The sequence below is a fragment of the Equus quagga genome, chromosome 5 (genome assembly GCF_021613505.1).
Source record: "Equus quagga isolate Etosha38 chromosome 5, UCLA_HA_Equagga_1.0, whole genome shotgun sequence".
Taxonomy (NCBI): domain Eukaryota; kingdom Metazoa; phylum Chordata; class Mammalia; order Perissodactyla; family Equidae; genus Equus; species Equus quagga.
This window is the reverse complement of record NC_060271.1, coordinates 63572811-63705887: the sequence shown is the minus strand read 5'-3', so window position 1 is coordinate 63705887 and position 133077 is coordinate 63572811. Positions and strand designations below refer to the sequence as shown.

Sequence of the window (133077 nt, the reverse complement as noted above, 5' to 3'; positions counted from 1 at the left end):
GGCGGGCCGTCCGGAGCGGCCCCCGGCGCGGGGAGGCGGGCGCGGCCGGGCCGGCCTCCCCCGCGGCCGCCAGCCAGGCCTTCAGAAGGGCGCACGTCACGGAACGGATGGCGCCACACCGCGCCGCGGAAGTCATGCAGGAGGCGCGCGGCCCCGGCCCGCTCCCGCCGCCCCAGCCCCTCCTCTCAGCCGACAGAAAGACAGACAAGAAGGGTTCCCGACCTGTCGTGCCCTGCATGTTCACAGTCTGTCATGTTTGGTCAAGAACGGGGCGGGGCTGGAGGGCAGGTCTGCGAGGCCGGCGGCGGCGGGGCGCGGGGAGGCCCCCTGCGCCGCCTGCGGGCACCTGCTCCCGGCCGCCGCCGAGAGGTGACGAAGTGGGAAAAACTCACGGTTACTAGTGAGCGACACAGACACAGACTTTCCAGTCTATTAACAACCACGCCAGAGAGGTGGGGCTCTAACTGCACACACTGGGCAACGGCCCCGCGCTGCCGGCGCTGCCGCTTTAGTCTCTATTCGCCGCCGGTGGCTGAGGCTTGGGAGCGGCCGGGCGGGCGGCGTGCAGCGACGCGGGGATTTGGACAGTGGCCGTAACGGTGATTTCTCCTCACCAACATGGCGGCACCCGAGACAGGCGGCTCGATAAAATGGCGCCAGCCGCAACACCTAGCCCGGGACTAAAGGGCAGAAGAGATTCCTCCGCGAGCCCCGGCCCTTGCCCAGCCCGCCGCGGCCGAGCGCGTTGGCTATTGGAGGACACGGCACGTCAATCACCTTCAGGGGCGGGTCTCCAGCCTTCTCTGTGAAGCGGCGGAGGCGGCAGCCTGATGGCGGGGACGGGCGGCGCTTGGGCTGGCTCGAGGCGGGGGAGGTGGCCCGCGCGACCCGGGCCGTCCGCCCACCTGGTCCGCGGTCCCTGCGAGGCGCTGCCGCCCAAAGGCTGAGTAGTTCCACGTGCACCCTAGCTGACGGTCCCGCAAAGCCATTAGCAGAGATGGGGCAATAAAGAACACGCGGTTCTTGAGCCTTCTATGTTTTAAAAAAAAACCGTCGTTGTTTAAATAATGGGGAAATGTACTTTCTCATTCAAGGTTGCAGCGGTTCTCTTTTTGTGATGTTTAGTGCTCAGAATCGCCTTTTGAGTGAAATAGCTGACATGTAACTTCTGATTTAATGCTAAATTTACCTACCCGATTACTAATAATAAAAGAAAAATAGCTATTGAGAGAATTATATAAGCTTTAAATTATTTCGTGAAAATATTTAGCATTTTACATGAAAAATATATACAAGTGTTTTATAAATAAAAGCTACGCATTACATTTCTTTACGTTTATGAGCGTGACCTTTAGAAATTTTTAATGGCTGGTCAATGTTGTGGCCTCTAGTATATTACTTCGTTTTGAAGGAATATTTTTTATTAAAATGCTGGACATAGTAATTAATTCTCCCAAACGTCTGATTTCCTGTCTTTGCTTAGTGAATGCGTTTTGCTAATGCATAAATGCAGTGCATTTAGAAGCAACTGCAATGAGTAGATTAAAAATAAAAAGTCTTGGATATGTACGTTGAAAAATCGCACTTTTTCTTTTTCTTTTTTTAAATTGAATGCAGCCATTGACAGGACCTGTACGTAAACAGGTCATTCTGCCAGCACTGGCAACATTTGGACATAATATGTTTCTAGGAAACTTTCAAAAAACAGATCTATTTTGTCTGGAGTAACGGTAACTAGCATTTAGAGTTACATTAGCATCTCATGGCTTTGTCTCTACTGTAACCATTTTGCTTAATATAGGTGTTAGTAGCTGATTTGGATAGCCCATTTCTTTGAGTTTCCAAAGGCATTTGAGGTAAGCAGTTGTCCTTCTTTCTTTGCATTTCGGTTTTCCCTGTCACCTATATCTGGAGGCCTTAGGATCTCTTTCAAACCTTCTTCAAGGTCTTTGGTTTGTTACAGTGTGGGACAATGCAATTCTCCCTGGACAAAAAGCCTCCTTTCCTAACCCTGGGTATGCACCACTTATAAGAAGTTTACCAGCTAAAATGTGGCATTAGGCCCTCGTCCTTTTCCTTCCATAACAAAGCGAGTGAGCCTGTGGCTGGCATGCAGGGCAGGAGGCAGTGCTTCTAGACATGCTCAGAGATCTGTTAGACAAAATATTTTTTTAAGTTAAAGGCTAAGCCCAGCATTTCTCAACTTGTTTTAATTGCCCCTGTTAAGAAGGAGTGCATCCACCACTGAGATTAGACTAGATCATTAGTTTTCAACCTAATAGATTTTACTTGACAATGAAATATGGACCCTAAGAACTGCAAAACTCTCAGCACAGAACAGCTCTACCTAAACCTCTGCACTAAAAGATGTCCATGCTCTAGCGTGACTTCTAGCAGCATTAGGCTGTGTCCCTAGGATGACCCCAGCCCCTCATTAAAATACTTGCCTGAAAATGCTCAAGGGCTGCCAGGAGAATTACTGGCAGTCCTAGCCAACACCTGACAGAGGCCCCAGACCTCCCATTCTTAGAGCATTTACTAAAAAGGGCTTACAACTGTGAATCCTTCCTCTGTCTCCTTGAGATGTACGTGTGTCCCCTACAACTCAGGAGTGTCTTTCCTGAAGACCTGAAAGCCATTCCTTGCTCTGAGATGTAATCATCAGGAAGGATAGGTGTCTGTCGCCCAGTCTCCGTGGGAGGGTAGAATCCTAATTTACTAACTGCCACTAAGCAGACACAGCGGACCTAATCACTTTACACTGCCCAGCCCTTTGCCATTTTGCACTTGCGGCGGTGGGATGAGGCCGCCTTCTCCCTCATTCAACCTTTAAAGCACCGGGTTACCTCTGCACAAACCGGAGTAGAGCTCTGCTCTTTCCCCTCAGCCAGTAGTTACTGAATAAAATCTCTTTTCACTGATTTAATATCTGGCTTTGTTTATCTTTGACAATCCCCACCCACCCATGCACACAAAAATAGTAACCAATATAAAGGTGCCAACATTTTATTTTGCCAAATAAGGACATTTAATAACCATATCATGGTTATTTCATAGAAGAAAGGACATTTTAACACCAAGAAAGTAGAAAGGGTATGCGTATCATAAAGCCAATTCTTTTTAATTGAATATATGTAGTTTTAAGAAAAATTCATTTCATTTTCCTTGTTTTGTCCCAAACCAGTATGATTAAGCCCTGGCATACCTGGATTCCCAATTATGGCAAAAATTTCAGAGGCCTAATGTGACCCAGGAGGAGCATACCATTAGACTTTCAAAGAGACCAGTCAGCCTTGGACAAAAAGGGTCTCCTTGTTGATCATCCTAGATGGAGGATTCCGGGCCTTTTCCTACCCTTCCTGGTAGCTTGTAAACTTCCTAAATGCTCTTGGGCCCTATGCAGGGGGAGGGAGCTCCTATCACAACTGTGTTTTCTGCCTGTCTCCCAGGATAGGGACTTAGAGTTGTATTTAATTTGGGAAAAAAAAAATCCATATACAGTACACTTTGAGATTACAAATGAATACCTGCTTTATTCACATTCATTGGAAAGCTTCTGGATCTGGATATTAGTCTATTCTTTGCAAAAGTACTTTCAAAAAGTTGCCTCCTAACAAGATAAAGATACTGGCACAGTTGGTAGTCTTCATCTTCAGGAAAGATCGCAGTGGCCCTTTCTCTATTCTTGCTCCCTGGTGACCTTAGATGGAAAAGGTCAGGATTGGTCCATAGTACACTTTAGGTAGCTGTCTCAAAGGCAGAATTTAGAGGTCAGTTGTGTCGTATCAGCGCTTCCTTAACCCTGTTGCTTAAATACTTTATTATTCTTCCCCAAAAATAATGAACTCAGAGGCAGCTCTCAGCTGTTGTGAAAGCATTTTCTGATACAAAAAATACAATAGTCTTTATTTTAGGATATCACTTGTGTACATCTGCAGTAGAAAGGTGGGTTTTTTTCAGTACGAAGAGAGATATGTGCTGAGCTATCTATACTCCCCTCATCCCTATCCCCTTTAAGTTGGAAGCCTTGATACATTCATTTGTTTATTCAGCAAGGATTTACTGATCATGTCACTATGTTCGAGATATTGTGCTATTTTCTGAGCATAGGTTTGTTCATATAAAACTTGGGATAGTTTTCCTTATGGAGCTTAGAGTCTAATAATTTGTATTTGTGAAGCTTGCATTTATCAAAATGCTAATTTCAGTTAAGCATGCTTAGTTAAAATTGAACTTGACTTCGAATAATGAACCCAACTACATGGCTTAGCTAAATACAGGTTTTAATTTTCTCTAACAACAAGATATCTGGGGGGTAGGAGTCCAAGACTGATACAATTGCTCACAGAAGTCATTAAAAACACAGCCTGCTTCTAGCGTCTTGCTCTGCCATCCGTAGCCTGAAGCTTTCATTCTATAGCTGATAAAATGCTGCTTCACCTCCAAGCATCCTTTCCAAGCTCTAAGCAACAACAAGGGGAAGATGAAAAGGCAATGCCAGCTGAGTCGATTTCTTTTTTATCAGGGATAAAATATCTTTCTCCTACACTTCTCTAACACTTATACCTCGTTTGAAAATGTAAGGAAAGGTTTTCCTTCTCTGTGTATGTATGTACTCATGGATTCTTTATTCTACGGATTATAATTCATCACTATCTCTATTTATTTTGATGCTCAAATTGTCCAGGTTTGGCCAGCCGGGAGCCCCTTTAGGCTGGCTCCTGTGTCCTTTGACATGTCCCTGTTTTTCTTTGATTACTTCCTGGTGCAGTAAGATGCTACAGGCTCATGTTATCCTTTACCATCTTCTGCCTTGGAAGCAGGCATTTCTTCAAAGATCTGGTGCTAGATGTGCTCGTGCTAATGCAGTGTCACTGCTTCTAGATTCTGTCTCAGGGCAGAGCTGAGAAATAGATACATATAAACATACATATCTCTAGCTAGCGAGCTACCTTCCTACCTAGATATAGATGTAGATAGATAGATGGATGGATAATCTGTAATTTTCCATTCTTTTAATATTTTTGCCTGGATTTATTATCAGGGTTATGTTGACTTCGTGGAATGAATTGGGGAGTATTCCATGTTTTTTTAAATCCCTTGAAAGAGTCTGTATAAAGCTAGAATTTTCTGTTCCTTGAAAGTTTAGAAGAATTTGCCTACAAAACTATCTGAACATGGCATTTTCTCTGTGGGAAAATTTTCAAACCACTGCTTCAATTTCTTATAGCACTATTCAAGCCTTTTATTTTTTCTTCAGTCAGTTCTGGGAATTATATATTATCTGTGGATTTATACATTTTATCTAAATTTTCTAGGAATTTGCCCATGCCAGCAAAGGTTTCAAATATAATTGTTAATGGTATTGTACTATTAGTCTTTTAACCTCTATTAATTTGTAGTTATGTCCCTTTTTCATTGTAGTGTTGATCAATATCATCAGGGGATTGTCTGTTTTGTTAGTTGGTTTTTTGTTTTGTTTTGTTTTGCTTTTTGCTGAGGAAGACTAGCCCTGAACTAACATCTGTGCCAATCTTCCTCTACTTTATATATGGGTCCCCACCATAGCATGGCTGACAAGTGGCATAGGTCCAGGCCCGTGATCCAAACCCGCAAACCCAGGCCACTGAAGTTGAGAGCACCAAACTTAACCACTAGGACATGGGGCTGGTCCTGATTTCTTTTTTTAAGAGTTCACCTTTAGATTTATTGTGTTTGTTATTATTTTCTATATTTCTGTATGTTATTATTTCCTGCATTTATTTTTTATTGTCTCTGTTTCATTAATTTTAACTCTTATTTTTATTATGTCTCCTGCCTTTTGGGGGGTTATTTTTTCTTTTCTGATTTCTTCGCTCATTAATTTTGATGCATGTTTTTCTAAGTTTTTTTTGTTTAGATTTTGTTTTTGTTTTTTGAGGAAGATTAGCCCTGAGCTAACATCTGTGGCCAATCCTCCTCTTTTTGCTGAGTACGACTGGCCCTGAGCCAACATCCATGCCCATCTTCCTCTACTTTCTATGTGGGATGCCTGCCACAGCACGGCTTGCCAAGTGGTACTGTGTCCTCAGCCAGGATCTGAACTGGTGAACCCCGGGCCGCTGAAACGGAATGTGCAAATTTAACCGCTGCACCACCAGGCCAGCCTCACTATTATAAGTTTTTAATGCTATCAATCTCTCTTTGAAGAACTGCTTGAATTGAATCCCGTAAGTTTCAATATGTGGTATTTTCATTTTCAGTTATTTTACAATTTTCTGTATACTTTAACCCCTTAGTTACTTAGAAGCATTTTTACCTTCTAGCTTAACTATCATGTGGTCATAGATCATGGTCTGTATAATGCCTATTCTTTAAAATTTGCTGATGCTTTATGTACATGATTAATTTTTGTAGATATTTCATGTGTGCATAAGAAAACATAAATTCTCTTGTTGAATGCAGAACTTTGCAGTTGTCCATTAGGTTAAGCCTATTTATTTCAAAGTTCTTATCTTCTGTATCCTTGCTGATTTTTCTCTGCCTGCTTGATAAAACAATCAAGTAAAGTATATTGAAATCCCTCACTATGATGTTGGATTTATCAATTTTTCTATAGTTGTTTCACATTTCACTTTATATATTATAAAGATGTTTATTAGGTGCATAAATGTTTAAAGTTGGTTTATCTTCTTAGTGAATTATTTAGTAACTTTCTCTATTTCTAATTATGCTGTTTGTCCTAAATCTCTTTTTTTTTTTTTTTCATTTTTTGTATTTATATAGCTACAGAAGCTTTCTTTTAGTTTTTACCTGACTGGCCTTTTTTAAAATTGTTTTCTCAGCATCTCACAAGCTCAAGGCACTGTGTTACCCTGATTTTAATGTGGAGGACCCCTGTGCCAAGTGTGGGTGCAGTTACTCTTTGTCTAAGGCAATGGTGGAGGAAGCAAGAACACAGTAGAACAGCTTATTTTTTATTTTCTCTTCCCATAACCCTTCCAAGGTGCCTCCTGTTCCAGGCCTAAGACACCAACCCATGGACATGATTTCAAAATAACACCTAGTCCCACAAACTCCACCATCACTCTTGGATCCCCAGAGGTTCCTCACAGTTTTCTCTGTTTCTTGTTACTTTGTTAACATTTTACTCTACTTGATTTGGTGCTCTACCAGTTATCGATTCTTCCCTCTATCCATCCATCAATCCATCTAATTTTTTGACACATTTAAATATTTTCTGTGGCTGCTTTAATATTCTTCTCTGCTTTTCTGCAGTTTCACTATGATGTATCTAGGTGTGAATTTCTTTTAATTATCTTGCTTAGTATTTGTTGAGGGTCTTGATCTGTGGATGGGTGTGTTTCATCAGTTCTGAAAAAGTCTTAGCTTTTTCTCTTCAAACATTTTCTCCACCTTGTTCTCTTTCTCTTCTCTTCTCATGTTTACAATTAATTATATACTAGACATTTTGACCTATCATTTGTGTTTCTAACATAGTATTCTCCTTTGTAGATTCACTTTTTTAAGGGGAGGTTTCTTTACAATGTATTCTGGATAATTTCTTTTGACTTGTCTTCCAGTTCACTAATTTTTTCTTCAACCCCGTCTAGTTTTCTATGAAAAGCCAAATTATTAATGAAGATTCAATCAGAGAAGCAGAATCACTAGGAGATAGATCTACAGGGACTTGGACTTATGCAATTGTGGGAGCTGTTTAAAATAGTCTCTGTAAAGCTCTTGCCTGAGGCTGAAGCTTAAGATCTGCAAGGCAAGTATTCAGGAAGGGAAGTTGGATATAAAGTGAAGGAGAGCGAAAATAAACTGGGATCCCTAAAGACAAACTAGAATCTGCAGTAGTCTCTCACTATATCCAACTTTTATGATGTAGGTGTTCTGCAGGAGAATCTTGTGCCCTTTATCTTGGAGCTAAACATATACCTTGCCTAGAATTTGGAGAAGCTGAAGGAAGATCTGGGGGAAGGTGTGTCAGCTGAAGGTCTGGGTGTTGCCCCATATCAACAAGGTGAACTAGCAGATAAATGGCAACATGCATGAGTTGCAACAGCATTTGTTGCCTCTTCACTGACCTCCTGCATATAAAAACAATATGGCTGCTCTTCACTTCCGCCTTCCAAATTGTTGAAAATCTCTCTTAGAGCTCACCCTAACTGAAACATGCAGGAATAGGAATCCTAGAAAACATAGTGCAGGCTGCTAACCAAGATGGCACATTATGAATCCACCAAGTATACACTTTTCAATGATGCACCCATAGGTACACCTTTAACTCATACTTTAATTCATACCAGAAAAAAAGACAATAGCAAAGTCATGCCTCTGCCTATCATGATGCAACTACCCCACATTCAACCAAAAACATGCTAACCTTTTACCCTAGAAAAGGATTAAAAATCTCTTTTCCATCTTTGGGTAATGTTCATTCTTCTTCTAATTTTTCTTTTAGCTCAGTCACACTCCTACTTTCATATCTGATAACTTACGTAATAAGATGTAAAGTTAATTACTATTAACATATGCATTAGATGCTAGGGGAATGGGAGGGAGAAGATTATTATTATTTATATTTGTCTATATACTTCACATGCACATATGTGTACACATATATATTTATATCAAATTAAGGATGAAATAGTCATAACTATCACAATCATTTTTGCTGCTGGCCATGTGGCTGTAATTGGTTTATAACTACCATCTGCCTCTATGCTTTGCCATGTTCACTTTGCCCTCAGCCGGTCTTAGCTCCTTCTTGGTAGATAACTCAAGCCTTCATTTCTGAAGGATTTGGGCCATCAGCAGTGCTGCTTGTGGGGTTGTTGTTTTCTATTGACTTTAATCACAGGACATAGGATTACTTAGAATCCCTGCAGGAAATTTCCTGCATTCTAGACATATTTTTCCTTATCCCCATGTGTAGCCAGGATAACTTGATAGTTAGGATTATTCACCCCAGCCAGTATAATAAGCCCCTTCTTTATCTGATGATTCATTGGCCTGAGGAGCCGTAAGTGGCCAAATGCCAGTCTCAACTTCAAGTTTAATGTTCTGTCCCTTGATGGCAGCATTTCTACTTTTGAAATTAATAACTCTAGACCAGTGGTTCTCAATTGGGGATGATTTTGCCTCCTAGAGGATATTTGGCAATGTCTGGAGATATTTTTGGTTTCACAACTGAGGAAGGAGTGCTACTGGCATCTAGTGGGGAGAGGCATGGATGCTGCTAAACATCCCAAGATGCACAAGACTGTCCCCCACAACAAAGCATTACCCAGCCCAATGTCTTAGTAATACTGAGGTTGAAAAACTCTGCTCTTGATAAGCAGAGTCCAAAATTGTGAGGATGGGAAGAAAAATTTTGCTAGGGCATCACTAGGGATAAAGAGAAGATTTATTCCCATTTCCATGGCTTGATTCCCAGACCCACGAATCCTGGCATTAGGAGAATCAGCACTATATATTGATTGTTGATTTGCAGCATATGTCCACAAAGTATGTACTTTGCACTAACTAATACTGTAACTTGGTCCTCAAGAGGCCTTTCCACCATTTTATCATGCCAGTTGCTTTCTTGTATTGTGGTAAAATATATATGACATAAAATTTGCCATTTTAACCATTTTTAAGTTACAATTCAGTGGCATTAATTACATTCACATTGTCGTGCAACTATCACTGTCCGTTTCCAAACTTTTTCATCACCCCAACAGAAACTCTGTAATCATCAAGCAATAACTCCCCATTCCACCTCCCCTAGCCCCCAATAACCTTTAATCTATTATCTGTCTCTATGAATTTGCCCATTCTAGGTATCTCATAAAGTGGAATTATACAGCATTTGTTCTTTTGAATCTGGCTTATTTCACTTAGTGTACTGTTTTCAAGGTTCATCATGTTGTAGAATGTGTCAGAACTGCATTCCTCTTTATAGCTGAATAATAGTCCATCGTATGTATATATCACATTTTGTTTATTCATTTATCGGTTGATGGACACTTGAATTGTTTCCATGTTTTGGCTCTTGTGAATAATTCTGCAATGAACACAAGTGTGCAAATATCTGTTTGAGTCCTTGTTTTCAATTCTTTTGGGTATATACCTGGGAGTAGAATTGCTGGGTCCTATGATAATTCTATGTTTAAACCAGCTGCTTTATAATGATAAGGACATCACTTTGCATAGCAAATTATCCCAAGACTTTGTGGTTAACAGCATAAACATTTATCTTCTTATATTCTCTGTGGGTCAGGAATCCAGGAGCTACTTAGCTGGGTGGTTCTCACACAGAGTCTCTCATGAGGTTGCAGTCAAGATGTCTTCTGGATTGACTAGCACTGAAAGATCTGCTTACAAGGTGGCTCACTCACATGGCTGGCTCTCCTCAGGCTGCATGAGCATCTCATAGTGTGGGAATAAGGCAGAAACTGCAAAGCCTTTTATGACCTGGCCTCAGAAATCAGGCACCATTACTTTAGCCACAGTGTATTTGTTAGAAGTGAACCACTAAATCCAGTCCACATTTAAGAAGAAGGGAATAAATAAGACTCCCCCGTTTGAAGGGAGACATGTTAAAGAATTTTTGAACATATTTTAAAACTACCACACCATCCATTGGGTTTTCATTTTCAGTATCATATTTTTTTATTTCTAGAAGGTCTGCTTGGTTTTTTTTTCAATTCCTCTATGTCACTTTTTACAGTTCCCTTTTTATCAGCTAGATATTGCTGTACCATAAACTACTTTAATACTTAGTGGCTTAAAACAATAACCATTTATCCAGCCCACAATGCTGTGAGTCAGCAGTTTGGACTGGGATAATCTGGGAGGTTCTTCAGTTTTCCACTGGGCTCCATCATGTGTCTGTGGTCAGCTGTGTGTTGGCTAGGTGGCTCTGCCTTTAGGATTTTGCTGGCTGTTGACTGGATGTTTTTGCTCTCCTCCACTTGTCTTATCCTCCACATGTCTCTCACTTATCTTCAGCAAGGTAGCCTGGGCTTGTCCTGGAGGAGGCGAAGGTCAAGAAAGAGAGCAGACACATACAGAGCCTCTTGGGGCCTATGCTTGGAATCCTCAGGCTATTTCTGCTGCATTCTGTTAAGTGAAGCAAGTCACAAATTCAACTCAGATTAAAGAGGAGGTGAAACAGACTCCACCTCTTGGTGGGAGGAGCCTCAAAGTCATGTTTTGAAGGATTTGCATATAGGGAAGGGTGGAGAATTGGGACTATTTTTGGAATCAATCTACCACAACCATATGTAGCCTTTTATAGTCTTTATCTGAAAACGGTAGTGTCTGATGCCTTTGCAGGTCAATTTTTCTTGTTGGCTGTTTTTTTACCCATCAATTTAATTTCCTGTTGTGGCCTGGACAATTTCCTTTTGCTGTACGCTGGATATTTTATATGAAAACGTATGTATGACAATAATTTGAGTTCTGTAATATAATACTTTCCTTCAAAGAAGGGGTACTACCTTAATTCAATTTTCCTCTCAGTTTTTAGTAATGATTCACATACAAAAGAAGGTGATCGCCTATAATATAAACAACAGGGGAGAGCACAACTTCCCTCAGGAAGGTGTCTGGCTTCAAAGAACTTCCCTTCACAGTGGGTTCCCCCTGCTGGTTGCCAAAAGGTGGCTCTGGATATGGTGGAATCTACAAACTCATCATTATATTTTCATTAAAAAAAAAAAAATCAAGAACTTCCTTTCACTTGTCTGCGACTTGGACCCTGATTCATGCCAGGAATCTAACTGTCCCTCATTTATAGAAGCAAGTCAAGTTCTCAGTCATTGGCCTAACCCACCGTCTGAGCCTTCCTCCCTGTTATTCCTCTATACTAGCATTATATTAAGCAAAACTGAACAGTTCCCTGTTTTCCAAATGTGTACTCTATTTTCCCGCCTTGATACAATTCTCTCCACTTGGGATGTCCATTTACCCCTAACTCCATCTCTTCCTAGGGAAATTACGTCAAGATTGAGCTCAAACATACCCCTTTCAAGAACCCTTCCTAACCAATGTGCTTTTTTCTTTTCAAATCCTCTTAGCCCTTGGTACTTTTTAATGGACTTTCTGCCTTAAAGTTATGTGTTTATTTGAAGCTCGTTAGATTGTAGAGACTCTACAAGTCACACGGCCTGCTCACACCTTTGTTTACTCATCTGACAAACGTTGAAGGGAATAGCACAAACCTTCCAGGGCCAGTATGAGGCGGATCAGGTGAGCTAAAATGTAAAACGAGGCCTGTCATAGTCAGTGCTCAAATCAATGTTAGCTACTGCTACCATTCCTTAGAAGCACTGTGATTTCTATCGAACAGTTTTCACTGAATTGAAAGAAAGGATAATTCGAAGAACTAAGCTTGAAAACTCTACCAAATATTTGAAACAATTGATCAAAAACCCCGTCGCAAAGAAAGCAATTACAGCGGCGCCTGCGCAGAGCTCCGGAGGACCCGGAGAGAGCGGGCGTGCGCAGAGAGGGGCAGGGGGCGGGGCGTGCGCGGGGCGGGGGGCGCGTGCGCGGAGCGGCCCGCGGCCCTGTGCGCGGCGCTGGGTCCCTCCTCCTCACGCTGTGGTGGTTACCCTGTAGCTGTCCGGTTCTCCAGAGGATGATGGATTTTGAGAATCTTTTCTCCAACCCCCCCAACCCGGCCCTCGGCAGAAAACTGGCCACGGACTGTGACGAAAGGTGATCCCCGTCTTTTCATGCCTTGGTCGCAGGGGCCTCAGCTGGGTTCCGCGTCTTGGTTCCGTCTGGAGGCCGCCGGGCCACGTCTGGGCCACGCCGCGAGGTGCCGCGGGCAGCGCGTGGGGCCGTCAGGGCCAGCGCGACAGTCGGACATGGAGAGGTCCTTCTGGGGCGGGGGGATAGGAGCCGCAGTTGGCTTGCAGTTCGGGGGCCGCCGCGGCCGGAGGTGCCCGGAGCCTGGGCGAGGGGAGCGGCGGGGTCCAGGCAGCGATCGGGGCGAGGCGAGGGAGGCTCCAGGATGCCCCAGTCCTCGCGCTCCGGCCCCTCTGCGCCCGGGTAGGGTCCGCCTCCGTGTTCCCATAGCACCTGTGCTTCCTTCCACCAGACGCTACGCTCCTAGAGGGCATAGGTTACTTGTCATTTCTCGCTGACACGTGCTGGGCACTTTAATGTAGAAAAGACGAAACCCTGAGTTCATTAAATGGTGAAGGATAAGTAGCGAGTAGTCTGCCTTTAGTCCACTGATTTGTATCAAAAGACCGTAAAGACCATAATAAAGCAGCAGCACGTTTTGGATTTAATATCTCCTTCAGCTTGAAAATGGAACTAGGCCTAATGGCGCCAATTTATTGATTTCATACTTGGCGACATGTATAGTGTAGTTTGTTTATAGCCAGATATTCATTGTTGTTGTTGTTTTTTCTGAGTTTGAATTGCTAAAAACCATCTTTTCTTCTAAGCCTGGGTCTTTGCCCCAATTTCCCTAAGCCGAAACCGTGACACACATCCTTTATTTCTCTCATCCCCGGTATATGTTATTCTGGTTGATTTTATCGCTCGATATTACTTAAATCTGTTCACTTCTCTCCGTCTTAAATACCTGAATTGAAACTCTTAATTTAGGCTACCACCACTACTACGTGCTTTGCCTGAAGTGTGTTATTTAATCTTCACCAAACCTTTAAGAAAAGATATTATCCTCATTTTTGCAGTTGAGAAAATTGAGGCGCAGGGAGGATAACTTGCCAAGATTACACAGTGTAAGTGGCACAAATAGGATTCAGTTACCCAGACAGTCTTACTCCAGGATCCATGATTTCATCACCATGCTTCTAAGGCAAAATGACTAAAATAAAATAAGACCTATAAATATTGAAAAGAGACAAAAACACTCATTACTCACAGATGATACCATCTACAAAGAAAAACAAGAGGAACCAATTAATAAACTATTACAATACAATAAAAGATGAATTCTGAGTGCAAAGTGAATCATCATCAAGAAGACAGTAGCAGCTATCAGTTTGAAAATGTGTTGGACAGAAGATTACAGTCACAAGAATTTTACTGGACTACATAAAAGACACTTTTGGATTTTTGTCCAAATGTTAGGTGAAGAGTGGTATTGAAGTATGGTGAGCATCTGTGAACTGTGCCTTGTTCTTATGCTTTGCCCATTTTCTCTTTCTTGGTCTTTCTCGTTAAAATTTTAGAATCTCTAGTCTGCAGATATTTTACCCCCAATTTGTGATTTGTCTTTTGACTTTGCCTGTGGCATTATTTTCAGTGCATAAAGATTTTTTGTTTTACATGCAGTCAAATGAATCAGTCTTTTATAGTTTCTGGGGGGTTTTCCCTAGTAATTTTATGATGGGACTACTCATTTATTGAGCATCTGCTATGTATGAGACATTATTCTAGGCCCTGGGGATGTAGCAATAAATAAACAAAAGAGATAAAAATTCCCATACTCATGAGATTTTTATTCTTGGGGCACAAACAATGCCTAAGTGTATAGTAATTTAGGTGATGATAGATGCCATGGAGAAAATGAAAGCCTGGTAGGGAGGTAAGAAGGGAGGATGGTATGGTAGGGAGGCTATGGCTGTTTTAAAGAAGGTACTTAAAGCCTCACTAATAACATTGATAAGTAACATTTGAGTGGAGACCTGAAGGAGATGAGGGAGGTTGACATCTAGTGAGGAGAGTGTTCCATATAAAGGTCCTGAGTTGGGGTGATTGGGTGGTGGGAGCAAAGTAGCCAGAAGGACAACTGGAGTGGAGTAAGAGTGGTAGGACTTGAAGAGAAGTAGGCTTGGGAACAGGTTAGGGGAGGCAGATCATGTAGATTATGGCATCTTGTAGGTGCTATAATAAGGACTTTAGCTTTACCCTGATTGAGATGAGAGGCTGTTGGAGAGTTTTCAGCAGAGAGTGACATTTTAGCAGGGTCATTCTGGTTGTCTTGAGAGTAGAATGTAGAGGGGCAAGAATCACTTGGATCACAGTATTAGTGGCAAGAAGTGGTCAAATATGGACATGTTGAAGATAAACTAGATTTCCTTGCAGACTAGATGGAGGATATGAGAGAGCAGTCAAGGTCAACTTCAAGGTGTTTGATCAGTATCATTAGAAGGATGGAGTTGCTGTTTAAGAGAGCAGGAGGATTAGATCAAGAGTTCAGTTTTGGATATATTAAGATTATGTCTAGTAGATATTCGGGTGGGTATCTTGAATAGGAAGTTGGCACTGCCTGCTTGGGCTCAAATCTCAGTTCCACCATTTACTGTCTGTGACAAGTTACATAAGCTTCCCATAATTCAATTTTCTCATCTATAAAATGGGCTTTTTAACAATAGTGTGTATGTCGTAGGGTTGTTGTGATATGTATAATGTGCATGGAACAGCACCCAGCACAGAGTGAGCATAACGCAAGTGTTAGCTGCTGCTGTTATTGTTGTAGTTATGATTGCTCTAAGGAGAGGTTGCTTCTTATTCCGTAAGATGATTCATTACTGAAAACTAGAGTGATGAAGGTGCACAGTGTTTATTTTATTGGCTCTTGAAATGATGGCTTTCCGTAGAAGGCTCACAACTTGGTACCTCATCTGAAGGATGTAACTCTGAAGCTCTGCCTAGGGACAGATCACTGGTAAACTGCTGCATTGGATGAAGCTGTGAAGCCTGAGTTCCTCTCTAACTTTGAAAGAAGCACAAAGCCACTGTTCACGTTCTTGTGCTGGCAGTGCTTTCTGTTTGTAACATGTTCTTTTGAGAATGTACATGTTGCCTGGTCCTTGCCTTAATCTGGCATATAACTTGTATCTTAAGCTTTTATTCAGCAGTCACTACTTGCTGAGACACACTTGTCTTATTTCCCATCTTCATCTTTTTGGGTTCATTTTTAGTTTTGCTGGAATATCCAAGTAGTTGTCTCAGACAATGTCTATGCATGTTCAACTTCTCAGTCCTTGTGGGTCTGAAAACAACTTTTCTTTTTCATCTCCCACTTGCATATAAGTTTGGCTCTCTCTTGACCTTGGAAGGCGTCCTGTGTTCTACCTGAAATGCTCTTCTCTCTCATGTTCCTCTCGTTTGCTAACTCTTACGTATCTTTTAGGTTCAGCAAACCTCTGGCCCCCAAATCTTGGTTAAGTGTTCCTCATATATGCATGTGTACTTGTCACACTGTATCAAAACTGTTTTCTTTCTTTCTCTCAAGCAGATAGAAAATTCTCAGAAGGCAGGGACAAAGTCTGTCTTTTTCATTGCTGTATCCCAGAATTTAAGGCCCAGGGCCTGGTATCTGGTGGACATTCAGTATTTGTTAATGAATGGAATGATGAATGAATGGGCAATTTATATAGCTGCTAATACTTTAACATTAAGGTTATGTAATCTAAAATTTCAACTTTACTGTTTACTTATAAACATATTTTGACATTTACTGCTCATCATAATTTTGTACCTTATTTCTCTGGAGTATTTGGAGTAGAATTTGAATTTGGAGTTTCTTTGAGGGCAAGTTGAAGATAAGCCAAAGCAGTGAATTTTAATGCTGTGGTATGAACCCTTTTCAGGTTGAAAAAACCCTCTTGTGTTATTTGATATTTTTGCTACAGAATCGATGATGAAATAGATGATACAGAAGTTGAAGAAACACAAGAAGAGAAAATAAAATGGGAAGTAAAACTGGAGTGTGAGCAAATTCCCAAAAAAGTAAGATTAAGTTGGCATATTGAAAAAACAGACAGGAATGGATGTGAGAGATTTATTAGGGATCCTATATTGTCTCATTTTAGTCAGCACTTGACACCCAGTTACTTATCAAGGAAACCTCGTTACATTTTTGAAAAAATTTATCATTCAAGAACTTTGTTGTCATTTAACTTGAACTGTTTTTAGTGCATTGCTTTTTTTTGGTTTTCCCTATTTCTGAAATGGGTTGTAAACTGTTTCAAAAACTTCTTCCTGTTCAAATTAGATCAAAATTTTTAAGGATTTTCATTTACTAATTTAACTAACTTTAGTGATTTATAGTTTAAAGCTTGTGTTAGTTTGCTAGGGCTGCCGTAACAAAGTACCACAAACTGGGTGACTTCAACAGAAATTTATTGTATCATGGTTCTGGAGGCTAGAAGTCCAAGATCAAGGTGTTGGCAGGGTTGGTTCCTCCTGAGCGATGTGAGGAAGAGTCTGTTCCATGCCTCTCCCCTAACTTCTGGTGGTTTGCTGGCAATCTTTGGTCTTCCTTGGCTTGGCTTCCAGAAGCATCACCTTGATCTTTAACTTCATGTTTGAGTGGCGTTCTCCCTGTCTGCATGTGTCTGGGTCTCAATTTCCTCTTTTTTAAAAATTAAAAAAAATTTTTTTTATTTTGAGGAAGATTAGCCCTGAGCCAACATCCACTGCCAATCCTCCTCCCCCTGCTGAGGAAGATTGGCCCCGAGCCCACATCCTGCCCATTCTCCTCCCCCCAACATGTGGGACATCCGCCACAGCATGGCCCACCAAGTGGTGCCATGTCCGCACCCAGGATCCAAACCGGCAAAGCCCGGGCTGCCAAAGCGGAACATGTGAACCCAACCGCTGGGCTACCAGGCCGGCCCAACAATTTCTTCTTTTTATAAAGACACCATTCATGTTGGATTAGAGCCTACCCCAATGACCTCATCTTAATTAATTTCACATGCAATGGCCCTATTAGCAAATAAAGTCACATTGTAAGTACTGGGAGTTAGGACATCAACATAAGAATTTTGGAAGGATACAGTAAATCTATGACAAAGCCATTATCTGCTCCTCTTGTCTCTTTTTTTGCCCTTTTTTTTTTCTCCTGCTTCTCCCAAAAGCCCCCCAGTACATAGCTGTATATTCTAGTTGTAGGTCCTTCTAGTTGTGCTATGTGGGACGCCACCTCAGCATGGATTGGTGAGTGGTGCCATGTCCGTGCCCAGGATATGAACCAGTGAAACCCTGGGCCGCCGAAACACAGTGCGTGAACTTAACCACTTGGCCATGGGGCCAGACCCTCTTTTACTTTTCCTTTTTTTTTTTTTTTTAAAGATTGGCACCTGAGCAACAGCTGTTGCCAATCTTTTTTTTTTTCTGCTTTTTCTCCCCAAATCCCCCTAGTACATAGTTGTATATTTTAATCGTGAGTCCTTCTAGTTGTGGCATGTGGGACACTGCCTCAGCATGGCCTAATGAGTGGTGCCATGTCCGCGACCAGGAGCCCAACTGGCGAAACCCTGGGCAACCGAAGCGGAGCGGGAACTTAACCACTTGGCTCGTGGGCTGGCCCTTTCTGTTTTTTTAATTGTGAAATTTAACACATTACAAAAGAATGGGTTTGAATTGGCAGTGCCTCTCACAAGACGCAAGTAGGCTGTAATATGACACTCTTATACTTTGCTTTATAAAAGGATACAGGACAGAAAAATACGGCACATACAGCATCTTCCTGTCCTCAGGAGGCCTCTCAGCTAGACAAGTATGTAACTTCTTTTGCCCTTTGGGGCATGTATGGCTGCTGTGGACAAGAGCTGAGGTTGACGCTGAAATTGCAGTTTAGATGTCCCACAAATTTTTTTATGCTGTTTTAGTCACATGGGCCCCAGTCCTTCATGCCCCCAATATAAAGTCCCCCAGTCCACGTATAACCCCATACAGGAGATAGACAGATACAACATTCTGTGATTATTTTAAGAAGTTTTGAAGAAACAGTACTGTGAGAAGATAGTCACCTACATGATTCCTAAGTATGCTTGCTTCAGGTGAGGCTCTTTGCTTACAAGTACATAAAACATCAATGGATAGTGTCACAGCTAATTAAAAAGAGAACACCCAGGTAAACACTTTGTAAGTCAAGAAAGCGCATTACCCACAAAGCCTCTATGCCTCCTTTCTCAGTCATATCCCCTTGTTTTCTCCTAGAGATAACTACCATCCTAATTTATATACTGATCACTTCCTTGATCTCTACAGGTTTACTACTAATGCTGTCATCCTTAAGAATACAGTTTTTTCTTGCCTGCTTTTTGCACTGTATGTGTTCTGTTCGTCTTTTTCTCAACATTATATTTATAAGATACATAGATATTGTGGTATATACTTGTTTGTTTTCTTAGCTGCATGGTATTTCATTATTTGAATGTACTGGATTCTCTTGTTGGTAGATATTTGGTCTGATTCCCATATTTGGCGGTTATGGGTAATGCTGCTGCATTCTTTCAGTTGTATCCTGCTGCACATGTACTCTGCATTTACCTAGGGGAGGAACTGCTGAGTCCAAGACAATAAGCATCTTTACCTTTACTGCAATGCCGCACTGTATTCCAGAGTGGTTCTACTGATTTTTATTCCCAGAGGCAGTGTATGAGAGACTGTTTCTCCTGCTCCACACTTGATATTGTGACCTTTGTTATTTATTGCTTTCTGGTGAGGTATGTCATTGTAATTTAGTTTGCATTTTCTTGATTACTATTGAGATGGAGTATTTTTTCATATATTTGTCCATTTGGATTTCTCTTTTTTTGTGCCTGTTCATGTCTTTTTGTCCCTTTTTGTTTGTTTGTCTGTGGTTGTTTTTTTCTTGTAGTTCTTTATTCTGGATATAAGGGGATTTTTCCTTTCATTGTGGATTACGTGTTGTAAATATCTGCTCATTTTGTAGTTTTCTTTCCACTCAATGGATTTTTTTTTTTGAGGAAGATTAGCCCTGAGCCAGCTACTGCCAATCTTCCTCTTTTTGCTGAGGAAGACTGGCCCTGAGCTATGCCCATCTTCCTCTACTTTATATGTGGGACGCCTACCACAGCATGGCTTTTGCCAAGCAGTGCCATGTCCGCACCTGGGATCCGAACCGGTGAACCCCAAGCCTCTGAGAAGCAGAATGTGCAAACTTAACTGCTGTGCCACTGGGCCGGCCCCTCTACTCAGTGGATTTTCTGATAAAAAGTTTCTAATTTTAATATATTCGTTTATTAATCTTTTCTTTTGTAGTTAGCGCTTTATGTGTTTTATTTAAATATCCTGAGATAATAAAAATATTTTCCTACAGTGTCTTCTAAAAGCTTTAATATTTTGCCTTTTGCATTTAAGTTTATAATCACTTAAATTGACTTTATAGTCACTTTAAATTGATTTTTGTGTATATGTATACAGTGAGGTGGGGGGGACCAAATTTTATTTTACCTTTTTTTTTTTCATTATCATACACCATTGTTCCAGCACCATTCATTAGGGGAAAAGAACTGTCTTTTCCCTCACAGGTGTCCAGTGTCACTGTTGTCAAAAACCAAGTGTTTGTGTTCAGGTGGGTCTGTTTCTGGACTGTGTTCTCTGGCACTGGGGTATTTGTCTCTTCCCCCAGGACCCCACTGTGTTAATTACTACAGTGTTATGATGAGTTTGGAAATCAGGTAAGCAAGTCCTCTCACCTTGTTTTTCTTCTTTAAGTGTCTTGTCTGTTCTTAGCATTTCCATATAAACTTTAGAATCTCCTTGCCAAATTCCACAGGACATCCTAGTGGGATTTTCATTGGGAATGCATTGAATCTATAGATCATTTGGGGGAGAACTGAGATCTTTAGAATATTGAATTGTGCGATCTAAGGTCCTCTTTAATTTCTCTCAACGGTATTTTATAATTTTCTTTGTAGATGCCTTACATCTTATATACCTTTTGTTAGATTTATTGCTAGCTGTTTGATGAGGCTACTGTAAATTATATCTTTTTTTGAGTATTGTTTTCTAACTGTAGGTTTCTTATTTGGCTGATGTACACTGTTATACAGGAATGCATGGAATTAAACTTTTGAGTTCTTGTTAACGTTTCTGAAAATATCTTGAATTTTTCCTCATAGTTGATAGGTAGTTTGGCTGAAATAGAATTAAGTTTGAGATTGTTGCTCCCTTTTCTTCTCCTATCCAGTGTTGCTGACGTGAAGTCTTACCAATCTGCTTCTAGTTCCTTTGTAAGTATCCTGTTCTCTCTGGAAGCTTTTAGGTTCTCTTTAATTCTTGGTGTTCTTAAAGATTGTGAATCTTTCTTCATTCATTGTGCTTAGTATTTGGTGAGACTCTTCACTCATACTCTTCATATATGAGGCATATCTTTTCTTATTTTTATTTTCTTTGTCTTTTTTCTTTATATTTAAGAAAGTTCCTCTATTTCTACTTTTCTTTATTTTGTAAATCGTAATTTTACTATTAGCGTTCTTTCTTGTTCTCTGTTTTGTTGTTTTAACTTTCTAGGATTTTTTAAGATATAATAACATCTTGAATATCTTTGGGTTTTTTTTTTTTTTAAATTTTTGAGTTCTTTTCTTTCGCTTGAATCATATTTGTTTCTTCTGGATCAGTTTTTCTCTTTTTTTCCCGCTGCTTTTTTGTTTTATTCTCCAGATGAGGAGTCAGTAAACATTTTCTTTAAAGGACAAAATAGCAAATATTTTAGGCTTTGCAAGCCAAGAAGCAAAATTGAGGATATCATGTAATATAATATAATGAGAGAGAGAGAAAACAAATTTACACAACTTTTTTATTGACATAATTTAACATATAATAATAATTGAGTTTTTGTAATATGGATTTACTAATGAGAAGAATGGGATTCTTCTTTTGGGGATAATAATTTAATTGGCGTTCAAAGTTAGTGTTCCTTATCAAAATTGATTGCAAAGATTCATCTGTTAATGCTCATCTGTAGTTAGAGTCTATACATTTCAGCTTTCAAGATGTCTTTTCACTACAGATAGTTCACCAGCTAAATACTCTTATTAGTTCACCAGCATGATTTTCATTGAATGTATTCATTGCTTGGAAGGCATTTGTAGAATTTTATTAGATTCTTCTCTTGAGGTTTGTCTCTTAGCGTGTCATTACGTTGCAGATTAATCACTCCAGTTGAGGGTTAGGTAGTAACTCTGCAGTTGCACAGTTAAATGGATTTTGGAATGGCAGTTTCCTTTGCTCTTGCCTTAAAGTCTGAAAAACTCTGCAGGAACTGTAGTTTGAGCCTGGAAACTATATCTGCTGCAAATTTGTGTGGGAGTGGAGGTCTTGCTTCTAGTTTTAACTTTGGACAGCATAGTGATACTGAGCAGAATCAGTAACATCTGTCCACTCATCAAGAGCCAAGGAAAACAACTTGATATAATTCTTCTTCTTTTTTTAATTATCTAAGTTTCTCCAGATTGCCTCCTGTCTTTGAGCACCTGCTCTTGCCAACAGGCCAATTGTCTTAAACAGCTTTATTTTCTCTGGAAGTTTCTTCAAGTGCTATAATCAGACATGATTTAATTAACTCACCATCAGCTTCTTTGATTGGCAAACAAGTGAGCCACTCAGAAAGTTACTTTGCAGCCTCTTTTTCATTTTTTATTTTTGTAAAGAAATAATTCTGTGGTGAGATATTTTGTTTATGTTTTCAAATTTTTCTGACCACTGCTTTCCTGTGAGTTGGGACTATTGTGATGAATGCTTAATACTGTAATGTCAACATATATTATGTTCTTTCAGCACTACTGTAGTATCATTACCTAATAACCATAATGCTTTTCCATCTAATTTGACAATAAAATAATCTTCATTTCACTGTACCCTAAATACATGGCATTCAAAGCCTTCTTTTCATGTTTTGACATGGTTGGTATGCACTGGTAATGAAAAAAAATGACATGGTGTGGTGATATGTGAGGTACTCAAAATGCTGTCAAGTTATAACTGTCATTGAAATTTATAGTGCACTCAGCATCAGTGTAAAGTGATGAGAGAGCTATAGCCATATATGGTCTCTTTTGCAGTTACTTTGCTGTTGTAGTGTGAAAGCAGCCCGTATAATATGTAAATAAATGAGCATGGCTGTATTCCAATAAAACTTTATTTATGGATGCTGAAATGTGGATTTTATATAATTTTCGTGTGTGTGGATAGGTAGGTTTACAGCAGCATAGTAATTCTTAACCTTTGTGCTATGCATCCCCTTTGGTAGTCTGGTGAAGCCCATTGGCCTCTTCTCAGAATAATATTTTTAACTGTATAAAATAAAATATGTTGGATTACAAAGGAAATTGATTTTATTGAAATACAGTTATCAAAATATTAAAAAGCTGGGGCCGGCCCCGTGGCCGAGTGGTTAAGTTTGTGCGCTCTGCTTTGGCGGCCCAGGGTTTCGCTGGTTCAGATCCTGAGTGTGGACATGGCACCGCTCATTAGGCCACGTTGAGGTGGTGTCTGACATACCACAACTAGAAGGACTCACACCTAAAATATAGAACTATGTACCTAGGGGATTTGGGGACAAAAAGCAGAAAAAAAAATATTAAAAAGCAAATGCGATAAGAGTAATATGTTCTTTATTAAAGCACTAAGATCCAGCAGTACAAAATTATTGTAATTTTGACATAGTGATGAACACAAAAGATATTTTGAGATCTGCAGCAACTATAATGCCATATATGAAAGTAGCTGTGATTTCTGTTGGTGACAGTTGCAGGTGCTGCTGCTACTACTGTGGTTTGTTGCCTGTGTTCAAAACAGAAGAAAATGCTAAATGTCAATTTAGAGGTTGATGAAAATATTATGTGATTTTTATTCCCATCCAAGTTCATTGAATTCTTTCCATAGACCCTTGGGGAAGGGTCTCTGGACAGCAAGGTCAGAACCTCTGTTGTAGGGTGAGTGGATGGAGTGTTTTCCTGGTGGGGGCTGCTCCCAGATGCTAGAAGGTGGAGGATTTCACTCTGGGGTCTTAGCACTCACACAAGAAGACTTGGCTTTTATCAGACATTTTCTTCACTTCCTTTGGAGAACAGCCCTCTGTTTTTACCAGAGTAACTTTCTGTTGGTGTTCTGGTGAGGGATGGGGCAGAGAGAATTTGTTGTAATAGTTTTGTCTGTTTTTATGTAGAAGTTTAATGCATCCCCATTTATAGCCCCATTTCCCACACTTTAACCTAAGCCCAACTTCCAGATTATAACTTGCTTTTTGTTTATCAAAAATTTACCAAGAATTTGTTGAACTCTTGTCAGTTACTCATAAATGTACTTCATATCCCCCTATACACTATTGTGGATCTATTAATTTCTGTACTTTTATTTCTGTGGAATCTCAGGAGGTCATACTAGTTCAATAAACCACTCTGAATCAAAAGCAAGAAAATCTTTTACTTAAAAAACAAAAAACTTTAATTAGACTCTTTTATAAAAGGGAAAAAAGTTGTAATATCATGTTTGTATACTTTCTAAATTATATAGACACCAAAACAAACATCAAAGCAATGAGTTTATCGCTAGCTGCACGAAGGAAAGTATTTAAACAATCGTTTGTATTTTGTGTATTTTGGTGCCCTCTGAAAAGAATATCAATTAGAATCATCTCCAGTGTATAATAAAACGACCTAGTTGATGATTGTCCTGGTTTTATTAATGTTACCAAGTTATCTCTTCTTTTTTTTAAGATTTTATTTTTTTAACTTTTCCTTCTCCCCAAAGCCTCCCAGTACATAGATATGTATTTTAGTTGTGGGTCCTTCTAGTTGTGGCATGTGGGACGCTGCCTCAGCGTGGCTTGATGAGCAGTGCCATGTCCGTGCCCAGGATCTGAACTGGCGAAACCCTGGGCCGCTGAAGTGGAGTGCACTAACTTAACCACTTGGTCATGGGGCCGGCCCCAAGTTAGCTCTTCATTTAATACAAATAAATCAAACATGTTATTACTTAGAATAAAAGGGATCTGCTTCAGTACTGTAGGCCTACATGTTTTGTACAAGGGGGGCACTTAATCACTCATTTGGACTCTTGTAATATTTTCATTCAGATACGCTGAGTAGGATCTCATCTCTGTGTGTTTAGCTAAGTTAAACTGTGGGGGAGCTATTTTGTATTGAATGATTTTTTTGGTTCTGCCTGTGCCGACTAAATAAAGTTAAAGGCCAAAACCAAGGTAAACAAAATAATGATCACAGGAATCTGCCAACATTTCATAAAGGACAAGGTAGTGCTCTTTTTGACTTTGTGAGCCATATAGTCTTTGTCACACTAAGCAGCCGTAGATAATACATGAATGAATGGGTATGACCGTGTTCTAGCAAAACTTTATTTACAAAAACAGGAGGCCAGGATGACATTTGCCACCCCGACCAGAAGTTATGTTTACAAGTTTGCTCTATGATATTAGTTGGGGAAAATGTGCCCTTTCTTGAGGAACTTGGTGGCCTGAAGATTGTGGGATTGGTTGGTGGTCTTGTCTGGTGTCATGCAGGTAAGGTGTACAGTGAGACCATTATCAGGTTAGGAAACTTTCTTGGCTTGTTTGGATTCTTCAAGCAGGGAGCACATTCATTTTCCAGGCCTACGACCAATCCTCTGGTGGTACGACTCCTAGCTTTGATGTTAACCATCAGAGGTAAACCATTGAATTGGACCACCTATATTTTATAGTAGGGATTCGTCTGTTTTGTTTTTTGTTTGTTTTGAGTTTGCTGCCTTTATCAGTTATGTGAAAGTAGATAAGAGACCAGGCCCGAAAGCATGCTCTGGAGCAGGATCACTGGCCAATTTAATCATAGATATGTCATCTCTTCCTGACATCAAAATAGGAGCCCTTTGACAGTTGGACATTTTTTTTTAAATAAACTTTTTAATTGAAATGTAGCATACATATTAATTATAATTATGGACCTTGATACACCTGTGTCACCAAGTATAGACACCTATGTAACCAATACTTGGACATTTTTATACACAGAGTGCTTTAAGTTGTCTGCTATGATCACCTCACGTGGCTCCAGGGTCAGCTGCCATACCTGGGTTCTGTTCCAGTGGGTGCCTGTGTTTGCAGCTGTCACCCTGGAGCAGCTCCAACAACAGAGTTAGAAAACAGTTTCTGAAAGTGAAGTTAACTTGTTTACAGAGAACAGGGCAATTCTTTCTTCCTTGTCATTGCTGCCACCTCCTCTGCCACCAGTGCTGTGAGTTATAGGAAAACGAATAGGCTTTGCTAGCTGTGATATATCTTAGTATAGTAGATTTTCCGCTGGACAATTACAGTTTATTTGCTCTTTTATCAGATGATGAGTTATTGTATTAAACCGTTTAAAAGTATAGTATAGTCGATGCAAAGGGAGAAATAAAATGTGAACTATAATACTGTAATTCCTTTGTATCAAATAATTAAGATTTGGAGGTTTAGTCTTAATTCAGTAAAGTACATAGTATACAAATCAGAATCTTCCCTCAAATTATGTTTACGGATGAATATGTCATGCTGGCTCTTTTTTTTTTTAATTCTGGGAAATTTCAAATACATGAGATTGGAAAGAACCGTATATGAACCCCATGTGCCCATCACCCAACCTTAACAATGATTAATTCATGGCCAGTCTTTGTTTCTTCTTTATATGAGATTGTTTTATTGTTTTGACTCATACTAGGTTTTTAAAATTGAAAATTTAATTTTTACTTAGTCTAGGCACTCAGGAAACTCTACAGCATCATCGAAGAATTTGCCACATAGAAAATCAAGAAGTAAAGACTATGATGTGTACAGTGATAATGATATCTGCAGTCAGGAATCAGAAGATAATTTTGCTAAAGAGCTTCAACAGTATATACAAGCTAAAGAAATGGCAAATGCTGCTCAATCCTTACCATTTCCTGAAGAATCTACGAAGAAAGAGGGAGTGAAGGATTCCCAAAAAGGTAAGGGTCAAACTATTTTATCATAGAAGGTTTATCTAGAGAAGCAATCACAGGTGCCCACACAGGGACTTGGGGGGGAGATTTTTTCCTGCATTGTATCTCATGATAACATCATGGTTTTCATGGATGTTTACACCAGATGTGAGCTTGCATGGCCTGAGACACCCCGCATCCCCCTGCTGAGACCTGGATACTCAGTGTATAGGTGCTCAGTTTGCAGGAGGAGCCAAGAAAGCAGGGTGGGTATCAAAGACCATGACTGCTTTGAAAGGGAGAATGCTAAATCCCTGGCGTCTGCCTGTACGGAGGACCCAATATGCCTGTTTGTATTGCTGTTGTCTAAAGAGGAATTGACTTTATGTCAAGGTTGTTAGTGTGTCAGACTAAACTCAGAAATACATGCTTTTAGATTAGTAAAATGAAATTTAGCCATAGATATGAGGACAAATGACAATTGTAAATAAAATTCTTCATCCTCTCATTTTTTATACTTTTCTCCCCCTCTTTAAATGTTTTTCTGTTTAAAATGGGTCTGTGGATGAATTTAATCTATATTAAATGTTTTCAGTGAAGAACCTGACAGTAATATATGAGGTCATTTTGAACATGTGAAGCTCTTACTATGATAGTGCTGCGGCCATTCCTAATTAGATCCATCATACTTGAACACTTCCAAAGGATTTGGCTTGTGGCTAGCAAGATGGATTTCGTTAATTATCTTGCTTTTGTTCTGATAGTAGCTTATATATTTTCACAAAGAATGAATTGGGGATCCAGAAAATATTGATTCTTTTTTTGGTCTCTTAATCACAGAGTTTCTAGAAAGACAGGTCAGCATCATACCGGTTTTCACTCACCAAGCGAAAGAGAACTTTTCTTGGATTATTATAGAATATACTTCTTAAGAACTGCCATTGTACTTGTATGTCATCTTTAAAGTTAACTTTCCTGGTTTTAGCTGTTAAACAAAAGAATAAAAACCTTAAAGCTGTTCGCAAGAATGGTAAACAGAAGAAAATGAAGCGAAAATGGCCTGGCACTGGAGACAAAGGACCAAATGCTTCATTGAAGAACAGTGGCTCACAAGAACAGGTACAAGACTGTATGCATGGAGGAGGACACCTGCGTGCTGTTGGAATTTTGTGTTACACCTCAGTGACAAGCCTTGTACAAGATGAGGGTTATCCGATGGTGGAAATCTCTTCTTCCCAGCAGTGGGCTCTCCATGTTCTTCCTTCTCCCTGTTGCAGCTGCCTTCCCTCTCACTCGCCAGCTGCCAGCACCCATTTTAAGCCTTAGTGTTGTGCCTGTTGCCCCTGAATACATGCATACAGCCCCTTGATTTTTGAGTGTTGTATTGTCAATGACTATGGAAAAACAGAGGAAGCAGGAGAAGATTAATAGCCATGAGGACATTTCAAAGGCCACAGAATCTCACAAAGTTTCTACTGTTATGGTCCCTGATTTATTGCTTTTTGACTCCCTCTTGAAATTAAAAATGAGTATTTCTGAATATTGGCCTTACCAAACACCACCTACCCTCCTGGTATTTTGATTTTGCTTTGTAGAAGTTGTTCTTTCTTGGTCTGCACATGTAATAAGGATACAACAAAAAGTGACTACTCTGGACTCTGCTTTTCTGAGGGCTTCCAAACTGGATGGCAACGTTTTTTGTTAGGCTTGGTCCAGGAGGCAAGGGTTAAGGGTGGTAAAATATTAGAAGTACCAAATATTATAGATTGAAACATATTTATATAAAATGTTGCCCTGCCTCCATATTTAACAAATGAGGAATCTGAAGCCCTAGGGTTCAGGTAACTGCCCATGGTTACACAGGCCAGGCCAGGGCTAGAACTTTGTTTCCTGATCACTGGTCAGTATTCCCTTTCATTTGGTTTATGTTGGCTCAAATGATTATTCAACTGACAGCCCTTTTACATGAGGAACAAATTGTAAACTTATATGTTAGAATTTAATAACATAATCAAATAAAACCAAAGATATAGACCAACACATATTTATATGACATAATTTTGATGGTACTAAGTAGAAATTTGACATTGCAAAGCGGATCACCTAAATGTACATCTTTGCATGTACTGAATTCCTAAATCTATATTCAGAAATCTGGTATGCAGAAGTTGTAAGTTGTACCACAAGTTAACGCACCAAAAGTGATTTATGTTTCTAAAGAGCTAAATGTATTATGAAATTCCCCTTTTGTTTTTGTATAAAAGTTCCCTTTGTTTTTATACTTTTACTACCAACTTTGAGGGTGTATTTCCAGTTTGGTTTGTTGATTTGAGCTGGTCAGTATACTTAGCTCACACCAGTGACCATCTCATTGAAATTAAAGATTACACTGCTTTGCATTCACCTTATGATTTCCAGTGTTGTCTCCATTGTTCTAAAGAGGCTTGTTCTTAGACTTTGCTTTTTATCACAAGTAGTAGCACTTTCATTTTTTAAATTTTTATTGATTTTTGAAGGGCAAAGTATAATAAAATATTCACATTGCACCAACACTAATGTTCAATGATGGAATGCTATTGAAACTGACAAAGCATTTGTTTTTCAACTGATAGAAAAGTCCGAATCTTACACACGAAGGCCAATTTAGAAGAGCCACTTTTTAATGTTTTCAAGGTGGTTTAAAATAATTTTGTGCAGTGGAATAAAATATTTAATTTTCTGTTTCTTATATCTAGTTTTTTGTTTTTGTTTTCAAAGGATGGTAAACCTAAAGAGAAGCAGCAGCAAGTGAGAATGAGCCAGGCGTTCATCAACCAACACACAGTGGAACGCAAGGGAAAACAAATTTGTAAATATTTTCTTGAAAGGAAATGTATTAAGGTATAAAAAAATGTGTAAGCAAAAATGTACTAAAATGTAAGGTGTGGCAAAAATGTACTAAAATGAGCTCCTGTTTCCATTAGATACTCTAAAAGCATACCTGTGTGTTTTTAAAACTGCTTCCTTCTGGGAAAGGTCCAATTAAAAAGTTTTACTGAAATATTCTTTTATGTTTAAGAAAGTGGATAATTTCTTGGAAATGCTTTTTGTTAAAAATGTTTAGGACTCAACAAAATGTTAAGCAGATATAATTATAAGATAGCTCATTAAGAATTAAATTGTGCTGGTTCTAAGGCTTTGTTTTTCTCTGGAGTCATTTGCTTATGGAAAGTTTTTTAGGAATTGTAATGACTTAACTATGAGAAATAATGGCTTTTCCTTCTTTCTTTTGGCCCAGGGAGACCAATGTAAATTTGATCATGATGCAGAAATAGAGAAGAAAAAGGAAATGTGTAAGTTTTATGTACAAGGATATTGTACCAGAGGTGAAAACTGTCTGTATTTGCATAATATCCTTTATCACAAGATATAGTAACTTTACTTTTCATAAATATTTACATAAAAATTTTAAATGTGTAAAATTTTGAATGAAACCAGAGTTTTAGCTATGGCAAAATTATGTTATTCAAGCCTGACTCAGCCTCAAAGTGATTAAATTGTACACAGAACTTTTTCCCAAGAAAGAGAAGAGGGATTCTTTAGAAATTCTCTCAGTTGAAGATCCTTTCTACTCAACCTGGGTAGTAGCATAGCAGGTTCAAGAGGCCTAGTCAAGTCTCAGAACAACTTTGTCAGAATTTCTGCTGTGACATTTGATAATTGAATCTGTATTTATATAAGCTACTTCATAAAAAGAGGCAAGAATTGCATAATTTGGGAATACTTGTTTTCTGTGTATTCTGTGCCGTATAAAGGTTGTTACTTAATTTGAAGAACAACTCAAACTCTTCAGTGCAAACAGCACAGATATGTTGTAAAAACATGGAACATAAACATTTTAGGGTAATAGCATGTCATCACAAAAGTTGTTTTCCTTCAGTCATTCAGTACAAGGAATCTCAAATTCTAACTTGAGAATTTATTTCTAAAAAACAATATTGAAGTTGTATAAATTGATTCTGTTTTAAACAAGCCTAAATATGAAGGATCCAGATTTGTAAGACATATCATTGTCATTGGCTTTAATTCCTCTACCCCAAAAGAATGCTTTAAAAATAATCACACTTCAAAGTATTTAAAACACATCCCTTTCTTGTATCAGTGAAACATACATGTAGTCTATTATAAGAATGGATATAAAGGAAAAGGCATCCTGTGATAGCCAATACACTTGATGTATGTAATCATCCTAAAATTAGATTTTTCATGTTACCCAATTAATAATTATCATATTTTAAGTAAAAAAGTCCATGTTTCTACTGGTAGGAAAGGCCTTTACATAGGAAAAGGAAGTCATTAAATCAAGAACAGATTATTTTAGTTGGATTTAAAATTGTTCTTTTCCTTAACATTTGGGTTACATGAATATCCCTGCAAGTTTTACCATACAGGAGCAAAGTGTTATCAGGGAGAATATTGCAAGTTTTCACATGCTCCACTGACTGCTGAAACACAAGAACTGTTGGCTAAAGTAAGTACCATTTTAATTTTTTTCTTTTTTTAAAGAGTATGTGTGAACAAAGGGTGAGTGTTTGAAAAGATAACGGTTCTTTAAGGAGAATGCCTCATAGCTTAGCATATAGGATATATCAGGGCTAATAATGTAAGAATTTACTTCAGTTTAGAAGATTATTATTCATATGTATATTTTTCCTTGTAGCTTAACGGAAAATTTGTACTTATTGCTAGTATAAATTGGAATGGTCTTAAAACCTTCAGTGTAGTTAGCAACCTTAGTAGCTAAGCTAACCAAAGGAAAACAAAGCAAATAGGAAAAACTGCTCCTGTTATACCTTTAGAGGCAAAGTTAAGGATCATTGGTTGATAAATATTTTAGAGTTACATCAAAGTTTACTCAAATAGTTATTTCAAAGTTTTCTTTAAATATTCTTTCAGTCTGTGAGAAAAGATAATTGAAAAATAATAGTTGTTTATGTTTTTTATTTTCCCATATGTTAGTTGGAGCTAGTCTCTTCAAAATTAAATTGAAATATAAGTGAAAATAAAAGATTTCTTTTAAAACCAAACTATACCATCTTATTGCAGAAGTTCCCTTGACCATGTGCTGCAAATATGAGGTCAGAGGTGCTTATTTCTGATATTTTTAGGTTGTAAAATATGAAGGGTTACCCTGGAATTAGAAGCCATACCAAATATTTGGCTGTTTAGTATTATGAAATATATATGGAAAAAATGATATATGTAAAAGTGGTTTTCAGTTCCTTTTATAGTAAATATTGTTAGATGATTACTAGAATGAATATTATTGGAATTATTGAAAAGTTACAAGAGTATGCTGATGTACCTGCCTTAGATTTTAATGCATAAAAATGATTATGTGATTTCTTTTTCATATTAGGTTTTGGATACTGAAAAGAAGTCATCATGAAAATAAAATACATAAAAAAGGTAAAATTAGAATTTAGCACTGTTTTTTTTTTGAGGAAGACTAGCCCTGAGCTAACTACTTCCAATCCTCTTCTTTTTGCTGAGGAAGACTGGCCCTGAGCTAACATCCATGCCCATCTTCCTCTACTTTATATGTGGGACGCCTACCACAGTATGGCATGCCAAGTGGTGCCATGTCCGCACCCGGGATGCAAACTGGTGAACCCCAGGCCGCTGAAGTGGAACATGCGCACTTAACTGCTGTGCCACTGGGCCAGCCCCTAGCACATTTTTTTTCCCTGAAACATCTCTAGAAGTTGGCATGGAAACATAGGGCTTTTTCTATTTTCTTCAACAGAAGTCTTTTTCTCTCTTCCCCCCTACTGAAAAAAATCCATGTGTATGGAATATCTTTCCATTTCTTTATGTCATCATCGATTTCTTTCATGGTGTCTTATAGTGTTCATTCTACAGGTCTTTCACCTCCTTGGTTAAATTTATTCCTAGATATTTTATTCTTTTTGTTGTGACTGTAAATGGGATTGTATTCGTGAGTTCTCTTTCTGTTAGTTTGTTATTAGAGTATAGAAATGCAACTGATTTTTGTAAGTTGATTTTGTACCCTGCAACTTTGCTGTAGTTGTTGATTATTTCTAATAGTTTTCTGATGGATTTTTTAGGGTTTTCTATATATAAAATAATGTTGTCTGTGAACAGTGAGAGTTTCACTTCTTCATTGCCTATTTGGATTCCTTTTATTTCTTTTTCTTGCCTAATTGCTCTGGCCAAAACTTCCAGTACTGTGTTGAGTAAGAGTGGACACCCTTGTCTTGCTCCTGTTCTCAGAGGGATTGCTTTTAGTTTTACCCCATTGAGTATGATGTTGGCTGTGGGTTTGTCATATATGGCCTTTATTCTGTTGAGGTACTTTCCTTCTATACCCATTTTATTGAGTTTTTATCATAAATGGATGTTGGTTCTTGTCAAATTCTTTCTCAGCATCTGTTGAGATGATCATGTGGCTTTTATTCCTCATTTTGTTACTGTGGTGTATCACATTGATTGATTTGCAGATGTTGAACCACTCCTGTGTCCCTGGTATAAATCCCATTTGATCATGGTGTATGATCCTTTTGATGTATTGGGGTATTCAGTTTGCCAATATTTTGTTGAGGATTTTCGCATCTATGTTCAGCAGCAATAGTGGTCTATAATTTTCCCTCTTTGTGATGTTATTGTCTGGCTTTGGGATCAGGGTGATGTTAGCCTCATAAAAAGTGTTAGGAAATGTTCTGTCATCTTCAATTTTTTTGGAATAGTTTGAGAAGGAGAGGCATTAAATCTTCCTTGAATGTTTGGTAGAATTTTCCAGAGAAGCCATCTGAACCTGGACTTTTATTTTGGGGAGGTTTTTGAGTACTGTTTCAATCTCTTTACTTGTGATGGTCTCTTCAGATTATTTCTTCTTGGTTCAGTTTTGGGAGGTTATATGAGTCTAAGAATTTATGCATTTCTTCTAGATTGTCCAGTTTGTTGGCATATAGTTTTTCATAGTATTCTTTTATAATCCTTTGTATTTCTGTGGTATCTGTTGTAATGTCTCCTCTTTTCATCTCTGATTTTATTTATTTGAGCCTTCTCTTTATCTTAGTGAGTCTGGCTAAGGGTTTGTCAGTTTCGTTTATCTTCCCAAAAAAACAGCTCTTAGTTTCATTGATCCTTTCTAATGCTTTTTGGTTTCAATTTCATTTATTTCTGCTCTTATCTTTATTATTTTCCTCCTCCTGCTGACTTTGGCCTTTGTTTGTTTATCTTTTTCTAGTTCTGTTAGGTTTAGTTTTAGGTTGCTTCTTTGAGATTTTTCTTGTTTGTTAAGGTGGGCTTGAATTGCTGTGAATTTCCCTCTTAGGACTGCTTTTGCTGTATCCTGTATGAGTTGGTATGGTGTATATTCATTTTCATTTGTCTCCAGATATTTTTTGATTTCTCCTTTAATTTCTTCAATGGTCCATTGGTTGTTCAGTAGCATGTTTAGTCTACGCATTTGTCACTTTCCCAGCTTTTTTCTTATAGTTGATTTCCAATTTCATAGGATTATGATGAGAAAAGATGCTTGATATGATTTCAGTCTTAAATTTTTTGAGTCTTGCCTTGTTTCCCAACATATGGTCTACCTTTGAGAATGTTCCATGTGTACTTGAGAAGAATGTGTATTCTGCTGATTTTGGATGGAGTTTTCTATATATATTGATTAAGTCCATCTGGTCTAGTTTTTTAATTTAGTTCCACTATTTCCTTGTTGACTTTCTGTCTGGTTGATTTATCTGTTGATGAAAGTGGGATGTTAAGGTCCCCTACTGTTACTGTGTTGCTGTTAATATCTCCTTTTAGCTCAATTAATAGTTGCTTTGTGTACTCTGGTGCTCCTGTATTAGGTACATATATATTTATTAAGTTTTATGTCCTTTTGATGGAATCTCCCTTTATCATTATATATTGTCCCTCTTTGTCTCTCATTGCCTTTTTTATCTTGTAGTCTACTTTATCTAATATAAGTATGGCAACACCTGCTTTCTTTATTTGCCGTTAGCTTGGAGTATCATCTTCCATCTCTTCACTTTAAGCCTGTGTTTGTCTCTAGAGCTGAGATGTGTTTCCTGGAGGCAGCATGTTATTGGGTCTTGTTTTTTAATCCATCTAGCCACTCTGTATTTTTTGATGGGAGAATTCAATCCATTTACATTTAGAGTGATCATTGATATATGAGAGCTTAATGCTGCCCTTTTGTCACTTGTTTTCTGGTTATTCTGTATTTCTCTTGTTTCTCATCCCATGTATTTCAGACTGCCAATTCAGTTTGATGGCTCTCTATGATGGTTTTCTCTTTATGTATCATTTGTGTCTCTGTTCTGATTTTTTCTTTAGTGGTTACCATGAGGTTTGTATAAAAGATCTTGTAGATGAGATACCTCATTTTCTTATCTTTTTTTATGAGGAAGATGAGCCCTCAGCTATCATCTGCCGCCAGTCCTCTTTTTGCTGAGGAAGATTGGCCCTGAGCTAACATCTGTGCCCTTATTCCTCTATTTTATATGTGGGACACCTGCCACAACATGGCTTGATAAGAGGTGCTAGGTCTGCACAGAATCCAAACTGGCGAACCCCTGGCCACCGAAGCAAAGCTCACAAACTTAACTGCTGCACCACCTGGTCGGCCCTGTTAGTCCATTTTCTGATAGCCTCTTGTCTCCTAGTGTCTAAGCTATCTTTCCTCTGCCCTGTCTAAGCTATTGTTGTCGCAACTTAATCTGTTTCGTCTGTGTTTGTTGTTAAAATGAAGTGATTATATTTATTCTTGATATCTTCCTTTCCTTTATCTTTAATGGTATAATTAAGTGTTTGCCAATCTGTTCTGATAGAGACTTGCAATGATGTTGTCTGTCTCTTTTTCTCCTTGCTCAAGGCTTTGTAAAAACCATTCTTTTTTTTTCAGGTATGAGAGTCTTATTGATTATATCTTGTAGGGGGTTCTTGCGGTGATAAACTCCCTCAGCTTTTGTTCATCTGGGAAAATTTTTATTTCTCCATCATTTCTGAAAGCTATTTTCACTGGATAGAGTATTATTGGCTGAAGGTTTTTGTCTTTCAGAATTTTGAATATATCATTCCACTCTCTCCTAGCCTGTAAGGTTTCTGCTGAGAAATCTGCTGAAAGCCTTATAGGGGTTCCTTTCTAGGTTATGTTCTTCTGTCTTGCTTCCCGTAATATTTTTTCTTTGTCATTGACTTTTGCCAGTTTTACTAATATATGCCTTGGAGAAACTTTTTACATTGATGTAATTAAGAGTTCTGTTAGTTTCTGTCACTTGTAATTCCAGCTCCTTATCCTGGTTTGGGAAGTTCTCAGCTATTCTTTCTTTGTACCACCTCATTATCATTATTATTTCTTTGTAGAAAATCCTTTTTCCCTCTCTTCTCCCTCTAGAATACCTATAATCCGTATGTTGCATTTCCTAATTGAGTCAGAGATTTATTGGAGAATTTGTTCATTTCTGTTTAGTCTTAGTTCTCTCTCCTCCACCATCTGAAGCATTTCTATATTTCCAACCTTTAAATTGGTAGTTCTGTCCTTTATAATATCAGCTCTGTTATTTAAGGACTTCAGATTTTTCTTTATCTCATTCATTGTGTTTTTCATCTCCACCATTTCTGATTGGTTTTTCTTTATAGTTTCAATCTCTTTTGTGAAGAATTACCTCTGTTCATTAATTTTGTTCCTGATTTCATTTAACTGTCTTTCTGAGTTCTCTTGTAACTCATTGAGTGTTTTTTTTTATGATAGCTACTTTGAATTCTCTGTCATTTAGTTTCTAGATTTCTGTGCCTTCAGGATTGATTTCTGGGTGTTTGTCTTCTTTCTCCTGGTCTGGATTATTAATATACTTCTTCATACTATTTGATGGGGTGGATTTATATCTTCACATGGTGATACTGTCTAGTTGCAGATTCCACCTGCTGCCACTGGGTGGGGTCAGGCAGGAGCCGTGTATTCTGAGCCTGCTGTGATCCTTGTCAGCTGTGCCTGTCCAAGCCTGGGCCACTCCTTGAGACCACAGTGGCCCTGCAGGCTCTCCAACCGAATGGACAAGCGATCACATGGGGGCTCACGTCTGCTGCTGCCTGCTCTCCTGGTCCTCCCGAGATATGCTCCACCCTTCGGGGCCTCAGCGGTACTATAGGCATTCATGGCAGCCAGTAACTCGTTTGCCTGGGGGTGCAGATCCGGGTCCGTCTCCACCTGGGTGGCACCAGCTGTTGTGCTTGGTGGGTGGGACCTCCCTACTGGGTCAGAGCCAGAGCCACTCCCTGGGACTGCGGCAGTACTGTGGGCTCTTCCACTAGACAAGAAAGTGATCACACAGGGGCTCAGGGCTGCTGCCGCTTGCTTCTACAGTCCCGACAAGATGCATTCCCTGTTTGAGGGCTGCAGTGGTACTATTCGTGGTGGGTGGGAACTCTTTCACCTGGGTGCACAGATCCACCGCTGTCTCCTCCTGTGTCATTGTGCTTGGTGGGCAGGGCCTCCTCACTGGGTTTGAACCTGTGCCACTCCCTGGGGACTGCAGTGGCACTGTGGGCTCTCCCACCAGACAAGAAAGCAGTCACGTTGGGGCTCAGGGCTGCTGTCACCTGTTCCTGCACTCGTGCCGAGGCGTGTTCCCACCCTTGGGGCTGCAGCGGTGCTGTGGGTGCTCCAGCCAGGAGTGCAGTCACACGTGTGTACAGGGCTGCCACGGGGCTGGAGAGTGCTCACCTGTTTCCACCACCTCCCCAGAGGGTAGTCCATCCACCTCAGATGTATAGCTGCATGGTTCTCTCAGGTGTCCTGATGTGCTGTCTGGGTATCCTCTGCTGATCAATGAATGTCCCTTTAGTTGTAATTTAAAGGGGGAAAGACAAAAGGAACTGCTCACTCTGCTGTGTTGCTGATGTCGCTGTCCTAAATTTTCTTTTTGTATATAGATATCCATTTGTTCCAATAGCGTTTTTTAAAAAGACTACCCTTTTCCCACTCTCCAGTTGTTGCATTGGCACCTTTGTCAAAAATCAGTTGACTATAAATCTAAGGATTCCTTGCTGGACTTTCAGCTGTGTTCTATTGATCTGTCTGTCTGTTCTTATGTACTATCACATTGTTTTGATGACTATAACTTTATACTAACTTTTGAAGTAAGGAGGTATAAGCTATCCAGTTTTGTTCTTATTTTCAAAGATTATTTTGGCTGTTTTGTGTCTTTTGCTTTTCCATATAAACTTTAGGATCAGCTTGTAAATTTCTGCAAAAGACCTTTTCTGGGATTTTGATAGAGATTGCATTGAATCTGTGGAGAAGTGGCATGTTAATATGGAGTCTTCTGATGTACACACATGGAATGTTATCTCCATTTATTTAGATCTGTAAGTTCTCTCAAAGAGTTTTATAGTTCTCAGTGTGCAAGTATACTGTTTACACTTCTTTTGTTAAATTTCTTCCTACATATTTTATTCTGTTTGATGCTGTTGTTGAATGGAATTGTTTTTTAAACTTTATTTTTGGATAATAGTATATAAAAATAGAATTTTGTATATTGATCTTGTTTCCTGAGACTTTGCTGAACTCATTTATTAGCTCTAGTGGGTTTCTTTGGTTATACATATGTGTGTGTGTGTATGTCTGTTCCTGAGGAATTTCTACGTATAGGATCCTGTTATCTAAGAATAAAGACAGTTTCACTTCTTCCTTTCTAATCTGGATGACTTTTATTTCTTTTTCTTGGCCTGATTTCACTGGCTGGAGCTTCCTATACAGTTTGTAATAGAAGTGAGAGCAGACATCATTGCCTGTTTCCTGATATCAGGCAAAAAGCATTCAGTTCTTCACTGTTGTGTATGATTTTAGCTGTACATTTTTCAAAGATACTTTGTAAGTTTGAACAAGTTCCCTTCTGTTCCTAGTTTATTGAGAACTTTTGTCATGGATGAGTATTGGATTTTGTCAAATGCTTTTTCTGCATTGAGATGCTTATATCATTTTCCCCCTTATCCTATTAATATGACAAACTACATTAATACAACATATTGCTTAAACTAGTCTTGCATTCTTGAGATGAATCCCAGTTGGTCATGGTATATAATCTGTATGGTACATAATATTTGCATTTGGTTTGCTAATATTTTATTTTAAGGATTTTTATCTCTATTCATTGTGTATATTCATGTGTAGCTTTCTTTTCTTGTGATGTCATTTTCTAGCTTCAGAATCAGGGTAATACTGGCCTCCTAGAGTAAATTGGGAGGTTTTCCTTCTTTTGCTCTTCTCTGGAAGAGTTTTTCAAAAATTGCTATTCTTTCTTTTTTAACTTTTTGATAGAATTCACCAGTGAAGAGAACTGAGCGTAAGCTTTTCTTTAACAGAAGATTTTACAACTGATTCAATTTCTTTCCTTTTTATAGTTTATTCAGATTTTCTTTTTTCTTGAATCAGTTTTGGTAATTTATATCTTTATTTTCTATTAAGTTTGCTGTTTCCTCTAAGTTATCTACTTTGTTGGCATAAATTTGTTCATAGTATTGTTTTATACACTAATTCATATTTTTAAAGTTGATTTTTCTGAATTCGTAACCTTGCTCATCTTTCTATTAAATCTGATGATTTTAAATTTTTTCTGTAGACAGTTGTCATCTGCAAATAATGATTTTTATTCCTTTTACAATTCTTATTTCTTTTTGTTTTTCTTGTCTTGCACTGCTGACTAGAACTTGTAGTACAATTTTTTAAAAATCAACTATATTGAATTAACATTACATTCAATAAATTGCATCTATTTTAAGTGTACAGTTCAGTGAGTTTTGACACATAGATACACCCATGTAATCACCACCACAGTAAGCATATTCATCACTCTGAAATGTCCCCTCATGACACTTCACGATCCATTCTTCCCCTCCTTCAGGTCCCAGGCAACCACTGGTATTCTTTCAGTAAGGATAGATTCATTTTGCCAGTTCTAGAATTTCATGTAAGTAGAATCCTATAACATGCATCATTTTGTTTTATGTCTTTTGCACAGCATAGTGGTTTCTTTCAAGTTTCAGATTTTGCAGCTATCAGTAGTGCATTTCTTTTTATTGCTGAATTGTATTCCTTTATATGGATATACTTCAGTTTAATATTTATGTACTCATCTGTTAATGGACATTGACTATTATAAATAAAGCTTCAGTGCACAGTTATGCTCAAGTGGCAGTACAATTTTTTTTTCCTTTTTCTCTCCAAAGTCCTCCAGTACGTAGTTGTATATTCTTCGTTGTGGGTCCTTCTAGTTATGGCATGTGGGATGCTGCCTCAGCGTGGCTTGATGAGCAGTGCCATGTACGCGCCCAGGATTCGAACCAATGAAACACTGGACCGCCTGCAGCAGAGCGTGTGAACTTAACCACTCGGCCACGGGGCCAGCCCCCAGCAATACAATTTTAAGTAAAAATAATAGTGCGCTTTATCCTAGATTTTAAAGGGACTGCTATTAATATTTCCTGACTGATTACAATGTGTGCTGTAATTTCTGGTAGATACTCTATCAGGTTAAGGAAATTCTCTTCAAATTGTAGTTTGATAAAAGTTATTGGGCTATTTGTTTTATAGTTGTGGATAGATATAGAGGCTAGATTTAGAATTCTTTTTAGATAATCATAGAGTTTTTCTAATTACTCTGCTAATATGATGAATTTTATCTTTGGGTTTAAAGGTGTTAAGCTGCCATTGTGTTCCTGAGATAACTAAATTTTCCAATTTAAATTAAAATTTTTCAAATGTTTTGGCATAATGTTCATGATATTCTCTTTTCTTCTTGATGTCTGTAGCATCTGAAGTTATATCTGTCTTTTTATTAATTATTTATGCCTTTTGTTCTTCCTGGTCAGTTCGTCTGGAAGTTTGACCATTCTATTATCCTTTATAAAGAACCAAGTTTACTTTTGTTAATTCTATTTTATATTAGTTTTCCATTTCATTCATTTCTGTTCTTTGTTATATCATTCCTTTTGTATTCTTTGGGCTTATTGTGCCCAGGGATTGATTGTTAGCTTTTTTCCTTTCTAAGACATGTCTAAACCTATAAATTTCTCTCAATCTACCATTTTACTTATATCCAGAAGTTTCTTTCTTTCATTAAATACTTTTTATCAAGGTAATATATGCAGATAGTTTTGAAAGCCATGTGATTTTACAAGAATTAGCAACTTGTAAAAACAGCAAAGCAGTAGTCCTTCATTTCATGATTGTTTCTGTAGATGCTAAAAAGGCTTCCTGCAAAATTCAGCACTCATTCCTTATTTAAAAATCAACACTAAAGGAAATAGGAGTGGATGGATACTGTTTTTGGTCATTTTTTTACTGTGGTAAAATACAGATAACATATTTACCATCTTAACTATTTTTAAGTGTACGATTCAGTAGTAGTAAGTATATTCATATTGTTGTGCAAGCCTCACCACCATCCATCTACAGCACTCTTCATCTTGCAAAACTGAAACTCTATACCCATTAAACAACAACTACTCATTACACCCTTCCCCCAAGCCCTTGGCAGCCACCATTCTACTTTCTGTCTCTCTGATTTCGACAAGTGTGGGTACCTCAGATGAGTGGAATCATATGGTATTTGTCTTTTTGTCACTGGCGTATTTCACTTAACATAATGTCCTCCAGGTTCATCCATGTTGTAGCATATGTCAGAATTTCCATCCTTTTTAAGGCTGAATCATATTCCATTGTGTGTATCTACCACGTTTTGCTTATCCGTTCATCTGCTGATGGTTACTTGGGTTGCTTCCATGTTTTAACTGTTGTGAATAATGCTCTTATGAACATGGGTGTACAAATACCTTTTTGAAACCCTGCTTTCAATTCTGAGTGTATACCCAGAAGTGGATTTCTGGATCATGTGGCAATTCTATTTTTAATTTTTTGAGGAACCACCATACTGTTTTCCACAGCAGCTGTACCATTATACATTCCCACCAATAGTGCACAGGGTTCCAGTTTCTCCACGTTTTCACCGACACTTGTTATTTTTTGTTTTTTTGATAGTAGCCATCCTAATGGGTGTGAGGTGGTATCTCATTAAGTTTTGATTTGCATTTCCCTAATGATTAATGATGTTGAGCATCTTTTCATGTGCTTATTGACCATTTGTATATCTTTGGAGAAATACAAAGAACTGTTCAAGCCCTTTGCCCGTTTTTGAATTGGGTTATTTGGTTTTTATATTGTTGACTTTTAAGAGTTCTGTGTGTATTCTGGATATTAATCTCTTACAATTTATACGATTTGCAACTATTCCCTGCCATTCTGTAGGTTGCTTTTTCACTCTGTTGATAGTGTCCTTTGATGCATGACATTTTTTAATTTTCATGAAGTCTGATTTGTCTATTTTTTCTTTTGCTGCCTATGCCTTTGGTGTCATAGTTAAGAAATCCTTGCCAAATCCAGTGTTGGGAAGCTTTTATCCTCTGTTTTCTTCTAAGAGTTTTATAGTTTTAGCTCTGGCATTTGGGTCCTTGATTCATTTTGAGTTAATTTTTGTATATGATGTTAGGTAAGGCTCCAACTTCATTCTTATGCATGTGGACATCCAGTTTTCCCAGCACCATTTGTTGAAAAGTCTGTAGATTACCCATTGAATGGTTTTAGCACCCTTGTCAAAATTATTTGACCATATGTGTGGAGGTTTATTTCTGGGCTCTCTTTTCTGTTCCATTGGTCTGTATGTCTATCTTTATGCCAATACTACCTTGTTTTGATTACTGTAGCTTTGTAGTAAATTTTGAAGTCAAGAAGCATGAGCCCTAACTTTGTTCTTTTTCAAGATTGTTTTGGCTATTTGGGGCCCCTTGAGATTCCATATGAATTTTAGGGTGGATTTTTCTATTTCTACAAAAAATGTCATTGTGATTTTGATAGAGATTGCAAAGAAACTGTAGATTGCTTTGGGTCGTGTTGACAAGAATATTAAGTCTTCCAATTCATGAACATAGGATGTCTTTCCATTTATTTATGTCTTCTTTAATCTCTTTTAGTAATGTTTTATAGTTTTCATTGTACAAGTCTTTCCCCTTCTTGGTTAATTCCTAAGACTTTTATTCTTTTTGAGGTATAGTAAATGGAACTTTCTTAATTTCCTTTTCAGATTGTTTATTCCTAGTATATAGAAATGCAACAGATTTTTGTGTGTTGACCCTACTACTTTGCTGAACTTATTTATTAGTTCTAACAGGGTTTTTTTGTGGAATCTTTAACGTTTTCTACAGATAAGATCATTGGATGGATGTTTTCTTAAAATGAAAAAATATGTTATACCTTAGTAAGAAAGTCAGCATCATACTTAATGGGGAAACAGAGGCATTTCCACTAGAAGAGTTTATGTTCCAATGGGACTGTCTAGTTTCTAAAGTTGAATAGAATTTCCCTCTGAAAACATCTGCATCTGGTCCCAGTTTCATTTAAGAATGTCCTTGGTGAAGCAGTAAAAATTATTAATGTTATTAAACCTCAATTCTTGAGTAGATCTCTTTTCAATGTTACATATAGCAAAATGGCAAGATGTATAAGTATTTCTATATACTGAAGTGGTGTTCTCTAGGAAAAGCACTTGTGCTGTTATCTCAGTTGCAAGCTGAATTAGCTGCATTTTTTCATGAATACTCTTACCTGAACAACTGAGGGGAAGACTGGTTTTTTCAGATGAGACTGTTTGGCAGGCACTTTTTCATAAAGGAACAGAGTGACCCTGTCACTTCAAGGAAAACAACTGAAAATATTCATTATCAATGATAAAATTCTGGCTTTGACAAAAAATTATAATTTGGGGACATTTGATCTACCTCTGTGAGCTTTAAAGCTTTCCTATACTTAAAGAGTTTTTGGTGAGGTGGGTTGGTGATATTAAAGAATGGTGATGTTATTGAAGAATGTGGTTTTGGGGGCTGGCCCCTTGGCTGAAAGGTTAAGTTCGTACGCTCTGCTTTGGTGGCCCAGTGTTTGCTGGTTGGGATCCTGGGTGCAGACCTACACACTGCTCATCCAGCCATGCTGTGGCGGAATCCCACGTAGAAGAACTAGAGTGACTTACAACTAGGATAGACAACTGTGCACTGAGGGGCTTTGGGGAGAAAAAAAAAAGAGGAAGATTGGCAACAGATCTTAGCTCAGGGTCAGTCTTCCTACCAAAATGCATACCTTTAAAAAAAAAAAAGGAATGTGATTTTTTTAAAATACTGTATAATGAAACGTTTGAAAGATCTGCATAAATTAGTAAGCTAATATTTTCCAAATAAACAATGCATGATGTTACAAAGTTATGCATGGGTAAAACATCCATCCAACCTATAATATAGACTAATGTGTTTTAATGTGACAGTACAAAAAGTTCCTTGATATGGTTTCAGATTCTACATTGTAACTGGAAATTTGCTTGCCTTTGCTTTTAATGTTCATTTGCCCATCATTTTATTTTTAGCTTTTCTGAGTAAGTCTTAGGTTTGTTTCTTATGTGGAGGATACAGTTAGGTTTTGCTCTGTGAGCCAAAGCCAAAAGTCCTTTTCTTCTTTTGAAAAGTGAATTAAGCCTATTCACATTTATTGAGATGACTGAAGATGTGGTTTAGCTTCTGCCATTTTATATTATCATTAATGTTTATATTATGTTACATTTGTGTTTTCCTCTCTATGATGCATTTTCGTTTTTGCTCTTTAATAAATTTTACTTTCTTCATCGCATTTTATTTTTAACTGATTTTTTTTTCTTCTTCTTCTTCTTCGTCTCCCCAAAGCTCCCCCAGCACGTAAGCACGTAGTTGTATACTCTAGTTGTGAGTACCTCTGGTTGTGCTTTGCGGGATGCTGCCTCAGCATGGCTTGATGAGCAGTGCCATGGCTGCACCCAGGATCCGAACCAGCAAAACCCTGGGCCCCTAAGCAGAGCATGCAAACTTAACCACTCGTCCACAGGGCTGGCCCCTCTTCATCTGATTTTTATTCTTTTTGTTCTTTTCCCACTTATGTCCAATATACCTTTATTAAGTTTCCATTTAAATCTGTTCTGTCTTGTAATATAGTCTTCATTTTGATATGATTTTTTTCTTGTATCATTTCTGAGATCAGTCAACTCTTGTTTCATTACTTCCATTTTTTTGTTCAGTTTTCATCTTAGTTTTTGAATTTCAGTTCAAGTTGTTTTTTCATATTCCTAAACAGGGATTTTTAATTCAGTTTGGGTTTTTTGTGTTACAGTTTTCTTCTGCATGTTTTTTTGGGGAGAGGGAGTTGGGGCTAAGTTGATCATTTTCAACAGCTGATGTGTTTTTTTTTCTGTTTTCTTCTATAGCTTTGTATAGTTGAAGAGTGCTTATGTCTATGGCTGTTCAAGACTGTTCAAGACTGTTGATTTGGAGTAGTTTATAAGAATTCTCATTTAAAGTGCCCACCTGTGTCATTGTGATGATGTGCAGCTTCTTTAATGGATGGTGCGGAGGGACAGAGTCTAGTGTATAAGTCAAGGGGTTGGTCTTCACCAAGATGTCCCAGCCATTGGAACAGGAGAGGAGCATAAATGGCAGAGAAGCTGGCTGGTGGGTAAATGTTTTGGTAGTAAATTGTGGAAGTCTCTTTTGATTGAGTTTTCTCAATAAAATAGGAAGGAAGGTTAGGCTGAGTGAGCATGGATGAAGAGGTGTAGGGGATTTGAAGGCAGAAAACTGTTAGATTTCTTTAGGAAGATGTTGGAATAATAGACGATGAATATACAGTTAGATCTTCTCGTGTCATTCAGTACATTCACGACATATTTTTAATAATTGCTCACAGTTCTGTTTTATGGCTTAAATTATCATTCAATGATTTTTTAACCAATTTCCTGTCGTTGGACATTTACTATTATAAATAAAGTGGAACAATGTCTCTTGTTATACCATTCATAAACTTGGAGTTCTTAACGTTTTTGTTGTTAAGATATAAGAATTGTTCTTTCTCATTGGTTCATAAACTGTAGACAGGTTATACACTTGTGTAAAATGTAAATGTTAGGAGTATGATGATGTCTTTAACATAATATTCAAATATGAAATTTGCCAAGTACAAATAATAAGATTCTAAATATGCACTTTTATATGCTGATGCTGAGTATTGTTAGAAAAATACCGTGAAACTGAAACTGTCATCATCATATTGTTTTATTACTGGGGAAAGTAATAGCATCACTGACTTGCAGTATACATAAAGCACACCGGAGTTAGTGACACTTTTTAGCAAAGTCCTATTTGAAACTAGGACTCAAAGTTGTTTTAGTTGTAACTTAATCGCTCTAAAGTAAGAAAGGGAGTTGTGTTTACTCCAAGCAGACCTAGGAAGGATGAAACCAGGATGGATCCTGGGCCCTTAGTGTCAGGCGTCTGTGAGCTGGGTGTGAGTCATCTCTCAGTGCCCCATTGCCGTCTGCTGGGTTGACTGGTTCACTCCCTGGCTGTGGCTGGGGAGGAGGGCAAGACAAGGCACTAGAAGCTGCCAGAGGAAGTCACAGAAGAGAGAGGCTGAGTTGACACTTTGAACGGGTCCATTACAAAAACCTTCAATAATTCAATGAAATTGTGCAAGGGAGTGCTTATATTATCTGAAGAATCAATACTTTGTATCTTCTTTAAAGATCACATACAATTTAAAGAAATTCAAGAGCTTGTCATAGCTCAGAAGTGTAGAAGGTAATTTTTATGGCAACATGTATGTAGGCTCACATTGGCCAACACGTCAGTAAGCTAACATGAATGTACACTTACCATGTGCAGGCACTGTACTGTTTTATTTAATAATGTTTAACTTTCTTATTTAAGCCTCATAACCCTATGAGGTGAATAATGGGATCCATCGCATAGAAAAGGAATAAATAGGAACAGTTACAGTTTTTCTATTTTCATGAGCCTTGAAAAATACTTGCATTTAATCTTATGACAATTTAACAGTTTATTTCCTTATGATATTACCTCATGTATAGTTTAGTAATTATGAGGTATAAATGTTTATATATAAGGTTTATATGTAAGAAAAAATAATTCTTATATTCCAAGAAGCAATACTCGTCTCACCTGTAAACTTAACAGACCAAGCAGAGGTTTGAGGGACTGAGAAGTCAGAGAAGTTAAAGAAGCTCTTATTTTACAAAGGCGAGCATGTCTGTGTCAGTGAACTCTCTGAACTTGTTCTGTTAAATCAAGTGGAGGGAGAGACATATTCTTTTGGATGTGCCCATTGCACCTAAAGCAGCTGTGGATGTCTTATCTCTAGGTTATTATAGAGCCTTCTGACTGACCTCTTGCCTCCGTTTTCTTCTTTCTTCTCTACAGTTCACTCTTTTCCTCAGTTAGAACAGATTTCCCAATGTACTGCTTCAGCCATGCCTCCACTGTGTAGTACCCTGAAGCAAGATCCATTTGTCCACCTGGTTTTAAGTGCTGTGTAGTCTGGCCATCTCAGTCATACCAAGCTTTAGTTCCTGCTGCCCTCTGCTCCCCTTTTTTCCTCCTGTGAAGTAAATCTCAGTGCTTTCTTGATGCAGCTCCAAGCAAGTACACATATAATAAAACCATTGGCGGTTAGAAAAATCTGGACCAAAGGAAATATAAGTAAGAAAGTTGTAATGGGAAGAGCTGTATATGGATTTACATGTCACTTGGCCAGCATGGTTGTCATGACTGTATTAAATTTATCTTTGATCTGTTTTGGAGCCATATCAAAAGTGATGAAGTGGTTATCTACTTACCTCTCATTATCAGAAAGAAGGTAGGATGCAAAAACCTAACCTCTCCTGGTAATGATTTCATAAAAACAATTCTTATGTAGGTCTTCATTGTGGAAATCACTGAGTAGAATGGACAGAATTCTTATTTCTAAGATTCTCTGTGACAGATTTCATAGAACTTTTTTGTGGTCACTTACCAAAAGCCACATGACAGTAAAACCCAATTTTTGTCAGCTGGTAAGATATTCACATATGTGGTCTTTTGGTGTTTTGACTTGATCCTATTGTAGAACTTAAGGAATTCAGATGCACAGATGTTAAATGACTTGTCCCCTGTCTTAATAGGTTTCCTGACCTCCGTACAAGCTTCTTAGTTCACTGACTAGTTCTGATAAGCATAACCATTGAGGGGTTACATTCAAGGATTTCTTCTGAGCTGTTGTTTGTTGAGATCAAAATACTATTTGGTTTGGTGATCTGGCCTAAAGAATATGGGGTTCATATTGCCAGTTAGAAGCTCAAACACCACATTTGGTCTGTAGTGAGATCAGAATGTCTCAGGTTCAGGTTCAGCACCTGCTGAATGCTAGGGTCATATATGTGAAATCCTTTTTAATACCTATTAGAATTCTATTATAGGGATTATTATAGTAATAGTAGTTGTTATTACTATTTACAGATGAGGAAACCAAGTCTGTAAGAAGGCATTACCTTCCCCGAGTCTCCATAGTTTGTATTCTTAGTTGTATACCGTCATGTATGTTTGCTCCTCTTCCTAGCAGAATCTCAGTTTTGTTTAGGTGTCCTTCCCTCCTCCATGACATCATCTGTGCTTTGTGGATGATGGGCCCTGTCCCCAACCCTTAGGGTTGTACCATCAAGGGTCTAAAGTTGTGGTTCTCAACCTTGGCTTCACATTGGAATCATTTGGGAAACCAAAAAAAAAAAAATACTGATGCCTGAGACTGACTCTCAGAAATTACGATTTTTTTCTGGGTTGGAGTGGGAGCCCTGGGGTGTGGACATGAGATTTTCAGTAGCTCCCAGATGATTCTAAGGCAAAGCCAAGGGTGAAAACCATTCATCTCAACAACTAATGGAAATGCCATTCTTCCGGCCAGTCGTTGGTTTAGACTTAAAATATGAATACATGTCGTCTGGTGCACTTCTGGAAAAGTTAACATCTCTTGAGATACACAAAGAAGAGGCCAGACATTGCTGTGTCTAAATATGACACCCAGAACTGATGGAGCTATCGATGACCTCAAGGGGAGCTAGCTAGCCAGCTGAAGATGATAGAGAGGAAAGGTGGGGAGAAGCTGGGTCCTGGATAACAACTGAGCTATGGAATTCATGAACCTTAGAAAGGAGACATCCAACCTTCAGATTGCATGTTATACCACATGAAATAACATATTTTCTTTACATTTAAGCCGTTTTGGTTTGAGTTCTCTGTTACCTGCATCCAAAGGCAAGCTAATAAATGTGAGCCAAGAATCAAACTTACATGCATTTATCCAAAGTCCATATTTCTCCCAGGGTCTCCACCCCCCTCTTCACTGACTGCGTTCACTGTCTCAGCCCCTGCAGACGGGACACAGTAAGAAACAGGTGTAAGAAAGGAGGAGACTTGACAACAGGGAGGGCAGTTTTCACGACACCGAGCAGAAACTGGGAAGGAGCAGATATGTTTACAAGGCTGAAGAGGAAAGGAGGGAATGTATTTGTGGGTAGGGAGGGATAAGATGCCCAACTCACCTCAAAGTGGTGTTGATTCCTGTGAAATGTGTAAGACTGTTCACATTATTTTAAAATAAAGTTAAAAAAATGGCACTTTTTTGGTTAATATATGTCATTAATTTTGAGATACACATTTATTTTCATAGTTAACATCTCTGAAATTGGAATGTATTTTACAGTTGTTAGAATATCACATTTTAGTTGCCAGGTTATTTTTTTCTTGTTGGTACATAAAAAATGGTGGATCTTAAGTTAGTGATATATTTAGATTTGATTGAATGTAATTTTTAACTGAAATAATATATGTATATAGTCAAAAGCTTACTGTGAAATAAAATTTGTTATGAAATTTATTTTGGATTAATAAATTATGAAAACATAAAAAGGTTTTTTAATGAAAAAGAGTCATTCCCTGCCTCCCCCACCCTCTTTGTGGTAGGCAGAATTCTAAGATGGCTCCCAAGATTACTTGCCTCTGGTGTGCGTGACCTGTATAAACTTCTCCCTTGAAGTGTGGGCATCACTGTGAGTGCACTTCATTTCACTCCCACGATTAACTTAGATTATATGTCAGAAGAAGCAGCTTTACCTTTAATATATTCAAAGTCTCAAATCAGTTGGTTTTGAATTCATCAAAAGGCAGATCTAGGTGGGCCTCAACTAATCAAATGAACACTTAAAAGAAGCTAGGCCCTTCCTGAAGTCAAAGATTAGAAGAAGCATTAGAGAGGTTCTCCTACTGGCCTTGAAGAAGTAGGCTGCCATGTTGTGAGAGGGCCATGTGTCCAGAGCTAGAGAGCAACCCTCACATGACTTGGAAGAAATGGGAACTTTGGTCTGTCTTACACCCACAAGTTACTGAATTATGCCAACAACCTGAATGAACTTGGAAGAGGTGCTCCAGGCTTATTTTGTATGTTCTGACCCAGCCCTCAATTGGCCATTTCTCTAAGGAGCCCAGATTCCTTTATAATCCAAGATCTAGATGCTAGATGTGCTCATTGCTTTTGAGTCTGGTCAGATGAAGACAGGCCCTGAGGATGTAGTGTGAGCTGTCATACAGATCAAAAAGTGAGAGTTTCGGGGGAAGGGGGCTTTCGAGCAGTCCCAGATCTGTTCTGCCCTCTCTGGTGGCGGCCAGGGCACTGGTTCTCACAGTTACTGCTGTTGCGGGGCTGTTGATCTGCAAGGCTACCGTGAGCTGGGGAGGGGGAATGAGGTTAGGGCAAGCCATTGCCACAAGGCATTTTACCAAGATTCAGCCGATTCTCTTGAGTAAATTCTCTTTGAATTGTTGTAAGCCTTTAATTTTCAGAATTCTGATAAAATTGATTTTGACTGTTTTTGCCAGTGTTCTCCCAAAAGTAGAAACTGGTTCACTTTTAACTACTGTTTGACATAATACCTTCTTTATTTCATATCTTCTCTTTAGAAATATTTCTTTATGACTGATATGAAGACTGAGTGTGTGCCATCTTCTAGTCATTTTATTTCAGAATCCCCCTTTCCTGCCTGCTCTCCAGGGACTCATCTTCCTGGCTGGATGCTCCTCATTCCTGAGTATTTAGGACCTTTACTCCTGCTCCAAATTTTTAAACTACCTTTTTTAGAAGTTCCACAGAAGTAGCCTTATTTACCATTCATATGTCTTAAATAAATATGAATTTTGTATCACAGCTGTATCCTAGACAAAAATATTTCAAATTTATTTGCCGAGATGTGTTGTTTGGCAGGTATATTTGTTACATAATAATGTAAACTGAAAATTAATCTTGGACTTCCTGAACAAATTTGTGATTCAGCCCCATATCTGCTGACACACCAGCTCTTTTCAGCTTTCTGTATGCCTGCAGACTGCAAGCCAATTTAAACTTCCTTGTGTAGCTGAACTCAGTTAGGTGATCCCGGAATCAACAGAAATGCTCCTTTTTTCAGCCAAATGCACATAAAACAGTCATTTCAGTCCATGAAGAAGGAAAACCTGGACCCGGTGAATTCCTGATTGTCTCAGAGGCTGAATGCCTGTCCTTGTGCAGCTGTGAAGGGTTCTATGTTCTCCCCAAGCTGGGAAGATGATGTGAGTGGCCTCTCAGGAAACAGAAACCTGCCCAGCCTCCCCTGGGCCCTGCTGCTCTAGTCTGCCAGCATTTCTGCAGGGCTGTGTTCTTTGGGATGCGCCCTACAGCTAAATCTGTACCAGGAAGAGGAAAGAAGGGGAAAAATGACCTTAATTTTAGATAGGATGTGTAGGCCCTGCTGTCTGAGGGGCCAAAAGGCAGGACAGGGAGCAGGGGTGCCCTGTAGCAAATGGGGAGGCCTGGGAAATACTCAGCTGGGAAGATACTCCTGGTGCCCACGGCCTTTGTTCTGTTAAACCTGAATCTCCTCAGTGGTCTCCCTCTTGCTTCTGAGACGTCACCCTCACTTCCTCTGTTGTCAAGGAGCAGCATTAGTGTACATCAGGCAAGGGCACCAGTCACCCTGTACCCTATTTTGGGCTCAGCAACCCTCACACCTCTTGTCTTCAATTGACGTCCCTGATATTCTGGAAGCAGCACAAGGGCCTTCAGTATCTGTCTTGTTCAAGGCTGTATTCCCTGAAAAGATCAGGCACATAGAAGGCCCTCACTCCATATTTATTAAATCATTAAAATATTAAAGGGGCACTGTTTTTTTTCCCCCAACAATATGAAAAATGGTGGACTGTTAGAGGGCCAGCCCCATGGCCTAGTGGTTAAGTTCAGTGCGCTTCACTTCAGTGGCCTGGGTTCGGTTCCCAGCTGTGGACCTACAATGCTATGCTGTGGTGGCGGCCCACCTACAAAATAGAGGAAGATTGGCACAGATGTTAGCTCAGGGTGAATCTTCTTTAAGCAAAAAGAGGAAGATTGGCAACAGATGTTAGCTCAGCATGCCTCTTCCTCAGCAGAAAAAAATACAGTGGTGCATTAGGTGAACGAATTAAAAGGGTTTTGTTTTTTAAGGGTTTTTACCACCTTGAAGTGGTAGAAGCCAAACCATGAAACAACGCAGCTGGAGATGATGTGTCCTTCTGCTCAAGAAATTCAAGAATTCCCCAGACAAAGGGAGAAATGAAGGTGGGTGGCTGACAGAGAACATGTGCCATCAAGCACAGCCAGTGGTTTCCCTGTGCATACGCCTGGTACAGCCATGCCTCCCTGTGTGTGACGCTCACATGCACATGTGAGGTGCTCTCTAAGGCTTTGCACAGTTCCTCCTGAGCAAGCCATCCTCTCGTCTCATTTCCTAACTTGGGACTCGTAACTAGTACCAGTCACCAACTACCTAGTACGCGCCTCACATCACCACACACCAGTGGATCCAGACACCATGGTGGAGACCACTGGTGGTTACTTGGGAGTTGCTGCCCATCAGTCAAAGACCACCAGAACCCACTTAAGAGTCAACAAAGTCAGGTTTATTTGCTGGAGCAAAAGAGAATGCATATCAGGAGCTTGGGGGACATCTCAACAGGAGGGAGTTGGGGAAAGAAAATGACAGAGTTTTTGAGACTAGAGTAAGTCATGGCAGGGGTGGGTCAGATTTTGTAAACTAGAGTTACTGGAAGAGTCAGTGGTCTTGTCTTTGTGAATGAGCAAGTGTTAGGAGTTTACGCTGAAATGATTTGTGACATTCATGGTCTGAATGGGTGCAGTTATGGGGTGTGAGTCCTAGAGCAGCCCATTTTGAAAAGTTGTGGTTTCTATTTTCAACGCTCAGTTCTCCCCCACAGCCTAGCTGGCAGCAGGGCAGTTTTTCACTCTCTCGAGGGGAAAGTGTGACGATTTCTCAGATGCGAGCAAGGCCGTGACCTCGAGAGAACTTCTGTGGAATTCCCGTGTGTTCCTCTTTGGACTCACTTCTGAGCTAGCTTATAAGTGTGTTCCCCTTCCATTTGTGTAAGAGGAAGAGGAAATGGGGGCTGCGTGTTCTGGTTCTTAGGGCAGAACCTGACTCTAATCTAGCAGGTTGATTCACCTGCTCTGTAAGGTCAGCTGATGTTAATGAAAGCAGGGGTTACCAGGGGAGTTTCAGTCAGCCCAGCTCGTTCACCAGAGAGGAGGGACTTCCGTCGCTGTACTTTGGGAGTGGAAGCTGCCTCACCTGCTATTGCAGGAATATTGTGGGAGAGGAGGGAGAGGAGGGGAGGGGAAGAGAGGGGAAGGTGGGGTGGGAGCGGTGGGGGACGGAGGAGGGGTGGAGAGGGAGCTTTTGATCCTGTGGACCCTGAGGGGAGAAGGGTTTTGGTTTTGTTTGCAGTCCTTGAGGCTAATCCAGGGTTGGAATTACGAGTCTGAATTCCTTCCTCATCCCCGGAGTCAGTGACTCTCTTTATGAAATATGCTGATCGAATCCTTTGTTACAGCGTTTACTGCTGTATAAGGAGAGTTGTCATTACTAGTTACAAAATTAGCCAACTTCTCTTTCAAAAAAAGAAAAAAAGCCACAATGTTTGAAAATCAGCCTCCTGAATGTCCCCAGTGTGACTCTGCACTCAGTGCAAAATAACCTTCTTCTCTGACTCTAAATTTAGTGGCAGTTACACTAATAAAGTGATCATCTTTGTCGCTTTTAAGTGATCCAAGATTATTGACAAAGGAAAGGATGGCTGGGCTGAGATGTGGACTTCTGAAGAGGTGTGCTTGGCAGCTGGTGGCTGTCCATGTTCCCCAGATGGAGAGGAGCTCTTCCTCAGCAAGGTGAGGTGACGGACCCTCAGCAGATGTTCTGGATGGGAGACTTCGATACAAGGTGTATGGTGTATTCATATCCGTTTCCTAGGGCTGCTGTACCAGAGGACCACAAACTGGGTGCCTTAAAACAACAGAAGTTGGTTCTCTCACAGTTCTGGAGGCCGGAAGTCTGAAATCAAGGTGTGGGCAGGGCCGCACTCCCTCTGAAGCCTCCAAGTGATGATCCCTCCGTGCCTCTTCCTAGCTGCTGGTGGTTATGGGGCAATCCTCGGCAATTCTTGGCTGGGACAGCATAACTCCACCTCTGCCTCCGTTTTCTCTCCCTGTACGTGTGTCTGTGTCTGTTTTCTTGTAAGGATACCAGTCATTGGATTCGGGCCCACCCTAATCCAGTATGACCTCATTTTGATTTAACTAAATACATCTGCAAAAAAATGCTCTTTCCAAGCAAGGTCACATTCACAGGTGCCTCAGGCTTTAGGACATAAACATATCTTTTTGGAGGACATAATTCAACCTATAACACAAGGCCTAATCTGTTCCCAAGGCAAGAGGTTGGGATAGAGCTGGGGTCTGGCCTTTAAGATCTCCTAAAAGCCCTCCATGTTGCTGAGCAGCCTCCCTCCACCTTTGAGACATCCCAATCTAGCCTAGTTTTGCAATTTATCAATGTGTGTGGGGGTTTTGTTTGTTTGTTTTTTATAAAGCAGGTGTAAGGAGTTTATTCCACCCCTCAGTCCATAGCATGATCACATCATCAATGATGGAGGGATTCTCTCTTATTTTTTCCCTTTCTGCCCTGAATCAGTCAAGATAGTTATGCTGGAGGAACAAACAACCCTAAAATCTCCATGGCTTAAAACAGCAAAGGACGATATTTTGCTCATGCTGCTCACATCGTGGGTCAGCAGTCCACTGTATCACTCAGGCACCTGAGTGGGGCCAGTTCCCGTACTAGAGTGAGGAGAACTCGGGGAGTTCCAATGTCTGCAGCTAGATACTTGGCCCAGGGAGACTTGGACCATATCTTAGCCAGGACCAGTCCCACCGCTACGTCCAAGCACGAGGGGGCAGAAATGCCAGTGAACCATGGGCCCAGAGGTGAGAGAATGGGAAAGATTTGGCCAAATTCACTGATGTCTGCTACGAACACCGTGTCTTTTATTTTGTGGTTTGTCCGTCACCTTGTCCATGGGTTTCCATTAAGAATTTCCATCTTGGGGCCGGCCAGGTGGCGTAGCGGTTAAGTTCGCACGTTCTGCTTCGGAGGCCTAGGGTTTGCCGGTTTGGATTTCGGGTGCGGACCTATGCACTGCTTGTCAAGCCATGCTGTGGTAGGCGTCCCACATATGAAGTAGAGGAAGATGGGCACAGATGTGAGCTCAGGGCCAGTCTTCCTCAGCAAAAAGAGGAGGATTGGCAGCAGATGCTAGCTCAGGGCTGATCTTCCTCAAAAAAAAAAAAAATTTCCATCTTTAGGAGGCCCTCACTCTCCTGTTTCCTTCCCACTTGCCTTTCTAATATTCCCTCCCCGACTCCACTGTCTGAGGGCCTCTTCTTTACAAACTAAACTAAAGCCAAGTTGTTTGTGGCAGCGATGGGTGGCCCCTCTTAGATAATGTATTCACATTGCTTCTCTTGATTGAAGGTTCTTGAGTCATCAGTCAGTAGACAAGTATTGAGCACCTGGGTGGGCAGGTGCTGGGACTGTATCAGGGAGCATGAGACAGGATGTCTGCTCTCATGGAGCTGGGATTCTAGCCCATTACATCCAGGATGTCTTGGGCTACAAACAACAAGTCCCTCTCAAACACTGAAACCACAACCACGTTATCTCATATAACAGGAAGACCAGAGGCTGGAGAGTTTCCAGGTGCATTTCAACTGGGGCCCCAGCTCCATTTCCTTTGGCTCTGCCTTTTGCCAGGAGGCTTTTTCCTTATATTATTATATTATATGTAATATATATTATATTATTGTATTATATTAGCTTCATTGTCAAAAAATGGCTTCCAGCAGCAACTCTGATTCAGTAGGAAAGAAAGAGACCTTTCCAACCTTTCTTTTCACTCTCCCTGGGACAATCCCTGCACGCACAGCAGTCACCCGGGGAATGCCATGTATGGCTGGCTCCGGTCTGGGTCTCTGACACTCATTGCCAAGGATGATTCACTGTGGCTGCCTTGGAGCCTGGAGGGTGGGGGTCACCTTCCCCCAGGGTACAGGCTGGAATTGGGAGTATGTTAGATGCTAGGGCTACCATAACCAGGCACCAAGGACTGGGTGGCATAAACAGCAACTTTATTTTCTCACAATTCTGGAGGCTAGAAATCTGAGAGCAAGGTGTCAGCAAGGTTGATTTCTCCCGAGGCCTCTCTGCTTGGCTTGAGATGGCATCTTCTCCCTCTGTCTTCACATGGTCTTGCCTCGTGTCTGATTCCTAATCTCCTTTTATAAAGACACCAGGCATATTGGATTAGAGCCCCCCTAACGACCTCATTTTAACTTAATTCTCTCTTTAAAGACCCTATCTGCAAATACAGTCACCTTCTGAGGTACCAGGGGTTAGGACTTCAACATAGGAACTGGCGCGGGGGGGGGGGGGGGGGGGGGTGGCACAGCCCAAAACAAGGAGGGAAGGGGGTCTGAGCAAAACAGGTTTCTTTTCAGAAGGTAGAAAAGGGAAATAGATACTGGGTGGGCAACCAACAGAGTCCATGTACAGAGAGAGACAGAAAAAAAAGCAAGTAAACAGATAATTTGAGATGGTAAAAAGTGCTTTTAGAGAAAATGAAACAGGGTAGGTAATCAAGAGGGACTGCAGAGGGATGAGCAGCATTGGCAAGGGTGGCTGAGGTGGCCTCTGAGGAGGGGACGTTTGAGCTCACAGCACGTGGAGAGCTGAGCTAGGAGCACTGCAAGGGGGAAGCAGCAGGCCCCGAGGTGGGAGTGGGCTTAGCAGGGTCAAGGGGCAGAAAGGAAGCCTGTGTCTTTGGGAGCATCATGAGCAGGGGGCCAGGAGGTGGGCAGAGCATTCGGGGCCGTAGGGATTTGGGGTTACACCCTAGGATCCAGCTGCCTTCGGGGAACCACAACAATTATGATTGGACGTGGAGTGTGTTGAACTTCCATATAGCCAAGTTAACTACTGCAGAGATACTGTCACATGGGCAGACTCCAAACCACCTAAAACCAGCATTGGAGGGAGAAAGACCTAGAGGGTGTGTTCTTGTCTCCCGCTTTCAAGGCCCAGCCCCCAACCAAGTGTGGCACTAGGCACAAGTGTGGCAGAAGGCAGGAATGAAGGAACTGGTACGACAACTTCTCTTAACCCACAGGACTCCATCCAGCAAGAGGTGAGGAACAAACTCTTCCTATGAGGGAACTTGATGGCTTGGGTAGGGAAGATACATGAGTCTGTCTAAGAAGCAGCAAAAGCTTCTTTATCTACAGAAACGTGTCTGCCCAGTCGTCAACTACAAAAGGAAGGCTAGTTCTTGTATAAGTGCCACTGTGTGACTGTTGTGAATCCTGGTGTAAGCAAGCAATGTATACATACCATAGAGCCTGTTTTTCCCTTAAAAAGTATATCTAAAGAGCTTCCTGGAGATAAAGAGATTGCTAAAATCTAATTTTTCATTTGAAGGTGGTCAGATTCAGAAAATTCTGTCAGCCCAAACCCAAGTTTTCACCAAGTCAAACTCTTGTTCGCAAGTCAGCTGACATTTCTGTGGCTTTGCCAATGCTGGATTTTGTTGGGAATGCTCCTCATGAGGATGTGGCCTGCATTTCCCACTAGGGTTCCTCTAATAGGAACCATTTTCAGTGCCAACTTGTCCATGAACTGGTCCTGACCCTTCCAGTGGTGTCTTTCCCCCAAGCTCTGACCTTGAGCTTGCAGCTCATGCACACTGGACTTTAACTCTATTTCTACCATTGTCAAAAGTACCCTCTTGTGATATAAGTAAAGATCTTATCTCCCAACTTGAATATAAACCCTGTCTTAGGCAAGGATCATCTGTTTGAAAAGAACACCCAAAAGAGCTTGAGCAAAGAAGGACTGAAAGGACACATCTGAAAAAAAAACCACAGGCCTGAAGCCAGATTTCATGAGGCACTGGAACCCTAAACGGGAAACCAGGGGTGGCAGTTTTAAAACATGGTCCTCAAATCCTTGGAAACATCTCAGTTCAACTCAACTCTGAGGACCCACTGGTCCATGTCCACTTCTCTTTACTCAGTGGCTGCTTGTGACTGCTTCAACCAACAGAGTATGGCAGAGGTGACCCTAAGTGACTTCCAAGGCTAGGTCATAACGGCCATGCAGCTTCTGCCTTGTCTTCTGGAATACTCACACTAGGAATCCTGAGCCACCATGCCAGAAGTCTGACTACTCTGAGGCCACCAAGCTCTGAGAAAGCTAAGCCACATGAAGGATAGCTGTTCCAGTTGTCAGTCCTAGTCTTCAGGGTGTCCTGCTCCAGGTCAGGCATGCAAGTGAGTGAATGGCCCTCCAGGTAAACACAGCCCCCAGCCATGGAGTCTTCCCAGCTGAGGGAGGTGCAGACATTGTGGAGCAAACATAAACCATCCCCGTGCACTCTATCTGAATTCCTGACCCACAGAATCCATGAGCATAATAAAATCATTATTTTAAGCTGCTAAGTTTTGGGCTATTTTATACAGCAATAATAACCAAAACACAAAATTAGGCTCTATCTCGGCAAGTCCCCGTGGTCTTGTTTCCTCTCTTTCCGTGTCAGCATCATTGTTCTCTTTCTGTGTAGATGCCTTTCCTTTGGGCACACGAGCCCAGTGTGGTCATCCCAGGCCTTGTATCACTACTTCATTTGTACACTTGAGATTCTGAGTCATAATTCCAAACATCCAGGAAATGCGATCCAAGCATCACCACACCATTACAGTGTCTGCAACATCTAGGCGGCATGGATGGTATATCTACGTATATTTATGCATACACTTACTATATACTGACCAATCTCTGTTGCTGCTTTTATTTTTGTAGCACTCATCCCTCTTTGAAATTACATACTTTTCTTGTTTACATGTGCATTATCTTCTCGCTTGGTAAAATGTAAGCTCTATCAGGTGATGGTCTCTGTCAGTCTTATCATCTACTGCATCCTCAACAACTAGAACAGTGCCTGGAATACAGCAGACATTTAGGAATATTCATCCAGCTTATAAACACCTGCAGATTTTCATATGTATGAGGCAAAAGTTCTAAAAGTCCACCTTTCCATCTCTGCAGCTGAGCTTGGTAACAGCTGAGGCGGTGGCTGGTGGAAAGTGACTTGAAGGTCTGACTTCTTCGTGTCTCTCCTTGGGACGTATGCTCAGATTCCCCATCATCCCACCAAGTTTACTGTAACTGTGCAGTGATATTTTAGTTTTGGCTTATTTTCCTTTTTGTTTACTAGTGTTGGAGGTGTTACACTTTAGAAATAAGATGATTTTAAAAAGTCATCCAAAAACCTAGCTAATTTTGCATCGCTCAGGAGCTAGTGATCCAGTTGGCTTGCCTCTCATGTCTTCCTGGTGGCTGTTGACTGCCACTCAGAAGTCCAGGACAGGCAAGTGGGCTAGCTGTGGAGCAGCCCTCCATTCAGGCCTCTCCGTCCTTCCAAAGGAGGGTCCTGTGGGTACGCAGATGTGAGAACCTGGGACCCCACTGGGGCCTTCTATGACTGAGAAACAGAAACTCTCATACATTGTTGTTGGGGATGGAAAGTAGCATAATCCCTATGCAGGAAAAACTGGCCCCAGAGATAATAAGGCAAAAATACAAAAAGACATATGCGTGTTGCTGCAATATTTTTAATAGCAAAGGACTGGAAACAACCCAAATGTCCATCAGGAGTATCGTATGTACTCAGAATGGAGCATTTTGTAGAAAACCATTCTATATGGTTCTATGGAATGATATCCAATATATTGTTAAGGGGAAAAAAAGCAAGATCAGGAAAAGTGTGAAATAGGATGTTATCATTTATCGTTTGTTTATATTTTTTAAAATGGAAGGGTAAAATGGAAAAAAATTGATTATGGCAGAAGGAGAGAATAGGGTGGACGAGACTGGGTTAGAATACAGACTTCTCTGAATACAGCTTATTTCGTGGATTTGACTTTGGAACCACGTAAATAGTTTACATAATTTTAAAACAAAATTAAAATTAAAAAGCAATCTCTAAAAATTTAAGCAAAACAAAGTGAATAACCATAACCCTGATTCAAGTTTGGGGCACAACCACTGAGAGGGGAACTATTCCAAGTTATTTTAAAACAGTAATTTGACTGCACATCCCTAAAGGCATAAACCCTAAGGACAAAAAGAATTGCAAAATAAAAGTTTTAACTCTTTTCAGTAATTATTTTTTTGTGATAATTTTGGCATTGTTATTCTGAGGATTTAAAATAATGTGTAATTATTTTGGTGATTTTTGAGAAGGAGGTTTTCAGAATGAGAGAAAGAAGAGCAGATATAAGATCAATGAGGTTACATGAAAAACCTGGTAGTCCTGAGTTGAACTGGAAGCATCAATATAAACTCATATAGTGTTTTTTCGTTAAAAAAAAAACAACACATATTTCCTAGCTCTGTGCACTAAAAACAAGAAACAATGACCAAACCACTACCAACAAGCACTCTTAGTACCCAGATTTTGATCTCTAATCATTCCCCACTAAAAGGAAGCAGGGGTCCTGGGGGAAAACTGGATGACTTAAGGGCTGGGGCATAAAATATGCAAGATGAACTTGAAACATCTTGTCATACAAGATAACTACGAAACTATCAAAGACCACCAGGGTCATGTCAATGGACTCAGCCAACATGAAGCAGTTCCCAAGGGCCAAGGACAGGACAGTCTGAGCAACAGTAAGAATAATGACTGCAGTGCATTGAAACACACATCAAGTCTGTTTAAACCGAGTCCATACTGTACTCAAAGAAGCAAACAGCTCTCCCTGAACAGCTTGGAAAGATGCCCAGCAAGCACCTTGGGAACTGACAAAGGCGAGAAAGTCAAGAATTTATCCTGCCTTTCCTATACAAACCAAACCTCAGGGTAACCACATAACTGATGAAAGGAAGTTTCTCTTTATAAAGTATGCCAGCTAATAAACTAAGAAGAAACCACAGCACTAAGAATATTATTTGCAACCTCTAAAGAAGTATTGGATCTATGCAATCATCATCAATGACTGCTAACATCAGAAAAGAGGCAACTAGAGACCATGTGGCTCCCACTGGAAGTACCTATCACCACCAATAAAGTAGTCTTGCAAAAAGAAGCCTGACTGGTCTCTGATTAAATCTCTAGATAGCACTACTGATACTTAAGAAACAGGACAGAGGAACATGTTAAAAGACACCACAGAGATGCACTTAGGAAAACCCAGACTCTGAGAAATTCTACAGGACAAAGGACACAGTACTCTAACAAGCCTCCAGGTTATTCCCATACAGGCTGAAATGTGAGAACCACTGCTACAGATTAAAGGAGACTTAAGAGACATATCAGCAGATTACAGAGTGGACCTAAGTCAAACAAACAAATCATGAGCCGCTCAGAAATTTGAACAATGACTATTTGAAGGTATTATGGAATTATTGCTAATTATTAAGGTGTGATTGCTATTGAGGTTATGCTTTTTTTAAAGTCCTTATTGTCTAGAGATACATGCTGAAATATTTACAGATGAAATGATGTGATGTCCAGGATCTGCTTCAAAATCATCATAGGGTAGAGTGGAGAGTAGAGATGAAAAAAAGATTGTGTTAATTGTTGAAGCTGGTGAATCCAACAAGGGGTTTGTCATACAATTCTATTTTTGTATATGTTTGCAACTGTGCATCATAAAAATTTTAAAAGCCCCTGCCAAATAATATAAAACTATGTTACTTTAAAAGGGGTACAAATTAATACTACTAGCACTCTGACCTAGCAGAGATTGGAGCTATGTAAGGACAAAGGAAGAGTTGGTTTCCACAGAGGAAGGTGAGTTGAGAAGGTATAGAGAACAAGACATTCCCCAGGGAGGAAGGGCCCAGACATAATCCTCAATCCATAATCCCAAGCAGACAGTCATATGTTGGTGCTGTTGGGATTGGGGCTCAGTGTGGGATTTCATAAACAGGAGTCAGGTTTGATGATGGCAGATCTCAGTGATGCAATCCATTGCTTTAGACTGGGCCTGGTTGGCATCCAAGTCATCATTATACACCAGGTTAGGTGGGGCACCTGTTCTGTAGACCCCCAAATCACTCCTCACCTGCTGGGAGGTAAGAGGCTTGTCCCTCTGAACTAGCCCTGCCCCCAGCAGGAAGGAAGAGCACACCACTATGACATCTTACTTTCAGGAACATGGGCCAGGCCCTTGGACTCTCCCACTTGGTGTTCTGCACAGGCTGGCATGCAGGCATGCTTCTGACCTGTTAACAGCACGATCTGGAAACACAAGGCTCTGAATGATAGTTTTAATAAAGTCTTGTAACAACCCAGAAAAGCAGATTTGCGGGCCCATTGTTCCGTTGTTGGAGACATCACAGCTGAGCCCGATGTCAAGAGAAGAAAAATTTCGAAAGCAACTCTCGACTGTCTCACTCTTTGTCTGATAAAATAAGACAAGAATAGGTGTCCTAGAAACCATCTTGATGTACGGTTTGGTCACTAAACTGGCAACATTCTTCCTCTGTTTCCCTCTCTTACCAAGGCAAATACAAAGAATTTTTAAATAAAATGTGTGTGATGAAATCTCATCAGTAGATTAACATGTATTTGGATACTAAAACTTCCTCAGAGCTCAGCTGGCTTCTAAGTTTTAATTTGAATGGTCCCCCCCACCCGACTCCATCCCGCTCTCAGTCCCAGCGAGGGTTTCCTTTTTTTCAGTCACCTGGAGGGCGTCACCCCTTGGCTCTTCCATCAGAAGTAGAATGCCCTAGAATCAAGGCAATTCAAGCACTTTCTTAAACTCTCCGTGGCCAGATGACACCTTACCAAGCTCCCGTTTGGCCAAGCCACATTTCTATTGGTGGGAGCAATCCCAGCATCATTGTGTTTTTTTCTTATTCATCTATCCCAGTGGGTCCAGCCTAGACAGGAAGAGAGCCAGGTATCCTCTCCTAGAAGGAACTGGGCTAGCTCACGTTCAGGGACAAGCCAGGTGGGCAGGGGGAAGCAACAGACTTTGTTTCTTCAGCTATAACATGAGGTTATGTTTTGAGATGTGACTTCGCAAAAAGGAATTAATTCAGGCAGAAACTATGCTTTAACACTGGTTCCTTGGTCTAGAAGAATCTGTGTGGGAGTCCCAGGCCCTGCCATGACTCTCTGATGAGAAGGCTGGCAGGCATGTCACAGAGGAGAATGCAGACAAGAACACCATGCTGGGTGGTGGCAGGAGACCCACCGCCTGGGCCACAGGTGCAGGGGCATCACTGGGCCCTCAGCATGGCTTCACAACAAGGCTTCACTGTATCAATACAGGAGGACTGACAATCATCTCAGACACATACTGTGAGCTTTTCCCTCCCAGCCAGTTCAAACTCACAGTGCCATTCACACAGCATTTTGGAAGGATGCCCATTCCCCTGTGAAAAAGAGTTGAGAAAGTTAGTGCATAATCTAAGGGAAGGGCCTTAAAGCAGGAAAAACTGTGATGGCAGCAGTTTGGGTTTTGTGGCTGCCCTTCTGTGCCGCTCCATGGGACAGCCTGTGGCACTGCCCTGGAAACCCGGGTGCACAGGCTGGTGGGCAGGGGCAAGGTTGGGGGGAGATGTCTGTTGCAGTCAGTGCCCACAGCTGTGTCTTTGGGGAAGAGAAACGAGCCCGCATCTCCGCACCCCTGTGCCCCCCGGCACTCTTAGAAGTCATAAGGGGACACAAAGATGGTAACCTTGGACACGTGGTTGGCCTGGAAGGAGCGGTCCAGGTATTCTGACATGTCAACGTCCACCTCTAGTGTCTGAGGCCCCTCCAGGGTCTGGACCAGGATCAGTTCCCCCGTCTGCCGGTCTGAGCGCTGCATCACAAAGTGGCCCCGGCTGTTCCCACCCACGATCCCAAACCGCAGGCTGTTGGGTCCAGGTCGACCGGGGGCTGAGGCGGTGGCCATGCGGAAGAGCGTGATGGGCGTCTTCAGGTTGGAGGGCAGAGAAAGGTAATGGAAGGAGATGGTCTTGGGCAAGTGGCGGCAGGGTCTGCTGTCCATGGGGCAGGGGTTTCGCTCACACTGGCTGGAGCAGAGAGGCAAAATGTAGGGAGTCAGCCTTGGGGAAACTCAGGAGGGGCTGCTCTGACCTGCCTTGTCTGCCCCCCCTGCCCTCTTGCACAGGCTGCCGAGTGACCTTTCCCAGCCACAGGTCCCTCACCACAGGTGCTCTGGAGCTACAGGCAACTGAGCGTGGCTCTGTCAGATGTGGCCAGGGCAGAGCGGCTCCCCTGACCCACCTGTATAGGTATGCATGTGTGTGTGCGTGCCTATATGTATGCTAGTACTGTAGTTTTTCCAGAAAAATAAAGCTGGGGAAGACTAAATAATGATGGTGCTGGTATTCTAACCAGGTGCCCCTTGTACAAGTGCTGAGACCTCTCTCAGTAAGAGTGGGACCCCAGCAGTTAGCTGCCAACATCCTGGAATGTGCTCCACCCCGGGTGAACTTTCCAAACACCCAATGTTCATTCTTAAAGCAGGAACCCGTCTTCCTTCCCTGTGGGGTCGGGGTCTTGTGGAAGTGCTTTGATAGTTCTCTACCTTACCCAGCATAAAAGTCAGATGCCATTTAGCATATTTGGTGACTTGTGTCATCATGGTTATGCAGGTTGAATATCACATCCAGCTGTTAATCAGCGATGTCCCCAAAGGCTATGACATACAGGTCCCTCTGTCCCTTCACTCATTGACTCTTGAGGAAGGTCCCAGTGTCTTCACTCTCAGTGAATAACTGCCACTCTTCAGTGCCACTGACTTCCTTGCTGCTTCTAATCTGCTCTAGCCCCAACAGCCATTCAGGTATCTGAGCTTGTGAAGTCATTCATTCTTATGACAATAAGACAAGGTAAGGCTCTTGTGATCTCTTTTTCAGAAGAAAATACATGTACTTTGCGACAGTTGTTGTTATTCTCCTAAAGGCCTGTCTTCCATCTTTTGAAAAAAAACCTCTCTTAGGTGCTAAGGTTACTAGAAGTCAAACCTCCTAGCACCAGTGGAAAAGTAGAGTGATACAAAGCAAAGTGTACAGGATACACAGTCTGACCGGGCTCTACTAGTGACCAGCTCTGTGAACGTGAGAAAACGGTCCTCTCCCAAATCTGTCTGATATCCACCTGCCTCCTGCTAACGTCACCACAGCCATCTTCCCTCCAGTTGCCCTCCCCAACAGTGCCATCATCCCCCATGTCAGCAGGGGAGTACTTGGAACATCACTCCTATCAGGGCAAACTGGCTTCTTACTGCACAGAGCAGCAGTGCATTAAATGCAACCACTCATGGAAGCTCGGAGAAGCCAGACTCCCAGCTCCCTGCCTTCATCTTTCCTTGGACATAACTGTACCTTCTCCCAAGAACCTCCGGGAAGAATCTGGCCCAGCCACCCCGGGAGGCCTGGGTGAGGGATGTACATGCCCAGCCGTGGGTGGCCCTGGCTATACTCACAAGGGAGATGTCTTCACGTAGCTCACGTTGCCGCTGCCCTCGGGGCACTCCGGGCTGACGCACTGGAAGCCTCCACCCGTGTTGATGCACAGGGTTCCCCGGGGGCACACGTGCTGTGGGCTCGCACACTCATCGATATCTGAAATACGGGACACCCAGTAAGGGTGAAGATCCTCCGATGTCCCCTCCATCACTGACACAGCTGCACCAGAATGTGGTGCTCCACACGTGGTGAGCGTTCCAAATACCCCACGCTTCTTAAAACAGGAAACCCTGTCTTCCTTAACCATTTGAAATCCAGGTCTTGTGGAAGTGCTGCAGAACCATGCTGGGGAACTCCCCTCCCCGGGATCCTGTCCTCCTTCCCCCGGGTATGACAGGTTACAGAGGTGCCCAGAGCATGAATGAGTGTTACTGGTCACAGCACTTCTCTCAGACCTGCTCCTCCTTAGCCAAAGTGCCCTAGAGTCTCCCCTCCATGGCTACTGTGACGCCCTTTACATCCTCCTCCTTCTTGGTATGAGTTCTCTGCTCCCTTCCAGTGTGGGTTCCCCGGCTAGAAACTGTTTCTTCCCAGCGCTGCACAATCCTACCTGGGCCTTCATGAATACTTGTGGGATGGATGGACGGATGGATGGATGGCTACCTGGATGGCTTTTCCCCAGGTTACCCACTACTCTGAACCCTGCACTGGAGCCCCACTAGGATGTCACTGGGGAACCATCTTTTCTCTCATTCCATGTCAGCCCATAGAGGAGCCCTCTTCCCTGTAGTTCAGAGCCATTGTCTGCTGAGACCAGCTGGGCTCTGTCCAGCCCCACAGACGCCTGCCTCTGCTGCAGTCTCACTCACCCTCACAGCTCTTCCCGTCGGCCAGCGTCCGGTATCCGCTGGGGCAGGTACAGCGGTAGGAGCCCGGGGTGTTCACGCAGGCATGCATGCAGAGCCGGGGGCGCCCCTCCTGCCCATAGAGCTCGCATTCATTCACATCTGGGGATAGACGTGCCCAATATGACTCCAGGAACCATGCAGTGGGTGTACCCCCAGAACAGCTGTGCCTCGATTCCTGGAGGCATGGCAGCAGTGGCTAAGTGGTTGGATCTGGTGCGGCCACTAAGCCCTATGCCCGCAGAGCACTCAGAAGAGGAGCAGGCGTGCTCCCCTTTCTCCCCAGCCAAGGGCCCAGAAGGCTGAAGGGAGGCATGAAGGAGCTGATGCGGCAGACCCTAGGTGGGCTCCTCTGTCTCTGGCTGAAGACTAACTGGGGAGACCCTACAGAGGCTGCAAGTCAGGCTGGGCAGCCTAGGGAGCAACGCTCGGGGCTGCAGACCCACACTCCCAGCTGGGTTTGCAGCCCCATCTTAACTCTCCTCCTCTTTGGCCTCATTTTTGGGAATGGCCTAACAGGGTCTTGTTTCTGCTGCTGTACAATGAGGCTGTTAGCACCAACTGATCAATTCTCAGGCTTGAACCCGCTGGTTTGAGTTGTTTTCAGAAGGAACTTGGGTAATCAGGAGAGGTTAGCAAAAGTGGGCCAGTCGGTAAGCTAAACCGAGAGGGGACCCGGGAATGAGTCCCAGGTCCCTGCACAGCTCCGGGGCCTGTCTCCTAGCTCAGCGGCTCAAGCTCCTCGCCGCCACCCGCGCTTGTGATTCCAGCCAGGATGGAGGGGATAAGGGGGCTCAAGGCTCTTTCAGGCGAGTGAGCTTGTGGGGAGGCCCTGTCAGATTCTGACATGGGGGCGAGGCTGGGCTGCTTTCTCCACAGTCTTGCTTTCTAAGGACCGCTGATGTCTGCTGATGTCTTAGCAACCATTAGGTCAACACTTACCTAAAACGCAGCGTGGGCCGGGTTTTCTGAGACTGCGCCCAGGAAGCCGCCCCGCAGGTCCCCTGGATCCTGGGCGCGAGCTGCGTGCACCCGCGGCAGGAGGCTGGCGGGGGGAGCCCCTTGCCCTCCCGTGTCCTTCCCCCCCGCTCTTCCCCCATCCCGGCGGGGCCCGCGCCTACCCTGGCACACGCTGTCGCCGGCCGCGGCGCCGCTCAGGTGGAAACCGGCCTCGCAGCTGCAGTGCTGCGCCCGCTCCACCTGCGCACAGCGCGGCGCGCGGCTGAAGGCGGGGTCGCCGGCCACACTGCCCTCGGCGGCGACTGCGGGGAGAAGACACCCTCAGTGCAGGGCCCTGGCGCACCTGCCGTGGGCCCAGCCTTGGGGAGGGGCCGAGAGGAGAAGCAAGCCGGGGGCGCGGCCCCTTCTCCGAGCTTACTCTGGAGTAGGGAAAGGAAAGACAAGCAATTAACCAGAAACCCCGCAGACGGTCCAGGACCCACCCAAAGGGGCGGAGGGCAGGGAGCGCACCCGAATGCAACGTGGCACGACAAAGCAGGCAACGCAGCTGCACGCAGCGAAGGACCGCAGTGATGCTAAATCCACGTTTGCACTTAAAAAGGCTTAACAAACACCAAAATGCTAACGATGATCACTGAAGTTTAAAACTATAGAGTGTAAAACATTGTTTTCCTTTGTTGTATTTTTTATACCTTTCTAAAGTGTCTAAACTTTTTGTTTTTTAACCAAGAACATAAATCAATTTTCTAATCAGAAAAAAGTATTAGTTTTTGGAAGTTATCAGAGGCTTTACAGCTCTCATAGGGTTTGGGGAGACGGTAGAGAAACCGGTGATAAAAGGAATGGGCCACACAAGGGGACACATACTGCATGATTCCACTTATGTCAGATTCTTAGAGACAGAAAGCAGGGTGGTGGTTGGGAGAGGCTGAGGGGAGGGAAGTCAGTGTGTCACAGGCATAGAGTTTCAGTTTTGCAAGATGAAAAAAGTTCTGGAGATGGATGGTAGTGGTGATTGCATAGCAATGTGAATGTACTTAATGCCACTGAACCGTATACTTAAAATAGTTTAAATGGTAAATTTTGTTATATGTATCTTACCACGATTGAAAAAAAGGTGACTGGATTAAAAAAAAAAGTAATCGGAGAGAGGCTCCCCTCGGGGAGCTGGAAAGACACAGGCAGAGCTGACGGGAAGGCAGGCTCCAGGCTGAGGGACCAGGTGAGCAAGAACCTAGGCTGGGCTGTTCATAGATACTGTGAGCACGTGCACTGGCTTTGGGTGTGCCTGCTCACTCCCTCCTTCTCCTTCCTGGTGGAGATTCCTGTCATGGGGATACTTTAGGTATAAAGTGCCCCCTGGACCTGAGGAACAATTGCCTGCAGGTTCTAACAGCAGAAGCCCTGAGATGTGGGATTTGGCACCCTCAGTGTCCAGGACCAGAAATCTGGGGTTGAAAGGGGGCCCATTTCTTTTTCCTTCTTGTTTGTAGGGAGGAGGAGAGGCAGTGGGGCTGGTCCCCGGCCTCTGTTTCCACAGCCTCAGGGACAGGAGCTGTGAGGGGGGCCTCTGGGCCCCCTGGGGAGGACTGCCTCACTCTGAGAAAGCGCTCAGCAGGCTGACTCAGCTGAAGAGTCAAGAGACATTAAGCAGCAAATCTCTGAAGGCAATATTTAAAACTGACCTTGGGCTCGGTCCAAGGCAAGGATATCAAGTATCGACAAAACTTCAACTCCCTGGACACTATGCTAACCACCAATCCTTCCTCCCCACACTGAGATTCCACACAGGAATCAAGACAGCCAGACAGGACACTCCAGGCTTTTCTGGCCAAGGAACAGAGCATCTTTTGGATTTGACTTTTATATAAGAAACTTAGGTTGCAGCATAGTGTGGGAACCCCCATCCAGCCCCCATAAATTCCTTTACATTGGATTTTCTTGCCATCTGCAAAAACAGCCAGTGTGTAACTTCTAGACCTTCTGGCTGGGGATATGTTGGGACTCAAAATGTGGATAATAACCTCATCCCAGTCAAATGTCCAGTTATCCAGCTCTGAAAACACTTTGGCCTGTAATCAGTAACAATAACTTTGCTGGATGCGATGGGAGCCTTTGAAAGGAGAAGCTGTTCTGCTGATCTCCAGAGGAAATGATGACCAAGTGAGGGTGGCAGCAAGGAAATTTCTTGGCCAAATTCCCAGTTTGGGGAGTTTTCAGGTTGGCAGTCAGTCCTTCCACTTGCATTTTCTTCCATAGGAAGGATCAAAACTCTGGTCACACAAAAGAGCTAAACTCCATCCCAAATAGCCATCTCGGGGAGCCGGTGGGCTCAATGGATGAAAAGCCCGTGTTCCTGAGTGGGGAACTGAGCTCCTGACCTGTCTGCATTTAGTGACCCATGACCAGGTCCTCCTCTCTCTGCGGTGGGACGTCCTCCCTCAGCCCCACAGCAGCTACGTACCAGTCTGGGCCTGATGCTGACAGCGGCTCCCAGTCCTTCCTGGAGGGCAAATGCATTTGTACTGGTTGACTCCTTCTACACATGTCCCACCATTCTGACAAGGCTGGCTGGAGCATTCGCTGATATCTAGAAAAATAAATAATTTTCAAATACAAGTATGTAAGTTCCAATTCTAAAACAAAAAACAAAGGTTAACTTTCTTTACATCACAGGATGACTCCAGCTTTCCACCTCCTTACTCTGCCCTTGCCACCGTGCCCACCAGCAAGAGCTGGGCGGGGGCCAAGGGGCTGAGATGTAGTCCACCCTCCATTCAGCAAACCACATACCCGGGCACACACTGTGCCCACCTGGAGCTCTGCCTGCAGGAGCTGGTCCATCACCCCGCCACGTTCCACCCAGAGGCAGCATTTGCAAGTGTAGACAGCTGTAGCCAGGCAGAGGCAGCTGCCTGTAGGAATCTGCCCATATTGCCTTTGACTCAAGCCCTACTGCCCCCCAACGCTGCCTGTATCAGCCAGCATGCAGGTAGATCATCTTTTAAACAAGAACTCAATTCAAGGGGGTTACAGGAGGGAGGGATGGCCCATTGGAATGTCCAGAGATGGAGAAAATCAACTCTCGCCAATTCCCATGCAGAAGCCTTCCCGTGCGATCGAGGAAGTTTCTCTTTCTTAATGTTGGAAAGAGAAATGTTCCGTGCTCATAGACACAACAGTCCTGTGGAAAAGCTATACATAGAGAGAGATGCATATTTAAAAGTTTAATAGGTTTTTCTCTGTGTGGTAGGATTACAGGTAATTTTTCTTCATTGATTTACATTTTTTTCGTACTCTTCCATTTTTCCTAAATGAACATTTATAAATTTTCTAATGAGAAAAAAATGAATTTTTCAAAACTTTGGGCCACATCCGCTTGTTATGAATTCCTTAAGCCCAGTTTTAATGCACAGAACACAGGCCATTTCCAGCAGAGAGAGAAGGTTTGTCAGTTCACTGACTGGACCATAGCATCTTGGGAAAGAAAATTGGAAACATCTCCTGTTGGCATAGAGCATCCTTTCCTGCTGTGTCCGTCAAGAGGAAGAAAAAGGTGCTTTGCTCCTGATGAGAACAACAGCTTTGCCGTGGGTGGGTTGGCAGGGACTTTGGCTCCCTTCAGCCTCCTCGTGATTGGGATGTTATGTAGACTGTTACATGGTTTCTATTCATCATGAAAGGACCCAGACCATCCAAATGCTGCTTATGAGGGGGAAGGAACCATCTCAGTCTCTCAGTAACCTCCGCCCGGTTATGCTCTCTCCTATACGTTCTGCTTTCAGATGACTGGTTTCCAAGAATGTGTCTGGAATGACCTCGTGTACACAAATGCCACAGAGCTTGAAATTCCCATTTCAACCCATTGTCCAGCCCCATCATTGCTCACCAGCGGAGTCTGAAAGTGGGCAGACCACTAGGCCGTGAAGTGCTGGGCAGAGAGCCAGAGAGTGTGAACATTGGTATCTTTCAGTTTGACCCCAGTGGGACCGGCGCCACTGTCTCTCCCCTGCTGGGCCTCCAGTGGAAGGCACCTGGCCGGTGGGGGTCAGGGGTGGACTGGGGGCGTCATCGGCTCGACAGAGAAATGCACAGGTGCCCCAGGATGCTGTGCGCTGTCTCCCCTCTCTGGATCTTGTTACTCAGGATTTTCATTTCTAGACAGGCTCCAAACAGACCTCGTTGTTTCTTATCTTGATATGCTGTCAGGGGCATTCTGTGGCCTGAGGCCCAGTTCTGCCGTCGCATCTGTGTCCTGAGTCAAGTACAGTTGTCATCACATCCACACCTGTCCAGGCTGTGGCATTTAGTTAATGCAACCCATGAGCTGTAGAGATGGCACTGGCAGAGGCTGCAGGAGAGGCTGGCGGCCAAAAGCGTGGGTGATAATTCTCTTTTAATCTCCTGTTTCATGGGCACTTACTACCTCCCGGGAACTGAACTGTGTTTTACATTCGTGATCTGATAGTGTTTTTTATTTGTAATTCTTTCCTGTGTTCTGTCATCTCGTTTCAATTCTCCGTTTCTCCAATTACCTCGTTTCTGAGGTTTTCTAATTTTTTTATCTTTTTAAAATTTCTTTCAGCTTGTTTGGAAATACTAGGTTTACAGTTTTCATCTGTTTTATGGGCATGTCTTTCTGGCATTTCTTCATTGTCTATAGAGACTCTATTTTCTTTTTTCTTATAGTAGTTTGTGTGGGATTTGACTAGTGTCCTTTTCTGTTACTCATATTTAAGTGAAGCAAGTTTTTGCATATAGCTTTTCTAGCTTCCTGACTCTCAGTCTCCCACTTCTGTGGTTTTCGATGCAGCTCTCACAATTTCAAGCTCTGACTTTTTACTCTCCTCTCCCACTTTTCTCTGGACCGTCTCTTTCATTTACACCGATTTTCCTCATTGGGCTCAATTTGGATTCTCCTCCCAGTAAAGTCTCCTCAATATTCGGGTTTTGTCCTGGAAAGTTCGAGAGTTCCTCGGGGCCAGACTACTCCAGCAACTGAAACTTCCTATTGGAAAGATGAACCCCACGCCTGGGAAAATTGGCCCAGGAAGGCCAGTACTGAGACAGATCCCAATAAAATTATTGGATTTTAAAGGAAAAGGAAAAATCCTTTGGGCATTCAGGCAAAAAGACCAAGATACTTATGATGGCAACAATGGTATCAGTTAAAACAGAAGACGTAGAGGAGCACATGCAAGATAGACAAGGAAAGAAAATGGGAGACAGGGATTTGATGTCCAATCAAACTGACACCCAGTGGTAATGCTGCACACTGCTTGAAAGTGCAAGAGCTCAGGGAACTGCCCCTCTGAGTCCCTCCTCAGGAATCGACTGGAGAGTGTCCTCATGAGGATGGCAGTGTTGCTCACTAAGGTGCAGCGTCACAAGCAGAGAGACGACTGACAGCAGGGACTTCCTAGCGGAAATATATACAAATGTCTTGCCCCCAAAACAAGAGTCTCACCTGAATGTGATCAAGCCGCTGGAGTTAGCTACCAGAGATATAGGTAAAACAGAGACCAGAAGATCACGTTAAATGACCCCATAGGGATGCGGTTATTAGCAAAATCTCGGCTGTGAGAAACAACGCATTTTCTTCAACAAATAGACTGCAAAGGAATGAGGTGGCAAGGGGAAGAAGACTATCAATTTATAATGATGTAAGAGACACATCAACCAATTGTAATATATGCAACTTATTTGGACCCTGGTCCAAACAAAGTGTTAAAAATATGTGTGACAATTGGAGAAATGTTTACGCTGACCAGCTATTTAATGATATCAAGGAATTTGCTGTGTTGATGATTACTGGGCTGTGGGTACATGGGGGTCATTATACTATTCTTTCTACTTTCGCGTGATGGAAATTTTCCATAATGAAAAATATTTTAGATTGCCTGTCTTGGCACAATTTATGATTATGCAAACTTGGAAACAATAGAGGAATAGTGAAGTATAGAATAGCCCTCATGAGGAAGTGCTTCATAATCATGAAAAGTTTTGTTTCGAAAGGAGAGTTAATGGAGATTTGCTCGTGTAAGTATCTATACACAGATGATATTGAATAGGTAAAACTTGCATATATATGCCTGCATAAAAGTTCATAGTTTTCAAATGTAGTCTCTTATTCACTCATTCAATCATTTGGTAAATCAGCCTGCCAGTGAGTCACTCAGTAACTATTTATTAAGCGGCTGCCATACCAAAGGCAGCTCTTCCTACTCAAATCCTTTCTTAAAGGTCTCTGAGGAAAGGCCTCATGATACAGAAGGTGAGTGAACTGGAGCTGTGCTCTCTTCTGACACAAAATAACCTTCAGACACCCAGTCCAGTGCTACGACCCAGCTTTTCCGCAGTCTCCTTGTGGATTGCCTCTGCCGGCTCTTCCGTCTCCCATATCCTCCTCCAGCTGACCTCTCAGGGCCGCTCAGGTGTCGATCCTTAACCACTTCTTTTCTATCTCTACCCTCTCCTCTCAGGTGCTCTTCACTGTCCGTGGATTCAAATACTAATATGCTAATAACTCTCAACTGACCCTCCTTCGCCCTTAAGCTCCAGACTTTCTATCCACCGGACATCTCTGTTGGGAAAGGCAGCCTCATGCATGTGGTCCTCCCACCCTCACTTGGCCAAATAAGAATGGGCCCTGGGCCTGGAGCACTTCCTTAACGTGAGATGAAGAGCCACACAGCCTGGGCCGGGCTTACACCTTGTGTAGGAAGTTCTTTCCCTGTTTCAAGTTCAATGAGCGCTCTTTTGTTCTGCTTTAGTGTGTATGTCAGTGGCCCTCAGGCACACCCTCAGCTTTCGGTATTTCAGACTCCATGGGGAAGGGGTTGGGTCCTTCCCCTGCAGCATGAGAAGCGTATACACAGGCGATTTGCCCTGTGTTGGCTGCAGAGAGAGACCCACTGGCCGTGAGTCCAACACACATCACTGGAGCAGATCTTGCTCTGTCTCTTTTCTATGTGAGTGAAGCGTTGTTCCATCCAGGGCCCAACTGCATTGTGTTTTCCTTGGTGACTCCGATGCCAAGATGCAGTGGGCAGAAGTGTCTGGAGTCCTCGCTGGGATTGGTAACCAGTGCACTGTCTGCTCCCTTGGGACAGATAACCGGTGCACAGTGTTCTGCTCAAGGACCTCCACAGGCTGAATTAACGGATCTCCACTAGGATGTCGCACAGACATTTTAACTTAATGTGTCCAGAATGGAATTCTGAACAAAGACTCACACACAGGTTGTTTAGACAGAAACCTGCATCTGTTGCTCAGTCGTCATTATCTCTGCAAGTGACATCATGCACCCTGTCACCCACAGCGGAGTCTGGGAGCCTTGACTTCTCTTCTGTGCTCACAGCCCGCCTGGGATAGCAGCAAGTTCTGTCTCTAACTTTTCTTTCAATCTCCCCTGCCATATCTCTCCCCTGGACTTCTCCAACAGCCACCTAAGTGGCTTCCCAGCTCCCATTCTTGTCACTGCCAGTACATTCCCTACATGGCGGCAGCATGCACATCCAATCACCACCTCTTAAACCTCCTTATTAAACCTGTTTATTGTGCTTGGAACTAAAATCCTACCAGCTGCATGGCCTCCATGTCTTCACAAACTGGCCTGGTGTCTCTCCGCCTCTCCTGGCTCACTCTCAACTCACACGTTGTTCCAGCAACAGGGTTCTCTATTTTATTTGTTCATTTCTTCAAGCATGTCAAATTCTTCCCTTCATCAGGGCCTTTGCACATGTTATTCCCTCTGCCTGGAATGGTGTCTTCCATGTGCCACCCACCCACCTGATGGCCACATGACTCGATCCCACTCATGCCTTCAGTCTCAGCATCCTTGTCCTGGCCTCAGAGAGGCCCTCAGCTGTTCCTCACCCCCATGGTGTTTGTCCCCAGTCCCTTCTTCGATCCCTTCAAAGCAATGACCACAAATGTCTATTCGCTGACCTTTGTGTTCGCCTACCTGTTTGCTTCCGCCTTAGAATGTGAGCCACACGAGGTTGGGCAGTGTCTTGAGATTCAGTGTTGAATCTCTGGTACTTGGAACAATGCTTTGTGCATAGATGGTGCTCAATAAAAATTAGCTAAATGAATGAATGAAGGTTAATAAAGGGGGGGGGGGGGGGATGACTGATAAAAACAGTTCTTTTTTCCCAGCATGGTGGTAAGGGACAAAACCATTTATTTCTCTCAAGTTTTCTCTTTGGGTTACCCATGTTGTCAAAGGGACAAGGCCTGTGGCTATGGTCCTCCCCAATTCAGAAAACTTCAGATCTTAAAAACACGCCCTTCTGAGAAAGAAGGCAATAAAATAGAAGTAATCTGGGAAGCCAAGTGGCTGCTTTCCATTCTGGAGTTCTAGAGCCTACCTCTGCCCACTGGGTTTTTTAATGGCATAATCATGTGTAATTTCCTATTATGCCAAGTTGGGTTCATCGCCTTCTTCCGAAGCAGTTGACTAGGGATGGGGGGGGGAGGGGCAGCTATTAAGAAGCTGCCACATTTTTCATTGACACTGACATTTTGGATCTTGACATGACTCCCGTGATTAAAAAGATTATTGTCCCCCCTGTGTTCACAAAACACAGTGACTAAGACTGCTGATATGGAAAACGAAGGGGATGCACACGGTAGCTGCTGATAAGATTCTAGAACCACCCTGGGGGTGGGAGGGTCCACCAGATTGTTGAACTCCAGCCCCTGTCCTGCCTGCACCGCTAACGCTGTCACCACTGGTCACCAAACAGCAGACAGAAGCTCTTTTTCTCTCTCCCTCTTGGCAGGCTTGGGTGGCACCTTACTGGAGAGAACATCCATTCATCAAATAAATTCCTGCTGAGAACAGAAGCGTCAATGCAGACACCGTCTACTAACCTGGGGAGAGATCATGTCCAGCAGCCAGTTGAGCCCCGTGGCTGTGACACACAGTGTTTTTGTTCCATCACCACCAAGGGGTGAACTCCCCTGCCCTGTTTACACTTAAAGATGAAAAATATCCATCTAAGATCTCAGTGTGGACTGGCCACCACCTTGTTCCTTGAGCCAATCCTTCCCAGATTTTCGATAGTAAATATGGCGCTAGTAGAAGTCCAGGGTGGGCTGCACCAAGTAGGCCTCTGGGGTGGAGGTCAGGAAAGAAAGAAAAATGGCCGGGAAGGAGGCTGGGGGGAAGGGGAGACAAAGAACACACAGCAAATCTGGAATGAGCTGGTAAGTTCCAGGGCGAGAACAGGAGGAACACTGGGTCGGACAATGGGAAAGGTCAGGAGACTTGCTGGCCACACTTGGCAGAGGTCCTCCAGGGAAAGTCTGGCCTCCACAACCCAGGAAAGGGGACTGCTCAGGGGGACGGGTGCCCTGATCCTTGTAAGGGCTAGCTTGGCCTTCCCTGCCCAAAATGTCAGTGCAGGTGTAAGAGAGCATGCACAGGTATGTCTCACCTGGCCAGGGCTGACACACGTTTAGTCAGCACGTGGCCTACTGTTGGCTTATGGCAGGCAGCCATTCAGATTGGTCAGGACCCAAAATACATCAGCACTTCCAAATGTTCAGTTTCCTTTCTGTTTCTGGCAGTGGCAAGAACCTATAAAATGGTGTTTCTCAAAATTAAGATATCATCGGAATCTAATTGCAGATTTCCCGAGTCTCATCTATAAAAATCTCACCCAACTCAGTAGATGTTTTGAGGCTTCAGAGCCTGCCTTTGACAAGCCTTCTGGGTGACTCTGGAGCACCTGAAAGTTTGAGAACCCCCCACACAAGTCCTGGTTCAGTAGGACCCTCTTTCCCATTGAGAGGATCCTGCTGCTGGGGGGCCAGGTGCTAATACATAACTGATGCATGCACGTTCAAGAGGGAAGTGGGCAGACACACCCAGCATCCTCTGGGAAGGCATCCTATTCAAGCTGCTAAGATGGAGCTGGGCCGTGGAGAGTGCTTTGGGTCCCTACCATTGTCAACCAATGGCGTGTTCCTTTGCTCAAGTCATTTCTTAAGACTGTTCCTGAGCCTCTGATGTTTCCTACCTATCTGCCTAAAACTGCATTCTTTCAGCTCTCTTCTCTGACGGACTCATCTTTGCATTTAAACCTCATGGTGCTCACTCTACATGTATCTCACCACTGAGGACAGAATGTGTGGCCAATCCCTGAGCTCCACACATGGGTAAAATGTGTTTCTGCCTGCAGACTGCCAGGGAGTGTGGGCTGCTGCAGCCCTTTTGAAGAGCAGCACTCGGTTCAAAGGAAGTGAGCATACAGCCAACTGCCCCCAACTCCAACCCCAGAGAGGTGGCCCAGAGGCAAGGGGAGGTCAGAAGACCTTGCCAGTACTGTTTGTGGTGGAGGATGATGTGGCCATCAGAGGCACCTGAGCACTCCAAGAACGAAATCAACTGGGGTCTGTAATGCAATGTGTAAGTTAAAAATACAGAGAGCCAAAGCAATGAAAATACAATGTCGTTGTGGTCCCCCCTTTGCTGCCATAGTTTATCACCCACAAGGTGCTTAACCTGGATGGAGATCTTTCAAGGTCAAGGGTAAATCCAGACACTGGCATTTCCCTGGTGTGTTTGCACGTGACATGGCTCATATTTCCTGGTTGGTTCCCAGCTGGGTCTGAGAGCTGGAACCATTAGAACCATTAGATCTTAGAACCATTGTTCTTCCCAGGAAATGGGAAACGGAAGTCGAGCTCCATGACTGTGGTTCTGGTTGCCCTGTGCTTCTCATGTCAATCCACACTCATCTCTAGAGATGGCATATTGTCCATGTTCCTTTATGTTTTCAAGTTATTTATTCATTCAAAGTCCTCTCATGCTGCTCTTCACAACCTACTTACTTACGTAATATTTACATTTCTCCTTCAACTCTTGGGTTAAAATCGTGGACATTCTGCCCCAGCAGACATCCCATGAACCCTGCTCTAAAAATGACTGGTATGCAAGATTTTTTGACCATAGATTTTTGGAAAGCCAACACATTATGCGTGCCAAGTCCAATTTTCCTCTACATCAAGAAGGTACTGTTTTCAAGCCTACTACAGACAGAAGAGAAGCCTTTCCATGCCTCCCTCTCATATCAGTGGTCTCTCCCGGTGCCTGTCTACACCAAGTGGCAGAACAGACACAAAGGACACCTGGGGAATTTCCTCAACTCTACAGGTCACCAGCAGCCTCACAAACAAACTGCAGCCCCAGGACAGAGCAGCCATGAGGAATATTTCTCTGCATCCCTCCCTCTTGTCTTTCCCCCCAACCCACAGAAGTACCCCGATGTCGGTGAGAGCAGAGTGAGGCGTTAAGGAACATAGACTCTGGGGTCAGAGTGTGCATCAGCTCAGCCTGTCCCCTGCTGTGTGACCTTGGGCAAGTTCCTTCACCTCTCTGTGTCTCAATTTCCCCATATGCACAACAAGACTAAATTGTTGGGAAGGTTTAGTGAGCTCATGCAGATAGAGGCCAGCCCAGGCCTGGTGTGGAGATGAGTCATCAGACACATTGGCCTCAGTTGACGAATGGTGGAGGAATCAGGCAGAAAGTGTCCCACGAAATGACCCTTTCTACCCAGTGGACCCCTGCTGGGCTTCGATGGGTCCAGCCCAGGGGGCTGGGGAGGAGGGACTGTACCTTTACAGCGGGGCTGCTCCCCCGTCCAGGTGCCATTGGGAAGACACACCACGCTGCTGGGCCCAACCAGCCGGAACCCGGGGTTGCAGGTAAAATGGACTTCGTGATCCACTAAATACTTGCTTCCAAACTTCCTGCCATCCAGAGGGGCATTCAGAGCAGGGCAGGAAACTGTAACGAGAAAAGAAAGGATCACAGCCATTTAGACGTCAGTCTTGATTACAAGGCTGCTCATCTTTAAGTGCCCTCTGTTAAGTGCCTACTCCAGGCTGTGCACTGGGCCAGACATCTTAAATGCGATGTCTGGTGGAATCCTCAAAGCACTCTTGGGCATGGGTAATACAATACACGCCCTCTTACTGAAAGACGAGGAGACCGCAGCTCAGAGACACCGAGCGTTGTGCCCGGGGCCTTGCAGCGAGGGAGGGTCAGAGCTGGGACTCCCCGCAGGGGTGGCTGACCCACCCAACAGGTCTGCTTTCTCCCAGCTCCAGCCACTCTGGGCTTCCCAGGCCTCCAGAACAGGCCCGCCTCGGCTCCACCTCCAGGCCTCGGCTCTTGTTCTCTCTGCTGGAATGTTCTCTTCAGGAACTTCTCATCTCTGGCTCCTCCTCGCTCTTCAGGTCTCAACTTGAATGCCACCACCTCCCAGAGTGTTCTCTGACCACGTGCCTGGCTAACACCCGCCTAGACCCTCTCTATCCTGTGAGCTCACTTTGCGTTCTTCCTCGCCTTTGTAACCATTGGAGATAGCTTATTGGCGTCAGTCTTCTCCCTGAGAATGCAGTTCGAGAAGGCAAGGATGACGCCTGCCTTGTGTCCCTGCTGCATCCCCGGCACCTGCCCCATGCCTGGCATATGGTGAGTGCTCAATAAGTAATTCTTGACCAAACAAATGAATGAAAAATTATTTATTGAGTCCTTACTATCTGCCAGGCACTCTGTTAGCCACTTGGGATAATCAATGAACAAAACAGACAAAACCCAGCTCTCAGGAAGCCCCTTCTAGCAGGGGAGACAATCGATAACCAAGATCCATAAGCAAGTGGCAGAGTGTGATAAGTGTCATGTAGAAAATGAAAGTAGGGAATAGTGCTGGGGGTGCCAGAGGAGGGCCGCCACTGTGAACAGGTGGTCAGAGTCGGCCTCACAGCAGCAGAGCCGAAGAAGGTAATGGCATCACCAGGCAGTTAGCTGAGGGTCACCGAGGCAACAAGCCAGAGCAAAGGCCCTGAGATGGGAGAGTGCCTGGCAGGTGTGAGGAACAAAAGGAGACCGCGGTGGCTGCGGTGAGCGGACAAGCTGGAAGGTAGTTGGGGATGAAGTCAGAGAGGCACCACGGGGCAAGAGAGCACAGCTGCACAGGGCATAGGAAAGGAAACAAAAGGCCAAGCAGCTTGCTCTCTGCGTGAGATGGCGCCAGTGGAGTGTCTGAGCTGAGGCATGAAGTGACCGACTCACACGTTAACAGCTGCACTCTGGCTGCAGCTTGACTGTGCAGCGTCAGGTGCAAGAGGGGAAGGGAAGGGACACAACAGGGGGGGCATGAGGAAGGCGGCTCAGATCGGGGCCAGCCGGGAGTGGAGGGAGATGGCTTGAGCCCTGGCTGGGCGGTGCAGGCAGAACCCACCAGGTTTCCTGAGGGCCCTCGTGGGCTGCAGAGAGCCCGAGGAGCCCTGTGCCTCCTCTACCTGCAGCCCAGGGCCACACGGGCCGGGCGCTTGTTTGACCAGAGCGCGCCCACACTCCGGACTGGATTTCCTTTGGTCGGAACCTCAGAGCTACTTCTGAAACGCTTTAAAGTAAGTTCCAAGTGTCCTTTGTAAAGATACTTTTAGGGTTTTAGACATGAAAGCAAAGCTGTTGCTTCAACCGTATAGGCTGCAGCGAGGGACAGACTCACGCGGTGTCCACCACGCGGGGAACATCTGCCCACACGCGGCTCAGGGAAGCAGGCGGCCGCTGGGGCCCTGCCCACGCGTCCCACCCGTGTCCTGCCTGCAGCAGCCACGCGGCCTGGCCTGGGGAGAGGGGCGGGCCCCTCCCGGATCTCAGTGCCCTCGGGTTGTTGGGAACACGTGACCCTTGCTGCCTCACAAACGTCTGGCTCAGCCCCAGTGGTGAGAAGCTTGTGAGGAGGAAGTGAGGGTCAGCTCCCACCCCGAAGGTGGGGCGCTCCCAGGCTGCAGCCTCGCTCCCTGCCCATAGCCAGCTTTATAGCTCTCTAAAAATTTACTACTTTATTGTGCTGAATAGGATTCAAATGCTTTGAGGGAAAGGAGTAGTGTCTATTTGGGTATAAGAAATCTTTCCAACTCTCAAAAAAGAAAAATCACCTGCTAGGGCAACTCACAGGTAAGTCGCACCTGAACAGATTAAGCAGTAACTGGCAGAGAGCAGGCACTCCATGAAGGGTAGTGGGACTAAGGAATAGATACGGGTTAAATAAAAATCAGTTGGCAGTCACTTCCCAAATGGGAGCCAAAGGTTTCTGTCCAGTGGTGGAAGGATGTGCCCCTTGGCTGGTTCATTCCACTGTGAGCACATCCTGGTGAGTCTACACAGTCACAGGGAAGCTTCCTGCACCTTCCAGAATGAGGTTAATGTGTAAGGAATGAGATCAGCAGTGGAGCAAGCCTGGCGGTTTGGGAACAGGAATGGGATGAGGCTGCCTGGAGAAGCCTGAAGCTGATCAGTCGTGACATTCCCAGGAAAGAAAGGCCGGGAAAATAGAGGGAGATACTCCGATCAGAAGCCAGAAAGAGGAAGCTCCAGAATTCTGCAGGACTAGACATTATTCTTCCGGACTCCCCGCAAATGCCCTTGCAAAAGAAAAGCAAAAGATAATTTTCCCACTGTCTGCAATTTGATCTGGGGGCAGCGCTGGCTTCCCCCAGGCACAGGCAGGATGCTGACAGCTGCCTGCCCCCTACCCCAACCCTGTGTCCCACACAGGGGAGAGACACCTCACCGTGGCAATTTTTCAAATAGAGAATTGGCCACTTTAGAAAATCTTGCATGGTGCATGGAAGAAAGACCCTGAATCTGGGGATGCGAGGATTAGTAGTTTAACGACAACTACCTTTCTGTCTGTACTAGTGGACAGAAGCCCCTAACGTGGGCAGGGAAGTTTTATACATTATCTCCTGTAGGTTCTTCTTTGAAACTCCCAGGGACTGCACGCAGCTCCGATGCCAGAAAACAGAAAGGATCTGTGGAGTTGAGCCTCTAGCAGCAAAAAAAAGAGAAGAAAATCACCAGATCTAGGCCCTACAACCGCTAACTCACTTCTCTTGGACTCAGTTTCCCCACCTGTAGCAGAAAGGAAGGATGTCCTGCTCGCTTCTCGGAGTCTGGCTGTAAGGATCCCCACTGAGGGCTGGGGCCTTACAGCGCCCGGAAAGCGTGAGGAAATCTGGCGGGTAGGCCTCGTTCTGCACTGGACGAGCCAAGGAAAACAGGAGTCGACTCAGGGCTGTGGAGGCTCTGGATTTGCCTCCAGAATCTCCTTTTCAGGTAGGAAATCCAACGCCTTCCCCAGGAAACTTCATCTCACACAGCAAAGAAGGCCCTTGAGGAATGTGTCTTAAGTGAGGAAATGACCTCAGATGTTCCAGAGGCGCATGACTTAGAACGACAGGAGGACCTCCCACCTGAGACCCTCATCACCCTGAGGAGAAGCCAAAGGAAATCCAGCTGCCCATTTCTGGGCCTCGACAGTGTGACAGCCGTTACCGGAACAACCAGGAAAAGGCCTCAGTGTCTGTGAGAGTCCTCCCTCACAGGAGGGAGTCTGGGGGGCCCACTGTAACCTCACCAGACAAGGGGGACTTGCCATTAGCAGCCCCTCCCTCCCATCCCACTGGCTCTAATGGGGGACTCATGTCACAGGACTAATTTTCAGGCCTGAAAAACTGAAGCCAGTGTTGGTTCACTGACTGTCCCAGGCGTGCCACCCTGGGGCGGGGCATTGATGGGGGGAGGTTGCGTGTGTGTTCAGGGAACGTGTATGTGGGAGCCTTCTGTGCTTCCTGCTCAATTTTGCTGTGAACTGAGAACTGCTCAAAAAAATAGCCTATTACATTTTTTTAAAATGGAGCCAACTGGAGTCTGGCTGGAAGGGGACGGGGCAGGGGGAAGCAGCTCATGCTGTAAAAGTGGTTCCTTTCAGCAGTTCTCTAAAGACAATATGTAGACATGCGAACTGTTAAGCCTGGGATGAAAAGGTCTAAGAGGAAATGGGTGACATTCAGACAGGGGGACAGGACAGCTGGCAGATGCTTTTTCAACACACTCACCTCGCACCCCCTACCAACCAGAGTTTAAAAATGGGCCCCAGATTGAGGGAGAAGCAGGGAAAGGCCTGGAAATCCACTGCGACATACGGTGGCGGGTGGTGGGGAGTGGGCAGGTCGGATGGGGAGAGGACCCACAGGTGAAGGGCCTGAGTGTCCTGTGGCTGCAGTCAGGGTGCCGACTTGGGGACCCACCGTGGGGGGCGTCAGGGCCCACTCTGTTCACAGAGTTCTGCAGCGCGGCCAGCCGGCTCTTCATGTGGCGGATGCCCTCAGCGAAGCGCGTCTCCTGGCCCTTCAGGAGCTGCTGCAGCTGGCGGATGGCTGTCAGGAGCTGCTGTTTGTTGAGACAGTTCTGGGGAGAGAAAAAGTCACTATCACCCGCCATTGGGGCTGCTTCAGTCCCACACGCTCACCGGGGGCTTCCAGAAGTCACCCGCGCCCCGGGGCCCAAACAGCCCTGTGGGTCACTAAGCACAATGTGAAGGTGGCCTCACCGGGCGTCCTTCCCTGCCCAGTGTTCCAGCTGGACGGCACCATCTGTCGAGTTAGGTCCCCAAACGATGGCACCAAGCACACACATGGTAGCCCCACTTCACCCCCATCAAAAACGAAACTCCCATTTTCAGATCAAAGGGCAGAATTGATGATTCTAAATGATTGGGTAGCTGAACAATGATTTGAAAACAAAGTGCCTTATAATGAACAGTCTGTTACTTCCTAATTCTTCTCTCTAAATTAGTGCTCTGAAATCTGGGCCTTGGTGATTTTTTTCTTTCTTTCTCCCTTGGACATTTTAAAAGCAGATGGATGATAAAGCCTATAAAACAAGCAAAACAAGAATGCCCAGTGGTTCCTATACTTTTGAAAGTGTAACGGGGCAAATGAGAAGAAAACTCAATAGAGTGAAAGAAGCATCCGATCAAAGTCAGCACCTAGTTCTGATGATTTTTAAAAAGCTTAAAAAACAAAAAGTTGGGGCTGGCACAGTGGCACAGCGGTTAAGTTTGCACGTTCTGCTTCAGCAGCACAGGGTTCACTGGTTCAGATCCCAGGAGTGGACATGGCACCGCTTGTCAAGCCATGCTGTGGCAGGCGTCGCACATATAAAGTAGAGGAAGATGGGCACGGATGTTAGCTCAGGGCCAGTCTTCCTCAGCAAAGACAAAAAGGAAGCTCGTGCTTATTATGATGAAGACTAACTTAAAGCAACACCCAGCATTATACTTAGTGATAAAAATGTCAATGTTTCCAATCTCAGTTGTCTATAAGAGCCAGGACATGAAAAGGAGTAAAGGAGGGGTGAATTCAGTAATAGCACCTTGGCCTTCGGGGGGGTCACGTGGGGGTTGCGTGCTAGCTCAGCATCACCTCGTCTAACCTGGCTCATATGACCTCTACAGAAGAAGAATGTCAAGAAGATATTGATGGTGATCTTGAGAGGTAGACTTGTGGATTATTTTTAATTTTATACTTAATTTTTTCCTACAATGAGTATTAGTTTTGTAATTTAAATTTTTTTCTAAAAGCCAGCAGGGTGGCTGGAGGCATGTGGCCTCACCAGTGGTGCACTGCCACCACGGTGGAAACAGAGCCACCAGCGCACTCCCAGGGAGGCTGCCAGGCCGCTGCACCTTGGAGATTTCACCAAACAGATGACTCACTGGCCTGATTCAATGGACGCTTTTGACAGAGCTGAATCCCCACTTGCCCCTGGACCTCATTAATCCATGGGGGCTCCTTGGCCTCCACCCTAACCAGGGCCTGACTGGGCCTGGCCCCAAAGGCAATTGCTGGGAAGCCAAGTTTTGTTTGTTTTCCTTCCTCCTCCCCCATCATGGTCTTTCTCACGCAGGTTCGGGGGCAGCTGGGCAGTGACCTCCTGCAATCCCTCACCTGCCCAGCACTGCACAGCCATCCCACCCAGACCTGATTTCCCACACCCACATCCCCTCCCTTTAAAAAACAGCTGCTTTTAGAGAGGGCTTCATAGCTTATGTGTGACTTACATTTGTGAACTTCTTCACAGTTTACAGAGGTATTTGCTACTTCAAAGATCACTACTGGCTGGCAGCAACTCTGTAAAGAAGGCCTGAGATTGTCTCTATTTCACAGATGAAGATATAGAGGCTGAAAGTCAAGCGACTTGCCCCAAATCATGCGGTTTAGGTGCAGAAGAGCTGAACTGGGAACTCTGCTGACTCCCATCCCAGCGCCCACCATCACTGTAAGGCAGCCATGCCCCAGCGGACTGTCTCATCCTGTCTCATTTGTTCCTTGCATGCCCCCGTGTGACAAATGGTCTTAGTGATTCATTGTCACTAGGGATTGATAACTCTAGGACCCAAGCGAAATATCCTACAGGAGTGCATTTCTAACCCCTGTGCAAATTTCAGGTTGGGGAGCTTGGGCAGTGGGGGCAGGAAGACGGGAAGGAGCGTGGAGAAAACATCCCTCCCCACATGGAGCCAGGCAAGCAGCTGCCTCCCTTTTCTACCAGCCGGCCAGGGCCCTGACAGCTGGGCAAGGGCTGGCTGGGCCGCAGCTGCTCAGGGGGCACAGAAGGGCTACGTTTTGAAGTGGGGAGAGATCAGTGCCAAGACCTCTGCCAGGAACCTGGGAGTGGCGACATGGGGTTCTGGGAAGTAAAGAAAGACGGGCAGTGTGTGTGAAGGGAAAGGGGGCCAGGTTCCACGTGGCCGCTGGGCAGCCCGGTGTGTCTAACCTCAGTGCTCTAGGTCCAGGCACAACTGGCCTCTGCTTCTAGGGGCACTTCCCAGAGTCCTCGCACCTGCCCCGTGGACACCAGGCACCAGCTGCTCTCCCTCTAAGTGCTCATTACAGGTGAGATGTGCTCATCTCGCTGGAAGAACTTCAAGACAAAGCGCACTGAGGCCACCTCCCAGGTTGGGAGGGAGATGGCGGGTTTCAAGCAGACTTGCTGAGGAAAGGTCCAGAAGCCGGGTCCATCCCTACCTCCAGTCTTGCTGGGGTGATGTTAACAGAACGAAGTGTAGTGCAAGGAAGAGCCTTGTGAGCCCAGAAATAAACCCATGCATATGTGGTCAATTAATTTACGATAAAGGAGCCAAGAATACACAATGAGGAAGGGACAGTCTCTTCAAAAAAGAGTGTTGGGAAAACTGGAGAGCCACATGCAAAAGAATGAAACTGGGCCACTGTCTTACACCACACACAAAAAGTCAATTCACATTGTATTAAAGACTCGAACAAAAGACCTGAAACCATAAAACTCCTATAAGAAAACATAGGCAGTAAACTCCTTGACATGGGTCTTGGTGACTATTTTTTGGATTTGACACCAAAAGCAAAGGCAGCAAAAACAAAAGTAAACAAGTGGGGCTACTTTTTTTTTTTAAATCAAACTAAAATGTTTCTGCACAGCAAAGGAAACTGTCGACAAAATAAAAAGGCAGCCTACTGAACGGGTGAAAATATTTGCAAATCATTTATCTAATAAGGGGTTAATCTCCAAAATATATAAGGAACTCATACAACTCAAGAGCAAAAAAAATCCAATTAAAAAGTGGGCAGAGGAAATAAATATTTTTCCAAAGAATACATACAGATGGCCAATAGATGGACATACATGAAAAGGTGCTCAACATCACAATCATCAGGGAAAAGCAAATCAAAACCACAATGAGTAGATCTTAAAAGTTCTCATCACGAGGAAAAAACATTTGTAACTACGTGTGGTGATGGATGTTAACGAGACTTACTGTGAGCATTTCACAATATATACAAATATTCAATCATCATGCTGTATGCCTGGAACTAATATAATAAGTTAAATATACCTCAATTTAAAAAAACACAATGAAATATCACCTCACGTCTGTTAGAATGGCCATCACCAAAAAGACAAGAGATAATAAGCATTGGCGAGGATGTGGAGAAAAGGGAACTCTCGTGCACTGTTGGTGGGAAAATACATTGGGGCAGCCACTATGGAAAACAGTATGGAAGTTCCTCAAAAAATTAAAGATAGAAGTACCACATGATCCTGCAATTCCACTTCTGGGTACACATCCAAAGGAGATAAAATCACCATCTCGAAAAGATATCTGCATCCCCATGTTCATTGCAGCATTATTTTCAGTAGCCAAGACATGGAAACAACCTAAGTGTCCATTGATGGATGAGTGGATTAAGAAAATGTTATATCTATCTATCTATCTATCTAACATATTTATATATTATATATAACATATAAAGCATTATTTATGTACACATATATAATTCAGCCATAAAAAAGGTGGAAATCCTGCCATTTGCAACAAGATAGATGGAGCGTGAAGGCATTATGCTGAGTGAAATAAGTCAGACAGAGAAAGACAAATACTGTACGATCTCACTTATATGTGAAGTCTAAAAAAACCAAACTCATAGGAAAAGAGTAGATTGGTGGCTGCCAGTGGTGGTGGTGGTGGGGGGAACCAGTGAAGGGGGTCAAAACGCACAAACTTCCAGTTATAAAATAAATAAGTCCTGGGGGTGGAACGCATAGCATGGCGATTATGGTTAATAATGCCGAATGTATATTTAAAAGTTGCTAAGAGAGTACGTCTTAAAAGTTCTCATCATAAGAAAAAAAGACATTTCATAAGGAAAAAACAATTTGTAACTGTGTGAGGGGATGGATGTTAACTAGACTTATTGTGGTGATCATTTCGCAATATATACAGACACCAAATCATTATGTTGTCTGCTTTGGACCAATGCAGTATCATGTGTCAATTATATCTCAGTAAAACTGGGGTGGAAAAAAGAAAGTTCCCAAGGGGAGAAAAAAGGGAAGATCCTTGTGCTCTTAGCAAGCCAGCATGCCGGGGGCAGGGCCGGGGGCCAGGGAAATGGGAAGAATTCTTGCCTTGGACCTGCGGTTTGATGGGTCTGTGTGGCAGCTGCTGGTAACAGGGCAGTTCCTTGATCCCAAAGTGCTCGGAATGGAGCCCATGGGAGCCATGCTCAGAATCTGTCACCTGGAGTCGGACTTCGGCACAGGCATAACTGAGTTTACCCGCAGAGTGGGGTGATGAGGCTGGAAGCCTCAGACCAAGTCAGGTGCTCAAGAGGTCTGCATTACGGGGACAAATGAGGCCACGGGAGGGCCTGAGGACCTAACTGCTTCCCCTTTTCAAACCAAGGAAGCTTTATCATTTTGCTTGATCATAAAAATAAAACATACTCGCTGCAAAACGATTCAAAATACAGAAAAACACATCAAAGAACAAATCCCATGACTAGCGACAACCACTGTTAACTGTTGGTTCAGTTTTAGCTGTTGGATGACATACACGTGCCCACAGCACAAGTATCATCTTGCACAGGCTGGACCGTAGGACACAGGTTCTGCGTCAGCTCTTTATTCTCCACACTGGGTCCTGGCATCGTTCTCACGTCAACAAGCAGAGCAACTCCTCGGACCCTGGGCCTCGATTTCGCTTCTGTTCCTCTGTGCTCTTTTCAGTCTGGGGAGGGGGCACCTTGCCCCCCTCCATTTGTCTCCCCACTTCCCCTCCCATACTCCCCACTGTCTCCCGCTCTGGGCCAACAGAAGCATCTCCTTCTTTGTCCCTGATGAGGTCAGCCCGAGGGGACTGTGAGGGGCTTCCAGGGCCCTCAAGGCTGGGGACAGGAAGCAGGCCGGACCTTGGGTGGCAGCCACCTGCACTTCAGTCCGGCCCTGCCACAGGGAAGGGCTGGCTTTGGGCAGTCCCTTCCCACCTCAGGGTCCCAGAGGCTGAGGAAGCTGCAGAGTCAGGGCCCCCCACTTTCACAGGCCTCTTCCAGGGCCCTCAAGGGGCCCTCATTCTTAATATTTTTCTCAAAGAGATCCCCTCAAATGGCATAAGTTTCCATCCCTTCAAAACCTGGCTTCATGCCTGGCATAGGCCATTGACAATAAATAATGAAAAATAGTTTCCATTTCTTTGAGTTATTAACTTATTTGAAATGGAACCAAGAAAAGACATTCAGGGAAACTCTTCCATCTCTGAGGAGAAAAAGATCAAGATTTACCGTTTCTGTTATCAAACTCTTCTTCAGAGGGGCGGGCGCTTCATCTAACTCCACACCAACGGCAGTGTTTGCAGAGAAGACCTGAAGCAGTGAGAGAAGTAGCAACAGAGGTCACCCCCCAGCTCTTCCCAAGCTGCGGTGGAGGTGGCAGAGATAGTTCTAGAACACTGAGTTGAGACCTGGGGGGTGGGAAGGGCTGGTCCTACGGCTCCTGGGAGGAAGGAGGCCACAGAACCATACTCCATCCACCCCACCCCACCCTCAGGGAAAATCTCGTGCATCTTCTCCCTAACCCATTCTCTCACAACATTCACTCTGGTGACTCCTCAGAGCTAACAACGCTCCTTTCTCTGAGACTGACCCACGCTCCAGTAGAGGTGGGCCTCCAGAGCCATTTTGTACCCCAAGACCCCACTTACTTGCCCAGGTCTAGATACAGACAAGGACCATGTGTGTCCCTCCCAGCTCATCCTGTCGCCACGCCAGAACATGTAGGCCTGACCCTTCCCACTCCATCCAGGCTTCCTTGCTGTTTGGGCTCAATTTATAAATGAAGTTCATGACCCAGAGCCTGCTCTCAAGGCACTGAGGGCACAGGTGACGCTGCAGGGGCGTGTGGGGACACAGGAGGGGATCCGCAGGGCTTTTGTTCTTATGTGACCTGGCTCAAGGGTCTTCCCTACAGTGACAGTCTTGGCACAGTGACTATTTCCTAGAGCCACCTCTGTGACGGTAGAACCCCGAGACCAATTCAGGTGGCCACAGATGACCCCTCGGACCTCAGAGGCGCCGTCTCTCGCGCCGGTTTCTCCTAAGCCACAGCTATGCGTCGCGTCAGCGTTTTGTTAACGGGAACACAGATGTTTTGATGCCTTTAGGTCTATGAGAGGATGAGCACACTTGCCAAATGTGTGCCTGCTAGCCAAGGCTTGAAGCCCTCGGCTCTGAGTCATGTCGAATTCGTGCATGTTTTTTCTCCAGAAGTTATTTTTGTTTTAGACCAAGTCACAGGCAGGTTATAACTCGGACTTCTCTCATCCCAGTGACCTCAACATAGAAGAGGAGCACCCACACAGAAGAGGAGAGAACGTGGACGCTTCCGGGGAAAGTGAGGGAATCTCGCTTGGGGAGCTGCCCAAGGCCCTTGTATTAGTCAGAGTTCTCCGGAGAAACAGACCCGAGAGCTTGTATGGTGTATATGTACACATCCTGGAGAGAGAGAGAGAGCGAGCGACAGATTTATTTTCAGGAATTGGCTCATGCGGTTGCGGGGACTGGCAAGTCGAAATCTGCAGGGCATGCGGTCGGCTAGGGCCCCGGAAAAGCTGGTGTTGTAGGTCGAGTCCAAAGCCCGAGGAGGCACAATTTTCTCCTTCTCGGGGGACCTCAGTCTTCTGGATGCAGCCCGCCCCGATTACGGAGGGGAATCTGCTTGACCCAAAATCTACTAATTTAATGCTAATCATACGTAAAAAATACCTTCACAGCAACATCGAAACTGGTGTTTGCCCAAATGTCTGAGTGTCCAGCCAGGTGGACAGATAAAAGTAACCAGCACAGCCTTCCAGCCGGAGCCTCCCTTCAGGGCTCTGCACCCGGCGTGCTCAGGGCATCTGGGCTCTCACCATGCTGGCTGCCCATTCTTGTATGTTTACACAGCAAGCCCCCTTCCTGTCTAGTTTTTATAAGGGCCATGGCAGCGATAACAACAACAGTGGGAGCCGAGAGCCAGCACCGCGACCACACTTCACACAAGTAGCCCGTCAGATGCTCATGACAATGCTGGGATGTGAGCGCCATGATTACAACCACTTCCCGGGCGAGGAAGCCAAGCAGTCGCTTGGCCACAGTGACACATGCAGGATTCAAACCCCAGCGCGCCTTCTCCAGACCCTGATGTGATGGGATGGTGGACCCACTTTAGAGAGGAGTCCGCAGAGAACCCCCAGAAGTCCTGCCTCTGCCCATTTCCTGACTCCTCTCGTCTTACAGCACCCCCTTGCTGGCCTTGACAGTCACCTCTGGTCACCTCTCCTCTGACCCCTTTGCAAGCTTGCGGGCAGAAAACAAGTTACAGACAACTTGGAGTCCTCGTCACTGGGGACAGGCTCTGCATACACACCGGATGCTCATCTGAATGAACCAACAAGCAAATGAATGAATGAAGAGTGAAGGGATGAAGTAAGTGGGAGCCCAGGACAATGTCACTCATCTTACTACCCAAACCCACCTTATTCTTCCACCTGGCCCTGCGGCTCTCCCCACCCCTCTCTCCACAACCTGAGGACCTCCCAGCTGCAGAAATGGGGCACGTGGTCCTTTTTTCCTTTTGAGATTTAACCCAATATGATATAATGGGAGAGAGAAAGTTTAGAGAATAAAGCGGGAATAAAAGAGGAAAAGAAATTTAATATATTGCATCTTCTCGTTCATTTATTTTTTGTTTGGTTGGTTTTTATTATTTTTTATATTATGTTTTTTTATTGAGGCATGTGACATACAACATTGTATTAGTTTCAAGTGTACAACACGATGATTTGATCATTCATTCATTTATTCATCATTCCACAAATATTCACCAAGGACCCCACTACGGGCCAGGCACTGATGTAGAAAACAGAACCATCCTTATCTTGTTTAGTCCTCCTTGCAGCCCTATGAGGCAGGCGTTATTATCTCCATTTTACAGCTAGAGAAACTGAGGCTGAGGGCACCCGGCTGGGAGATGGTGGGACTACCATGCACTACAGTGCATCTATCCATCCATTCAGAAAGCAGGGTCTGCCTTCTTTTTTCAGCCTGAGGGAACCAGGACGAGGGCATCAGAGAAGGCCCAGAGTTTGTGAGCGGCGCCTTTCAGTCCCCCTGACACGCGCGCACACGCACACACACACACAGACCCTTCCAGGAACATTCGCACTGGGTTGCTGGTTGTTTTAGTGTGTGGCACATGTGTGTATGCACATTCACACGTGATCCAAGATTTATGTGGCTTGTGAAAATCGACATCTGGATTTTACTGGAAAGCCAGGTCTCCTGCCCGTGACTCTGGGGAGAGAGGGCAGGGCGGGGAGAGGGCCTGGTTCTGGCAGGCAGCAGGGGCAAATCGAATGGGAGGGACAAAATGACCACTGTGAGCTGGGGCAGGACATGAGATTTGGAGCCCGGGAGCCCTTGTTCTTAGAGTAGCTAACCTGGATGGTTGTGAAGGCTCAGTACAAGGTGTGGGGGCTTTCACATCTTCTGCTCTCTCTAGTGAGAAATCCCAAGTGTTTCTGGGTGGGTAGGCCACAGCACAACTGAAACGACCCTGCCCTGGACCACGGCGCCTGTGTCCCACCTGTTCTCCCCGTGTCCTCACGTGCCCTCCCACAATCTGTGCTTCCCAAGGACAGAGGTCAGAGGCCAGACGGCAGCACTTCCTCACTTAAACCCTGCCGCCGGCTCCCCGCCCAGGACAACAAAGGCAGGCTCCTCATCGTGCAGCTGACACAGTGCATTCGCTTCCTGCTGCTGTAACAAATCAACATCGACTTGGCTGCTGAAAACAACACAGATTTATTACCTTACAGTTCTGTAGGTCAGAAGTCCAACATGGGTCTCACTGGGCTGAAATCAGGGTAAGATTCACAGGTTTTGGGGATAAGAACACAGACATCTTTGGAGGGCCATTATTCTGCCTGCAGAGCCATATGTTCAAGCCCTGTCACCTCCAACTGTGCCCAGGTCAGGTACCTTCTGTCCACGGAGCTCCAATATTTGGACCGCCTCTGTGTTTCTCCGCACACCTCAGTAAGCTCATTTCTAGCTCAGGGCCTTTGCACTGGCTGTTTCCTCTGCCCAGAAAATCTGTCCCTGGTCCTCGAAAGTCAGGCTCCTTTCTTTCCACTTTCACTTAGCAGTCCCCTCCTCCAAGAGCTCTTACCTGCCTACTCGATGTGGAGCAGCCTCTTGGACACCCTCCAACACAGCACCCCATTTCAGTTGTCCACCTTCTGATACTCTGCAAGTTCGTCCTGTTTTTCTCTCCCTGCTTGGTAGGCTGTGTGAGAGCAGGGCCTGTGTCTGCCTCGTCTTTCTCTCCCTGACACATACTGAGCTCTTACTGTGGGCCTGTTCTTTGAATGTCATTCATTTTTCTCCTTACTAGGATCCCATGAAATGGGTATGTCTATTATCCCCACAGTATGCCCCAGGACCTGGCCCCAGGTCACCCAGCCTGGAAGAGTGGGAGCCAGGACATGGACCAGGCGCTGCATGTCTTCACTTCCTCCCCAGGCCCAGAACAGCATCTGGCTCAGCAGCAGGACAGGCTCTCAAGACATAGTTGTTGAATGAGCACATTATCTTACTAGCTAGATTCCTTCTGGGAGGATAAAATCTTTAATTATCTAATCAGAGAAAAGGCTTAAATTGCAGGAGCCCCAGGGTGATACTGACATGTTCAGGTGATACTAACATATTTGTATGTTTTCGCACTACAGTGTAAATGATTGACAGGTATCTGATGCCTCTCCGGATGCAGTTTTTCCTTTTTTTTTTCTTTTTTGCCTCTGATACACAGACACCCCTGCCTTGGAGCTCTGTGGCGCTTTCTCTTTCTTCCAATCAGTGGGGAATCACCTGCTTCTCTCAACAGCCTGGGCAGCACACCCAGGTACGGGCCACTCTCTCCCACCCCAGCCCTTCCTGCAGAGATGGGAAACGCAGCCCGGGTGAGGAGAGGGAAGGGCTCCTCCTGGGCTTGCAGTGCGGCCTCCCCTTCTATTGAGGGTCTAGAGATAACTTAGTCTCCAGCATAAAGAGAAGTGTCTGAGGCAGTGGCCAACCAGATGGCAACAGTGAGGCCATGGAGCAGCTTGGGGATTTTCGAATCCCCTCCCAGCTGCCACCTCCCTCCCCTGATCCCTTCAGTCTTTGATGTGAACAATGGGCACCTTCTAGTCTTATGTGGAGACCCAGCCCCAGGTTGGGTTCCTTGGGCCTCATCTCCCATCTAGGCTGCCTCCCTAGGGAGATGCTGGTCCCCAGACTGCCAGAGTGACCCCAGTTTCCTACACACAGGGGAAATAAATGATTACTTCCAGGAGGCAGAGATTTTACTTACTGAAAGGGGTAGGTTTGGATCCTGTCAAATTATAGGTGCTTATTTTTTCTTTAGTAAACATGTGTAATGGCCCTTATTTTAGGTCCCAGGCAGTTACTGAGAAGCATGGAAGCCTCTGGTGGAGGGTTTGAAAGGACACAGAAAGTTCTAGCCACCCAGGGAGTCTGCCCTGTTGTCCCCAGGGCCCTGGGGCTGCACGAGCCTTGGGAAGGTTGGTCCAGCAGCCCCACCATCATCCCTATGGATCAGGATCAGGGGAGTGACTGGCACAGTCAGGCTCCTGTCAACAGTCAGGACATAGATGCTTCTCCTGGGGCAGCCCGGGCATGGGGCTGGCTGGGATGCAGCTCAAGGTGGCATGTGCAGGGAGGGCTGGTGCTCAGATGGTGAGGGGATCAAGTCCGATGTCAAACAGGATCCTCCAGGATGAGCTGGCCCACGAGGGCATCAGGGCCTGACTGAAGGACTCCAGGCCGACCTGAGAAACCACTGCACTGCCCGGGCACATCTCCTGCACCAGCTGGTCACGTCTCAGGCCACATTCTCAACCCTTACTGCCCAGAGCACCTGGGGCCAGAAAGTGCCCCAAGGGAGCAAAGGGGCCTCCATTCTTCTCTGTAATCAAAGCTTTCCTTGACAGGACTTGAGTCCCATTCCCGAAGGTGCCAGGGAAAGATGTCAGCTGCTGCAGAAAGCAGAAGATGGCAGGGAGGGCTCCCTGTCACCCATCCTCGCCCTGACTCCCCCCATTCATCTAAACACAGGTGCCTGTGGGGAGCAAATCTCGGGGTCACTATGATGGAAGGTTTGCAGAAATGGCACAGTCCTTGTCCCCCACCACATCCATACCACTTGCAAGGAAGCTTTGCTGTTCTTCCCATCAAGAGAAAAGTCTGTTTTCCCATCTCTGGATATGGGTGGGCTGGTCTTGTGACTTGCTTTGGCCAACAGAATGCAGTGGAAGCTTGGCACCAGTTCCAAGGCTGTGTCTCAAGAAGTCTGGTGTATTCTGCTCAGTCTCAGCCCTCTCCCACTGCTACCACCATGTGAAAAGCCCGGGCTAGCCGGCTGGAGCTGAGAGGCCACGTGGAGCGGAGCCCAGATGCACCAGGTGAGCCACCCTGCACCAGCCAGCCCCAGCTAACTGGGCAGCTGTCCAGAGAGGAGTGAGCGAGTCCAGTCCAGACAAGCTGGGTCTGGAGGTGATTAGCAGAACAGCCCAGCTGAGCCCAGTTCAGACTGCCACCCTGGTCTGCCAACTCCGGATCCAGAGCTGCTCTTTCAAAACCAAAAGCAGGGTCCTTGTCTGTTTTGTTCCCAGTGCCTGGGCCATTGTAGGCACCAAATATCTGTTTTATGAAATACCTCTTTTTAGATCGGAATGGTTCACGCATCCCTGTCACTTCAGTTTGTCTTCATGTGTTCATATAATACAAGGGCTGGTGTATAAAAATCCCTACTGTAGGGGTGGCAAATACTCCTGGTGCTGTGACCATGCAGACTCCACTAATCAATCATGCTGGCCTTTCACGCTGAGCTCTACAGTGACCAATAACCCACCTCGACCTAGATGCCCAGCAGCCCCAAGCAATCGATCCACACCAGCAGTTACGGTGACACTGATGAGCCGACCACACCACCTGGGGAAGGGATACGCTTGGCTTGTCATTTTCCCACCCTTCTTCATCTCATTCGTTCTCAGACTAAGGAAGAGGTCTCAAACCCTCCCCACCTCCCTCCCCCAACTCAGTCGGGGGGACAGGGGACAGGGTCACCTTTCCTCCTCTCACTCCCAACATTAGGACTCAGCTGCCACTCCCTTGGCCACATCAGGATCCCCATCTACAGCATGGGGACAATGGTGCTACCGTTGACTGCTTTCAAGTTTTTCTGTAGAAAAAGGGGAATTTCTACAGCAGGAAAGTGATTTGAGAAGGCCTAACGATAGTGGATTAAAAAATCATTTTCCCGAGGATGTGTTCAAAAAAACAAGGGAGTAAGCCAAGAAAGAGGAAGACATATGATCTAGAAAACGTAAACTCCAGCTCAGGCCAAAGTCTCTGGGTAGCCGCAGGGCCAGGAGCCCAGAGAGGGTCAGCTGGCCCAGGGAGGACGGGCTCCAGGGACAGGCAGCCTGATGGAACGTCAAAGAGCAAAGAGCTTTTGGAAACAATTGTGCTCATGCAGATGATGGACGGGGCAGAAGAGAAAAAAAGTTCAGGAAAACCAAAGAGTTACACAAGAAAGGAAGTTAATCATAGTAGACTATTTGGCCCTGCAGTGAACAGTGGAACAAAGCATTCATCTGTCATTACAGGAGATCAATTGTTCAGAAATGTGGAGTCACCTCCAGGGTATTTAAAAGCAGTTGCCTCGAGAGAGAGGACTATGGAGCAATTTCTTGAAAGCCACAAACTACCAAAAATCGCCCAAAGCAAAAAAAAGCTAAATAAAATAGTTCTGTATCTGTCAAAGAAATTGAATTCAGTTAAAAACCTTCCAGAAAAGAAATCTCCAGGTCCAAATGGTTTCATTGGTAAATTCTACCAAACATTTTAAGAGGAACTGACAGCAATTCTACACAGTCTCTTCCAGAAAACAGAAGAAAAGGGAACACTTCACAAGTCATTTTATGAAACCAGCATTACCCTGGTAACGAAACCAGGCAAAGACAGGAGAAGGAAACTACAGACCAGGAATCAAACAAAGGGATGTGTAGAGAGAGGGCCAGAGAGGAACAATGTTCATCTTTGCATCCCATATGGTCTCTGTTGCAACCACTCAACTCCCTGATTGCAATGCAAAAAGCAATGAGATGATAGGTAGAGATGACGCGTCAATGGATTGGTGTGGCCAGACTTGACCAGTAGTGGGCTGGATGTGGTTCATGGTCCACAGTTTGCTGACCCTGCTATACACCAATATCCCTCATGAACATAGATACAAGAATTTTCACAAAATATTAGTAAATGGAATCTAGAAATATAGATGTATAAGACACCACAATCAATTAGGGTTTATCTGGGAATGTAAGGCTGGTTTCAAAATTAGAAAGTCAATCAAGGTCATCTGCCTTATTAATAGACTAAAGACAAACCATAGCGTCATATCCATTGAGGCAGAAAAAGCATGTGACAACATTCAACGTCCATTCATAATAAATACTCTATCAAACTATGACTAGAAGGAAACCCTAGTCTGACAAATGGCATCTACAAAAACCAACAGCTAGCATCACACTTAATGTTAAAAAAAAGTGTTCTTCCTAAGTTCTAGAACAAGGCAAGGATGTCCACTCTTTTACTCAACATAGTACTGGAAGTTGTAGTCAGTGAAATAAGGCTAAATAAATGGCACATAGATTAGAAAGATCAACATAAAAAAGTCCAATGGATTTCCATATACTAGGAACACACCATTGGAAATGAAAATTCAGAACAACAATACCACTTAAATTAGATCCAAAAATGAAATACTTAGATATAAATCTAACAGAGCATGTATATGTTAAAAACTAAAAAATGCTGATGAAAGAAATCAAAGATCTAAATAAATGGAAAGACATATTATGTTCACAGATTGGAAGACTCAGTATTGTTAAGAGGCCAATTTACCCCTAACAGATCAATAGATTTAATGCAATGCCAATCAAAATTCCAGCAGGATTTTTCAAAGAGATAGACAAGCTGATTCTAAAATTTTAATGGAAAGACAAATAAGCTAGAACTGCCAAAACAATTTTCAATAATAAAATGTTATAATCTACCTGATTTTACGTCTTACTACAAAGTTGCAGTGATGAAGATAGTGTGTTATGGGCAGAAATAGACCCATACATGTATGAAGTATTGACTTTTTACAAAGTTGCTAAGACAATTCAATGGCAATTCAACAGTCTTTTCAACAGATGGGGTTGGAACAATTGGATATCTATTTGCAAAAAGTGATCCTCAACGTAAACCTCATACTTTATACAAAAATCAACTCAAAATGGATCATAGCTCTAAATGTGCAAATGCAAACTACTAAAGTTTTAGAAGAAAATTTTCATGACCTGGGATTAGGCAAAGAGTTCTTAGCCCTGACACTAAAAGCACCACCCATAAAAATAAAAAATTGATCAATTGGACTCCATTAAAACTTAAAACCTTTGCTCTGGGAAAGACGCTGTTAAGACAAGCTACAGACTAGGAGAAAATATTTGCAACTTACACATCCAAAAAGTAGCTGTATTTAGAATATATAAAGAATACTCAAAATTTAACAATAAGAAAACAGACAACCATTTAAAAATGGGCAGAAGGCTTAAACAGACACTTTGCCCAATAGACCATTCAAATGGCAAATAAGCACATGAAAAGATGCCCAATATTATTAGTTATTAGGGAAATGGAAATTTAAACCACAAAGAGATACCACTACATACCTATTAGAAAGACTTGGAAACAAACGGACACACCTGACAATACTAAGTGCTGGTGAGGATGCAGGGTAACCGGTCTTTCATACATTGCTGGTGGGATCATAGAATGATACAACAGATATGGAATATAATTTGGCTGTTTCTTACAAAGGTAAAGAAACATTCACGGTATGACCCAGGAATCCCACACCTAGATGTTTACCCAAGAGAAGTGAGTATTTACATTCACATAAAAAGCTGTATGGGGATGTTTCTAGCAGCTCTATCTATAACGGCTAATAACTGGAAATGACACCGTGGGTACCATCCAGCTCAATGGGTGAACTGATGATTGTACTAAGTCCACACGATGGAATACTACTCAGCAATAAAAATGAACGATGCACACCCAGAACCACACGGAAGAGTCTTAAATGCTTTGTGCTAAGTTAAAGAAGCCAGACTCAAAAGGCTATGCACTTTCTGATTCTGTTTATATGACATTGTGGAGAAGACAACTCTCTAATGAAGACCAGATCAGTGTTGCCAGGGGCTGGGGTGGGTAGACGGTGTGACTACAGAGGGCAGCGTGACGTAGTTTTGGGGTGGTGGGCCTGTTTTCTCCTGACTGTGCTGGTGGTGATCACATACAGAATATAGTCCTATGGTTAAAGTCATGGAAATGTACACCAAAAACATTTTTTTCCTTTCAACTGTAAAAAGCAATGTATCAAATGGGAGCAGGCAACCAAAAGAATGAACCTCTCACGGTGGAATCTGGACCCCTGTGACATCTGGTCACAGGAGAGGTTCTGGAGAAGGGGAAACCTCCTGAAACACCGTAGCACCCCCACCCCACAGGCGAGGAGGAGGCTGAGAGCTGTTGTTGGGGGAAGAGGATGAGGCGTGGGGGGGTGCTAAACATTCTCTCTTTCCTGTCTCCCCAGCAAGGCTGTTTCTCTTCCAGCGGGAAGGCCACAGAGTGGGCAGTGGTGTTGAGAAAGGGCTCCACTCGTGGGATCCCCACACCGCTCCACCTGCCTCCTTCCCCGTGACCACCTGCTCTCCATCAGCTGGTCACAAAAAACCTGTACGGTGACTCAGGACAGACGTGCTGACAAGAGGGACACATGTGAAAAGCCATGGAGGACCGCAGGAGGGAGAACGAGACTGTCGGTCACCCCAAGTTCACTACTCCAGACCCTTGGCAAAAGCAGCTTCTACCACCTGTAACACACACACACACACACACACACACACGAAGACATGCACGCCCCTACACACACCCTCACACACACAGTCACTCAAACATTCACACAGTCACAGGCACAGGCACATAAAGACAGGCACAGGCACACACACAGATACACACCCATCATGGTTGCCTTGGGCTGTCACCTAACACAACGCAGTGAGCACATTCACAGACAAACAGGCAAACCCTGCACAGGGCTGTGGGCTGCTGCCACGAGGAGGCCCGGCACCTCTATTGGGGGTCCCTGGGTCCAACTCCTCTGTGGTGGGAGACGGTCTCACGGGTACACTTCATTCTCTGACTCTTGCTGAGTCTCCACAGGTCTTACCACTGGATCCAAGAGCCCCGGGCTCACACTACACTCCGATCAGGTAAACCCCGGGGGATTCACCCTGACTCCCCTGCCCTCGGCCCTCTCCTAGGTCGGTCCACGGCTTTCAGCTCTGAAGGTTCCCCCGGGTCTCAGGCTCCTGCTTCATTAGAATCACTAGGGACAACTCTAAAAAACACATCAGCATCACCCTGAGCCCCCACCCAGAGCAACTGAGGCAGAATCTCTGGGGTGAGGCTGGCATCAGGATTTCTAGAAGCTCCCTAGGTGACCTGATGTGCAGCCAGGTCCACTCAGAGACTGCCCAGCCCCGTCCTGCTTGGACCAGTACCACCATGACCAGGCCCCATTGATTCCGCTGGGCCCCTACCATGTGCTGGTCCCTGGACAAGAACCCCAGGCCTGGTCCCTGCCCTGGGCCCTTGTAGTGGGGAAGACAGACAATAAACTCGAAACTTACCCAAATAAACCATTGTGAACATCATCAGTGCTATGCCAGAGCCCTTCAGAAAACCCAAGGGACGAGAGGGGACCTGTTTAGAGAGGGTTGGGGAGGCCTCTGCAAAGGGGCACTTATTTGAGCAGAGACCCAAAAGATGAGAGGGAATGAGGTAAAGAGAGCTCCTGAGGCTCCCCGAGATGGGCTGAGGGAGAGCCACCCACCCCCCACCTCCACCACACAGGACTCTGGATGAAGGACAGGTTCAAACCAATTTCTGTGGACAATCCCTTTTGCGGCCTTCCCTCTGCCCGCCCCTCCACCACCAAGCCCCAGGAGGCAGGTGCTTTTGCAGATTTAGAAGACAGGAATTTGAGAAAGCCTGGATGTGGCAGGATTTGACCCGGATCTCCCAGGTACAGAGGCTGCGACAGCTCACTTCTCTGCTTCTGCAGCAGCCGCAAGCATCTGAAAACTGCCACAGTGTCCCCTGTCTTCCAGGTAAGCTCCAGAGACAGCACTAGCGCCATAAAATCAGGTAAGGGCAGGGCAGGGCAGGGCTCCCCAGCAGCTCATCCCACGTCCTGCCCCCCGCCCCTCCGCTCACCCTGGCTGGGGAGCTGGTTTCAGGATACACCTACCCGTGTTTCTGGCCTTGGGCTCTGGGCCTGATGTTTTGCTTTGTTTTGTAATCTGCAAAGTGGGTGGGAGACCCCTCGCTCTGCTGGGTGGGTTCATTGTGGCCCCAGACCAGGCCTCTGCAGCCTGGCGGCTGAGCGGCTTCCTTCGCTGACCGCTCACCACTTCTGCACTAACGCCCACCATGTCTGCTTGGAACTGAGCTCTCCCCGCCTGGAATCTTCCTGCACCCCAGGGGCTTGTGGGTGGTCATGGACATGCCTGTCTGGTTGAGGAATTTAGTCTGCAGACGAGTGTCTGTGGGGAAGGCGAAAGACTTGGAGAGAGACTAAATTTACTCCCATCCTTCCTGGCTACGTGACCTTGAGTAAGTGACAATCTCCCTGGGCCTCAGATCTCGCATCCACAAAATGGGATGACAACAGTCCCCACCTCACAGGGCCACCCCGAGAACTAAGAGGCTGGAAGTTGCTTAGCAAGAACCTGGCAGTCATCAGGCGCTCAGGCTTTCCTTCCCTCCGCCTTCAGGTACTGTTACTGCTGCGGTCGGTATTGTTGGGGTAGCAGCCGCAGCCCACAGGCCACGCCCATCACAGAGGGCGGTGTCTCCGGCTTCCAGAGAGAGTCTGGCGGTGGGTGCCTCTGAATTCCGCAATTCCAGGTTCACCTTCGGAAGACGTGTTTTTCTCTGCATTCTTACCTTAATTTTAACCATCAGTTCTTACTGGTTAACATAAAAGTGAATCCGGTCTGGTAAGTAAATCCAGTGCCACTCCAACAAACACAAACGGCAAGGGGAGAAAAACCAAACAGCAAGCTGCGCGTATGTGTGGGAAGAAACGCAGTCCCAAACCTGAGGCCCCGCGGACTCCAGAGGAGACCGCTGCACAACCCCAGCCTCCCCTGCCTGGAAACGTCGAGAACTGCTAAGAAAGTCCTGTGCGTGTTTAACAGTTGGTAGTGGTAAGAACGGTATTTCAGTTCGAAATTTAAATGTTGGAGGTTGGAGGGAGGGGACATTCTCTACCCCAATGGGGCGACCCGGATCTCGTGGGGAGACCCCAGGAAAGAGGGACGTCTCACAGATCCTAGGGAGATCGTCCTCCAAACCGCGATTCTCACGCGGAGCCCGGTCCGCAGCGGACCGAGGCTTTGGCACCAACTGCTCGGCTAGACCAGCCGGGTTCTCCCAGACGCCGGGCCCGCGATGCAGCTGAGGTGACAGACGGGGGACCCTACACCTCTCTCTCTGAGACTGAACCCCAGCCCAAGGCTCGCTCCAAACCCCCAACCCGAGCATGCCCGTGGAATGGGGCAAGCCCAGGTCCTCCGGCCTTGGCGTTGCCTCCCCTGCAAGCGGGACAGGGGAGAGGCGGGAGGGACACTGACCTGGGAAGCCCGCGACTCGGGGCAGGCGAGGAGCAGCAGCAGAAGGAAGAGCGCGCGGGGACAGCTGGGCACCATCTTGCCAATCGGAACCTTTCTGCTTGGGAAAGGGGAAATAACCTTGCCTTCGCTGCCCAGTTTGTCGCAGCCGATGCCGCAGCCGCCCCGGCAGGGCGCAGGGCGCCGCGCGGTCCCGAGCGGCTCCGGCGGGGAGGGAGAGGGAGCCCCGGCGCGCAGCCCGGCCGCCGGGCTCCGGAGGCGCAGTCTCGGGTCCAGGTGCGCCGCGCGCCGACCCTGGAGCACCCGCGGCCACGAGCGTCCGCAGCCGCCCGCACGAGACAGTCCCGGCGAGGCGGGGAGGCGCCAGCCCCTTGGCCAAGGCCGAGGAGGAGGGGCTGCCCGGCCAGGAATGCGCCTGGGAGCGCGCCCAACCCGCGCGGCTCCCGGAGGAGGCCGGGCGCGACGCCGAGGACGAGCGCGGGCATCCTTAGGGCCCCGGCCGGGAAGGGCGGCCGAGGCAGCGCGGCCGGTGCCCCGCACGCGTGCGGGAGACTGGGGGCCCCCCCTGGGCGGGGCCGCTGCTGACCGTCCCCTTTCCCAACTGGGGAGACTGAGGCTGACATCACCCGGCAACGAGTGGCAGAGTGGCGATTCGAATCCGGGTGTGTCCTACTTCAAAGCCGGCGCACGGACACCTTCCTCCGCGGCATTCAGAAAACACGACCAGCTGGCCAGGAGATGGGCTTCGCAAACTTCACACGAGTTAGACTAAGTTCTCCATCCGAGTAGACTGGGGACCTTTTAAATAATGCTCTTGGGGTCCAAGGACACACGTGCACGGTGACTGAGAATCTACAGTCCCCCACTCCCCAGACAGAAGGAGAAACTCAGCTTAAAATGGAGGCCGGCTTATCGGAACGTTGGATGCTTTGCTGAAGTCATGTGGGAAATGCCCCTGGGAGGGGCAGACAGCAGCAGACTGAAGTCCCCTGCATCCAGGGGCCGTGGGAGGAACCAGACGGTCTCAACCTCAAGCTCCTGGAAAGCGTTAAGTTCTTACTGGAAGAATGTTTTCAGAAGGCAATACAGCAGATGTCATGGTGCACACCAAGTCTGGCCAAGCCTCAAATCTGTTTTTCCTTTTCCGCATTTCACTTAGCAGAGCCCACTCAGAGCTCAAGGAAGGAAGCTCAGAAGACCGCAGCCTCTGAGCAGGCGCTGTCTTCCATCGGAAAGCGGGAAGGAAAGTTGGAGTCCCCTGAAAAGCATGGGGCATGGTGCTAGCTGGCCACCTGAGCATCATTACCCGGGAAATCCTCCCGTGCTCTCCCGCCCCCTGCCTGCCGGCGGAGGGAGAGCAGGCCTATGGGTTCTCGCGTTGCATTCCTGCTTCAGCACCTTGAGGAGACACCTGGGCAGAACGCTGCTTTTCCCTGGCCAGGGGGAGGGAGCGGGCAGCAGTGGCCCAGTCCGGGCAGCCTGTGGGAGCTGTGGTTTTCTGCCTCAGGTCTCTCATGTGTTTGCCGTCTATGCTGAAGCCCAGTGTCCCCCTCTCTCTTTGTACTCCCTGTCCCACGAAAGGATTCGTTCTGGTCAACGTGGCCTTGTTTATTTTGTATTCCCCCCCCCCCCCGCCGTGTCTACATGGCCACCTCCCTGGAGGCCTTCTCAGGCCTGTCCTGGCTGTGCGCTGGGAGCCAGACATCGGCAGAAGGAGGCGAGCCTTCTGCTGTCTCCTCATGCCCTCTGCATGGGTTCACAAAGCTGGAGGGCACTCCTGATTTCACGGAGGACGGAGCTGAAACAGGAGGGGTGGGTGTGGGGGTGGGGGTGGCCTCTTGCCCAAGGGAAGCAAACTCAGGTCTTGGGGTGTCTGGAGTGCAGCTGGGCTGTTTCCAGGACAACCTGCCTTTGACCTTCTCCCACCTTTCTCTCAAGTACACGATCATGGGCTTTCAGGAATTTTATTTACAAGATAGACTTTTTTTTTTTTTTTTTTTTTTACTTTTCAAGCGTTTCTAAGTTTCAACAAGGTTTTTTATTTTTCCTTATTTACTAATTTCCATTTGTTACTCTTGTCCTGCGGCTGCCTTCCGTTGAGCGTTCTGGTGTCTGGTCTGAATTAACCTTCTAAGGTCCCACCGCCCCAGCAGTACTGTCCCTTCTCTCTGTCCTCAGCTGCCCTGACCTGCAGTCATCAAGGCAGGCCCTGCGCAGCCCAGGACGCGTCACGGCTGTGTAAAAGAGGACAGACCGTGAAAATAAGCCAAGCGCCCTATATTCAGGGCTCCAAAATTTAACCTTTGCTTAATAAGATAGGCCTATTGGTTATACTGTTTCTTCTAATATTTAGCTTTCAAGAGAATATTCTGGAGTGTTGGGGGATTGGGGAGGGTCATACATGTAAAGAAAATATTTTTAAAGTTTTCCGGCAGAATCGATCGCCGTCTCCTGGCATGAGTGCTCTGATACACTCGTGTTGCCTGTGTGATGTCGGAATGCAAAGTGAGACTGGAAGATCCGCTGTAGAAATCTGTTTAAGACTCGACCCGAAGCAGCACCCAGTCTGAAGCAGTCACACCAGAGCTGTCCTCTAGGGGCCTCAGGGTCCCTCCTGGTGCCCACACCACATTGCTCACCCTTCGAGGTTTCATGGGCTTCTCTAGGGCTGAATCTTGCTGACCGCTCATTCGGAGTGCTTCTCTGCCTTTCTCTCCTTCACCCCACATCATCTGTGATTCCTAATGTCATCAGCCGCCACTAAGCACCTACAAAGGGTCTCAGGAACAAAGGATAACAGGGTAGGAACGGCGAGGGGAGGTGTTCTAGCACGAGTGTGTGACAGTCCAATTCATTCATCATGCAAATATTTATCCAGTGCCAGCTGCAGGCACGGCCCGTGTAAGGCGCTACGTCATCCTTTCCCACTCCCTTGAGAGCCCTAGCCAGCCACACTGTGCAGCCCTGTGCGGAACTCTGAAGAGATTGTCTGCTTGAGTATGATGTCATGACCACTAGAAGACACGTTTCCCCCTAGGAAACTGTTTCCAATTTCATAAAATGAAAACCTGTAGGAAAACATTTAATTGTGCCATGATTAAAGACCAACACCAGTTAACATCTGCCAGAGGAAGAAAACGTTGCAAATCCGTGACTGCCATTCACGGTGACTTCCAAATGCCTCTGGAAGGTGCAGAGTGGCAGATGCAGCCAAGGACACACTGCCCTTGACATCAGACATGCCTGGGTCCAATCTTACCCCCTTTCTGCTGCCAGTGTGGCCTTGAACTCTTCTAAGCTTTGCAAGCCTCAGTTTCTTCCCTATGTAGTGGAAATGGTATTTATCTGAAGACTTATTATGAAGTTTCAAAATAATGAAAATAAAGTGCCTAACAGTGGCTGGCACATAGTAGGTGCTTAGTTACAGGGACGTTGCTTAAATTGCCTCGGATGGTCCCTCATCCTGGGACAACATATGAAGGGAACCAATGCTTCTTGAGCACCTACCACGGGCCAGGCCCTCTGTTAAGCACTTCATGAGTGTTCTCATTTATTCTCCTTCAACAGCCCAGGGCAATAGGTCCCATTATTATCCCCATTTTGCAGATTGGGAAATGGAGGCTTAGAATGTTTCAGTAAATTGCCCAAGATCAAACATCAGGTTAGTAATTGGGAGGAACAGGATTTACGCTTGGGTATGTCTGATCCCGAAGAGCATACTTCTGCTGCATTGCGCTGCAGGAGAAACCAAACACGAGAAGTGGCTCGTTCTCCCCCTAGAACAACGTCTGATATTTTCTAAGGCAGATATATCAAAATTAGCTTCAGGAGTAATTTTTCAAGGATATATTTTGACTACAAACTGAGATCATAACTATACAAGTTAGGCTGAATTGTAATAACCTCCAAGGAATTGTCAAAGTTAGTTCCTGGGTCTAGAATTTCATGCTCAGTACTGTTCACAATAGGATGACTTTGCCAGGTGACTCTACCTGCCCTTCCAGATGCCCCCTGCCCCCTTTCCCTCCCTGCACTCTGTCTCAGAGGCCAACCACAGGGGCTGCATCGACAGGCTTGCCTGCTCTCTGTCCTCTGGTTGGGTTTGGCCAGTGGGGATGCCCAGTGGGAGACGAGATGGAGAAGAGTGAAGTCATGAGATTGAGTCAAGCTGGCTGTGGCCCTTAATAGAAGATCACTGCTCTTTTCAAGATGACCTGTTCTCCTCAGCTCTCTCCTTGGAAATTCCAGCAGCCTCTCTCCCTCTCATCCACCTCGCCTAGAGATAGTAACAGCCCCGCATTAGTAGTCCTGAGATAGGGCTCTCTCCTGGTTGGTACTTCTGCATCCCGTCCACATCTTTGTAAATAAATCCTCTTCAAGTTATCCTAACTTTAGCAAACCATCTCTTAGCTTTTGACTGATAGAGTGACCATTGGCAATAAGTTAAAAATATTTTTGCCTCTAGAATTGTGGCTCTAACAGGACATGAGGTGAAATACACACGATTGAGCCTGTGCACACAATCTCTGGTGGAAGGCACTGAGAGGATATTGAATACCCAATATCCAGTCTTCTCCCTGACCAACACAATCTGATTTTTGTTCAGAGCTCTAATGTACCCAGTTAAAAACATCCCTGATGGGGCCGGCCCCGTGGCTGAGTGGTTAAGTTTGCTCACTCCGCTTTGGCAGCCCAGGGTTTCGCTGGTTCAGATCCTGGGCGCGGACATGGCATCGCTCATTAGGCCGCATTCAGGCGGTGTCCCACATGTCACAACTAGAAGGACCCACAACTAAAACTAAAATATACAACTATCTACTTGGGGGATTTTGGGAAAAAAGCAGGGGGAAAAAAAGGAGATTGGCAACAGTTGTTAGCTCAGGTGCCAATCTTTAAAAAGAAAAATACCCCTGACTACCACCTCTTCAGACTCCATTGCAATTAGACTCCCTTAGTTCAGACTCCCTTGGCTGTATGACCTAGTTCTGGCTAATGAGATGTAAGTGAAGTCCACTGGGTGATATTTCCAGGAAAGCCACTGTTTTCTTGATTAAAAGAAACAGATTCAACTGGTGTCTGTCCTCCTTCCCTCTGCCTGGAGCATTGGACCCAATGCCTGGAGGTGTGGCAGCCATTCTATGACCACGAGGACCGGAGTCAAGTGCTTAGGATGGAGGTTTTAGAAGAGAAAAGGTAGAGGGAGCTCACTGCCTTGATGATTTCCTTGAGCTTTGCCAGCCCTGTGCCATTTTACCTCCAGATGTCCTGTTTGCTAAGTTGCTGGTTGGATTTCTGTTTCATGCAGTGGAATCCAAATCTCTGAGCTCATGCTGATATGAATAAATAACTGAACAAGTAAATAAAAGGGGGGAAATCAACAACTCTTCCTTACAGAAAAATTACAATCAATACATGTAGAAAAATGTAAAAAATAGAAAAATCACCATTAGAACACTATAGTAATAATAGGCTCTGGCCTAGAGGGATGGTCCCTAGCCAGTTGGTACTTAGCCCTGGAGAGACTGTCAGGGGGATAGTGTCCCAGACTGCAGGATAAAAAGAGGCGGGTCACATGGACTTCAAATTGGTTGGTATGCCTATCAAAGGCAAGTCGTTTACTATCTCTATGAATTGGAAACCCTGGGTGGGGCAGTCCCTCCCTAATCAACAAGGCCCCTGATGTCAGATCATCAAGAATATATTTTTCCAAAGCAGATATTACACAGATGACCAACAGGCGCATGAAAAGATGTTCAACATCACTAATCATTAGGGAAATGCAAATCAAAACCAAGTGAGATACCACCTTCCACCCATCAGAATGGCTATAATTACCAAGACAAAAAATAACAAATGTTGGACAAGATGTGGAGAAAAGGGAACCCTCATACACTGCTGGTGGGAATGCAAACTGGTGCAGCCACTATGGAAAACAGTATGGAGATTTCTCAAAAAATGAAAAATAGGTCGTAGTTAACATATGGACAAAGAGAACTGATTGGTGGTTGCCAGGGGAAAGGGGGGTTGGGGGAGGGCACTAGGGGTGAAGTGGTGTACCTACAACATGACTAATAATGATGTACAACTGTAATTTCACAAGGATGTTAACTTTCATAACCTTAATAAAAAAAAATTAAAAATAGGAATACCATACAACCCACCTATCCAACTATTGGGTATTTATCCAGAGAACATGAAATCAATAATTCAAAGAGATTTATGCACCCCTATGTTCATTGCAGCACTATTCACAACAGCCAAGATGTGGAAGCAACCCATCAATTGATGAATGGATAAAGAAGCTATGGTACATATACACAATGGAATACTACTCAGCCATAAAAAAGACAAAATCATCCTGTTTGCAAGAACATGAATGGGGCTTGAGGGTATTATGCTAAGCAAAATAAGCCAGACAGAGAAAGACAAAGATTTCATGATTTTGCTCATAAGTGGAAGATAAACAAACACATGGATAAAGAAAACAGATTAGCAGTTACCAGAGAGGAAGGGAGTTGGGGGGTGGTGAGTGAAAGGGGTAAAGGAGCACATATATGTGGTGATGGATAAAACTTAGACTTGGTGGTGAGCATGATGCAGTCTATACAGAAACTGATACATAATAATGTACACTTGAAATTACACAATGTTATAAACCAATATGACCTCAGTAAAATAATTGAAAAAAAACCAGAATACAGAAAATAGAGTTAATACATTATTATTTTCTTGCTTTCAATTTCTTTAGATTTACTCTGCTCTTCTTTTTCTAGCTTCTTAAGGTGGAAGTGTGGATCATTGATTTTATGCCTTTCTTCTTTCTTAATATAAGTAAAGTTATAAAATTCCCTCTAAGCACTGCTTCTGCTTCATCCCACAAGCTTTAATATGTAGTGTTTTCACTTTCATCCAGTTCAAGATGCTTTCTAATTTCCCTCATATTTTTTTCTTTGAACCATGGGTTACTTAACTGGGTTAATTTCCACCTATTTGGTTTTTTCCTAGATAGCTTATTATCTATTTATAATTTGATTCAACAGTGGTCAGAGAAGACACTCAGTATATTCTCCATCCTTTTAAATTTATTTAGACTTATTTTGTGGTTCAACATATGATCTACTCAGGTGAACATGCAATGTGTACTGGAAAAGAATGTACATTCTGTTGGATGCAGTATTCTATAAATGCCAGTTAGGTCAAGGTGATTGACAGAATCATTCATGTATTCTATATCTTTACTGATTCTTTTTTTTTTAAAGATTGGCACCTGGGCTAACAACTGTTGCCAATCTTTTTTTTTTTTTTCTGCTTTATCTCCCCAAACCCCCCATGTACACAGCTGTATATCTTAGTTGCATGTCCTTCTAGTTGGGGGTTGTGGGACGCCGCCTCAATGTGGCCTGACGAGCGGTGTCATGTCCGTGCCCAGGATCCAAACCCTGGGCCGCCACAGCACAGCCCACAAACTTAACCACTCGGCCACGGAGCCGGCCCCTTTACTGATTCTTTTGCCTAGTTCTATCAGTTGCTGAGAGAATAATGTTAATATCTCCAACTAAAATTGTGGATTCATTTCTCCCTTTAATTTGTTCAATTTTTGTTTCATGTACAATTATGTGTCACTTAACAAGGGGATCATGTTCTGAGAAATGTATCGTTAGGTGATTTTGTCATTGTGCAAACATCATAGAGTGCACTTACACACCTAGATGGTACAGCCTGCTAAACACCTAGGCTATATGGGACCACCATCGTATGTGCAGTCAATTGTTGACTGAAACATCATTATGTGCCATATGACTGTATTTTGAAACTCAGATGCATACGCATTTATGATGGTTATAATTTCCTGATGAATTCACCTTTGTATCATGAAACTTCCCTCTTTACCTCTTTGCTTTGAAGTCTACTGTATCTGATGTTAATATAATAACTTCAGTCTTCTTACTTAACTGTTTGCATAGCATGTCTTTTTCAAACTATAAGCCTTCAACCTGTCTTTGTATTTAAAGTGTGCCTTTTTTAGACAGCATATAGTTGAATCTTGCCGTTTGATCCGTTGTGAAAAATCCCTACCTTTTAATTCAAGCGTCTAGTCCATTTAGATTTAATATAATTATTGATATTGCTGAATTTAGGCCTACCATTTTATTGTTTGTTTTATATTTATCCCCCTCTGTTTTTTATTCCTCTGTTCTTCTTCTCCTGCTTTCTTTTAGATTAATTGATTAAATAGCAAAAATTCCATTTTGATTTATCTATTGGCTTTTTAGCTATACCTCTTTCAATTATTATAATAATTTTTTAGTGCTTGTCTTGGACCATAGTATGCATCCTCAATTTATCACAGTGTCCTTAGAGTTAACATTGTACACATCATATAAAATGTAAGAAGTTTGCAATCAAATGAGCCAATTATCAACTCCTATAGTTGTCCTTATGCTATAGTTGTCATATGTATTACAACTACATAGGTTATAAATAGCATAATGTGATATTATAATTTTTGCTTTAGTCATATGTGTTTTAAAGAAATTTGTAGAAAAATACTTTTATATTTATAGATGTATTTACAACTTCTGGTGCCCTTCGTTCCTTCTTGAAGATTCAAGTTCTCTCAGAATGAAGAACTTCCAGTAGCATGTTTTGTATTGTAGGTTTATGGCAACAAATTCTCTTAAATATCATTCATCTAAAAATGTCTTTATTTTGACTTTTTTCTTGAAGGATATTTTTGCTAGGTATAAAATTCTGGATTGACATTTTTTTTTTCTACATTCAGCACTTTGAAGATGTCATTGGCCTGTTCTCTGGCATCCATTCTTTCTGATGACTGACCAGATTCATTTCTATCATTGTATCTATCATTATATCTGTATGTAGTGGGTTTTTTCTCTTTGGATGGTTTCAATATTTTATTTTTATCTTTGTATTTCTGCAGGTAAAACATGCCTAGGTGTGGTTTTCTCTGATTCTATTCTGATTGGTGTTCAAATAGGCTCTTGAAGCTATAAATTTGTCTCTTTCATCAAATTTGGAGAGTTTGGGCCATTATTTAATCAAAACATTTTTCTTCTCCATTCTCTCTCTTCTCTCCCTTTGGGACTCCAATTTCATTTCAGGGCTTTCACTGTTGTCTGATAGGTCCCTGAAGCACTGTTCTTTGCTTTTTATTTCTTCTTTGTGTAGTTAAGATTGGATATTTTCTATTTATCTAGCTTCAAGTTCACTGACTCTTCTGTTACCTCAATATGCTATTAAAACCCTTCAGTGATTTTTTAAAATCACCTAGTTTATGTTTATCTTCTATAATTTCCTTTTATTTCCTTGTTGTAGTTTCTGTTTAAATTTTTTTTTCTGTTGAGATTGCTTATTTGCTCATTTATTATAGATGTTTTTCTTTAGGGTTCTTGACTATAGTTATAATTACTGCTCTAAAATCCTTGTCTGTTAATTCACCATCTGGTGTCCTCTGGTCAGTAACCATTGTCTTCTCAGTATGGATCATTTTTTTCTGGTTTACTGGTATGCCTAGTTATATTTGGATTGTACCTGGTATCCAAAGATTGTGAATGATATCTTGTAGCTACTCCTTATTCTGTTACGCTGAATATCATTTTAAAATTGAGATAAAATTGAGATATAATTCACATACCATAAAATTTACCATATTAAAGGGTACAATACAGTGAGTTTTTTAGTATAGTCACAAAATTGTGCAAACATCACCACTATCTAATTCCAGAACATTTTCATCACCCCAGAAAGAAACCCTATACCCATTAGCAGTCATTCCCCATCCCTTCATCACCTCAATACCTGGCAACAGCTAACCTACTTTCTGCCTTTATGGATTTGTCTATTCTGCACATTTCTAAAAATAAAATCATACAATTTTTGGCTTCTTGTGACTGGCTTCCTTCACTTAGCATAATGTTTCCAAGGCTTGTCCATGTTGTAGCTTGTATCACTGCTTCATTACTTTTTACAGTTGAATAATATTCCATTGTGTGTATATACCATATTACATTTATCCGTTCATCAGTTGAAGGATAGGTTGTTTCCAATTTGTGGCTATTATGAATTGTTCCACTGTAAGTACTTGTGTACAAGTTTTTGTGTGAACACATATTTTCTTATCTCTTGAGTATATACCTGGGAGTGGAATTGTTGAGTCATATGGTAACTGTTTAATCATTTGATGAACTGCTAGACTGTTTTGCAAAGTTACTGTACCATTTTACATTCCTGCCAGCAGTTTATGAGGGTTCCAATTTATCCACATCCTAACCAATATTAGTTATTTTCCTTTTTCATAGTGAATAGAAAGGAATATTATTATTATTATTATTTTTTTTTTAAAGATTGGCACCTGAGCTAACAACTGTTGCCAATCTTTTTTTTTCTGCTTTTTTTTTTCCTCCCCCAATTCCCCCAGCATACAGTTGTATATTTTTAGTTGTGGGACCTTCTAGTTGTGGCATGTGGGATGCTGCCTCAACATGGCCTGATGAGTGGTGCCATGTTCATGCCCAGAACCTGAACCAGCGAAACCCTGGGCTGCCAAGGTGGAGCACACGAACTTAACCACTCAGCCACGGGGCTGGCCCAGGAATATTATCATTATAACCATTTTAATGGGTCTGAAGTAGTATTTCATTGTAATTGTGGTTTGCGTTTCCCTGATGACTAATGAGGGAGAGCACTTTCCGTATCCTTATTGGCCTGTTGTAGATCTTCCTTGGAGAAATATCTATTCAGATCTTTTGCCACATTTAGGTTGGGTTGTCTTTTCATTATTGAGTTGAAGGAATTCTTTATTTTTTTTTTAACATAAAATCTATTTGATATTTTTAGACTTAGTTACTTCAGCTATGGTTTGGCAAAGCCTCTTTATATAGTTGAGTTCTTTATATAGTTGAGATACAAGCCTCTTATCAGATATATGATTTGCAAATATTTTCTCCCATTCTGTGGTTTAAATTTTCACTTTCTTGATGGTGAAAGTTTTCAATTTTGATGAAGCCCAATTTATTTTATTTTTTATTCTTCACACTTTTGTTGTCATATCTAAGAATCCTTTGCCCAACCCAAGTTTGTGAAGATTTACCTGTATGTTTTCTTCCAATAGTTTTATAGCTTTTGCTCTTACATTTAGGTCTCTGATCCATTTTAATTTTTGTATACGTTGTGAGGTAGGAGTCCAGCTTCATTCTTTTGCATATGGTGCTCCAGTTGTCCCAGCACCATTTGTTGAAGAGACTATTCTTTCCCCTTTGAATGTTCTTGGCACGCTTGTTGAAAATGAATTAACCACAGCTATATGGGTTTATTTCCGGATTGTCAGTTTTATCCCACTGATCTACGTCTGTCTTTGTGCCAGTACCACACTGTCTTGATTAAGTTGCTTTACACTAAATTTTGATATTGAGAAGTGTGAGTCCTCCTACTTCTTTTCTTCTTTTTCAAGATTATTTTGGCTATTCTGGGTCTCCTGAAGTTTTATATTAATTTTAGGATCAAATTTTCAATTTCTACAAAGGAGTCATCTGGGATTCTGAATGAGATTGCATTGGAATCTGTAGTTAATTTTGGAAATGCTGCCATTTTAACAATGTTGTCTTCTGATCCATGAACATGGGATTTTTTTTCAATTTATATCTAATTTCTTTCAGCAATATTTTTCAGTTTTCAGTGTACAAGTTTTGTATTTCTTTTGTCAGACTTATTCCTAAATATTTTATTCTTTTTTTTTTTAAAGATTTTATTTCTCCTTTTTCTCCCAAAGCCACCCAGTACACAGTTGTGTAGTTTTAGTTGTGGGTCCTTCTAGTTGTGGCATGTAGCATGCCACCTCAGCATGGCTTGATGAGTGGTGCCGTGTCTGTGCCCAGAATTCAAGGTGGCGAAACCCTGGGCCACTGAAGCAGAGTGCATGAACTTAACCACTCGGCCACAGGGCCAGCCTCTATTTTATTCTTTTTGATGCTACTGTAAATGAAATTTTTTTCTTAATTTCATTTTTGGATTGTTCATTGTAAGTGTACAGAGATATGATTGATTTTTGTATATTGATCTTGTGTTCTGCAACCTTGATAAACTCATTATTAGTTCTAATAGTTTTTTAGTGTATTCCTTAGAATTTTCTGTATACAAGATCATGTAATGTGTGAATAGAGATACTTTTACTCTTCCTTTCCAATTTCTTCTCTGATTGCCCTGACTAGAAGCTCCAGCACAACGTTGAATAGAAGTGGCGAGAGCAGACATGTTCGTTTTGTTCCTGATCTTAGAGGGGAAGCATCCAGTTTTTTGCCTTTGAGTATGATGTTAGTTGTGGGGTCTTTGTAGATGCCCTTTATTGTCGTGAGACACTTCCCTTCTATTCCTAGTTTGTTGAGTGTTTTTTTATCATGAAAAGATTTTTTGGCAAATGCTTTTTCTGCCATCTATTGAGATGATCATGGTATTTTTGTTAGTTTGTCCTATCAACATGATGTATTATATTGATTTTCAGTTATGAAATGATCCATGCATTCCTGGGATACATCCCGCTTGGTTGTGGTGTAGAATTCTTTTTATATGCTGCTGGATTTGGTTTGCTAGTATTTTGTTGAGGGCTTTGCTTCCATATTCATGAGAAATATTGGTCTGTAATTTTTTTTCTTGGGTTGTCTTTGGCTGATTTTGGTGTCAGAGTAATGCTGATCTCATAAATATTTTTTGAAGAGTTTGTGAAGAATTGTTACTAATTCTTCTTTAAATGTTTGACAGAAATCAATGGTGAAGCCATCTTGGCCTGGATTTTTGTGTGTGTGGGTAGTTTTTTCTTTAAATTACTAATTCAATCTCTTTATTTATTATGCATTTATTCAGATGGTCTATTCTTGAGTCAATTTTGGTAGTTTGTGTCTTTCTAAAAATTTTTCATTTCATCTCTTGTCTAATTTATTGACATAATGTTGTTCATCATATTCCCTGCTCTTTTGTATTTTTTTCTATATGTCTCGTCTGTTTTGTCCCTTAATTCCTCCATTACTGCCTTCTCTTGTGTTCAATAAAATTCAGTAGTTTACCCTTTTAATTTCCTTCCCATTGTTGTACCACATATTTTTGAGTTATTTTCTTATGGTTGCCCTGGGGTTTACCATTAACAGCTTAATTTATGCTTTAGTTCTGATTAATACCAACTCAATTTTGATAATATGCAAAACCTTTGCTCCTATATATCTCCTCTCCACCTATCCTTCATGATGTTATTGTTACAAATTACATCCTTGTACATTTTGTCCCAATCAACTTAGATTTATAATTATTTCTTTAACGAAGCTTTCTTTTAAATTTTGTAAGACAAAAAAAGGGGTTACAAACAAACAATACATTTATACTGTTTTTTATATTTACCTACATAATTACGTTTGGTGATGTTCCACAGATCTCTGAGGCTCTGTTCGTTTTTCTTCATTCTATTTACTTTCTATTCCCGAGACTGAATAATCTCAATTGACCTATATTCGAGTTTACTGATTCTTTATTCTGCCTGCTTAAAACTGCTGGTGAGCCTCTCTAGTACATTTTTCATTTAAGTTGTTATACTCTCCAACAGAAATCTCAGTTCCACATCTCCAGCCTTAGATGGGGTACATGGAGTCTGCTCCATACGTGCACAGTTCAGCGTGAGCCAGTCATCTGGCGAGTTTACACAGAATGTGGTGCTTCCTTCCTCTGGTTCTCTCAGTAATGCTCCTTTTACTTTCTAGCTTCTGTAATTCTTCTAATCTCCATCTTCCAGTTCAATAAGTGAAATGGCAGGTTTTGTTTCTGGGTTTAACCTCCCCAGTTGGCACCAACTGTGGCTTGCTATCACTGTAAAAGCCATAAAAATAGGAAATTCACCCAGCACAGCTCCCTTCCTCCAGATGCTGAGTTTCTTCCAGAGTCTCCCAGCTGTGTTTCTCTCCAGTGTCTTTGTAGTTGTTTTAATTTTGTCTAGAATAGTTATTGTGGGGAAGATTGGTCCAACAGAAGTATTTCTCCATTATCAGAACTTGAAATCCACAAATGCAGTTTATAATAATAAATTCATTATTTAAAAAGCAATTTCATAGTGAAAAGGCCAGCTTGCTCATCTCCTCTTTTATTATTAGAAATGTCTAATAATAATTCTTTGGAAGCAGATACATTAATACCCAAACTTTCTTTTTTAACAAAAGGAAGATAGGGGTCAGCCCCGCGGCATAGTGATTAAGTTCAGCACCCTCCACTTCAGCGACCTGGGTTCGCAGGTTTGGATGCTGGACGTGCACCTACACCACTCATCAGCCATGCTGTGGTGGCAACCCACAAAGTACAGTAAGACTGGCACAGATGTTAGCTCAGGGCTAATCTTCCTCAGCAAAAAAAAAAAAAAAAAAAAGGAAGATAAAATTTATGGAATAGAATATTTTCAGTAGTGCTAAAAATAAAATAGACACTGTCTCTAACTCTCTAGACTCTACTGTGCCCCAGGAAAATCTCTACTTATCAAACTAAGAAGCAGAGAATCAGAATTATGACTATTTATGTAGAGACAGAATTTGGAGGCTAGAATGAAAGACAACAAAGTCATATAAAATGACATAGCAAGGGATAACCAAGGCACATACTGCAGCCCCCTTACCTGCGGGCTTTGCTTTCCGTGTTTAGTTACCTGCAGTCAGGTGCAGGCCGGAAACAGAGGATCCTCCTTCTGACCTATCGTCAGAAGACCAGTAGTAGCCTAACACTGCGTCATAACGCCTATGTCATTCCCCTCACTTCATCTCATCATGTGGGCGTTTTATCATCTCACATCATCACAAGAAGGGGGAGTACAGTCCCATAAGATATTTTGAGAAAGAGACAACCTTCACATAACTTTTATTACAGTATATTGTTATAATTGTTCTATAACGAATTATTGTTAACCTCTTACTGTGCCTAATTTATGAATTAAGCTTAATCATAGGTATGTACGTATAGGAAAAAACGTAGTATATTCAGGGTTCCGTAATAGCTGCAGCGTCAGGCATGGGGTCTTGGGACGTCTCTCCTGTAGAAAAGGAGGGACGACTGTAGAGTGTATTTCAGGTTCTGATGCACAGTTCAACCCTCCTGGGGTACCCCTCTCCCTCTGACCCCCAGGATCCAGAGGAAGGAAAAGTAAAGTAGGAGATGGGCTCCAACTCTGGCCTGAGCGATCTGGGGCCAACGGAGCCTTCCGACAGCCCCATTTTCTCATCTGTAAAATGATCTCAGAGGCCCCTTCCGGCTTTCAGGTTCTAATGCTGAGGGAGACTGGAAACATACCAAAATGGTACCTGTTTTGCCAGGATGCTGGTACTCTCTGTGTACATTTTTTTTAAAGTTTTCATTTCACCTCTAAATTTGTTTAATGGCATTTGGTAAGTAAAAGTAAATTTATATTATTTTTAAAGGAAAGAATGAGACCGAAAATGTTGCTTAGACCTCTTCAGAGACATTACTTTGGCGCCATCTGCTGGATGGCTTTTAAAGTTTTCCCGTACATAGTCTTTCACTGCAGTTTCTTACTATATTCCCAAAGTGACTTAAAGGAATACTGCCAAAATTAGTCCCATTTGAATTCAGTTCCATACCAGCTTATGTAAGGAGGAATTTGGCTATAAATCCACCATCTCTTACGGGGCACGGAACTTGCCCTGGGTCCTTCATTTTAACACATGTAAGCGAATCGTAGATTTACTGGTTTTGAATTTACGTGGAGGAGTGTTTCAGCTGAGCCTCAGGAGCACCGAGGACGATCACTCCTGCATTCATCACAGCCCCCGCTGTCCCTGGAAGGCCCGTGCACCAGGCACTGTACCTACATGATCTGACTGATCCTCTAACAAGCAAACGCATATTAACTGAAACTTCCTCTCTTTCTGGGACTTGAGGACAATCCTTTAAGGATGTTTCCCAGGAGTTTTATACCAGCTTTGTCACTTGTCAGGAGGGTGACTTTTGGCAAGTTACTTAGCCACTCCGAGCCTCAGCTTTTCTTTTCTTTTTTTTTTTTTTTTTGAGGAAGATTAGCCCTGAGCTAACATCTGCTGCCAATCCTCCTTTTTTTGCCGAGGAAGACTGGCCCTGAGCTAACATCCATGCCCATCTTCCTCTGCTTTATATGTGGGACGCCTACCACAGCAAGGCTTGTCAAGTGGTGTCATGTCTGCACCCAGGATCCGAACCAGCGAACCCTGGGCTGCCAAAGCGGAATGTGTGCACTTAACTGCTGTGCCACCGGTGGGCCCCCTCAGCTTTTCTTATCTATAAATACCTTGGCTATACCTACCTCATTGGCTACTATGAGACTACAATGGTTAACAAGGCCTGGCGCTAAGTACTCCCTAAATCGTCATCTCTGTTATTACAATAGCCCCCACTTTTCCCCTGGGACTACCCATCTTGGCTGCCCCCAAGGCTGGGAGAATTCCCATGAAGGAAATTCTCCTGTTCCACCTACTCGGGGCAGGATGCATTCTATTTATTAATGGACTAAGCTGTGATCTGAGACCACATTCTTTTCTAGACTTTCTGATATCATAAAGCCTAGTTATGGCACTATCATTTTTCACATATTTCTTTCTCAATGTTTACCTTAGACAATTAGGAAAACACAGAAAGGAAGAAAAGCTTTCTCCCCTAGTCCACTGCCCCAAAATAATCAGCAGCAGAAGCTGTTAGCCGTCCACCCAAATCCATCCTCTCCTTTCATAGAATAGATGGCAGGCATATGACTCTTGACATTTCCCTTCTAGCTGGCAGTTTGGTGTGGCCTTGTGACTAAGTTTTGCCCAATGGAATATGCTCAGAAGACAGACACCCCTGCCAGGTCTAGCCCCACAAAACTCCCCAGGCAGTCCCTTCCCCTTCTGCTGTCTAGATGCAGATGGCAGGCCCTGGGAGGTGGCGGGCCCACAGATGGAAATAAACCTCCAGTCCCTGAGGGGCTGTGTGTGTGGGGTTGCCCTGCCCACCTCTACAGCCACCCCAGAACTGTTCCATGACCAAGAAATAAACCTTGCATCTTAACCCGCTGAAACGCTGGAATCCAGTTTTGACCACAGGCTAGCTGAACCCATTACAACACTAACGATGAGCGCCGCTGGGGTGCGTTTCCACTCAATCCTTTCTCTACTTTGTGCTTACACAGATGTGAGTTCACATATGTGACCCTGTATCACATTTCTTAAAAGTATTTGTTGTTATAAATGCTTCATAATAATTTAATGGTTACACAGTTTTCCATCAAGTAGCTGGTTAGACCATAATTCACTTAACCATTCTATTGTTGACATTTAGTTTGTTTCTAATTTTGTCTCTACTTTAAATAATGCTGTAATAAGCATTTTTGTGCAGAAGCCTTATTGCGTATTTTAAATCACTTTTTTAAAACATCACCAGAATTGGCATTTTTCAAAGATTATAAACACATTGTTGAACTTCTTTTCACAAAACTTGATTCAATTACATTACCATCGAGTGTGTTCATTCATCAGACTTTGAAAGCAAAGAAACTTTATAAATACATAGTAGTATAAACTTATGTTAATTTGATTTTAAAGTTTCCCTTATTTTGCATTTTTTGGTCATTACTGAGCTTGAACACTTTTCCATGTTCGTCGTACCTCCTCTTTTAAGGATCTGCTGATGCCTGCCATCTACCAGAGCCTACATTTCCTGAGGTTTTACATAATCTAGTACTAACAGATATCACCAAGAATCAATCATCCAGAATTTCAGAAACCATTTTATTAAAAGTCAGAACAAATATTAAAGCACAAAAATACATCAATTTTTTCAAAGAAAAATCTCTGAAATAGTTTTGTCCTACATTCAAAGCAATTTCTTCCAAATTATACAATAATTTAATCTTTTAAATAGAAAAATATAACTTCTTAAAACCCTAAACCTTCTCCCCAAATAAATGAATGTTTTCCTAGTTCTAAAGACGTTTCTTAATGCTCTATTGAGCTCCTGTATTAGAATGTAGATTTCCTTAAAAATCTAGCTTTGTCACTTACAGACACCCAATATATTCAGAACTTTCACCAACACGTTGAACGTCTTTCCTGTAAGCGATAGGCTTGGAGTTTTGTATTGCTCATTGCCTGCTGTCGATCATACAAAGAAACAAGTACCAAAACCTGTGACTTATAAATCTAGCCTAACATCTCTCAGCGTTGATCTAGTCCTGTATAGCCTAGTGCAATAGACTCAAACCCCTTTTTTAAAAAAAGGGATATAAAACCCATTCCTAGATGCCCATTCTTATACTTTCAGTCTTGACGTTCTAGTAGTGCAAACACCATGCGCGTACGGTGGGGGAGAGCTGGGGAAAGTATGGGAACATCATCTCTTAGGCTTAAAAAATTCATATATTCACCTATTTTTCCTTATTTTTGAAATAAACTAAATCAACTATCATTTAAAAAATATTTCAACATTAATCTAACTCAAATCATGAAAATTCCCTTTTATGCAAATTTCACACATCATATAAATCTAACATGATTTGCATAGGGACACTTCAGCATTTTACCTAGAAACACATACAACTGGATTCCTATCTTCAGATCCCTTCATTAACAGGAAGACCCATCTTGATGGCTTCCTAAGAATAATGGATCTGATGGCCTCAGGGGCCTGCTGACCAGGTTCTGGAAAGGGGCAGCAGCAAGGATGATGAGTCCTAGTGGTCCTGGGCGTAACTTCCCCCCACTGTCCTTCACATGAGCTACAGCTACGGTCCCAGGGCACCTCCTCCTGCTCACAGCCGGGGCTGAGAAGGCCCTCCACAGGATTATTCAATCCAGGTCATAAGGCATCAACAGATGACACAATTTTCACTGCAAGTGACAGATACAATACATGCCCTTTAAAAAACAACATTTCTGACAAGGCTATCAGGAAGGAATCTTGCTTTTTCTGGATGGAGAGAAAAGTGTGCATTTCAGCCTGTACCTGATGCTCTATAGGGAGCATCATGTATCCTTCCATCAGCAGAAAAAAGTGTTTCTAGAAATACTCGGGAGGTCATGTGAGAAGCCATTTCCCTTATTATCACGCTTACATCAACTCCCCACTCCCACTGCACTAGATCTGCAGCTCCTACTGGCTGGGAGCCCAGGATTCTGCGCTTCAAAATTCACCTGGAGCCATGTGATGAGCTGGGGGTCAACCTGCCTCAAAATCTGGGGAGTGGCACTAGGGAAAAACATTAGGACCGAGAAGGCAGTGGTCCCCTCCAGCTCTGAAACAACGGGGCCAAGGGTAGAATGCACCAAAACCAGGATGGACATAAATGCTGGGAAAGGCAGTGGGTGTGAGCCCATTGCTGGGGCGGAAACTGAATAAGGACTGGAACCCACACTGTTAACTTAGACCTTCTTTTCCTGGGAAGCATGTCCCAAGCAATGGCATCTTGAAAACCATGCCTTTTCAGTAAAGTTGGCCAATACTGTTCAATGTTCACTATTGAAAATAAATTTGAGCATATCTTTTAAGAGACATCATGACTAGAAATAAATCTTTTTTACTAGCCTGTATGATATGAGTAAATGAGAAACAAATTCGAAAGGTAGACTTCTGAAAGAAAAAATTTTTGTGGCTTCACAATGAAAAGGAATGGAAAGTTATATTTAAAGTGTTTGTACTGGCTAAGACTTTAATGATTCTCAATCAAAATTCTCTGAAGTCATTCTCAATGACAAGGTTAGCACTCTTTCAAAAGAAGACATACAAGATTCTAACTGTAACTCCTATTCTAAATGTTCACTAGTCCTGTATCTTTAGTCATGAAAGCAGCGAAACAGTCACATTTGCACCATACTACATTCAACTGCCTTTCAAGTTTAGAATAGTCTACATTAAAAAAAATTAAAACAAAAAATTTCACATCACACATTATACATTAATGTAACAAAATAATGTATAAAACATGGCTGAAGGTTAAGAAATTAAGTACAAGATTAATAGTGCTGTCCTATGCAGTTAAATATATGTTTTATTATGAAACCAAATATGCCAAGATTACATAAAGGATAGGGTTCTAGCTTCCTCAAGGTTCCCTGATAATGAGTCTCCGGCTTGCAGGGGAGGAAGTACTCTGGGGAGCCATGTGGCCGGGTACCCACCTACCCCAGGCAGATTCAGCAGCAGCACATGCACAGACAGCCTGGGTGAGGGGACAATGGCAGAGCAGATCTTTGGAAGTGACCTTCAAGACCTCTCTCTCTGGGTACTGTGTTCCCCTGAACTCAGAGAACATCCAGCTCCACGATCTGATGTGAATGGTGATATTTACAAACAAGGGCTCGGTGCAGACGTGTGCACTCACACAATCACACACACATGGGCTTTGTGCAGACACGTGCACTCATGATCACACACACATGGGCTTTGTGCAGACACATGCACTCACAATCACACACACATGGGCTTTGTGCAGATGTGTGCACTCACACACAATCACACACATAGGCTTTATGCAGATGGGTGCACTCACAATAACACACGCATGGGCTTTGTGCAGATGTGTGCACTCACAATAACACACACACATGGGCTTTGTGCAGACGCATGCACTCACATAATCACACACACATGGGCTTTGTGCAGATGCATGCACTCACACAGACACACATATGGGCTTTGTGCAGATGCATGCACTCACAATCACACACACGTGAGCTTTGTGCAGACGCGTACACTCACAATCACACACACACATGGACTTTGTGCAGACGCATGCACTCACACAATCACACACGGGCTTTGTGCAGACACGTGCACTCACAATCACACACATGGGCTTTGTGCAGACAAGTGCACTCACACAATCACACACACGGGCTTTGTGCAGACACGTGCACTCACAATAACACACACATGGGCTTTGTGCAGACGCATGCATTCACACAATCACACACACATGGGCTTTGTGCAGATGTGTGCACTCACACACAATCACACACACATGGGCTTTGTGCAGATGCGTGCACTCACTCACACAGATACACAGCAAAACTAACCATATAAATATGCTCATATTCCACCATTAACCAAGTTTTACTTATTATCGAATCACTTCAGTATAAGGCAAAGAAAATTACTGCTGCATCAAGTAACCACAAACCCGAGAGATGGAGACACTGCTTGACCGCGCTTCAGAAGAATCACATTGTCTCTCTCAAGGGTCAGCAGAAGGACAGTAGGAGTGCTTTATGTAAAAAAATTTTAAATCTGGAATTGCCATATTTTCCACAAAACAGAGAACCCAAATCCACACACCTGCCACCCATCAGCAAATGACATTTGGGCATATACCTTTATCATAATACTTTTCTCAGGCATTTCCAAGTCCAGGCAACTTAATGGACCTTAAACTGACATTCAAGAGTCAGTTTAAAAGGGTTGCAGAACTCTCCAACCGTCTGAATTCTTAATTTTAACACGTAGATTTCCAAGAAAATGGAACAAAAACTTGTTGCCCTATATCAAAGCAAGCCTCTCTTCTAGTCTTGAGGAAGGACACTCCTTCACCGTTAACTAGGTTTCATTTATATGGTTTCCAATCACATTATCTTTTCGGAAGAGAACATTTTTTCTGCCATTTCAGACCTGGTCATGATTTCCTAAAAAGAAAAGAAGATATGCATCAAATGCTGATACTCCTTCCAGAACCTAATCTTTCAACAGTCACAGTTTTGTTTTGTGGGGAACTAAGTATATTCCACGATACACACAGAGGTATCAGATACAGAAAAAAAACCCATATAATCCACACTTCCCAGTAACGTACAGTCAATTATCTGCTGCTAAGTTTAGCAAATGGTAATGTCTTGCAAGCTTGAGTTCAGAATCACAAGTGAGAGGCAGGGACAGAGCTAAAATGAATTTCTGAGGCATAGCTTATCTAGCGATTTGCCTCACTTTATGCAATTAACGTATTTTTGAAATTATAAATCAACTATTTATCAAAAAATACTATAAATGCCCTTTTAAAAGTAATTCTGTGGTATCTTCCTGTAGAGTCATAAATCCTGAAGTTCAGCTGCTTTGTTGAAGGTACAGGCACACTGCAGCCTCCTTAAAACTTTCATCTGACACAGTCAAACCGACACGCCGACACCAAGGCCATTTCCCGTGCCTTTCAGTGAACAGAGCTGTGGCCGCTCTCAAACTCTGCAGCCACCACAGGAATTACTCCTTAGCTACCACTGACTTCCCTCTCCTCTTCCTGTGTCTAAGCTCACGTCCCACATCCATCCTCTAATTCTTACCCTGCAGACTTCCTGTCTTGGGCCCCTCTTCAATGTCCAGATGATCCATAACTAATTTTTTTTCCCTAAAAACCGTCCTAAATCCACATCCTCTATTCAAACTTCCTGCTTAGTAAATGAAAATGAGATACAAACTTAATACCCCAGAAAAATATCTACAAGTATAAGAGATTAATTTAGACAAACTGTCATCTTAAAGTCTTCTAAACTCTCACCTATATACAAAGTATTAGAAAATTATAGACTCCAAATCTCACAAATTAATTCTTCCTCTCTTTCACACCAACAAGTATGTATCTTGCTCCTGTTTTAAATGAGGATCCAGCTTCTTTAAACTTTACCCACAAATCAGTGCACAGTGTCTCCAGCCTGCTCAATTTGTATCCATATTAAAAAGCAACTTTCACACTTTCTTTGTGAAGTACATTTCTACTTTGCGAAAATAGCTCCACGAAGATAAGCAAAAATAGATTTTACCTCATCTGAATCCACTAACACCGGAAGAGCACTGAAATAAAAGAAAAAAACATTTGACGACGTTATCAAAAGGCCAGTGTATCGACTAAAGCTGAATATAGGTGTATTCCAGGATCCACCAATTCCCACTCTTGGATAGACAGAGCCGACAGAAACAAACACCTAGGTTCTCCAGTGGACATGGAGAAGAACTCAAACTGAAAATAACCCAAATGGGTAAACTGTGGTCCATTCATACAATGACCACTATACAGAAAAAAAGTGAATCAACTATCGAGGAATCACATTTTAAAAACTGACACAGGGGCTGTCCCTGTGGCCGAGTGGTTAAGTTCATGTGCTCCGCTTTGGCAACCCAGGGTTTTGCCAGTTCGGATCCTGGGCGTGGACATGACACTGCTCATCAGGCCATGCTGAGGCGGCGACCCACATGCCACAGCTAGAAGGAGCCACAAGTAAAAATACACAACTATGTAACAGGGAGCTTTGGGGAGAAAAAGGAAAAATAAAATCTTTAAAAAAAAAAAACTGACATAAGCAATCTAAAGTTACAGACGTTAGGAGAGCAGTGCCTTGGGAAAGTGAGGTCATGATTTGGGAGGAAAACAAGGGGCTTTTAGGGCACTAGTGATTTCTATTTTTTGATCTGGGTGCTGGTTACATGTGTGTGTTCATATTAAAAATTTACTCAGCTGTACACTTACGTAGGATCTGTTCACTTTCCAGAATATGTGCTATACTTCAAAAATTTCAGTGAAAAAGCAACTAAATATGAAAATAACCATCACTTCAAAATGGAAACAAAAATGAAGCAAGATCAGCAATTCTACAGGCGAGTATGTGGGAGGAATATCAATGACTAAACCATACAAATGAATATAATTCCAAACACAAGTGACATCCAACTACACATTCACTTTTCCAGCCCCTGCTATTTTTCACTTCGAACAGATGAACAAGTGTCTGAGTGGTGATGTGCTAATCTCAAAACCCACGTCATGTGCTTTTGTGAGAACTTAAGGGGGATGAATAAGCCTGACTGTAGAAATCATTTCATTCTGTATATGTATATATCAAAGCATCGTGTTGCACACCTTAAATATATACAATTTTTATTAAAATATATATATATATATTAAAAAATCAGGATGACTAAACGTATTATGAAAGGTGGTATTTATGGAATCAAGTATTTGTTTAATACCCATGTCATTATTACCATTGACTGGATGTCTACCAGTGAAGGGTACTGGAGAGACAGAGAGTTACACAACACAACCTTTGCTTGGGAAAGATAATATGGATAAAAAGAAAAGGCAAATGCATAGCCTTGCTGTGTGGTAGAGCACTGACAGAGCCTGGAGGAAAAGTCTATGTGCTAGAGTTACAACATGAATGTCACATCAGTGCACAACGCGAAGACAGAAGAAAGAACTTGGAGACTGACCAGATGTGAGAAAGGAGCCAAGTTAGATTGTTTGGAATAATTCTATTAAGGACAATCCAGAGGAGAATGTTTTAAGGGAGAAATGAACCAGAGTTAGAGGCCCAAAAGACAGTCTGCTGGGTGCATAGCACCTTTTTAGAGAGAAACACTAGATAAAATCTCAAAAATTGTTCTTTCTATGAGGTTAATGATGATTTGAAACCTATTAAGATGTACTCAGTACACTGAAGAAGGCGAACTGTGCTAAGCTGACCTCTATGGCTTATCAGAGATAAGGGAAAATCCTAACAAAGGCCACAGGAATATCTCTTAATACAATAGATCATATGTTTATTCATGATGTTTAAATTATCTTATGATTTGCAAAATTTCAGTCCCATTTCTACAGATGCATAAAAAAGGGTTTACATGTGTAAGAAGTCTAAAGTCTAAACTTGCTTCATAAATTGTACATGAATTTTGGGTAGCACTGTGCTAAATTTCTTGTGTTGAAGTTTTCAGAAGTGAACAAGCATGGGTTCCCAAGAAACTAAAATGTTGGAAACCACCTTGGATTATACAACTCTATGGGGAGATGGAGAAAGTAGCTCAACACACCCACAGGAGAACATGCAAAAAGAAAGCCACACCTAGCACATCACACACACACGCCAAATATAATGAAAAAATCTGAAAAGCAGCAAAAAATAAATGATACATTATACACATGAGAACAGTACAACCAATGACTGAGTTCTCTTCAAAAACAATAGAAACCAGAAGATATTGGAAGGACATGTTAGAAGTGCTCAAACAGAGGCCAGCCCAGTGGCTCAGTGGTTAAGTTCGCATGTTCTGCTTCAGCAGCCCGGGATTTGCCAGTTTGGATCCCAGTACAGACCTACACACTGCTTGTCAAGCCATGCTGTGGCAGGTGTCCCACATATAAAATAGAGGAAGATGGGCACGGATGTTAGCTCAGGGCTAATCTTCTTCAAAAAAAAGAAAAAAGAAAAGAAGTGCTCAAACAAAAGTCAATCAAGATTTCCATATCCAGCCAAACTATCCTTCAAAAAAAGAAAACAAACAAATACATTTTCATGTAAAGAAAACAGAGAATTTGTTGCTAGCAGACATATACTACAAGAAATACTGAAGAAAGACCTATAGGAAAAGGTGATAACTCAGATATACAGGAAGGAAAGAAGAAACAATAAAGGCATGGGTAAATATAAAAGAATATACATATATATATATATATACACACACACCTATTTTTCTTTTCTATTAAAAAAGTGTTATAGTGTATTTAAGTTTCATAATGTCTAAGCAGTCCTCACTTTGTACAAATCCGAAATGCATGAAGTCCAGTTCCTACAGTTGAGTTAAACAACACCAGTCCCTCCACAAGACAATTCAAATTTCAGTTACTCAAAAGCACAATGAGATGCCACTTCACAGCCACTAAGAGCTAAAATCAAAAAGGCGAGCCATTAATAACAAGTGTTGGCAGGGATGTAGAGAAACTGGAAGCCTCATACATTCTGATAGGATTGTAAAATGGTGCAGCTACTTTGGAAAACAGCTTGGCACTTCCTCAAAATGTTAAACACAGAGTTACTATGTGATCCAGCAATTCCATTTCCAGGCAAATACTCAAGAGAAATGAGAATATATGTCCACACACGTCTAGAATCATCATATTCATAGTAATAAAAACCACAGATAAAGAGAAAATCCTGAGGGCAGCCAAAAACACAAAACCCACATAACATACGGAAGAGCAAAGATAAGAACTAAATCAGACTTCTTTCTGAAACCAAGAAAACCGGAAGACAGTCAAGTGACAATCTTTGAAGTGTTGAAAGAAAAAAAATTGTCTATAACCAGCAAAAATACCTTTCAAAAAAGCTGAAACAAAGACTTTTCAGACAAATAAAACCTTAGAGATTCATCACCAGCATACTTGCACTACCAGAAATGTAAAGGAAATTCTTCAGGTGGAAGGAAGATCACACTAGACAGGAACTATCTAAATAGGAAGATGGGAGCAGAGAAAGGAAAGAGCAGCATGTGGGGTTATCACATCGGCTCTTCAGACTGTTCTACTGTGCAAACAGCGATCTGCAATCCTGCCTCAAACAGAGCACAGATAAAGGCAGCTGATCACTCACAGGTCCCAGAGGGGCCTCCTCTGCACCTGGTTTTTCCTATGCTCATGTTTTCCTCCAACAGCTTCCTCACCACACATGGTAGTGTGGTTACCTTTGTAAAAAAAACGTTTTACACATGTTTGAACTCTTCCATAATAGAAAGTTAAAAGAAAATAAAATGCTGCTGATCCTGATAACCTTAGATGAGAAAAGGGTGGAGTTGGTTACAGGGCACAAGCATTAAAATAGCTGTTGTACAGTGAAAAAGGAAGGAGAAAGAGATGAAGGCAGGGCTGTTTTCTCTGCAGTTCGCTATGAAGTCAGTCAGACAGTCAGTCACTGGTGACGTGGGTCTACAAAACACCTGGAGGGGTGCGGTATGACAAGCACATGACGAAGAGGGAAAATTAACCCTTATACTATGGACTAAAGTTTAGACCCAAACTTTAACTGAGAATATTTACACATCTGTGAATGAAGAGGGAATATTTTCTTCCACCCACTTCAAATCTTCATCCTGTAGAAATAAATATTTATATATTAACATTTGCTTATTTGCACCCAAAAGCAGAATTTTTAAATAGAATGTTTAATATAAAATTTAAGTATTTAAACATAAATGCATGACATTCTTTTAATTTTCATTAGGACAGTCTTTTAATGTCCTAATAAGTTGGCACTTATGCCACGCAGAAATTATGCTAGTATTTTCTTAAATAGGCAAACAAACAAAAAGTTGGATTTTGGATTTTTGTACTTCCTGGTTTTAGTTAGATGCACGGGTGTTATTTTTTGTGCTGAAAAACCACAGTAAAAATACAAAGAGTTGATTTATAAGATAGAAAATAGCAAAAATATTGATTTATATTGATTTTTTTGCTCTAAGAATTCGTCTTAATTTGTTCAAGTTTTTATATTATGAATTTATAATTCTTAACTATAACTTAGAATTTTTCAACAGAGAAAGACTATGGTACAAATATTCTAACATTACAAGAGCCTTTTTATTTCTATCACTGGTATTTATGCTCATCTCTCTACAGCAGACAAGAGAAGAACAGCAGGTAATCTGGGGTATCAATTTTTTTATAGAAACTTGCTTATAGTTATCTCACTGGGAGAAAGAAAAATAGTAAAAGGTATTTCGAATATTTTGGTTTACAATGTAAAATAAATCAAAATGTTTCTTTCTGTGGTCTACCTGGCTACATGGAATACTCTGGTTCTAGTGTTAATCACATCTTGCTCACCTAGAGAGAGACAAAGACACTGAGCCAGCCCTAACAGAGACCCCACTCTCTGAGTGAGTCTCAAGTAGAAATAAGTCAATGAGAGACAAGGCCTCTGACTTCTGATCAAGAGCGGGACTGCGTTTAATTTAGAGAAATGAAAAAGTATTTCCTTGATGTGTTTGCAAATACTGCGCTTTAAAATAAACTGAAATATATCCCTAAAATAAGAGGAAAATACCTTAAAAAACTGAAAGTTTTACAGCCCTAACACCAGATAATTAAAACTACTGTAGTTTTTTTAAAGTTTAGTGAAATTACCACAAAACTACTCAAAGAACATATTTTGAATAATTTTTATATTACCAAAAATAAAAATCAGAGAATTTACCAAATCCAACAGATAAAACTGTTCTCATATATAATTTGTCCTGTCAGAACTTATACGGATACATAAAGTTTCACACAATATTAACCACAACATACATAACAGTAAAAAAAGCAGAACATAAAACTGTATGATAGGGATTTTCATTTTGATTAATTACCTTAATAATTATCACTTTCATGCATAAATTATACCCATATTTAAAAACTCATCTCTACCCTACATTTTACCATTTTATTTACCCTTCCATAGTTAAAAAAATGCTAATTTTGGTAACTGCATAGGTAATACATAAAGTCTTTTTTCAAACAGTTATTAACAAACGTTATCCGAAATGGCTTCAAAAATCACTTTAAAATGCTGAAAAGCAGGCTGCCCGGTGGCGCAGTGGTTAAGTTCGCATGCTCCGCTTCAGCGGCTTGGGGTTGGTGGGTTTGGATCCTGGGTGTGGACCTACACACTGCTCATCAAGCCATGCTGTGGCAGTGTACCACACACAAAATAGAGGAAGATTGGAACAGATGTTAGCTCAGCGACAATCTTCCTCACCAAAACAAACAAAAATGCTGAAAAGTTAATACAAGCTTTCACTGTAACAAAGCTTCTCAGCCTTTAATGTGCATATGAACCATCTATGGAATCCTGTTAAAAAGCAGATGAGGATTCAGAAGGTCTGCGGCAGGACTGAGATTCCACATTCCTAACAAGATTCAAGGGGTGCCCCTGCTGCTGGCGCAGGAATAGCACTCGAGAAGCGAGGCTCTCTAAGTTACAGTTATCAGACTTAACTAGTATCACTACCTCGTAACATTTATTTTCATATAAAAAATCTTGGTAAAAAAACGTTCTCCTGATGGTATGAATGTGACACTCACATAGACTTCTAAAGTGTTAAAGACTAAGATTCTATTCAATATATACTATACTCACAAAATTATCAGAAGTTGCAGGTTTAGCTGTTCCATTGGAAACCGTTTTTGAGACTCTCAATTTTACTCCTTCAGCTATAATGAGAAACATTTTAGAGAGATATATATATAAAATATAAAATAACAGTGTTTTCCTTTACAGCCTCACATTTAACAATCCAATAAGGAAACATACTACACATTTTCTAAAGGAGAGTGAACAGTGAAAGCTTTGGGCAGGTGCTGGCCTTAACATACCACCTGGAAATGTAGGAGGTGTGCAAAAAGTTAACAGATTTGACAACTATTTGCAACCACCACCAGGTTTTCAAGTTAGCAACTTGAATTCGCAGTCTGAATACTAGTTTTAGAGGAGTTTAAACAAGCGAGCAAACTCACATACATACACTTCACCTTAGATAGTTTCAACACATTTTAAAGTTTATGGAATTAAAAATCTTCAGGATTTTGCAGTATCATATTCAAGAAGAAAATAACTTTGGCTATCTGTTTCCTTCTGATGTACGAATTGTTGGAATGTGCTTATGGTACAAATAAAACAGGGAAGAAAAAGGTTTTCTCTGTATGTGACCAAGGCTCTTCTGTCAGCACTTTCAGCAGACCTGGAACCAGGCTGCCTCACGCGGAATTCTGGCTCGAGCTGTGCAACCCTGGGCAAAGCAATTACCTTTCTCTGACTCAGTGTCCCCAGCTATAAAAAGGAATAATAATATCTACCTCATAGAGTTTGCATGAACGTTAATCAAGTTAGCGTATATAAGATGCCTGACGCACAATCTATGCCCAGTAAGTCCTTGCTTCTGTTACTGAAGTAATTTGCAAATAGTGCCCCTCCATAAACTAGGAGGACAACTGGTACATTATGAGGAGGTCAACAGCATAAACTGATATAGAGAACAAAAGTGAGATTCCTCAACCTAACAATGTTTCCACGGGGCATTTGAAATCCAAGCATTTGAGATCTATTCTCTTAAAAGGGGCAATACACTGATTTTTTTAAATTGAAGTATAACATATATAAAAAATACACAAATTTTAAATGTACAGTCTGAAGAGATTTTTACAAACATATATATTTATGTAATTACCATCCCAATCAAGACACTTAACATTTCCATCATCACAGAGGGTTCTTTAAATTCCTTTCCAGTCAATCTCAATCCCATCAGATGCAACCACTAGTCTGCTTTACATAATCACCACAGCCTAGTTTTGCCTGTTCTAGAACTTCATAT

The 133077-nt window shown here is 43.1% G+C and overlaps 4 protein-coding genes across 10 annotated transcripts in view; 1 reads left to right on the top strand and 3 right to left on the bottom strand.

Annotated features, from left to right (window-relative positions):
- ZC3H6 (zinc finger CCCH-type containing 6) overlaps window positions 1-1375 on the bottom strand; it is a 70394-nt gene extending 69019 nt beyond the window's left edge. The window contains exon 1 of the mRNA XM_046661895.1: window positions 223-1375. Within this exon, the coding sequence (XP_046517851.1) occupies window positions 223-254 (32 nt within the window). The 5' untranslated portion in view covers window positions 255-1375. The remainder of the gene's footprint in view (window positions 1-222) is intronic.
- An 11154-nt stretch (window positions 1376-12529) lies between these two features.
- ZC3H8 (zinc finger CCCH-type containing 8) lies at window positions 12530-49464 on the top strand. Of its 5 annotated transcripts, XM_046663199.1 has the most exons (10): window positions 12530-12693; window positions 16596-16692; window positions 26445-26679; window positions 27638-27771; window positions 29410-29532; window positions 29930-30041; window positions 31053-31162; window positions 32051-32100; window positions 44449-44460; window positions 45003-49464. In XM_046663199.1, exons 1-8 carry the CDS (start codon window positions 12614-12616, stop codon window positions 32078-32080), a joined length of 921 nt encoding a protein of 306 aa, XP_046519155.1. In that variant the 5' UTR covers window positions 12530-12613; the 3' UTR covers window positions 32081-32100; window positions 44449-44460; window positions 45003-49464. The 5 variants fall into 5 exon arrangements, with proteins under 5 accessions (XP_046519155.1, XP_046519154.1, XP_046519156.1 ...); XM_046663198.1 differs by lacking the exon at window positions 44449-44460; XM_046663200.1 differs by lacking the exons at window positions 44449-44460; window positions 45003-49464 and adding an exon at window positions 39573-39612.
- A 10218-nt stretch (window positions 49465-59682) lies between these two features.
- FBLN7 (fibulin 7) lies at window positions 59683-103225 on the bottom strand. 2 transcript variants are annotated; one of them, XM_046663166.1, is made up of 9 exons: window positions 102919-103225; window positions 89357-89437; window positions 83507-83666; window positions 79017-79187; window positions 69852-69977; window positions 67549-67689; window positions 66392-66529; window positions 65540-65678; window positions 59683-64121 (listed from the first exon to the last, which is right to left on the bottom strand). In XM_046663166.1, exons 1-9 carry the CDS (start codon window positions 102991-102993, stop codon window positions 63749-63751), a joined length of 1404 nt encoding a protein of 467 aa, XP_046519122.1. In that variant the 5' UTR covers window positions 102994-103225; the 3' UTR covers window positions 59683-63748. The 2 variants fall into 2 exon arrangements, with proteins under 2 accessions (XP_046519122.1, XP_046519123.1); XM_046663167.1 differs by lacking the exon at window positions 89357-89437.
- Window positions 103226-124010: 20785 nt separating this feature from the next.
- TMEM87B (transmembrane protein 87B) overlaps window positions 124011-133077 on the bottom strand; it is a 51526-nt gene continuing 42459 nt past the window's right edge. For both annotated transcript variants that reach the window (XM_046661123.1, XM_046661122.1), the window contains exons 16-19: window positions 131844-131917; window positions 129761-129813; window positions 125718-125748; window positions 124011-124592 (exon numbers count right to left, since the gene is read on the bottom strand). In XM_046661123.1, the coding sequence (XP_046517079.1) occupies window positions 124533-124592; window positions 125718-125748; window positions 129761-129813; window positions 131844-131917 (218 nt within the window). In that variant the 3' untranslated portion in view covers window positions 124011-124532. The remainder of the gene's footprint in view (window positions 124593-125717; window positions 125749-129760; window positions 129814-131843; window positions 131918-133077) is intronic.

Coding starts and splice junctions, on each gene's coding strand:
- ZC3H8 (XM_046663198.1), top strand. CDS start 12,614: ATGATGGATTTTGAGAATCTTTTCTCCAACCCCCCCAACCCGGCCCTC. Junction 12,694..16,595: donor GCCACGGACTGTGACGAAAG/GTGATCCCCGTC, acceptor TTTTTGCTACAG/AATCGATGATGAAATAGATG. Junction 26,680..27,637: donor AGTGAAGGATTCCCAAAAAG/GTAAGGGTCAAA, acceptor TCCTGGTTTTAG/CTGTTAAACAAAAGAATAAA.
- FBLN7 (XM_046663166.1), bottom strand. CDS start 102,993: ATGGTGCCCAGCTGTCCCCGCGCGCTCTTCCTTCTGCTGCTGCTCCTC. Junction 83,667..89,356: donor AGAGTTTGATAACAGAAACG/GTAAATCTTGAT, acceptor TTCTCTCCCCAG/AACTGTCTCAACAAACAGCA. Junction 69,978..79,016: donor GGAGCAGCCCCGCTGTAAAG/GTACAGTCCCTC, acceptor TTATTTTTCTAG/ATATCAGCGAATGCTCCAGC.